Source organism: Pistacia vera, unplaced genomic scaffold (genome assembly GCF_008641045.1).
Source record: "Pistacia vera cultivar Batoury unplaced genomic scaffold, PisVer_v2 Contig555, whole genome shotgun sequence".
In the NCBI taxonomy this organism is placed as follows: domain Eukaryota; kingdom Viridiplantae; phylum Streptophyta; class Magnoliopsida; order Sapindales; family Anacardiaceae; genus Pistacia; species Pistacia vera.
In genome coordinates, this window is record NW_022196396.1 from 91198 (window position 1) to 234964 (window position 143767).

At 35.3% G+C, this 143767-nt stretch overlaps 11 protein-coding genes, 2 long non-coding RNA genes and 3 pseudogenes across 20 annotated transcripts in view; 10 read left to right on the top strand and 6 right to left on the bottom strand.

The window, feature by feature from the left end:
• The window catches only part of LOC116108166 (clathrin interactor EPSIN 1), a 5367-nt gene extending 2479 nt beyond the window's left edge, over positions 1-2888 (top strand). The window contains exons 9-12 of the mRNA XM_031394437.1: positions 1-9; positions 629-825; positions 1396-1786; positions 2412-2888. The exon at positions 1-9 is cut by the window's left edge and continues 125 nt beyond it. Of these exons, the coding sequence (XP_031250297.1) occupies positions 1-9; positions 629-825; positions 1396-1786; positions 2412-2638 (824 nt within the window). The 3' untranslated portion in view covers positions 2639-2888. The remainder of the gene's footprint in view (positions 10-628; positions 826-1395; positions 1787-2411) is intronic.
• A 615-nt stretch (positions 2889-3503) lies between these two features.
• LOC116108167 lies at positions 3504-8812 on the bottom strand. The gene is made up of 10 exons (XM_031394438.1): positions 8670-8812; positions 8115-8275; positions 7835-7966; positions 7689-7739; positions 6820-6916; positions 6461-6507; positions 5509-5725; positions 4556-4685; positions 4387-4429; positions 3504-3699 (listed from the first exon to the last, which is right to left on the bottom strand). Exons 1-10 carry the CDS (start codon positions 8719-8721, stop codon positions 3619-3621), a joined length of 1011 nt encoding a protein of 336 aa, XP_031250298.1. The 5' UTR covers positions 8722-8812; the 3' UTR covers positions 3504-3618.
• Positions 8813-13137: 4325 nt separating this feature from the next.
• On the top strand, positions 13138-19588 carry LOC116108145 (protein HEADING DATE 3B). 4 transcript variants are annotated; one of them, XR_004124599.1, is made up of 6 exons: positions 13138-13610; positions 13986-14839; positions 16933-16984; positions 17102-18204; positions 19289-19388; positions 19508-19588. XR_004124599.1 is itself a non-coding variant. In XM_031394421.1 (5 exons), the coding sequence occupies exons 1-5, from the start codon at positions 13398-13400 to the stop codon at positions 18134-18136; spliced, it is 1995 nt and encodes a 664-aa protein (XP_031250281.1). In that variant the 5' UTR covers positions 13138-13397; the 3' UTR covers positions 18137-18507. The 4 variants fall into 4 exon arrangements, 2 of the variants coding, with proteins under 2 accessions (XP_031250281.1, XP_031250280.1); XR_004124598.1 differs by having other exon boundaries at positions 19289-19520; XM_031394421.1 differs by lacking the exons at positions 19289-19388; positions 19508-19588 and having other exon boundaries at positions 13986-14129; positions 14289-14839; positions 17102-18507.
• Positions 19421-21645, bottom strand: LOC116108134. The gene is made up of 6 exons (XM_031394411.1): positions 21627-21645; positions 20580-20668; positions 20315-20476; positions 20188-20241; positions 19961-20107; positions 19421-19881 (listed from the first exon to the last, which is right to left on the bottom strand). The coding sequence occupies exons 1-6, from the start codon at positions 21643-21645 to the stop codon at positions 19498-19500; spliced, it is 855 nt and encodes a 284-aa protein (XP_031250271.1). The 3' UTR covers positions 19421-19497.
• Positions 21646-22390: 745 nt separating this feature from the next.
• On the top strand, positions 22391-27705 carry LOC116108135 (annotated as a pseudogene).
• Positions 27706-31988: 4283 nt separating this feature from the next.
• On the top strand, positions 31989-38683 carry LOC116108146 (protein HEADING DATE 3B-like). 5 transcript variants are annotated; one of them, XR_004124602.1, is made up of 6 exons: positions 31989-32314; positions 32690-33543; positions 35637-35688; positions 35806-36908; positions 37993-38092; positions 38668-38683. XR_004124602.1 is itself a non-coding variant. In XM_031394423.1 (5 exons), exons 1-5 carry the CDS (start codon positions 32102-32104, stop codon positions 36838-36840), a joined length of 1995 nt encoding a protein of 664 aa, XP_031250283.1. In that variant the 5' UTR covers positions 31989-32101; the 3' UTR covers positions 36841-37211. The 5 variants fall into 5 exon arrangements, 2 of the variants coding, with proteins under 2 accessions (XP_031250283.1, XP_031250282.1); XR_004124601.1 differs by lacking the exon at positions 38668-38683 and adding an exon at positions 38212-38295; XR_004124600.1 differs by lacking the exon at positions 38668-38683 and having other exon boundaries at positions 37993-38226.
• LOC116108147 lies at positions 38125-40020 on the bottom strand. Its single transcript, XM_031394424.1, has 7 exons — positions 39864-40020; positions 39700-39786; positions 39284-39574; positions 39019-39180; positions 38892-38945; positions 38665-38811; positions 38125-38585 (listed from the first exon to the last, which is right to left on the bottom strand). The coding sequence occupies exons 1-7, from the start codon at positions 40008-40010 to the stop codon at positions 38202-38204; spliced, it is 1272 nt and encodes a 423-aa protein (XP_031250284.1). The 5' UTR covers positions 40011-40020; the 3' UTR covers positions 38125-38201.
• An 8929-nt stretch (positions 40021-48949) lies between these two features.
• LOC116108136 lies at positions 48950-50926 on the bottom strand. Its single transcript, XM_031394412.1, has 7 exons — positions 50777-50926; positions 50575-50661; positions 50158-50442; positions 49848-50009; positions 49695-49748; positions 49424-49570; positions 48950-49330 (listed from the first exon to the last, which is right to left on the bottom strand). The coding sequence occupies exons 1-7, from the start codon at positions 50924-50926 to the stop codon at positions 48950-48952; spliced, it is 1266 nt and encodes a 421-aa protein (XP_031250272.1).
• A 464-nt stretch (positions 50927-51390) lies between these two features.
• On the top strand, positions 51391-54599 carry LOC116108151 (CXXC motif containing zinc binding protein-like). Its single transcript, XM_031394427.1, has 4 exons — positions 51391-51547; positions 52590-52697; positions 53304-53471; positions 54258-54599. The coding sequence occupies exons 1-4, from the start codon at positions 51446-51448 to the stop codon at positions 54378-54380; spliced, it is 501 nt and encodes a 166-aa protein (XP_031250287.1). The 5' UTR covers positions 51391-51445; the 3' UTR covers positions 54381-54599.
• Positions 51394-67704, top strand: LOC116108152 (annotated as a pseudogene).
• Positions 67705-71904: 4200 nt separating this feature from the next.
• LOC116108159 (glycosyltransferase BC10-like) lies at positions 71905-75470 on the top strand. Its single transcript, XM_031394434.1, has 3 exons — positions 71905-71922; positions 72203-72851; positions 74618-75470. The coding sequence occupies exons 2-3, from the start codon at positions 72327-72329 to the stop codon at positions 75257-75259; spliced, it is 1167 nt and encodes a 388-aa protein (XP_031250294.1). The 5' UTR covers positions 71905-71922; positions 72203-72326; the 3' UTR covers positions 75260-75470.
• Positions 75471-78222: 2752 nt separating this feature from the next.
• LOC116108137 lies at positions 78223-78799 on the bottom strand. The gene is made up of 2 exons (XM_031394414.1): positions 78440-78799; positions 78223-78279 (listed from the first exon to the last, which is right to left on the bottom strand). Exons 1-2 carry the CDS (start codon positions 78797-78799, stop codon positions 78223-78225), a joined length of 417 nt encoding a protein of 138 aa, XP_031250274.1.
• A 6856-nt stretch (positions 78800-85655) lies between these two features.
• Positions 85656-89091, bottom strand: LOC116108131 (protein PSP2-like). Its single transcript, XM_031394409.1, has 5 exons — positions 88808-89091; positions 88656-88697; positions 87290-87659; positions 85983-86060; positions 85656-85906 (listed from the first exon to the last, which is right to left on the bottom strand). Exons 1-5 carry the CDS (start codon positions 88894-88896, stop codon positions 85856-85858), a joined length of 630 nt encoding a protein of 209 aa, XP_031250269.1. The 5' UTR covers positions 88897-89091; the 3' UTR covers positions 85656-85855.
• A 40486-nt stretch (positions 89092-129577) lies between these two features.
• LOC116108163 lies at positions 129578-129916 on the top strand. Its single transcript, XR_004124605.1, has 2 exons — positions 129578-129677; positions 129803-129916. It is a non-coding gene; the product is annotated as an uncharacterized LOC116108163 (long non-coding RNA).
• Positions 129917-136648: 6732 nt separating this feature from the next.
• On the top strand, positions 136649-138731 carry LOC116108161. The gene is made up of 3 exons (XR_004124603.1): positions 136649-136870; positions 136958-137016; positions 137863-138731. It is a non-coding gene; the product is annotated as an uncharacterized LOC116108161 (long non-coding RNA).
• Positions 138732-138848: 117 nt separating this feature from the next.
• LOC116108138 lies at positions 138849-139955 on the top strand (annotated as a pseudogene).
• The last annotated feature ends 3812 nt before the right edge of the window (positions 139956-143767 follow it).

Genomic DNA, 143767 nt, shown 5'->3' on the forward strand with positions numbered 1-143767 from the left:
CTAGTAACAGTAAGTATTCTGTGTGACTGGTTATGCTGTTAGTTGTTTCTTCAATTAATCAAAAAGAAGCCTCGTAGGGTCACATACATGTTTAGGTTGTTAAGTATATATTGTTTGGTTTGTCACTGCAATTGCATGTCTGTTGCCCGTTCTTCATATAGTTTAGAGCTTTGTCGAATAGGGCTATCATACTTTCACAGATATGTATATTCAAATAAATATACAGCAAATCAAGAGATTGTAAATGGATAGACTGTAAATGAAATTTACATGGTTACTTAACTTTCCATTCCTTGCTAATGAGGATATGATTGGAATGCATAATCGTTAGTGGGTTGAGGAGAGGGGAGTTATATAGAAGGTGTGGTTGTGCTGGAACATGTGAGGCCTAGAGAGTTTCATTCCCAGCAGCTAGGGCTGTTTTTTATTGATAGTTTATATGGTAGTTGCATATATGAGCCATAAATCTTCCTGTGCCATATGAACCTTGTGAATTGCCTGATTCCGTTTGGACAATGTTGTAGGTTTAGAAACTTGTTGAATAAGATGCATTTCATACTGTTGCACTAATTATATTTGGATTGGATACTTGTTACAAACCATATATTTGCATTGTCTTATTTGACAGAACCAGATGCTGGAAGCTCTAAACAAGTGGATCTGTTTGGAGACAGTTTGATTGGTGACCTTATGGATGCACCAACTTCAGTTCCTGCAGAAACATCTGCATCGAATGGCAATTCCTCAGAGGTTGATCTTTTTGCTGATGCAGCTTTTGTATCAGCAAAACCTCAGCCAGAAACAGGAACAAGTTCTCAGACTAAGGTCTGATTCTTTTCTAGAACTGTAAAGCATGTTCATCAATGTCTTGTTTACTCCTTATGAAAGGAAAACTAAGAAAGATATCATGATCTTCTTAACTTTGAGAATGTTGTGTATCTTATATTTTCAGTGACAAGTTGACTAGCCACAGTCTTACACTATGAAACATTATGTGTTGATGGTAAATGCTCATCAAATGTGTTAATTTACCAATGAATGTTCTACTTGTGTAAGTTATAATTTATTTTATGCAAACCTAGGGATTCATATATTTTGCGTGCATGTTCAATGTTATGTTGTAAAGGCATTGCTACCATATATCTGATGATTTAGGATTTACCCACAAAGGTATGGAATAAATGTTATGTGTGTTTCTTGGATGAGATACTGACTTGACAATACTAAGAGTTGACACAGAGTAGAAGAATATTTGCTTGACTGAGTAGATAAATGTTTTGGTTGTTGAAAGATGTATTTTTATGCTGGAGTAGGACTTGGGATGTATTCATTCTCCATTAGGTGCTAAAGTAATTTTGTTTCTGCACTTAATTTTCATAATGACCATTTATGCAGACCGAGGTCGATCTATTTGCTTCGCAACCTGCTGTGTCATCTGCAGTTCCTTCACCAGTTGACTTTTTTGCCACCTCGGAGCCAGTTGTGCAGCCACCAGCCAAGCCTTCAAATTCTGGACCAACAAATATCGACATTGTTGATCCATTTGCTACGGTTCCACTCAATAGTTTTGATGGATCTGATCTTTTTGGTGCTTTCACTTCTAACTCCGAGTCAGTATCTACTGAAGCTACACAAAATCCTACCAGTGATTCCAGCCTTAACAACTTGGGCGGAAAGTCTTCATCAGTCTCAACTACTCAAACCAAAAAGGACGCTTTCCAGGTGAAATCTGGAATTTGGGCAGATTCACTAAGTCGTGGGATAATTGATCTTAATATATCTGCTCGTAAGTATATTTTGCAACCACCTAAATATTTTTTTATGCTTGCAATGTTGTATATTGTATTGCTTCACATATATTAAATAATATTTTCATGTATGTATTATGTTGCTCGATATTGTAATCTTGTCTCCATAGATCTATAGTTAGACAAATTTCTTGCTGTATACATTTAATAGTTTGACTATGGTAGTGGATCCAAGTTTGTGCATAAAATATATATGATGCTTGAAGTCTCAGATTTAGAGTTGGACCATGGAATCTGCACTAATCATTTTCATGTTCAGATATGGAGGGGGACCTTGGGACATGATACATTTTGTCCTCTCCCTATCGGTCCGATCTTGTTTAAACTTCTGGGAATAGTTAATAACTGACATGTTTGGCTGCTTCCATGATGACATGAATGAAACTGTTTCATGAGCACAAATTTAGATGATGGCAGAAGCAACTAAAACGTTTGGAAATGGTCCTTGTCATTGCCTGTGAGGATAGATGTAGTCCTTTAGTCATAGTAATCTGCATGCAATTTGTTTTTATATACAGACATTTCTCCCTCTCTGTGTTAACATATGAGTATTCAATTGCCCAAGTTTTACCTCATAAGCACTTCGTATTGTGCACCTTGCAGCCAAGAAGGTATCATTGGCCGATATTGGTGTTGTGGGTGGACTGAGTGATGGATCAGAAGAAATTACAAAGGGCCCTCCCACTTCATTTTACATGGGAAGAGCAATGGGCACGGGGTCTGGTCTTGGTAGATCTGGGTTTACATCTTCACAAGCAACAGTTGAAGATGACTTATTCTCAAACCTTGGTGGCCAACAATATCAATATGGTGGCAGCTTCAAAAAGTAAAATTTTTTATTTTTTTATTTTTGGTTCATTTATCCAGTGTATTCTCAATATTCTTTTGCCCACTTGGCTAAGGTATTTGAAGTGTTGAGCATATTTGTGTGCTTAGTTGTTCTTGTTCGTAAGTAAATACATGAAAAAACAATATGGTGACTTGATTATTGCGCCTGATTATAAGGAGAGACTTTGGATTGCTGTATGTTAAATTTTATTGATAGAGTTACTTCTATGTAAGAGTACCGTCAAGTTCTGATGGCTCAGTTTTTCAATTTACTGTAAGAAATTTGTATGGGCTTCTTATTAGTTAAAACGAATTAGCAGTTAGATGTTCTGGTGCTGTTACGTACTTCGGATAAAGAATATTAAAGATGACTTCAACCTGCATAGCTATATAGCATAAGCAAGAGTTAAACGTTTAGGTTAGGTTTTTATTCCGGTAGTGCATAAGAATCTTATCAAAGACTCGGATAATACAACATTATGACTCCATATTAGTATTACCCAATATGTTTTCAAAATAAATAAATAAATAAAATAAAACCATTGAAAAGCAGTTTAATGAGCAGAGCCAGGGGGATTGTTTTTGGCAGTAATTGCATGGATTCGCTAGCAGATAAGAGTAGAACTCTTCTTTGCATATGTTTATAAAGAACCCACTTGAAAATAATGTCATGTGATCCAGACTCGTTTCTTTAGAGCTGGTCCTCCGGCAGGGTGTTCTTCTGTTGTTGAATTTAGCGTTAATATTTGTATTATATATTGGGAATAATTAGTTAATTTAGTTGGACTTAATGATTTTGAGTGAACCTTGGCATTTGACCATATGATAACACAGCAACTTAATTTGGAAGACAAACAGACCTACCCAAGAATGATCATAACAGCAAACATCTAAAGTTGGGCAACAATATTACAGCAGTAAAAGTGATTATTATTGTTATAAAGATTTGAGTTTGAAAAGAAGCACTAAAGACAAATGCTCCTTAGTAATAGACTTCCAACATTCTCCCCCTTAACATGGCTTCTGCTTTCCTAACTTGCTTCACTGGTCCTATGATGAATACCTACAAGAAAACCATAACTCATTCAGTAATTGGGCAAAAGAGATGCACAGTACTTCATTTGTGAATGCTCTTTTGTTCTACACATACATGAACTAGGGGCTTCCTTGACTCCAAAATCTTGTATTTGAAATATTTTCTTACTGTTTCTTTTACTTAACTCGTATAAAACATTGATACAAGAACAAACACAAATTTGTGCACGAATGAAGTTAGGACAGGAATTATCAAAGATAACTGGAGAGTGGAAATGACAACATGGAAATCTCAAGCAATATTTATGAGCTAAGATAAAGGTAATAGAGCAATGCAAATTTTAGATGAGCCAAAGGGAGAAGCTTTGTCATTCTAGAACCATCTAAGAAAATCAATACATGGATGTCAGGGATTATCCACAATGCTTCTAACATTCCAAACTATACATCAGCTGCTATCTACAATTTTGCTATGAAAGAGAAGTGAGGATACTTTTAGTTCAGTAACTAGTGAAGTATCCTCTCAAAAAGTGTAGCATGTTTATGTTTTCCTTCATATAGCAATGCATGTTAAAAAAGTCACCCATATGCCATATCATAATTTTAGATGCTTCAATCCTAAATCAAGAGGAACCACACAACGAGATTGGTACACAGCGTAGGTAAAAATACATAGGAGCAACTGTAAAATTATTCAGAAGATTTGCCGACTAACCTTGTCAGGTGGACCCTTAGCACCTCCAATGAGAATTTCCGCCCTGCAAAGAATAGAGTTTGAAATAAAGAATGAGAAGACCATATTGGTGCTTGCATACAAAAGAGAAAAAAATTGCATTTGTATCCAATGCACAGATACAAACACAAAGAAAGAGTGATATATATACTCGCAAGATTCCTTAATTGCCAAAATGGAAGATCCTCTTCTTCCAATAATAAGTCCCATCTTTCCAGGAGGAACACCGAGAATTGACAGTATTTCTTCCTCAGGAGCATCTCCCTCCCCTATCAAGCTATCTACATAGATAAACCACAAATCTATATCAGCATCTTGAAATCTCAACAACACTAAAGTTGCATGACGTACCAAACAGCAAACTTAAGTCATTTGTCCCTTACATCTTGTGTTATTAATAAACTATACATCAAACAAATTTAGTGCAACTACAAATCTGACTAGGTGCTTCTATACCATTCACAATCACAGTTAGGGAGCAGATACTGAAACACATATATTGGCTTGATGCAAATTTATCTAACTAAAGGTTTGTTACAAACATACATATGCACTGAATTTTCCCTTCCATTTCTTAGTGTATACACTATATCTCAACAATACATGAATCCTACTTTCAAATAATTTGACTTATTTCGAATTACAATAACATATGTAATACCTTCTGATATGAAACAGAAAGCATAAAACCAATTGACCCAAGAATAATGAGGTAGCAAAGTAAGCATAGATATAAGAAATATGTGAAGACAGGTAATAAGGAATGAACACACAAAACAATATAGACATATAATCAATTACCCAGAAGTTAAACACCAAAACTCGTTAGTTAGATAATGACAAAGTTTTTCTGCAGTGAATTTAAACATGAAAATTATGGTTCATGAAAGAGAGACATTATATCTAATTACTACAGTACCTTCCTTATTAATAATTAAAATGAAAATTAAATATATAAGTTACATTAAGAAAAAAGCTCATTGGATTGACCAATTTCTCATACTCAAGGAACAATATACAAAGAAGAAAAAAATAATTTCGAAAGATATACAAACAAGAAATAATAAATTTGTAACAAGATTGAAATTCAAAGAAAATAAAAACCTGGAATTGGTGGAAGGGATGGCCAATCACCATAGTCATTATCATTGATGCAGAAACATCGACAATAAAGTGCACCACGAACAGCAAGATACCATAAGGATTGTTCATTCAGTTTCTTCATCATATTGTGATAGATGTAGGGGAGAAAGCGGACATCATCTGCAGCTGCTCGGACCATCAGGTCAGTTAGTGGCCGGTAAGTCCAAAACTTGGGGTCCTGTACATTACAGATTTGATGCATCTCATAAGATGCTAGTTTGAAGACATGACATTGCTATACATTATTGCAGCAAAATCAGACTGTCACTTCAGTCATAATATGCAAGAGGCAATTGTGCAGATGAAACAAAAATGCATTGGAAATAAAGGTCTGCACTGATTTTAATGATAATTCTTGGTATGCTTTTGTTTCAAGTTTGTAGGTTATAATTTCCAGCCTTCTTGTTTGTTATAGTACAACACAATATCAACCTCGACTAAACATATGGAAGGAAATCAGTTACTCTACCCATTATAAATCATAATATGGTGATCCAATCCTGTTTCTTTATCAATAGATCTCTAAGATCCTAAGAAGGCTACTTAATGCCAACGGCCGAAGCATATACAATCTTTTACATAACATACAGAGATCTCGTATCTCTAGCCTATTCACAATATGATTTTTAAGTTGAATGAAACTTCAAAGAAAAAGTGTTTCCTGAAAGAGATAATTTTAAAAATTGCTCATAAGGCTGCATACTATTTATTTTTTCCCACATAAAAACCATTTCTGCATTTGAAATCTCCCTTGAAATGCTTCCTACAATGCTACGAAAAAGGCAAACTTAAAAAGAGTTTAATAGAATGAAATGAAGACAGTGAAATGGCCACTTTTACTTCCATGAAGAATTCCAGTAGTTTCAACTACCGTAAAAGAGAAATTCAAAGTGAACAAGACCTCCAAACTAACCTGCCTCAGGAGGACACGGACCTCTTCCTTCTCCTGATAAGATATGCCTGATTCAAGTCCTCAAAATTATTAGCAAAAGTAATAAATTAAGCAATTTGGTGCAGACAATTTAATACTGAACCAGAGACACATATTTTAAAAAATGATTAACTGCCTTAATCAATGAAGGCATCAAGGTAGCTACTTAGTCATCAGAAGCAATTTACAGGAGCATATAAATAAAAATCTTAAGCAAGCATCAAATGCATTCATGAAAACACTAAAACAAACAAACATTGAGGAAAAAAGTTAACAAACAAAAAGGTTCTTTTACATGAAACAAATAAATATTTAAAAGGATACCACGACATATAAAATACCGCAATAACGTGGATCTGCGAGGAGGCCAACAAATGATATGTAGTCATCTGGTGATCTTTTCCGTCCTTCTTGCTCTTCTATCAGAGAATATGCAATCTACAAGCCCCAAAAAGAACAGGAAAAATCAACTTCTTAAAATTCTCTTGATTGTGTACATCAATAAGAAAATGAAGGCTTGAAACTCCATAAACGTATTTTATCTGCGTAAGAAACTTCAAGTGCAAACTTGCATTTCTCATAAAAAGGAGTTAAAATGGATGCTTCTTCAACAAGTGAACTCAAAAAGTACAAGCCAATTTAAGAAATCATATGGCCGACTCAGACAAAGCAGGTTAACATGAGGCCAAGCTGGCTAGTATTAAAACAGAGAAAATGCAAAGATTTTCCAAGTCATCAACCCCATATGATTTTTCTTTTTTTCTTAACTTTTTTCTCTAAAAAACACAAAGGACCATAGTCTAATCATATCTTGAACGTTTCCAAAAAACTGCAAGTCCAGTAGCATTCTGCAGACTTTAAGAATGCTAATCATCAATCTAAAACAGAGGGAGGAAAGGGAGTATTACCAGGGAAAAAGAGACTTAAAAGTCAAACCAGGGAAATTATACATTTATTCTCCAATTGTAAAGAAAAAAAACTATGGCAAAAACAAAGACTGGGCAGTTGAATAAGAGCAAGAGGATAAGTATAGACATTGCCATTGGTAAACCAAAAGACCAAATTTTAACGTTCTTCAAATCCATACACTCTTTACGTTCCTCATGTCACAAACAAAAAAATTAAACTATGACATCTTTTGGTTCTCCAAATCACAAAAAACATATAAAATTGCACCCATAAGTTTCAGCGAGTCATTAAATAATCTTACCTGGGTATCCACAACATTGTGCAACTTAATGCCGAATTGAAAATACAATGCCTACAAAAAATAAAAAATTTTAACAATAGCAATAATATGAAGTAACTCATATCAAACATACCATGATGCAGAAAAAAACAAAATCAACTAGTGACCTCACTATCTCGTTTGCAATCGTGAATAACTTTTGTGATGTAACTAGACTCAAGTGCAGGCTTACAGGCATTGATAAGCGTCTCTCCACCCTGAATAGCGTCAACCAGATATATAGCATCTGAAAATGCAAGCTGCCAGAAAGCACAAAACCTAAGGTAACAATGTTTACTATTATATCTAATCCACAAACACAATAATTCAAAACATCAAATGAACATATATTATTTAACAAGAATGGTACAACAATTTGGATAATTGGGAGTGAAAAACACATTATACCTGCATAATACAAAGCGTTCCAATTCGACATAGGTCAACTCCCTCACAGTCAAAACCAATGATCAATTGCCTCTCAGCTGATGGTTCTAAGAATTCAGATGGAAGTTGAGAAGCATTTGTCACAATATGGATTGGAACCAATGAATCTATGGGCTTTCCACCTGCAACATAAAAGAATTAAAATAATAATAAAAAGCGGAATAAAATGTTGTGAACTGGACAAAAACTTCCAATAAAAGTTATTCATAAAACAAATTCGGAAAGAATAATTGACTTATCTCCACTTCATACAACATCAAAATGTAACCCTCGTTAAAGACCTACGAACTCAGATTAGTGGAAAATCTTTTATTCGAACAATATTTTCTTTTCTTTTCCTATATTTTCTCGTCAACCAAACGAAACCAAAGATACACAAAAGAAAAAGAATCTAACAACAGCAGCAGGTAATCCGCAAACAAGGACACAAAGCTTGATTTTAGGATAAATTTAGAAAAGAAAAATAATCTTGGAATTGAATTAAAAGTAAATGTAATTCATTGAATAATAAATTACCAGGGTCTGAAGAGAGAGGAATGTGTGTGTGATGAGAAGAAGACGAGGCCATGTCATTGGGACCATCCAACCAGATCAAATAAATTTTTTTTCTCTGTAATCTGACCTAGTGGGGTTTATATTGAGATTTTGATATTTCTGGAATTATTAGTTGGTTCTGATGGGTAAGGTAATAAGAAGGGCAAAGCAGTTCACCACTAGATCTTTGCCACGTCAAGCAGTCATGTTAGATCGTCATATATAGCGTACACGTGGTTTAAATGCACTGATTTCAACGAAAAAGTTACGAGACAATAACCATTTAATTCGTGAGAAAATAATTTACAATTTAGCTGAAAATATCTTATTTTAAAGTCTACCGACCATATCCAAAAATATATTCTTCACTTTAACGCTTGTAAAAATAATAATAAGTTTCTCTTTAATTTTTTTTTGAGTATCATAAATATTATTAATATGTCCATTTTTTTAAATAATATTTTACAAGTAATTAAATAGAATGATAACATGATACTATAGCTAATAATAAATCAGAGATATTTGAAGTGCTTCCATCATCTTTTATAGTTTTTTTTAATTAATAGAAAATACTAAATAATAATAATAATAATAATAATAATAAAGTTTAATCCAATGTTCTGAAAACCGGACCGGACAATGACCCGTTTAAGGGTCCAGTTTTCGATTTGATCGGTTGAATCGGTCGGTTGGACCGTAATTTGTAAAACTATTTTTAGTCCCTAAAGGTTTGAAATTCATCAAAAACACCCCTATAATACTCCCTTAAGGTTTGAAATCTGTCTAAAACACCCCTGTCACCGGAAGATTCTGGTGAGTGGTGGCAGCAGCGACGATCGACAGCCAATCGAAGCTGGAATCTTGGGGCTTTTGATGTGTAGGTGCCGGTGACTCTGATGGTGGTGCTAGGGAGTTCCATCAGCGTCAGAACTCGCCGGAATCAACAAAAGAAATCCGACGTTGCTTAAACTTTAGGTGGATGGTGAGCGACGAAGGCTGGACAACGGCCACCGAAAATGGATTGGTTTGGTCGTGGAGATGCGTCACGTCGAATGGGGGTGTTTTCTCCGTTGAAAGATGCCAGAATCCGACGGGATGGAGCTGCGATTGAACCGCGACTCGGTAGTATTCCGGCGGTCCAACCTCGGCTCAATCCGATTTAATGGTAAATGCTGGTTTTTACAATATGCCGGACCGGAAATACCGCCGGTTGCCTGTCGAACCGGGCGGTCCGGTCCGGTTTTCAGAACACTAGTTTAATCTATCCGTTAAGCAAGTAACGGAAATAAAGAAAAAAGTTGACAGCAAATCCAGGTCATATTTTGGTGCAGAGAAGGCGGTCTTGGCTTCTAGGTCTATCCAAAAAGGTCGGGGCATTTTATTAAAAGACCATGTCAAGATTAAATTTAATTAAAAGGCTATGAAGTTTTAAAGTATTAACTAAATAGCCTTATTATTGATTAAGGGTAATTAAACATGATTAGTGCTTAATTAGGATTACTTAAGTATTGTGTAATATTTTAAAAATTATACTATATTCTCAAAAACCCGAAATTCTTGCAAACAAACCCAAACGCCTTCTTCTTCCTCCCGCCATTAACGCATCTCTACCATGGTTGTTGTTTCTTCTTAGCCTCGTCTACATCTTTTTCTTCCTTTGCATCTTCTTCTTCATCTACATCTTCTTCCTCCTTCCTCTCCATCTTCTTCTTCCTCCTTCCTCTCCATCTTCTTCTTCCTCCACCATTAACACTTTCTTCTTCCTCCACCATTAACATCTTCTCCACCAAAGATCTGCCTTCTCCTCCTCCTGACATTTTGTCTAAGCATGTGTATCTCCTCTTTACATTTTATATTTATATTTACAAAGATTTAATAATGGATGGGGTTTGAGTTATAATTTTGATTTAGTTGTTTAGGTTGTTGGGTTGTGTTTGATGTAATGCAAGTTGAAATTAGTGAAATTTGTTGAATATTTTTTTGCATTGTGGGTAGCTAGGGGTGATAGCACCGATTGTAGGTGGAGATGGCTGAAAATGTGTTTTGGATATGATGGATCGCTTAAGCGATCTGATATAAATCTGGTATATGGTAGTAGATCGCTTAAGCGATCTGGTATATGACAGAAGATCGCTTAAGCGATCTGGTATAAATCTGGTATATGGTAGTAGATCTCTTAAGCGATCTGGTATATGACAGAAGATCGCTTAAGCGATCTTTTAAGCGATCTGGTATAAATCTGATATATGACAGTAGATCGCTTAAGCGATCAGGTATATAGCAGCAGATCGCTTAAGCGATCAGACTTATTTGTACTAGATCGCTTAAGCGATATACTGGATCGCTTAAGTGATGCAGTAAGCGATATACTTTGGTGAGAAATTATATTCCGTAATGTTTATTTAATATTTAGTCATTTATTATTATTTATTAATTATTATTTTCATTTCAATAGAATGTGAAAATAACACTTCGGTCTTTGTTGATCAACACCGTACATAAAATTGAAAGATCTATTGTTATTCTATAATTTTTGTTAGTTTTTGCAAGAAAGTAATATAAAAAAATATAATATTTATATAAAATTGAACTCTGCAACCATCTGCTCTGCACTTTGTAGACCAAGGCTAAATAGACGGGATTGCTTAAGCAATTAAGGGTAATTTACTTCAATATTTCTTTTCCATGTTTATGGACATATGTTTAATATAGACGTAAAAGAACTAATTTAATTAAAATATAATAACGGTCATGGTCCACTGAACGAATCGTACACCTGATATGTTTAATATAGACGTAAACATTCTACACCATATATGTTTAATATAGCCGTAAAAGAACTAATTTAATTAAAATATAATAACGGTCATGGTCCACTGAACGAATCGTACACCTTATATGTCTAAGATAGCGTTAATTGCTTAACCGATCTAGTAAAATACAATAAAAATAATCCGAATACACTGGATCGCTTAAGAGATTTCATTTATAGCTTAAGCGATCCTGTGTATTTAGACTTAGTTGCTTAAGAGATATGGTTGTATTTATGTTATCGCTTAACCGATTATACGCTTTTACACTTAATCGCTTAAGCGATCATGAACAAGACATAATCAATAAGTGCCCAGACGCATGATCGCTTAAGCGATCCTTTGCTTTTAACCTTAGTCGCTTAAGCGATACGCTTAAGTGATCATGTTCGAGGTAGAATAAACTTCTACTTAGATGCACAATTGCTTAAGCGATTAAGTGTATCGTTTGAGCGATTCTTCGCTTTTACTATTGGTCGCTTAAGCGATTGTAGATCACTTAAGTGATCACGAACAAGACAATAAATAAGTGTCCAGACACACGATCACTTAAGCGATTCATTATATTGCTTAAGCGATCCTCTGCTTTTAACGTTGGTCGCTTTAAACGATTCTTTGCTTTTACTGTTGGTCGCTTAAGCGATCATGAACAAGACAATAAATAAGTGCTCAGACACACGATCGCTTAAGCGATTTATTAGATTGCTTAAGCGATCATTTGCTTTTAATATTGGTCGCTTTAAGCGATCTTGTCCGAAGCAGAATCAACTTCTGCCCAGATGCACGATCGCTTAAGCGATCTAGGTATCGCTTTTATTGTTGGTCACTTAAGCAATCTTCGATCGCTTTAGCAATCACGAACAAGACAATCAATAAGTGCCCAGATGCACGGTCGCTTAAGCGATTTATTATATCGCTTAAGCGATCATTTACTTTTAACCTTGGTCGCTTAAACAATCATGTTCGAGGCAGAATCAACTTCTGGCCAGATGCATGATTGCTTAAGTGATTTAGGTATCGCTTAAGCGATTATTTGCTTTTACTCTTGGTCGCTTAAGCGATCATGTCCGACGCTTGGAATCTGCGTCGGCGTCCTCCTTTTTAGTTTCAATAACTCTTGCCCTCCCTTTTTTCGCTAGTAGAATGTCTTCTGTCGGCGTCGTCTCCTCTCCTGGTGGAGCAACTTCAGTTATTGGAAGTTACTCCACCGTAACTTCTTCTTCTCCATTTTTGGTAGACCTAGTGGTGCCTACAATTTGGGGAGCGGATGGGTTTTTTCTATTTTTTTGAGGATCTCAGCCATTATAACTTAATCGGGAATGACAAGGAATGAAAAAAATGCAAAGAGCAAGGAAATTGAGAAATTGTAGAAAATTGGAAGAAAAAACGAGAGAGAGGAAGGTGTTTGAATCCTTTTTGAGCAAAAGAAGCTGATAGAAATATATTTTGCCTTTCAAATTTTAAATCAACTTCTTTTTATTATACTCTAACCCACAAATGTTTAAATTTTTTCACCCTAATCCTTTTTGCTGCTTTAATTATACTTAACTGTGTCATGTCATATTTTTTAACCCAAAAAAAAACAAAAAGATTTTCATCACCATTTTGTTAAATGAAACTTGGAATGTCGGGGTGTTAAATTTTCTCAAAAAGGTCCCACTAGCCCCGCACTTTTCACTTTCCCTTTCCTAAAAAGACGATGATCCTCGTAGGAATCCCTAACCCACCTTAAATTCCAATCCGTTCTTTTTCCTATTCGAATCTGTTCGATTCACCCATCAATTTCTCCTCATTTGATCAATTTTTTTTTTAGTTCATCTGGTTAATGGGATTTGTTGGTGAATTTATTTTGAAATCAAGTTGTTGTTCTAGTTGGGGTTAGTCAATTTGAGAGAAGGAAATGAAGAGAGGGAAAGATGATGATAAGATCATGGGTCCAATGTTCCCTAGACTTCATGTTAATGATGCTGAGAAAGGAGGACCTAGAGCACCGCCCAGGAACAAGATGGCCCTTTATGAGCAGCTCAGTATTCCTACTCAGAGGTTCAATCATGCTGCTTTCCCTCCGTCTTCTGACAATAGCAACTTGGTTCCTCCAGTTTCCTCAAGCCAGGTAACTTTTTCAATCTTTATGTTTCATTTATTCTTTTTGGTTTGAAGTGTTCTGATGCTTTATTTTTTAGAGTAAGGCTGTGGGTTCACCAAGGATTTGCTATTATTCTGGCACAAACATCATCATATGCTTCTTGCTATTGTTGATTAAGTAGGCAACTATATACTGTTGTGTTGACTTGATTGAGTTTTGGTTCGAGAGAGATTTTGTTTTCTAATATTAATTTAAGTGTTTATTGGAGGATGGTCTTCTGACCTTGTATTTTATGTTAAGGGCTGTGAGCTTCTGGCTGGCCTTCTATGTGTGAGGGACCAGTTTCTGTGTAGTTCTTTAAAGGATAATGGGCTGATTTTGATGATCAACTCAACTTTGCAGGGGAGTGGTCGCGAAAGAAATTTTCTTTTCCCTCGTCCTGTGCAACCTCCAACAGCCTCCCATCAGGTTGAGAAGTTTCATGGACGTCAACCTGCTGGAGCAACTTTGAACAGTCATTTACCACAGCTTGAGGAAAGAAAGAAGGTAGGCAATGATGATGATTTTACAGTTCCTGTATATGTTCACTGCGAGATAGATCAATGCCATAGTAAAACCCAAAATGGCATTCATAGGGGAAAAATCTCTCCCTTAACCCAAACTTATCCAGATCATTCAACGAATTTGCAAAATATTTGTGATAAGGATCCCAATTCAAGACATGAGACTAGACACCAAGGTGAAGAAAACCCCAAAATTTGCATCTCAAATAGAGACCAGTCAGTAAAATCTTCTGCAAATTTATCAGCCAGAGATAGAGTTGATGGACTTGCAAAGGAAGCTAGTGCATTACCAATTCAAGAGTTTGTAGATCTCCCTGGATCTTATTTTAGCGGGTTAAATGACAGTTATGTTTCGTTACAACATGAATCTGGAGCTGGGTTGCAACAAAATGACCGTGGACATTGTGATGGTGATGAGTCTGGGAGGGATATTGAGAAGGAAATTGTTCCCAAGACAAGAAGTGGTGCCTGTACAAGGGAAGAGCATAGCAGTCCCAGCGAGCCTGTTATTGATAATGATTATCATGGAACCAATACTTGTGGGTCACTAAAGTTCAGAAATGGAGACAAAAGCGATGATGTCTCGGAGACCTCCATGGTGGATTGTATATCAGGCTTGGATATCACTCCCGATGATGTTGTAGGAATAATAGGTCAAAAACATTTCTGGAAAGCTAGAAAAGCAATCACCAAGTAAGTCTTTGTGCTCACTATTAGCTTCTCAAACATGTTTCATCTTGATGCCCTTAGATTTGGGGTTGCAACACATATTATGGACATACTATATTAAAAATGTTGTATAAATAATGGCATTCTAAAGGGTTTTGTTCTCGCAGTTCAGTATTTTATTTCACAATGTGATATTTATTATAGAGTTCTTTTAATGGAAGGATACAGGCATTCCATATAAACCTAATTGGGTACAGTAGTAAATTTCGATGAGGACATAAATGGAATCGTCCTTTTGTCTACAGATTACAAATTTGACAACCCAACTATGTCATTCTCATAGTATTGCTGCTATTGTAGAAGTTTTAGCTTTCTTGTTAAACTCTTGGTTATTTTGTTGTGAAGAAAAATGAAGTTCTCCTGTTTGATATTGTAAATGATTTGCTGTGCTTATTGGTGATTTTGACTCATCATTTTAAGAAATATTAAAGAAGAAACTTTGATTGTCTGCTTTGTTTGTCTAATTTGATGAACTTTGATATATGTGAATTTTTTTTCTCTAGAAGGGAGAAGCAATTATTGTACTATAATCTAAGAAATTATTTCAGCAGGTGACTACATCATTAGACTTGTATATACAAAATGTATATACAAAATATATTCTAGTAGGTTGCTACAGTTATCTATTTCCTATTATTAATGTTTCTTCTCAAAGTAAAGCTACTAATTATTTTGAATGCAAAATAGAATACCAACACAAGGAGTTTAGAAAGAATGTTTATTGTTACTGAGTTGAATTGAGCGACAGAGAATTTGTAGTATGGAGTCCTGGAGTTCCTCTTAAAAGGCCCTAGATAACATTTTAGTGGTGGATCGTCTTACAGCAGGGAAATGGACAATTCTAATCGAGGTATGCAAGGTGACCCCCGAGACAGCGGATCAATTCAATTTACTGTTTTGTCTTGCATCTGTCTATGGGGCATTTTCCTGTCTCGGTGTGGTGTTGATTTTCCCTGCAATCCTGAGAGTTTATCTATTCACAGCACTTGAGGGCCTGAAGCAGGAGGAGGATGATCCCTTGTAATGTTGGGTGGTTCTCTGAAGTGAAAAATGGGAGGATATTTGACAGTGAGAACATTTTTGGTGGATATGGTGGCAAAAAGAATGTTGTTCTCATGTAGTGTCTTGATTTTTTATGTTAGACAATTCTGGTGAGAGAGTGATTCATAATCTTTGCTGCTGTTTAGCTTCTGATATTTACCAGTCATGTACATTTTGTATATATCATACAATGCTGTTATTTCTGATAGGAAATTGTGTTTCATCTATGCAATTAAGGAAATGTGATGTACATAGTGTAAACTATAAATCTTTATCTTGTATGTAACTTTATGTTCCATTCTATCTCAAGGTAGTCTAGTTTTATTTACAGTTGATTGTCCAATTTTTCAGTTTCTAATAAAATTCCATGCATTTATCATGAGGGGAATATTTACAAGTTTTGAAACAGAAGTTATTGTTTGTGATAGAAGCTGCTCGTTGTTATCTTTCCATTTGATATTTTTGAACTGTTGATATTGTTTGAAAGTTTTTGCAAGCATTCATATTGGAAACTTGCGGAAGTTGTGGGGGTGGTAGTGTTTAGTTGTTTGTGTTTCTTCAATGTGTACTTGGTGTGCTATGCCCTGGAAATTTTCTCGTTACGGTTGGTAGAATCATATTGTGTAAGTGTAAAAGGATTGACAGAGATTGTGGTGACTACATAGAACTATGGAGAGGATTAAGGCTTACTCAAGGAGATGGTGAGGGCAGTTGTATTACTGATTGTATATATCCACAGTATGGTTGTGGGTGAGGGTGAGGGTGTAAAGAGCTTTATACAGTAGGGAAATTCAAACCTTCAGGCCAATTAAGTTACCCACTTTGCCCTGGCATCTGTGCTGGCAGTTTGGTGTGCATACTAAACTTTTCAAAATGATGCTTTCTGGTGTCATGTCTGCACATTAATTTCTGCTTTGTCTTATTATTTCTCCTCTTCCTGGGTAACGTTTATTAAGATTCTTTCTTTGATTTCTGTGCAATTTTGTTTTTGATTAAATTCCTGTTACTCTGTACAGTCAACAAAGAGTGTTTGCGGTTCAAGTATTTGAGTTGCATAGACTGATTAAGGTGACGTTATCCTACTCTGTTCAGTAGCTTTTGCTGGTCCCTGTGAGGGATACAGAATACTTTGTCCACCAATTTTGTTTTTGGATCGGAATTAACTTAAGTTCTGAATTTAAACAGGTCCAACAACTGATTGCTGGATCACCACACCTATTGCTTGAGGACAGTCCCTATCTTGGCAAATCTTCTTTAATTGCTTCTCCAGCAAAGAAACTTCTGCCGGAGTATGTTGTAAAACCACTACCACATATCATTAAGTGTAAAGATGATTCTGAGAAGCCTCTCCATAAGATGGAATGTTCTGCGGAAAATGCAGTTGGGAAGACATTTCTTTCTTCTCTGAAAAAGGGTAGTCAGCCTTCAAATTACGGGCCTTACCTTGCAAACCCACCATCAGCAGCCATGGCTGGTGATTCCAGAATAGGCCCGTGGTGTTTTCATCAATCACCCGGGCATCAGTGGTTAGTTCCAATCATGTCCCCTTCCGAAGGGCTTATATACAAACCATATCCTGGTCATGGATTTATGGGAGCAGGTTGTGGGACAAGATGCGGGCCTTTTGGGCCAACTCCCGAAACTGGTAACTTTATGAATCCAGCCATTGGAATGCCATCTCCTCATCATCATCAAGAAATTGGGGTGATACCGGGTGCTCATCCAGTTGGTCATAATTACTTCCCTCCTTATGGCATGCCAATAATGAACCCATCTATCTCAGGTTTAGCTACTGAACAAGACAACCAGTTTGCTGGACACGGTCCACATGGTCAAAATGGTCAGTTATCTGGAGGGGGAGCTAACTTTAACATGCAGCGTGAAAGCTCATGCAATGTTCCGGCCCAGAAGAGTGGAGCTATTCCACAAGTAATGAAGTTTCGGGCGTCTAAAGACACAGAGCTACAAGGAAGTACAGCTAGTAGTCCAGGTGAGAGAACGCAAGGTGAAGGGAGAGGTCCAGCTGTCGAAGGAAGAGATTCACTTCCACTGTTCAAGAAGGCTCCAGTCGACCAAGAGCGAGTCCCTCAGCCTCATGATACAGACCAGCCAACCAAGGTGATCAAAGTTGTGCCTCACAATCCTAGATCAGCTACTGAGTCTGCAGCTCGAATTTTTCAGTCCATACAACAAGAGAGGAAACAGTATGACTCAATTTAGTTTGCTTGTGTTGAACAAACTCTTTACTGGTTAATTATCTGAGACCATCTGCTTTGGAATGTTTCCTGGTAATTTCCCTCTACTTTTTTGGGCATGATATTTTGTAATTTTCTTTTTAAAATTGTGATATAGTTTATTCACATGTAGATAAATCACTAGGATTACAAGTCTGTAATATGAATATTTGTTTAAAATTGATACCAAGTAGAGGGAGATCTGTAGAGGGGGGAGGAGGATGGTATTTTACACTTAGAAACGTGATAACTAGTTAATTTGCAACTGTCTTCCCCTCTCATGTTGTAGACTATGTATTATTGCAGCTGTGGTAAAGAACACTAGATATCATCTAGTGAGGTTTTTTGTTGTATTTAGTTCTTTTGTGTTTTTTCTTTATATAATGCCAAATGGTGGCGTTGGGTTGGGATGGTTGTGCTGCTACTTTCATCATTCTGAAATTGGGTTTTGTTGGTCTTCTATACATACCATATGAAATTGGCTATGAAAATAGAACAACTTTTTGAAAATGGTGGCTTTGGGTTGGGACAGCAGTATGTAAAAAAATATTTAAACAGAATCTCTTGTATGATGATCGGTAATTTCTGTGAATATGTGAAGTGTCTGTTTTTACAAATGGTCATTTCTGTGAATATGAGTATTTTTTCATTCTTAAATGGTTTTTAAACTAGGGTGTAATTTTAAATTTTGAATTATATTTTTCATCTATTCATATTTGAAAACTCATTTTGTATAAATTTGAAAATATTTTCTAATTTTTAAAAGTATGAAACAGACTTTTATTTATTTATTTCTTCTTGGTGATATGCTATGCGGCTAACTCTTGAAACACTTCATTAGTGGGAAAACTAATTCTAAATATAAGTTGCCCAGCAATTGTGAATCAGACCTCGAAACCCTGAATGTACAATTTTCCAGCACCTTCACCTTCATGTTTGGTATCTTATATGTGTAACTCATTTATGGCTCTTGTTACCTTCTTGATATACTTGAAGCCAGCCAATAACAGTTTACATGCTTTGAGCATGGACATTTTGTTTTAAACCAGTAGTCAATTAACAGTTTCGGCTGTCCCAGTTCTTGTTAAGGGGGGTCTTTAGCGAGTAATTATAGGTTAAATTATATTTTGATTCCCAGTTTCAGGCTTGAGAGCATGTACAGAGGACCTTTCAGAAGAAAAAGAAAAGTTTCAAATTTTACCAACACCTTGCAGTTAAAGTGTTCTACAAGTAGAGAGGTAAAGCGGAGAATTATTTGAATGAGGCATCAATTTGATTTATTTATTGTAGAGCTGAAGAGCTGTGACAATCACTATTATTCTAACCGATTATATTCTGATTCACTGTTTATGGACAGTAAACACTTTTTCCAGGCCGCCCGCCAAAGAAAAACACAGGTCCATCTTTATAGTCTTTTTCGTCATTTACTACACTATAGCAGTCCTTTTCATCACCCCAAGTGGATACCCATTCAGGGTACTTCAATTGAAGAGAATTATCTATAATTCTTATGTTCTTGATATAGCATGCACTACCCATTAGAGTATCTGCCATTTCTCCACTTCCCATAGCTGTTCTTGTGTGCGGAGTTTTCTTCACCTTCGGGCTAAACACTTGTCCTCCCCATTCCACTAATATCGCACTAAGCTTTAGGACACTGAACAGAATTGCTGGCCAATACCCAACAACTTGATTGTTATACTGTAACCACCAGTTACCTGAATTCGGATCCTGTAATGAACAAACACCAAGTTTATATATACTGATACAAAAAAATAAAAAACAAACAAAAAAAATATATATATATTACCAGGTTTATGCTAATAGTCATTTGATACTGCTGACCGTCAATACTGGATATGGCATCAAGGCTTCCACCAAGGGCTATTTGGGGGTCTGTTTGCACAAACCCAGTGCAAGTGAGGTCGAAACAACCGGTTGTCTTGTAACTGTCTGCCTAAAGATAGATGAAAACAAGTAAATAAGCAAGATAAGTTACATTTCTTAAATTTCATTCAAAGCAGCAACGAAACTTACAGTCCAGTATGCAAAAAATCGTGTGCGTTTATCACCATATAGCTTGGGATTTACCTGAAACAGTGTGATGAATTAGGAAAAACGTAAAGTTCAGATTTCTCAAGTACGATTCTGATAATGTACTAACCATCCATCCCGACTCCACGCTTTCAAAACTGTCGCCAGGGCCACCTTTAAGCCATATTTGAGCAGCAGTATAATCATCTTCCAAATCAACATTTGGATTCCAAACGTTTATATCTCCTTGAGCTCCTAAATAGTTGTATCCAACTGTAACTAGAACTGCAGCCTAGTTCAGGAAATGCAATCAAATAAATTAGGAGAAGTGATACTTTCTGGCAAAGTTATGTTAAGGACATGGAAAAGCTACAGCTGCTCAAAAGGATGCTTACTGAACGGTCAACCGTAGATAGACCACCAATGTCGATTTTGGTATTGTTTATGTTTATAAATTTGCTATTATTAGCTTCTGTTCCTTTTGCTGCATAAGAAATTTCCGGACTTTTTCTTTAATATAAACGTAAACATTCTACACCATATATGTTTAATAGCCGTAAAAGAACTAATTTAATTAAAATATATATGGTCATGGTCCACTGAACGAATCGTACACCTTTGTTTAATTAGACGTAAACTTTTACACCATATGTGTTTAATATAGCCTAAAATAACTAATTTTTAAATATAATAACGGTCATGGTCCACTGACCGAATCGTACACCTGATATGTTTAATATAGAAAACACTACACTTATATGTGTTTAATATAGCCGTAAAGAACTAATTTAATTAAAAAATATAATACGGTCATGGTTCATTGAACGACATCATACACCTGATATGTTTAATATAGACGTACATTCTACACCATATATTTTAATATAACCGTAAAAGAACTAATTTAATTAAAATTATACGGTCATGGTCCACTGAATGAATTGTACACCTGATATATTTATATACGTAAACTTCTACACCTATATGTTTAATATAGCTGTAAAAGAACTAATTTAATTAAAATATAAATACGGTCATGGTCCACTAACGAATCACACCTGATATATTTAATATAGACGTAAACATTCTATACCATATATGTTAATATAGCCTAAAAGAATCTATTTAATTAAATATAATAATGTCATGGTCCACTGAACGAATCGTATACCTTATATGTCTAAGATAGCGTTAATCGCTTAAACGATCTAGTGAATACAATAAAAATAATCCGAAACACTAGATCACTTAAGAGATTCATTTATCGCTTAAGCGATCATGTGTATTTGACTTAGTCGCTTAAGAGATCTGTTGTATTTATGTTACCGCTTAAGCGATTCTAAGCTTTTACACTTGGTCGCTAAGTGATCTACGACGATCGCTTAGAACAGAATCGATAAGTGCACAGACGCACTATCGCTTAAGCGATCATTTGCTTTAACCTTGGTCGCTTAGCGTCATGTCAGGCGAAAACTTCTGCCTAGAGCACAATCTCTAAGCGATTAAGTGTATCGCTTAAGGCGATTCTTCGCTTTTACTGTTGATTGCTTAGCGATTGTATGATCACGAAGACAATAAATAGTGCCCAGACGCACGATCGCTTAAGTGATTTATTATCGCTTAACGATCCCCTGCTCTTTAACGTGTCCGTTTAGCGATTATAATCGCTTAAGCATCATGTCCAGGCAAATCAACTTCTGTCAGAGGCCCGATCACTTAAGTGATCTAGGTATCGCTTAGCGATTCTTCGCTTTTACTGTTGGTCGCTTAAGCGATCATGAACATAATAAATAACTGCCCACGCAAGATCGCTTGCGTTGTGCATCTAGCAGAAATTGCTTCTGCCTAGATGCACAATCGCTTAAGATCTAGGTATCACTTTTACTGTTGGTCGCTTATTGCTTAAGCGATCACACAACAGACAATCATAAGTGCCAGACGCACGATTGCTTAAACGATTTATTATATCGTTAAGCGATCATTTGCTTTTAACCTTGGTCGCTTAAGCGATCTATCCAGACATAATCAATTTCTGCTCAGATGCCGATCGCTGCGATTTAGGTAATGTTTAAGCGATTATTCGCTTTTATCTTGGTAGTTTAAGCGATTTTAGATCACCTAAACAATCATGTCCGACGCTTGGAATTGCGTCGGCGTCCTCTCTTTAGTTTCAATTCAACTCTGCCTCCCCTTGCTCCGCCAGTAAATGTCTTTTGTCGGCGTCGTTCCTCTCCTGGTGGAGCAACTTCAGTCATCGGAAGTTACTCCACTAACTTCTTCTGTCATTTTTGGTAGACCCAGTGGTGCCTACAATTTGGAAGTATGGGTTTTTTTTTTATTTCTTTGAGGATCTCAGCCATTAACTTAATCGGGAATGGCAAGAATAAAAAATGTAAAGAGCAAAAAATTGAGAAATTGTAGAAAATTGGAAGAAAAAATGGAGAGAGGAAGGTGTTTGAATCCTGTTTTGAGAAAGAAGGTGAGAAAATGTGTTTTGCGTTTCAAATTTTAAATCAACTTTTGCTTTATTCTTCCTAACCGCAAATATTTAAATTTTTTTACCCAATTTTTTTTTTGCTGCTTTATTACACTTATGTGTCATATCATATTTTTAATTCAAAAAATCAAAGAGATTTTCACGCATTTTGTTAAATGGAACTTGACATTCGGGGAGTTAAATTTTCTTAAAAAGGCCCACTACCCGCACTTTTCACTTTCCCTTTTCTAAAAAGGCGATGATCCTCGTAGGAATCCCTAACCCACCTTAAATTCCAACCCCTTCTTTTTCCTATCGAATCTGTTCGATTCACCCATCAATTTCACCTCATTTGATCAATTTTTTTTAGTTCATCTGGTTAATGGGTATTGTTGGTGATATTTTTGAAATCATTTGTTGTTCTAGTTGGGTGTCAATTTGAGAGAAGAAATGAAGAGGGGAAAGATGATGAAATGATCATGGGTCCAATGTTCCCTAGACTTCATGTTAATGATGCTGAGAAAGGAGGCTAGAGCGCCGCCCGGACACAATGGCCCTTTATGAGCAGCTCAGTATTCCTACTCAGAGGTTCAATCATGCTGCTTTTCCTCCGTCTTCTGACAATAGCAACCGGTTCCTCCAGTTCCCAAGCCAGGTAACTTTTTCTATCTTTATGTCTCATTTATTCTTTTTGGTTTGAAGTGTTCTGATGCTTTATTTTTTAGAGTAAGGCGGTGGGTTCACCAAGGATTTGCTATTATTCTGGCACAAACATCATCATATATTCTTGCTATTGTTGATTAATAGGCAACTATATACTGTTGTGTTGACTTGATTGAGTTTTGGTTCGAGAGAGATTTTTGTTTCTAATATTAATTTAATGTTTTATTGGAGGATGGTCTTCTGACCTTGTATTTTATGTTAAGGGCTGTGAGCTTCTGGCTGGCCTTCATGTGTGAGGACCAGTTTCTGTGTAGTTCTTTAAAGGTAATGGGCTGATTTGATGATCAACTCACTTTGCGGGGAGTGGTCGCGAAGAAATTTTCTTTTCCCTCGTCCTGTGCAACCTCCAACAGCCTCCCATCAGGTTGAGAAGTTTCATGGACGTCAACCTGCTGGAGCAACTTTGAACAGTCATTTACCACAGCTGAGGAAAGAAAGAAGGTAGGCAATGATGATGATTTTACAGTTCCTGTATATGTTCACTGCGAGTAGATCAATGCCATGTAAAACCCAAAATGGCATTCATAGGGGAAAAATCTCTCCCTTAACCCGAACTTATCCTGATCATTCAACGAATTTGCAAAATGTTTGTGATAAGGATCCCAATTCAAGACAGAACTAGACACCAAGGTGAAGAAACCCCAAAATTTGCATCTCAAATAAGACCATTCAGTAAATCTTCTGCAAATTTATCAGCCAGAGATAGAGTTGATGGACTTGCAAAGGAAGCTAGTGCATTACCAATTCAAGAGTATGTAGATCTCCCTGGATCTTATTTAAGCGGTTAATGACAGCAGTTATGTTTCGTTAACATGAATCTGGAGCTGGGTTGCAACAAAATGACCGTGGACATTGTGTTGTGATGAGTCTGGAGGGATATTGAGAAGGAAATTGTTCCCCAGAAAAGAAGTGGTGCCTGTACAAGGCAGAGCATAGCAGTCCCAACGAGCCTGTTATGATAATGATAATCATGGACCCATACTTGTGGGTCACTAAGGTCAGAAATGGAGCAAAAAGCGATGATGTCTCGGAGACCTCCATGTGATTGTATATCAGGCTTGGATATCACTCCCGATGATGTTGTAGGAATAATGTCAAAAACATTTCTGGAAAGCTAGAAAAGCATCACCAAGTAAGTCTTTGTGCTACTATTAGCTTCTCAAACTTTTTCATCTTGATGCCCTTAGATTTGGGGTTGCAACACATATTATGGACATACTATATTAAAATGTTGATAAATAATGGCATTCTAAAGGGTTTTGTTCTCGCAGTTCAGTATTTTATTCACAATGTGATATTTATTATAGAGTTCTTTTAATGGAAGGATAGGCATTCCATATAAACCTAATGGTTACAGTAGTAAATTTCGATGAGGACATAAATGGAATCGTACAGATTACAAATTTGACAACCCAACTATGTCATTTCATAGTATTGCTGCTATTGTAGAAGTTTTAGCTTTCTTGTTAAACTCTTGGTTATTTGTTGTGAAGAAAAATGAAGTTCTCCTGTTTGATATTGTAAATGATTTGCTGTGCTTATGTGATTTTCACTCATCATTTTAAGAAATATTAAAGAGAAACTTTGATTGTCTGCTTTGTTTGTCTAATTTGATGAACTTTGATATATGTGAATTTTTTTTCTCTAGAAGGGAGAAGCAATTATTGTACTAATCTAGAAATTCAGCAGGTGACTACATCATTAGACTTGTATATACAAAATATAATCTAGTAGGTTGCTACAGTTATCTATTCCTATTATTAATGTTTCTTCTCAAGTAAAGCTACTAATTATTTTGAATGCAAAATAGAATACCAAACAAGGAGTTTAGAAAGAAGTTTATTGTTACTAGTTGATTGAGCGACAGAGAATTTGTATGGGATTCCTGGAGTTCCTCTTAAAAGGCCCTAGATACATTTTAAGGTGGTGATCGTCTTACGCAGGGAAGGACAATTCTAATCGAGGTATGCAAGGTGACCCCGAGACAGCGGATCAATTCAATTTACTGTTTTGTCTTGCATCTGTCTATGGGGCATTTTCCTGTCTCGGTGTGGTGTTGATTTTCCCTGCAATCCTGAGAGTTTACTATTCACAGCACTTGAGGGCCTGAGCGAGGAGGATGATCCCTTGTAATGTTGGGTGGTTCTCTGAAGTGAAAAATGGGAGATATTTGACAGTGAGAACATTTTTGGTGGATATGGTGGCAAAAAGAATGTTGTTTCCATGTAGTGTCTTGATTTTTTATGTTAGACAATCTGGTGAGAGAGTGATTCATAATCTTTGCTGCGTGTTTAGCTTCTGATATTTACCAGTCATGTACATGTTGTAGTATTATTCAATGCTGTTATTTCTGATAGGAAATTGTGTTTCATCTATGCAATTAGAAATGTGATGTACAGTGTAAACTATAAATCTTTATCTGTATGTAACTTTTGTTCCATTCATCTCAAGGTAGTCTAGTTTTATTTACAGTTGATTGTCCAATTTTTCAGTTTCTAATAAAATTCCATGCATTTATCATGAGGGGAATATTTCAAGTTTTGAAACAGAAGTTATTGTTTGTGAAGAAGCTGCTCGTTGTTATCTTTCCATTTGATATTTTTGAACTGTTGTATTGTTTGAAAGTTTTTGCAAGCATTCATTGGAAACTTGCGGAAGTTGTGGGGTTGGTAGTGTTTAGTTGTTTGTGTTTCTTCAAGTGTACTTGGTGTGCTATGCCCTGGAAATTTCTAGTTACGGTTGGTAGAATCATATTGTGTAGTGTAAAAGGATTGACAGAGATTGTGGTGACTACATAAGCTATGGAGAGGATTAAGGCTTACTCAAGGAGATGGTGAGGGCAGTGTATTACTGATTGTATATATCCACAGTATGTTGTGGGTGGGTGAGGGTGTAAAGAGCTTTATACAGTAGGGAAATTCAAACCTTCAGGCCAATTAAGTTACCCACTTTGCCCTGGCATCTGTGCTGGCAGTTTGGTGGTGCATACAAACCTTTCAAAATGATGCTTTCTGGTGTCATGTCTGCACATTAATTTCTGCTTTGTCTTATTATTTCTCCTCTTCCTGGGTAACGTTTATTAAGATTCTTTCTTTGATTTATGTGCATTTTTGTTTTTGATTAAATTCCTGTTACTCTGTACAGTCAACAAGAGTGTTTGCGGTTCAAGTATTTGAGTTGCATAGACTAGATTAGGTGACGTTATCCTACTCTGTTTAGTAGCTTATGCTGTGTCTGTGAGGGATACAGAATACTTTGTCCACCAATTTTGGTTTTGGATCGGAATTAACTTAAGTTCTGAATTAAACAGGTCCAACAACTGATTGCTGGATCCACCACACCTATTGCTTGAGGACAGTCCCTATCTTGGCAAATCTTCTTTAATTGCTTCTCCAGCAAAGAAACTTCTGCCGGAGTATGTTGTAAAACCACTACCACATATCATTAGTGTAAAGATGATTCTGAAGCCTCTCCTAAGATGGAATGTTCTGCGAAAATGCAGTTGGAAGAATTTCTTTCTTCTCTTGAAAAAGGTGTCAGCCTTCAAATACGGGCCTTACCTTGCAAACCCACCATCAGCAGCCATGGGGTGATTCCGAATAGGCCCGTGGTGTTTTCATCAATCACCGGGCATCAGTGGTTAGTTCCAATCTGTCCCCTTCCGAAGCTTATATACAAACCATATCCTGGTCATGGATTTATGGAGCAGGTTGTGGGACAGGATGCGGCCTTTTGGGCCAACTCCCGTGACTGGTAACTTTATGAACCAGCCTTTGAATGCCATCTCCTCATCCTCTCCAAGAAATTGGGGTGATACGGGTGCTCATCCATTGGTCTATACTTCCCTCCTTATGGCATGCCATAATGAACCCATCTATCTCAGGTTTAGCTACTGAACAAGACAACCAGTTTGCTGGACACGGTCCACATGGTCAAATGTCAGTTATCTGGAGGGGGAGCTAACTTTACATGCAGCGTGAAAGCTCATGCAATGTTCCGGCCCAGAAGAGTGGAGCTATTCCACAAGTAATGAAGTTTCGGGCGTCTAAGACACAGAGCTACAAGGAAGTACAGCTAGTATTCCAGTGAAGAATGCAAGTTGAAGGGGAGGTCCAGCTGTTGAAGGAAGAGATTCACTTCCACTGTTCAAGAAGGCTCCAGTCGACCAAGAGCGAGTCCCTCTGCCTCATGTACAGACCAGCCAACCAAGGTGATCAAAGTTGTGCCTCACAATCCTAGATCAGCTACTGAGTCTGCAGCTCGAATTTTTCAGTCATACAACAAGAAGGAAACAGTATGACTCAATTTTTTGCTTGTGTTGAACAAACTCTTTACTGGTTAATTATCTGAGACCATCTGCTTTGGAATGTTTTCCTGGTATTTCCCTATATTGGACCCGTATAACTTGACCCGTATTAGGCTCGGACCCGTGAGACCCGTACCCGTATTGACCTGACCCCAACCCGGTCCACCCGCCCGTTTTGCCAGGTCTACCCACGCACCACCGTGACCCCATCTACCCCAAACCAACCTACCCCGAGCACCCACGCACCACCGTGACCCGAGGTACCCCAAACCAACCCACCCCGAGCACACAGGCACCACTGTGACCCGATCTACCCCAAACCAACCCACCCCAAGCACCCACGCACCACCGTGACCCCATCTACCCCAAACCAACCCACCCCGAGCACCCACGCACCCACCTTCGCCGTGACCCCATCTACCCTAAACTAACCCACCCCGAGCACCCACGCACCCACCTTCACCGTGACCCGATCTGCCGCAAACCCACACCCTGATCTGGATCAAACCGACACCCCGATCTCCATCAAACCCACCTCATATCTGTGTAGAAGGGGAAGCAGTTGCGTTTGTCTTTGTTTAGCATGAGTGGATTGTGAATGCGCATTTCTGTTTTATTTCTCGTGGGGCACACGCATGGATGGGTTTTTGTTTTATTTGGAATTGTTTTAATTGGGTTTTAATAAAATACAATAAAATATTATATTAATAAATCATTTATAAACAAATATTCAACACAAATATCAAGGTCAAAATACTCTACCAAACACATATTCTAAAAATCTTATTCTCGTAATTATAACTCTATCCAATTATCCAATACTATCTTCAAAATGCTATCCAAAATACTAAACCAAACGCACCCAATAATAATAATAAAGTTTAATCTTTCCGTTAATCAAATAACGGAAATAAAGAAAAAAGTTGACAGCAAATCCAGGTCATATTTTGGTGCAGAGAAGGTGGCCTTGGCTTCTAGGTCTATCCAAAAAGGTAGGGTATTTTATTAAAAGACCATATCAAGTTTAAATTTAATTAAAAGGTTATGAAGTTTTAAAGTGTTAACTAAATAGTTTTATTATTGATTAAGGGTAATTAAACATGATTAGTGCTTAATTAAGATTAATGAAGTATTGTGTAATTTTTTAAAAATTATACTATGTTCTCAAAAACCCGAAATTCTTGCAAACAAACCCAAACACCTTCTTCTTCCTCCCGCCATTAATGCATCTCTACCATGGTTGCTGTTTCTTCTTAGCCTCGTCTACATCTTTTTCTTCCTCTGCATCTTCTTCTTCCTCTACATTTTCTTCTTCCTCCTTCCTCCTTCCTATACATCTTCTTCTTCCTCATTCCTCTATATCTTCTTATTCCTCTGCCATTAACACTTTCTTCTTCCTCCACCATTAGCATCTTCTCCACCAAAGATCCGCCTCCTCCTCCTCCTCCCGACATTTCGTCTAAGTATGTGTATCTCCTCTTTACATTTTATATTTAGATTTACAAAGATTTAATAATGGACGGGGTTTGGGTTATGATTTTGATTTAGTTGTTTAGGTTGTTGGGTTGTGTTTGATGTAATGCAAGTTGAAAGGAGTGAAATTTGTTGAATATTTTCTTGCATTGTGGGTAGCTAGGGGTGATAGCACCGATTGTAGGTGGAGATGGTTGAAAATGTGTTTTGGATCTGATGGATCGCTTAAGCGATCTAGTATAAGTCTGGTATATGGCAGCAGATCGCTTAAGCGATCAGGCTTATTTATACTAGATCGCTTAAGCGATGCAGTAAGCGATATATTTCGGTGAGAAATTATATTCCGTAATGTTTATTTAATATTTAGTCATTTTTTATTAATTATTAATTATTTTTTTCATTTCAATTTAATGTGAAAAGAACACTTTGGTCTTTATCGATCAGCACCGTACATAAAACTGAAAGATCTATTGTTATTCTATTATTTTTGTTAGTTCCTGGCAAAAAAGTAATATAAAAAAAATATGATATTGATATAAATTTGAACTCTACAATCATCTGCTCTGCACTCTGTAGACCAAGGCTAAATAGACGAGATCGCTTAAGCGATTAAGGGTAATTTACTTCAATATTTATTTTTTATGTTTATGGACATATGTTTAATATAGACGTAAAAGAACTAATTTAATTAAAATATAATAACGGTCATGGTCATGGTCCACTGAACGAATCATACACCTGATATGTTTAATATAGACGTAAACATTCTACACCATATATATTTAATATAGCTGTAAAAGAACTAATTTAATTAAAATATAATAACGGTCATGGTCCACTGAACGAATCGTACACCTGATATGTTTAATATAGACGTAAACATTCTATACCATATATGTTTAATATAGCCATAAAAGAACCAATTTAATTAAAATATAATAACGGTCATGGTCCACTGAACGAATCGCACACCTGATATATTTAATATAGACGTAAACATTCTATACCATATATGTTTAATATAGCCATAAAAGAACTAATTTAATTAAAATATAATAATGGTCATGGTCCACTGAACGAATCGTATACCTTATATGTCTAAGATAGCGTTAATCGCTTAAACGATCTAGTGAAATACAATAAAAATAATCCGAATACACTAGATCACTTAAGAGATTTCATTTATCGCTTAAGCGATCATGTGTATTTAGACTTAGTCGCTTAAGAGATCTGGTTGTATTTATGTTACCGCTTAAGCGATTCTAAGCTTTTACACTTGGTCGCTTAAGTGATCTACGACGATCGCTTAAGACAGAATCGATAAGTGCACAGACGCACTATCGCTTAAGCGATCATTTGCTTTTAACCTTGGTCGCTTAAGCGATCATGTTCGAGGCAGAATAAACTTCTGCCTAGATGCACAATCTCTTAAGCGATTAAGTGTATCGCTTAAGCGATTCTTCGCTTTTACTGTTGATTGCTTAAGCGATTGTAGTGATCACGAACAAGACAATAAATAAGTGCCCAGACGCACGATCGCTTAAGTGATTTATTATATCGCTTAAGCGATCCCCTGCTTTTAACGTTGGTCGCTTTAAGCGATTTATAATCGCTTAAGCGATCATGTCCGAGGCAGAATCAACTTCTGTCCAGATGCACGATCACTTAAGTGATCTAGGTATCGCTTAAGCGATTCTTCGCTTTTACTGTTGGTCGCTTAAGCGATCATGAACAAGATAATAAATAACTGCCCAGACGCAAGATCGCTTAAGCGATTGTGCATCTAGGCAGAAATTGCTTCTGCCTAGATGCACAATCGCTTAAGAGATCTAGGTATCACTTTTACTGTTGGTCGCTTATTGCTTAAGCGATCACAAACAAGACAATCAATAAGTGCCCAGACGCACGATTGCTTAAACGATTTATTATATCGCTTAAGCGATCATTTGCTTTTAACCTTGGTCGCTTAAGCGATCATATCCAAGACATAATCAATTTCTGCTCAGATGCACGATCGCTTAAGCGATTTAGGTAATGTTTAAGCGATTATTCGCTTTTACTCTTGGTAGTTTAAGCGATTTTAGATCACCTAAACAATCATGTCCGACGCTTGGAATTTGCGTCGGCGTCCTCCTCTTTAGTTTCAATTTCAACTCCTGTCCTCCCTTGCTCCGCCAGTAGAATGTCTGTTGTCGGCGTCGTCTCCTCTCCTGGTGGAGCAACTTCAGTCATCGGAAGTTACTCCACCGTAACTTCTTCTTGTTCATTTTTGGTAGACCCAGTGGTGCCTACAATTTGGAGAGTGGATGGGTTTTTTTTTATTTCTTTGAGGATCTCAGCCATTATAACTTAATCGGGAATGGCAAGGAATGACAAAAATGTAAAGAGCAAAAAAATTGAGAAATTGTAGAAAATTGGAAGAAAAAATGAGAGAGAGGAAGGTGTTTGAATCCTGTTTTGAGAAAGAAGGTGAGAAAAATGTGTTTTGCGTTTCAAATTTTAAATCAACTTTGCTTTATTATTCTCTAACCCGCAAATATTTAAATTTTTTTACCCAAATTTTTTTTTGCTGCTTTAATTACACTTAAGTGTGTCATATCATATTTTTTAATTCAAAAAAATCAAAGAGATTTTCACGGCGATTTTGTTAAATGGGAACTTGACATGTCGGGGAGTTAAATTTTCTTAAAAAGGTCCCACTAGCTCCGCACTTTTCACTTTCCCTTTTCTAAAAAGGCGATGATCCTCGTAGGAATCCCTAACCCACCTTAAATTCCAACCCCTTCTTTTTCCTATTCGAATCTGTTCGATTCACCCATCAATTTCACCTCATTTGATCAATTTTTTTTTAGTTCATCTGGTTAATGGGATTTGTTGGTGAATTTATTTTGAAATCAAGTTGTTGTTCTAGTTGGGGTTAGTCAATTTGAGAGAAGGAAATGAAGAGAGGGAAAGATGATGATAAGATCATGGGTCCAATGTTCCCTAGACTTCATGTTAATGATGCTGAGAAAGGAGGACCTAGAGCACCGCCCAGGAACAAGATGGCCCTTTATGAGCAGCTCAGTATTCCTACTCAGAGGTTCAATCATGCTGCTTTTCCTCCGTCTTCTGACAATAGCAACTTGGTTCCTCCAGTTTCCTCAAGCCAGGTAACTTTTTCAATCTTTATGTTTCATTTATTCTTTTTGGTTTGAAGTGTTCTGATGCTTTATTTTTTAGAGTAAGGCTGTGGGTTCACCAAGGATTTGCTATTATTCTGGCACAAACATCATCATATGCTTCTTGCTATTGTTGATTAAGTAGGCAACTATATACTGTTGTGTTGACTTGATTGAGTTTTGGTTCGAGAGAGATTTTGTTTTCTAATATTAATTTAAGTGTTTATTGGAGGATGGTCTTCTGACCTTGTATTTTATGTTAAGGGCTGTGAGCTTCTGGCTGGCCTTCTATGTGTGAGGGACCAGTTTCTGTGTAGTTCTTTAAAGGATAATGGGCTGATTTTGATGATCAACTCAACTTTGCAGGGGAGTGGTCGCGAAAGAAATTTTCTTTTCCCTCGTCCTGTGCAACCTCCAACAGCCTCCCATCAGGTTGAGAAGTTTCATGGACGTCAACCTGCTGGAGCAACTTTGAACAGTCATTTACCACAGCTTGAGGAAAGAAAGAAGGTAGGCAATGATGATGATTTTACAGTTCCTGTATATGTTCACTGCGAGATAGATCAATGCCATAGTAAAACCCAAAATGGCATTCATAGGGGAAAAATCTCTCCCTTAACCCAAACTTATCCAGATCATTCAACGAATTTGCAAAATATTTGTGATAAGGATCCCAATTCAAGACATGAGACTAGACACCAAGGTGAAGAAAACCCCAAAATTTGCATCTCAAATAGAGACCAGTCAGTAAAATCTTCTGCAAATTTATCAGCCAGAGATAGAGTTGATGGACTTGCAAAGGAAGCTAGTGCATTACCAATTCAAGAGTTTGTAGATCTCCCTGGATCTTATTTTAGCGGGTTAAATGACAGTTATGTTTCGTTACAACATGAATCTGGAGCTGGGTTGCAACAAAATGACCGTGGACATTGTGATGGTGATGAGTCTGGGAGGGATATTGAGAAGGAAATTGTTCCCAAGACAAGAAGTGGTGCCTGTACAAGGGAAGAGCATAGCAGTCCCAGCGAGCCTGTTATTGATAATGATTATCATGGAACCAATACTTGTGGGTCACTAAAGTTCAGAAATGGAGACAAAAGCGATGATGTCTCGGAGACCTCCATGGTGGATTGTATATCAGGCTTGGATATCACTCCCGATGATGTTGTAGGAATAATAGGTCAAAAACATTTCTGGAAAGCTAGAAAAGCAATCACCAAGTAAGTCTTTGTGCTCACTATTAGCTTCTCAAACATGTTTCATCTTGATGCCCTTAGATTTGGGGTTGCAACACATATTATGGACATACTATATTAAAAATGTTGTATAAATAATGGCATTCTAAAGGGTTTTGTTCTCGCAGTTCAGTATTTTATTTCACAATGTGATATTTATTATAGAGTTCTTTTAATGGAAGGATACAGGCATTCCATATAAACCTAATTGGGTACAGTAGTAAATTTCGATGAGGACATAAATGGAATCGTCCTTTTGTCTACAGATTACAAATTTGACAACCCAACTATGTCATTCTCATAGTATTGCTGCTATTGTAGAAGTTTTAGCTTTCTTGTTAAACTCTTGGTTATTTTGTTGTGAAGAAAAATGAAGTTCTCCTGTTTGATATTGTAAATGATTTGCTGTGCTTATTGGTGATTTTGACTCATCATTTTAAGAAATATTAAAGAAGAAACTTTGATTGTCTGCTTTGTTTGTCTAATTTGATGAACTTTGATATATGTGAATTTTTTTTCTCTAGAAGGGAGAAGCAATTATTGTACTATAATCTAAGAAATTATTTCAGCAGGTGACTACATCATTAGACTTGTATATACAAAATGTATATACAAAATATATTCTAGTAGGTTGCTACAGTTATCTATTTCCTATTATTAATGTTTCTTCTCAAAGTAAAGCTACTAATTATTTTGAATGCAAAATAGAATACCAACACAAGGAGTTTAGAAAGAATGTTTATTGTTACTGAGTTGAATTGAGCGACAGAGAATTTGTAGTATGGAGTCCTGGAGTTCCTCTTAAAAGGCCCTAGATAACATTTTAGTGGTGGATCGTCTTACAGCAGGGAAATGGACAATTCTAATCGAGGTATGCAAGGTGACCCCCGAGACAGCGGATCAATTCAATTTACTGTTTTGTCTTGCATCTGTCTATGGGGCATTTTCCTGTCTCGGTGTGGTGTTGATTTTCCCTGCAATCCTGAGAGTTTATCTATTCACAGCACTTGAGGGCCTGAAGCAGGAGGAGGATGATCCCTTGTAATGTTGGGTGGTTCTCTGAAGTGAAAAATGGGAGGATATTTGACAGTGAGAACATTTTTGGTGGATATGGTGGCAAAAAGAATGTTGTTCTCATGTAGTGTCTTGATTTTTTATGTTAGACAATTCTGGTGAGAGAGTGATTCATAATCTTTGCTGCTGTTTAGCTTCTGATATTTACCAGTCATGTACATTTTGTATATATCATACAATGCTGTTATTTCTGATAGGAAATTGTGTTTCATCTATGCAATTAAGGAAATGTGATGTACATAGTGTAAACTATAAATCTTTATCTTGTATGTAACTTTATGTTCCATTCTATCTCAAGGTAGTCTAGTTTTATTTACAGTTGATTGTCCAATTTTTCAGTTTCTAATAAAATTCCATGCATTTATCATGAGGGGAATATTTACAAGTTTTGAAACAGAAGTTATTGTTTGTGATAGAAGCTGCTCGTTGTTATCTTTCCATTTGATATTTTTGAACTGTTGATATTGTTTGAAAGTTTTTGCAAGCATTCATATTGGAAACTTGCGGAAGTTGTGGGGGTGGTAGTGTTTAGTTGTTTGTGTTTCTTCAATGTGTACTTGGTGTGCTATGCCCTGGAAATTTTCTCGTTACGGTTGGTAGAATCATATTGTGTAAGTGTAAAAGGATTGACAGAGATTGTGGTGACTACATAGAACTATGGAGAGGATTAAGGCTTACTCAAGGAGATGGTGAGGGCAGTTGTATTACTGATTGTATATATCCACAGTATGGTTGTGGGTGAGGGTGAGGGTGTAAAGAGCTTTATACAGTAGGGAAATTCAAACCTTCAGGCCAATTAAGTTACCCACTTTGCCCTGGCATCTGTGCTGGCAGTTTGGTGTGCATACTAAACTTTTCAAAATGATGCTTTCTGGTGTCATGTCTGCACATTAATTTCTGCTTTGTCTTATTATTTCTCCTCTTCCTGGGTAACGTTTATTAAGATTCTTTCTTTGATTTCTGTGCAATTTTGTTTTTGATTAAATTCCTGTTACTCTGTACAGTCAACAAAGAGTGTTTGCGGTTCAAGTATTTGAGTTGCATAGACTGATTAAGGTGACGTTATCCTACTCTGTTCAGTAGCTTTTGCTGGTCCCTGTGAGGGATACAGAATACTTTGTCCACCAATTTTGTTTTTGGATCGGAATTAACTTAAGTTCTGAATTTAAACAGGTCCAACAACTGATTGCTGGATCACCACACCTATTGCTTGAGGACAGTCCCTATCTTGGCAAATCTTCTTTAATTGCTTCTCCAGCAAAGAAACTTCTGCCGGAGTATGTTGTAAAACCACTACCACATATCATTAAGTGTAAAGATGATTCTGAGAAGCCTCTCCATAAGATGGAATGTTCTGCGGAAAATGCAGTTGGGAAGACATTTCTTTCTTCTCTGAAAAAGGGTAGTCAGCCTTCAAATTACGGGCCTTACCTTGCAAACCCACCATCAGCAGCCATGGCTGGTGATTCCAGAATAGGCCCGTGGTGTTTTCATCAATCACCCGGGCATCAGTGGTTAGTTCCAATCATGTCCCCTTCCGAAGGGCTTATATACAAACCATATCCTGGTCATGGATTTATGGGAGCAGGTTGTGGGACAAGATGCGGGCCTTTTGGGCCAACTCCCGAAACTGGTAACTTTATGAATCCAGCCATTGGAATGCCATCTCCTCATCATCATCAAGAAATTGGGGTGATACCGGGTGCTCATCCAGTTGGTCATAATTACTTCCCTCCTTATGGCATGCCAATAATGAACCCATCTATCTCAGGTTTAGCTACTGAACAAGACAACCAGTTTGCTGGACACGGTCCACATGGTCAAAATGGTCAGTTATCTGGAGGGGGAGCTAACTTTAACATGCAGCGTGAAAGCTCATGCAATGTTCCGGCCCAGAAGAGTGGAGCTATTCCACAAGTAATGAAGTTTCGGGCGTCTAAAGACACAGAGCTACAAGGAAGTACAGCTAGTAGTCCAGGTGAGAGAACGCAAGGTGAAGGGAGAGGTCCAGCTGTCGAAGGAAGAGATTCACTTCCACTGTTCAAGAAGGCTCCAGTCGACCAAGAGCGAGTCCCTCAGCCTCATGATACAGACCAGCCAACCAAGGTGATCAAAGTTGTGCCTCACAATCCTAGATCAGCTACTGAGTCTGCAGCTCGAATTTTTCAGTCCATACAACAAGAGAGGAAACAGTATGACTCAATTTAGTTTGCTTGTGTTGAACAAACTCTTTACTGGTTAATTATCTGAGACCATCTGCTTTGGAATGTTTCCTGGTAATTTCCCTCTACTTTTTTGGGCATGATATTTTGTAATTTTCTTTTTAAAATTGTGATATAGTTTATTCACATGTAGATAAATCACTAGGATTACAAGTCTGTAATATGAATATTTGTTTAAAATTGATACCAAGTAGAGGGAGATCTGTAGAGGGGGGAGGAGGATGGTATTTTACACTTAGAAACGTGATAACTAGTTAATTTGCAACTGTCTTCCCCTCTCATGTTGTAGACTATGTATTATTGCAGCTGTGGTAAAGAACACTAGATATCATCTAGTGAGGTTTTTTGTTGTATTTAGTTCTTTTGTGTTTTTTCTTTATATAATGCCAAATGGTGGCGTTGGGTTGGGATGGTTGTGCTGCTACTTTCATCATTCTGAAATTGGGTTTTGTTGGTCTTCTATACATACCATATGAAATTGGCTATGAAAATAGAACAACTTTTTGAAAATGGTGGCTTTGGGTTGGGACAGCAGTATGTAAAAAAATATTTAAACAGAATCTCTTGTATGATGATCGGTAATTTCTGTGAATATGTGAAGTGTCTGTTTTTACAAATGGTCATTTCTGTGAATATGAGTATTTTTTCATTCTTAAATGGTTTTTAAACTAGGGTGTAATTTTAAATTTTGAATTATATTTTTCATCTATTCATATTTGAAAACTCATTTTGTATAAATTTGAAAATATTTTCTAATTTTTAAAAGTATGAAACAGACTTTTATTTATTTATTTCTTCTTGGTGATATGCTATGCGGCTAACTCTTGAAACACTTCATTAGTGGGAAAACTAATTCTAAATATAAGTTGCCCAGCAATTGTGAATCAGACCTCGAAACCCTGAATGTACAATTTTCCAGCACCTTCACCTTCATGTTTGGTATCTTATATGTGTAACTCATTTATGGCTCTTGTTACCTTCTTGATATACTTGAAGCCAGCCAATAACAGTTTACATGCTTTGAGCATGGACATTTTGTTTTAAACCAGTAGTCAATTAACAGTTTCGGCTGTCCCAGTTCTTGTTAAGGGGGGTCTTTAGCGAGTAATTATAGGTTAAATTATATTTTGATTCCCAGTTTCAGGCTTGAGAGCATGTACAGAGGACCTTTCAGAAGAAAAAGAAAAGTTTCAAATTTTACCAACACCTTGCAGTTAAAGTGTTCTACAAGTAGAGAGGTAAAGCGGAGAATTATTTGAATGAGGCATCAATTTGATTTATTTATTGTAGAGCTGAAGAGCTGTGACAATCACTATTATTCTAACCGATTATATTCTGATTCACTGTTTATGGACAGTAAACACTTTTTCCAGGCCGCCCGCCAAAGAAAAACACAGGTCCATCTTTATAGTCTTTTTCGTCATTTACTACACTATAGCAGTCCTTTTCATCACCCCAAGTGGATACCCATTCAGGGTACTTCAATTGAAGAGAATTATCTATAATTCTTATGTTCTTGATATAGCATGCACTACCCATTAGAGTATCTGCCATTTCTCCACTTCCCATAGCTGTTCTTGTGTGCGGAGTTTTCTTCACCTTCGGGCTAAACACTTGTCCTCCCCATTCCACTAATATCGCACTATGCTTTAGGACACTGAACAGAATTGCTGGCCAATACCCAACAACTTGATTGTTATACTGTAACCACCAGTTACCTGAATTCGGATCCTGTAATGAACAAACACCAAGTTTATATATACTGATACAAAAAAATAAAAAACAAACAAAAAAAATATATATATATTACCAGGTTTATGCTAATAGTCATTTGATACTGCTGACCGTCAATACTGGATATGGCATCAAGGCTTCCACCAAGGGCTATTTGGGGGTCTGTTTGCACAAACCCAGTGCAAGTGAGGTCGAAACAACCGGTTGTCTTGTAACTGTCTGCCTAAAGATAGATGAAAACAAGTAAATAAGCAAGATAAGTTACATTTCTTAAATTTCATTCAAAGCAGCAACGAAACTTACAGTCCAGTATGCAAAAAATCGTGTGCGTTTATCACCATATAGCTTGGGATTTACCTGAAACAGTGTGATGAATTAGGAAAAACGTAAAGTTCAGATTTCTCAAGTACGATTCTGATAATGTACTAACCATCCATCCCGACTCCACGCTTTCAAAACTGTCGCCAGGGCCACCTTTAAGCCATATTTGAGCAGCAGTATAATCATCTTCCAAATCAACATTTGGATTCCAAACGTTTATATCTCCTTGAGCTCCTAAATAGTTGTATCCAACTGTAACTAGAACTGCAGCCTAGTTCAGGAAATGCAATCAAATAAATTAGGAGAAGTGATACTTTCTGGCAAAGTTATGTTAAGGACATGGAAAAGCTACAGCTGCTCAAAAGGATGCTTACTGAACGGTCAACCGTAGATAGACCACCAATGTCGATTTTGGTATTGTTTATGTTTATAAATTTGCTATTATTAGCTTCTGTTCCTTTTGCTGCATAAGAAATTTCCGGACTTTTTCTTCCAAAATTCTCAAGAGAAGCTGCTCTTAATAAATCTTGCTTTCGGATTCTACGAATGGGAACAGTTCCCTTTGGACAAGTTCCATTCTTTTGCCAAGTTTGAATTACCACTGGCCGACCAGATTCGTTCCTTTTATCCACCTTCTGGGTTGGTAGATTAATGCTCGGTCTCAACTGCATATTACATGAACTAAGATGAGAAAATAAAAAATTGCCAAAGTGAAGCCTTACTGAGATCGTATGATATATTAGTGCTTCACAATTAAGTCCCAAAAAAAAGAGAGTAAACAGAAAAGAACCTGAAGTGTGTGGTTCCTCAATGCTGGATGATCGAAAGCAGGTTGTTTATAGATGTTAACACAGTCGATTATATCTCCATCTTCACTCTACATAAACATTTCATTGCGTTAAAGAAATCAAGTTTTTTATGAAAATTTTATCTAGATTGTAGAATATGGCATACCCTTATGCTCTTCACTGCGGGCTTATTGAGAAGCTTCAACCTCCCATCAATTTCAGAAAGACTTTCGCTATAATTGGCGTTACCATGTACTCCATTCAAAACAAACACAACCATTCCCAACAAAATCATAGAAATAATTTTCTTCATTTGTCCCAACACAAACAGGAACAAGAGCCAGCAGGCAGAAAGGAAGCCCTGTTTGGTCTGGAGAAAGTATGGAAATAAATTTTATCTTCAAGGTACAACTGTATAACCCTGGGGTGTACAGTGCAGGGAACCCGCTACCAAGTCAATTTGGGAGGTCAAGCTATATTAAACTCACTTTCCATTTAAATTCTCTGCCAAAAAGCAGTCAAGTAATTATTTATATACTCTATTTCAAGAAGGCCAAATACTTTTTACTAAATATGGATAGCTAACATATATATTCCTGAGAAACAGGTCTGTCCACTGCAAGAGATGGGCTGAAAAGGAAAATGTTCAATACAACTTCTAAAAATTGCGATCCCAATTTGCAGTCTGATGAAAGACCTGCTGTGGTTTATGTTAGGAAACGTGGGAGGGGACAGCAGGGGATTATTTGTAAGGTAGCAAAAAGGGTGCAAAGCAATTAAGTGTGGACAGATGGCAGAATGAGTGTGGTTAGTATATGAATTCTGTTATAGAGTATGAGACTGAATAGCATAAAAGGGGATTAAGAGAATAAAGGAGGATATTCTGAAAAAGTGGAAAAGTGTAATTTGGGAGTGCTGTGCGTGGAATCCAGACAGTATAATTCCTTATTAGGAAAGAAAATATTTAGATTGACTCAATTTGGAAGAATGATATTAAGATTGACTTAGATTCCAACTAAGGTAGTCGAAGATTATGCAACTTTCTAATCCTACGTATTTGAATCTTACTTCAACTCTATCATGTAAATGAGTTTTATATAAACCCATCACAACTTGTTTTCGGGCGCTAGGAAATTGTTCTAAGAAAATCTTCCTAGGAATTATACTATTCTTTGTAAGCTCTCAAAAGCAATAAGATGACAGTGGATGTAGGCTCAAGTTCTAACTTGCCGAACCACTTTAAAAATTGTCTTGTGTTCTTATTTGTGACTCTTTCTTTTTTATTCATTGCTGATTTTCATTAAATCACGCGCACATCCATTTCGATTCCGATAGAGTCAATCGAAATTCTTTAGTTGGTGCATATTTCTGTATCAACATTTTGGTGCTAGAAGGAGAGTTTGATTCACACCAGCTCTTCATGTTTTTCCAACAATTCTTAACTTCTTCAGCAAATCCCAGATTTTTTTTCTAGAATCACGTTATCAAATGTGAAAATATGAGTAGGATAAAGTCTAAATCTGGCATAGTACACAAAAATTGTAGTCCTTTGAGTTAGCTTTCTGATGGTCCAAGAATCATCCAAATCTGAGATCTACAGCTCAAGTTAATGTCAAAATACTAAAGCCTGTTCTAAATTAGAGCTCTCAGATCGCGTGGCCAGATCGCTTAGATTACACGCTCAAATCTCTCAAATTAGAAAGAGCTCGCTAGCTCTCAAGCTCTCTAGCTCCAAAGCTATTGAGCTCTCAACCTAGCTCTTTAGCTCCCAAGCTATCGAGCTCTCAAGCTAGCTTTCAAGCTCCCACGCCATCGAACTCTCAAGCTAGCTCTCTAGCTCCCAAGCTATCGAGCTCTCAAGCTCTCGAGCTCCCAAGCTATCAAGCTCTCAAGCTAGCTCTCTAGCTCTTAAGCTCTTAAGCTCTCCATGCTTTCTAATCGAGAAATGCTCTCAAATCAAGCTCTCCAAGCTTTCTAATCAAGCAATGCTCTCAGATCAAGCTATGCTCTTAGATCAAGCACTCCATGCTTTCTGATCAAGCTATGCTCTTAGATCAAACACTCCATGTTTTCTGATAGAGCAATGCTCCCAGATCAAGCTCTCTATGCTTTCTGATTGAGCAATGCTCTCAGATCAAGCTCCCCATGCTTTCTAATCGAGTAATGCTCTCAGATCAAGCTCTCCATGCTTTTTGATAGAGTAATGCTCTCAGATCAATCTCGACATGCTTTCTGATCGAGTAATACTCTCAGATCAAGCTCTCCATGCTTTCTGATCGAGAAATGCTCTTAGATCAAGCTCTCCAAGCTTTCTGATCGAGAATGCTCTAAGATCAAGCTCTTTATGCTTTCTGATCCAGCTATACTCTCAGATAAAGCTCTCCATGCTTTCTAATCGAGCTATGCTCTCAAATCAAACTTTCAATGCTTTCTGATCAAGCAATGCTCTCAGATCAAACTCTCAATGCTTTGAGTTCAAGCAATGCTCTCAGATCAAGCTCTCGATGCTTTCTGATGGAGCTATGCTCTCAGATCAAGCTCTCGATACTTTCTGATCGAGCAATGCTCTCAGATCAAGCTCTCCACACTTTTTGATCGAGCTATGCTTTCAGATCAAACTCTCCACACTTTCTGATTGAGCTATGCTCTAAGATTAAGCTCTCCATGTTTTCTGATCGAGCAATGCTCTCCGATCAAGCTCTCCAAGCTTTTTGATCGAGCAATGCTCTCAGATCAAACTCTTCAAGCTTTATAATCAAGCAATGCTCTCAGGTCAAGCTCTCCATGTTTTTTTACCGAGCTATGCTGTCAGATCAAGCTCTCCATGCTTTCTGATTGGGCTATGCTCCCAGATCAAGCTCTCCATGCTTTCTGATTGAGTAGTGCTCTCAGATCAAACTCTCCAAGCTTTCTAATTGAGAAATGCTCTTAGATCAAGCTCCCCATGCTTTTTGATCGAGCTATGCTCTCAAATCAAGCTCTCCAAGCTTTCTGATCGAGTTATGCTCTCAGATCAAGCTCTCCATGCTTTCTGATCGAGCTATGCTCACAGATCAAGCTTTTCATGCTTTCTGATCGAGCTATAAAAAAGATCGGATACTCTCAGAGTTCACAATTAAGTCCCCAAAAAAACAGAGTAAACAGAAAAGAACCTGAAGTGTGTGGTTCCTCAATGCTGGATGATCGAAAGCAGGTTGTTTATAGATGTCAACACAGTCGATTATATCTCCATCTTCACTCTACATAAACATTTCATTGCGTTAAAGAAATCAAGTTTTTTTTATGAAAATTTTATCTAGATTGTAGAATATGGCATACCCTTGTGCTTTTCACTGCGGGCTTATTGAGAAGCTTCAACCTCCCATCAATTTCAGAAAGACTTTCGCTATAATTGGCGTTACCATGTACTCCATTCAAAACAAATACAACCATTCCGAACAAAATCATAGAAATAATTTTCTTCATTTGTCCCAACACAAACAGGAACAAGAGCCAGCAGGCAGAAAGGAAGCCTTGTTTGGTCTGGAGAAAGTATGGAAATAAATTTTATCTTGAAGGTACAACTATATAACCCTGGGGTGTACAGTGCAGGGAACCCGCTACCAAGTCAATTTGGAAGGTCAAGCTATATTAAACTCACTTTCCATTTAAATTCTCTGCCAAAAAGCAGTCAAGTAATTATTTAAATACTCTATTTCAAGAAGGCCAAATACTTTTTACTAAATATGGATAGCTGACATATATATTCCTGAGAAACAGGTCTGTCCACTGCAAGAGATGGGCTGAAAAGGAAAATGTTCAATACAACTTCTAAAAATTGCGATCCCAATTTGCAGTCTGATGAAAGACCTGTTGTGATTTATGTTAGGAAACGTGGGAGGGGACAGCAGGGGATTATTTGTAAGGTAGCAAAAAGGGTGCAAACCAATTAAGTGTGGACAGATGGCAGAATGAGTGTGGTTAGTATATGAATTCTGTTATAGAGTATGAGACTGAATAGCATAAAAGGGGATTCAGAGAATAAAGGAGGATATTCTGAAAAAGTGGGAAAGTGTAATTTGGGAGTGTTGTGCGTGGAATCCGGAGAGCATAATTCCTTATTAGGAGAGAAAATATTTAGATTGACTCAATTTGGAAGAATGATATTAAGATTGATTTAGATTCCAATTAAAGTAGTCGAAGATTATGCAACTTTCTAATCCTACGTATTTGAATCTTACTTCAACTCTATCATGTAAATGAGTTTTATATAAACTCATCACAACTTGTTTTCGGGTGCTAGGAAATTGTTCTAAGAAAATTTTCCTAGGAATTATACTATTCTTTGTAAGCTCTCAAAAACAATAAGATGACAGTGGATGTAGGCTCAAGTTTTAACTTGCTGAACCACTTTAAAAATTGTCTTGTGTTCTTATTTGTGACTCTTTCTTTTTTGTTCATTGCTGATTTTCATTAAATCACGCGCACATCTATTCCGATTCCGATAGAGTCAATCGAAATTCTTTAGTTGGTGCAGATTTCTGTATCAACATTTTGGTGCTAGAAGGAAAGTCTGATTCACACCAGCTCTCCATGTTTTTCCAGCAATTCTCAACTTCTTCAGCAAACCCCAGCTTCTTTTTCTAGAATCACGTTATCAAATGTGAAAATTTGAGTAGGATAAAGTCTGAATTTGGCTAACTGGACAATAATTGTAGCCCTTTGAGTTAACTTTCTGACGATCCAAGAATCATCCAAATCCGAGGTCTACAGCTCAAGTTATCATCGAAATACTAAAGCATATTCTAAATTAGAGCTCTCAGATCGCGTGGCCAGATCGCTTAGATTGCATGCTCAAATCTCTCAAATTAAAAAGAGCTCACTAGCTCTCTAGCTCTCTAGCTCCAAAGCTATTGAGCTCTTAACCTAGCTCTCTAGCTCTCAAGCTAGCTCTCTCACTCCCAAGCTCCCAAGCTCCCAAGCTATTGAACTCTCAAGCTAGCCTAGCTCCCAAGCTATCGAGCTCTCAAGCTCCCAAGCTATCAAGCTAGCTCTCTAGCTCTTAAGCTCTCAAGCTCTCCATGCTTTCTAATTGAGAAATGCTCTCAAATCAAGCTCTCCAAGCTTTCTGATCAAGCAATGCTCTCAGATCAAGCACTCCATGCTTTCTGATCAAGCTATGCTCTTAGATCAAGCACTCCATGTTTTCTGATTGAGCAATACTCTCAGATCAAGCTCTCTATGTTTTCTAATTGAGCAATGCTCTCACATCAAGCTCTCCATGCTTTCTAATCGAGTAATGCTCTCAGATCAAGCTCTCCATGCTTTTTGATAGAGTAACGCTCTTAGATCAAGCTCTCCATGCTTTCTGATCGAGCAATGCTCTCAGATCAAGCTCTCCATGCTTTTTGATCAAGCTATGCTCTCAGATCAAACTCTCCATGCTTTCTGATCGAGCAATAGTCTCAGATCAAACTCTCCAAGCTTTCTGATCGAGAATGCTCTAAGATCAAGCTCTTCATGCTTTCTGATCCAGCTATGCTCTTAGATCAAACTCTCTAAGCTTTCTGATCGAGCAATGCTCTCAAATCAAGCTCTCCATGCTTTCTGATCGAGCAATACTCTCAGATCAAGCTCTCCAAGCTTTTTGATCGAAAATGCTCTAAGATCAAACTCTTCATGCTTTCTGATCGAGCTATGCTCTCAAATCAAGCTCTCCACGCTTTCTAATCGAGCTATGCTCTCAAATCAAGCTTTCAATGCTTTCTGATCAAGCAATGCTCTCAGATCAAACTTTTTATGCTTTCTATTCAAGCAATGCTCTCAGATCAAGCTCTCGATGCTTTCTGATCGAGCTATGCTCTCAAATCAAGCTCTCGATGCTTTTTGATTGAGCAATGCTCTCAGATCAAGCTCTCCACACTTTTTGATCGAGCTATGATTTCAGATCAAGCTCTCCACACTTTCTGATCGAGCTATGCTCTAAGATCAAACTCTCCATGTTTTCTGATCGAGCAATGCTCTCCGATCAAGCTCTCCAAGCTTTTTGATTGAGCAATGCTCTCAGATCAAACTCTTCAAGCTTTATAATCGAGCAATGCTCTCAGGTCAAGCTCTCCATGTTTTTTGATTGAGCTATGTTGTCAGATCAAGCTCTCCATACTTTCTGATTGGGCTATGCTCTCAGTTCGAGCTCTCCATGCTTTCTGATTGAGCAATGCTCTCAGATCAAACTCTCCAAGCTTTCTGATTGAGAAATGCTCTTAGATCAAACTCCCCATGCTTTTTGATCGAGCTATGCTCTCAGATCAAGCTCTCCAAGCTTTCTGATCGAGCTATGCTATCAGATCAAGCTCTCCATGCTTTCTGATCGAGCTATGCTCACAGATCAAACTTTTCATGCTTTCTGATTGAGCTATGCTCTTAAATCAAGCTCTCCATGCTTTCTGATCGAGCAATGCTCTCCGATCAAGCTTTCCATGCTTTCTGATCGAGTTATGCTCTCAGATCAAGCTCTCCATATTTTCTGATGGAGTTATGCTCTCAGATCAAGCTTTCTGTGCTTTCTAATTGAACTCTTTGCACTCTTAGATCGAGCTCTTTATGCTCTCTGATTGAGCTCATAAGCTCGGTCATTTGCTTGAGATCACATGTTCAAGATCTCTTAGATCGCGCCAAACATAATTCAAGCTCTTCAGTTTGAGACTATAGCCTATAGTGTAATAGCCATCCATATCAAAGACATGAGTTTTTTAAGCGCGATTACGCACTCCAAAAATTGGGGAGCTATTGTTGTGCATGAAATCCGGAGAGGATAATTCTTTATTAGGAGAGAAGATATTTAGATTGGCGCAATTTGGAAGAATGATATTAAGATTGACTTAGATTTCAACTAAGGTAGTCGAAGATCATGCAACTTCCTAATTCTACGTATTTGAATCTTACCTCAACTCTACCATGTAAATGAGTTCTATATAAACCCATCACAACTTGCTTTTGGGGGCTGGGAAATTGTTCTAAGAAAATCTTCCTAGGAATTATACTATTCTTTGTAAGCTCTCAAAAGCAATAAGATAACAATGGACGTAGGCTCAAGTTCTAACTTGTCGAACCACTTTAAAAATTGTCTTGTGTTTTTTATTTGTGACTCTTTCTTTTTTGTTCATTGCTGATTTTTATTAAATCACATGCACATCCATTTCGGTTCCGTCAAGGTCAATCGAAATTTTCTGGTCGGTGTAGATTTCTGTATCAACAGGGAGGTAGCTTACTCTCGAAGCAAGCTATGTTTTCTTTCATGTTTTCATTTCACCTTCATTGTTTTGCTTTCTAATTTTCTGTTGAATCAAAGTTATGTTGATTGGATTAGCTACTTGAAATCAATACTAATATCATCTATTTTCGGAATGTGAGAGATTATTTGGTGTGTTTGTTGAATTTGTTGCATAGATAGATATTGGAAATTGATTAACTGTTTGGTTTGAGCTTGGTGTCTATCAATTGGTATCAGAGTATGATCCTATGCCCACAAGATGTCGCCTACATGGTAGCTGACCCGTGGCAGGCTGACCTTGGGCCCGGGTTGCTACCCCGAGAAAGGGCATGGAGGCCTGAGGGAAAGTGGATACGTGTAGTCACCTAAGGGGTAAAGAGGCCGACGTGGATGTCAGCTATAGAAGTGTGGTGGTGTGTTAGGATCCTACATTAAAAGGGGCATGCGGGTTATAAAGGGCTTAGGCACCCTCCCTTGGCAAGTCAGTTTTCCAAGGAGAGTTCTACCCAAGCCCATAAAAGACCCATAGCCCAATCTAATTGTTAAGTTATTGGAGTGAGTTCCTATCACAATCCCATTAGTTATAGTTGTTACAATGCTAACATTTAAGTGAACAATAATACTAAACTAACAAACCCCTCTCACTAACCCCATGTGGGAGTTTGTGATTGGCTTGGTCAGGCGGGACCTATTATTGGACAGGCAAGACCCATGTAAATTGACAAATTGTGAGCTGACACATGGCGTTTGTGAGAAACAGTTAGTGAGAAGTGTTTGTGAGTGTAGTGTTACTCTTAGGGGGCGTTTGGTTCCGGGAATGTTAGATTACTGGGAATATTGGATTACTGGAAAGATAGATTACCTTGAAGGTTACTGGAAATCTTTAGGAAAATGTGTTTGGTTAGTTGGTGTGTATGTTATATTAATATGTTTGGTTATGGGGAATAAATTAGTAGGTATGTTATTTAAATTACTAAATTATCCCCTTTTTAAATATTATTTTTATTATTAATTTTTTTTTAACCCCTAATATTTCAGATTTAGCTAAAACACCCCTGCTTATATAAAACTTTAATTTATGATGAAATCACCCCCACCTCCTGCCGCCACCGTCAACCACCACCGGGAGTCTTCGAAAGTCCCCGTGAGTAGCTCACCGTGACCAAGAGGCTCTGATATGACCGTTTCTGGCCATATTGATTATCGAAAAAGGCTATATCAGGCCAGATCGATGGATCTGGCCGTTAACGGCCATGGACCTGGCTGTTAACAGCCAGATCTATTCCGGCTAGAATAGATCTGGCCATTAACGGCCATGTCTGTGGCCGTTAAAGGCCAGATCTGGCCTGATATGGCCGGAAACAGCCATATCGAAGCCTCCCATAGAATCTCGTTCTTTTTTAGGGACTCCGACGACTTTCCGGCGGCAGACCATGGTGGTTGGCCCGCTGTCGGCGGTGGTGGTGGTGGTTGGGTGGCAATGGTGGTCTGTAAATTGTTTTAAATATAAGGGCATTATTGTCCAAAATTTTAATTAAACAAGGGTAAAATTGAAATAGGATATTAATGTAAATTTGTTTTAAAGTAGGGGTATTATTGTCCAAAATTTTTATTAATAAGGGATAAAATTGTAACAAAAAAAGATAACCCTGGTAATCTTAAAATACCTAAGAAAATAGAGGTAATCTACCAATAGTAACCACTATTGGTATTTGAAGATTACCGATATGTTATATTACTTGACAACCAAACATAGTAATCAAGTAATATAAGATGACATAACCCCAATAATCTCATATAACCCCCAACCAAATGCCCCCTTAAGTGAATGCTTATTCTCACATTCCATTCTTCAGTTTCAAAAGAAGCATTACTTCATAACATAATGTTGTGACTGGTAGATTGCTAACTTGTTGCCTTACATAATAGAATCGTTAATTAATTAAAGAAAATAGGTGGTATGGCAATGAATAACCATTTTTAGCAACCGTTACAAAAGTTTAAGGGCATTTGTAACTTCTTCCAGGTCCTCCATAATAGAATTCAGGATCCTCAACATAATCTGAAATATAGTAAACATCATAGCAGTTGTACTCGTCTGCATAAGTAGATACCCATTCCGGGAACTTCAAGATACGAGAATTATCAAGAACTCTCATTCTCTTCATGTAACCTGAATCACCAAAAATTGGGTCTGGATATTCTCCATTTCCCATTTTCGTTGCAGTGTGGGGAGATTGCCCCAACTTTAAGCTGTAAACTTCACCTCCCCATTCTACACTTTCTGCACCACTAATTATCAAACTAAATAAGTTATGAGGCCAGTATCCCACGTTGATTTTTTCTCCATACTGCATCCACCAATTGCTTGTATTTGGATCCTGAAATCAAAAGATTATAAAAATTCTGAAGAAATGAGAACAAAATATTATTCAAAGCGTTTTCAATGAAAGAAAAGTTCCATTTCGTTTTACCTTAAATATGTAAATATTTATCTGGTATGGAAGGCCGTTAGCTACTGAGATGGGATAAATTGCAGCACCAAGTGCAATTTCCTTGCTAGTTTGAACAAAACCAGGGCAAGTAAGATCAAAGCACCCTGTTGCCTTTGATCCATCAACCTATTTAATAAAGAAAAGAAATAAAATTTTGGATCTTACGTTGTGTATTTAGTAGCATAGACATCTCCACAAGAAGTTAAACTCCATAAAAATTATAATAACTTATTTGTTGACAAGTACTTACGGTCCAATATACATACAATCGAGTCTTCTTATCCCCATACACTCTTGGATTTACCTGAAAAATTATGAACCAAAAAAGAAAAAAGGTATATGTTTAGCTAGTGTTGTAATGGATGAATGACTGAACTGAAAAAGAATTCTTAGTTATACTAACCGCCCATCCAGATTCAATGCTTTCAAAATCGTAGTAAGGACCACTTTGGAGACTAACTCGGGAAGTACTGTACTCATCGTCAGATTCGACAGAAGGGTCCCAAACTTTGATGTCTGCTTTAGCTCCAGAGTAAATATAACCTAGTGTAAGCAGTATTGCCTTCTGATTTAATTACAGAAATTCAACCAAATCAGAAAAAATAGGAAAAAGATAATGATTCAAAGTGAATATGATCAGTTATTAACCATAAAAGTTCAGGAGAGTACGAATCAGAAGATGTTCACTAAACAACTGTTTGACAGAATCATACCGAGCGATTTGGCAGTTGAGAGTTAGGATTCTCATCGTCATTAAGCTGCTTAACTGGATGAGTTGGCTTATTCCTAACATAAGCTTCAAGAGAATTTGATTCAAGCAGTCCTTTATTCTGAAATCTTCGAACTGGCACCGTTCCATCTGGACAACTTCCATTCTTTTTCCATATTTGTGATGCCACGATCATGGAAGATTGCTCATATCTATTCTTGAATGTTTTTGTTTTCGCCGGACTTGTTGCTGCCATTGTCTCTACTGTTGGTTCATAACTGGGAGCCATCTGAAAAAGCATTAAGCATATGCAATCAAAAAACATCAGGAAAAAACGTGAACTATATTGAAGCAACAATGATTAATTATACCGACAAAAAGTTCTATAAATTAGAAAAAAAAAAAAAAAAAAGTGTTAAACCTGGATTTTATGATCCCGTAGTGCAGGATGAGCAAATGCTGGTTGCTTGTAAATGTCAATGCAATCAATAATATCCCCGTCTTCACTCTGCATAAATTTATATAAAAATGTTGAATCATCACCTCAACAATCCAAAGCCATGGCCAGGACTATATAATTTCAGTGATATTACGTTACATTAAAGAAGTTATATGTATTATACCTGAATGCTTTTCACAACATGCCTTGGGAGGTGATTTACTTTTGTTCCACCTTCCGAAATCTTGTTTCCTGAAACTACAGAAATGAGTACAAATAGAATTATAACCATCCCATTAAAACCCAGAACATGAGAACAAAACCCATTTCCCATTTTTTATATATTAATATATTTCAAGAACAAACAACATAATTTTATTCTTAATTATATCATAATTCAAGTGGTTATATATATAACAAATAATGCTAAATTCATATTCATTAATATCATGCATAAGGTAATTCGAAAATGCGCTAAATTTACATGACTTACCTTCTGGTCATCCACTTTTCATTTACATCTTCAATATTTAATCTAGATCCTGTGAAATTATATCATAATTCATGTAATTATACAAATATCTAACATTTAACTAGAACGTAATTTTCTTTTTACGAACTTGGAATTGGAAGGTCTAGAATCGTGTCATATGCTTATTTTTTATGTCGTATCGCCCGTATTTTGTTGGACGACATGTGGCTTGCTCTTACATACGACATGTCGTCCCTTCAACCTGTGTGCTTCTGCTTTTCTCATCTGTTGCTTCACAATAATATACCCTCGCGAGGGTGCTTTTTCTTTAACCATCCAGTACGCAGAGAGAAACATAGAACCTTGTAAGTGAAAAAAAAAATGGTGAACTACATGCTGTTGATCTGTGCCGACCTGGAGAATCTCACGAACCTCGAGCCAGAAGGTGGCTGCGATAATCCCAATTTCTCCTACTTCTTCAAGGTCTATCTCTTTCTCTTCCCCATTTTTTATATTATTTACAATTAGCGAATTTCATTCTATTTAGTTCGTGTTAATTATCTTTGTTGCTTTGCTTTCAATACTGATGATTTCTTTTTAATGATTATATTGTTCACTCTAGTTCACTATCTTTTTTTCTTTTTCTTTTTTTTCTCTTTTTAATGTTATGGCTTCATAAATTCCTTTCCTACTGAAATTGAAATTGTAGAATTAGCCGTTCTGGTTACTTGATTCTAATCTTGTTTTTCATCTTGTGTGCATATTTAGATTTTAAATAGTATTATTATTGCCAATGTTTTTTTTTTTCTCTTGAAATAATTCGAATCTCCTCTTGCTCATCATTTTATTTGGAATGTATTTCCACTTCCATTTTTTCTATCTTGGCATTCATGATTTTTAATTTCTTCTTCAAGTCTTTAAACTGATATCCTGATTTTATCTAATATCTACGTATTTATGGTTCTAAATCATCTTGACCTTCATATTGCCTTCAAATGGATGATTAGATTTTCTTTGGTGTGGATGTCTGCACCAGAACCATCATAGAAAGTGCTGACCCTTACGTGATTAGAGTGAGGCAATATTAACTAGTTCACTTCGCTTATCCGTCCGTATATTAGGTTTGGACATTGGTAAATATATAATTTTATGTGAAGTTATTGAAGATATGATTACAGAGTATTTTTATTACGGATTATTAGTTGTTATTTTTCTATTTTTACAAGTATATTATTTTAAGCGTTTCATTCTCAAGTAATGTTATACTTATAAAGTAGGTATTCCAGTTTGTATTTTAAAATGATATGATGATTGAGTTATCGACGCCACATAAATCATCAGATGATATAGTTATGTCAAGTTAATTTTCACATCGTTTGGGATACTTGCTTTCTAAGTATTGTATTATTGTAAATTCCCATAGGTTTCTTGATTATGAGCGGTGTATGTGATGATTGAAATTATGAATCTAATCTTGGAATGTCCTTGGATTATGTGTTTAATTGTTAATTTATGGGAGGTGTAGGTGAAGTGCGGGAGGTGCGGTGAGGTGAGCCAGAAAGAAACCTGTGTGACCTTGAATGAAGTTGTTCCTCTTTCTCAGGGCAAGGGAACCACTAATCTAGTTCAGAAAGTAATCTCTCTCACTATGTGAGTGTTTGTATATATGTGTTATGTTGAGAATGAAAGTTTAATTTGATATATACTCTGGTTTGCTGAAACCACATATAATGAAAAAGAAAGCTGCTTCACCTTTTTTTTTATCTTTTTGGGAAAATTACTCTGTTTTCAGCCTGACCAAGTAAAACTATAAGTAGTAGTGTGCTTAGTTTAGTGTCGTTTTTAATTTGATATTTTTTGGGGAGATCACAAATGTTAAATTAGAATATTCTTAATCTTGATATGTATACCAAGTGCTGTTACTGTATATTTTAAAATGATTTACACTTTTCTTCAATGAGAAAATACTTTGCAATATTATCACATTTCCTTTATTTCTCTCGTAATTTGATGTTCACTGTTGACTTTGGCATGTGCTCTCAGATGTAAAAGCTTTGTTTGTATTTGATCAGAGATTTACTGCATTATGATAACTTAACCAATCAATATATTAGTAGTTTCAAGTTTTGTGGGTAGATTAATTATTTCCAAACTATAGATGAAAATTTCTCTATTTGTTTTGTATAATGATTGTGTTCTGTTTTTGGGTGATACTTTGGTGCCTTTCCTCTTTTTCCAGTGCAAGTTTTGTGGGAGGGAGGGCACTGTGACAATGATCTCAGGGCGAGGTAAACCACTGACCCAGGAAGATAGTGAATCAGGGAAGTACTGCCCCATGATGTTATTCGACTGCAGGGGTTACGAGCCTGTGGATTACATCTTTGGTGGTGGATGGAAGGTTGAATCTGTAAGTTTTCACTTTTTATCTTTCCACTTTGTTATTCAACATGAAGCATTATACATTTTTCTTTCAAGAATTGAGTGTGGATGTAAGGGATATGGTGCAATTCAGGTTCCAGTCTAGGACTATGCAATTATATATAACATTTCATTTGATGTATTCCAGGATTGTGAATGTTCTTAGTATGGTTGTAATTGTTGGGGCAGCCTCTGTTATCTTTGCTGAGGGTCTTTTTTATGGTTATTGGTTCTTGTATCTGGTCACTCACAAAAGATTTTTGGCCCTGATGACTGCCTATTAACCTTTTCAATTTCTCTGATCTTGGAATACAGTTTCAGTTTCCTATAAAAAAGTTAATAAAGAGCTCCTAATTGGAACTCTTTCCTACAATCTTTCTTCAGCATGCATGCACATTTAGTTTGATTATTTTTTCTTGTTAGTTTTTTAATGGGCCTTTTAGCCGCTATTTTGGTATTAGTCCACAATACATCACTCTTGACTTGAACAACAATAATTTGGAGAGCTTGGGAAATGGAAACAAACTTTGCTTGTTTGAAAATTGTTGCCTCATTTTCAGAATTATAGATTTGCTCGGTAAATTGTAATACATTCTTTTGATAACTGTTAATGTTTTTTTTTTCGTTTAAAATGCATCTAGTTTGACGCTAATTTATTTCTTTGATCTACCATGAATTGTCATATATATACATTTGAAAATTTGGAATGGCTAAAGCTATTTCTTTGTTTTGATTGTGTTTTATGCCAACTTACTCTTAAAAGTTATTTGCGTAGATTGCTGGGACCAAATATGAAGCCGTTGACTTGTCAGGTGGCGACTTTGCTGAGTATGATGAGAAGGGAGAGTGTCCAGTTATGATATCGAACCTCCGGTCAAAGTTTGATGTGGTGAAGTAGAAGAGTACTTTCCTGGGTGCACATGTGCATATGTCTTGATATATGCTGTTGTTTGTGAATGAGATAGAAACATTTTACCCTATGCTACATCTGGGAGTGACTTGACGTCATATGTTTGATTCTATGTTCCTAAATTATTGCAGTAACATCTGTCAACTAACTACTGATCAGTATACATGGTTTTTATTTATTTTGAGGAATGGTTGACTTTTGATCTGATGTGGTGATGTGTTTTTACAATTATGCTTATAGAATGCATTCCCCGGGTGCAGATTTGTGTTGATAATGATAAGAATGAAAAAAAATAAAATTAAATGCACTGTTTAATGGAGCATGGTAGCTGCTCTGAAGTGTTTTTGAGACTGACTTTCTTGAATCCTGCTCCTCTGAGAAGGTCTGGGAGCTTTGGAGTGTTAATGCATTCACGAATGTGTTTTATGAATATAATCCTTGCTCTGAATGGCACTTGTGAATCTGCACACACACAAACCTCTCATGCAGCTTGGCATATTACAGAAATTATGTAAAAGGGAACTATGTGAGTGGCATGAATTATGTTGTTGGTATTTTCTAAACCTATTCTCCAGCGGCTGACTGGGTAGCAATCCTGTGTATATATTCATTCAGTTTTCTGGTTGAGAGTCAATCTTGTATCATAAGTTATTTACTCAAAGACTTACATGATTATCAGAAACATGGGATATGAAATTTCGACTATATTCATCTTTCGATGATTTTACTCTCGTTGGTGAAAGCTCTGTTTCCTGTTAGAGTTTCAAGGGCCATTATGCAGTGTTGTCATGGTTTTCTATTTACACTTGGAAGCTTCTTTTATCATTATAGATAAATTACTACAGTATGAGGTTGGGATTAGTCACTGTTAACGCATTGTTTTAAAACCCGGTTTGTTGTCCGGGTCACGGGTCAACCGGTCCAATCGGTTGGACTGATGATGTCAGCGACAATTTTATTTTTAAAAAATTACTATTAATCTCTTAAATTTTAATATTTTACAAAAATTTCCCTTAAAAAGCTTAAGTAGTCCCTAAATTTTTTATTTATTTTAAAAATACCCCAAAAAAATTAACAACTAATCCATGAACTTTTGACATATCTCCAACACTCCTATAAAATTTAATTAGCCCTTCTAATTTTGAAATATTGCAAAAACCCCCTTAAGACCTGAACCGGACCAGAGAAGCTGTCGGGTCCCGGTCCAACCGACCGGCCACCTCTTTTACCTTTGTGCGGTTTCTTCGAAATTAATTGTGGTGTTAACGTAAATTTAGGCAAATTTTCTCACCTTCATTTAGAATGTGAATTGAATATTTTATTTATTATGCAGACACGCTGCAGCTGATTAGATACAGTGCATTCATTTGAAACCATTGAAAATTGAGAGGTGAAGGGTAGCCTATCATCCATTGGAACTTGAATTTAGTTGAAAAGGTTTACACTTCTAATGCAAGAAGAAGGTGAGAATATAGGTAGCCAATCTCTGCCAAGCAATAAAATTACGACTAGACTTCTCAACACTTCTAAGCTGTTGGGTATCACCATCAATGGAGGTTATTTCTCTTGCAGCTGGACTTTTGACAATAATAAACAAACAAATGGATTGGTGTAATAGTCATCTTTTTTTATTTAAATTTCTTCCAAGTTTTAAAGGAGATTATTATGTGAATGTATTATCAAATTCCTGTATACTATTGAATTTATTGTCAAGCTAATAATTACCAAAATGAATTTGTAATTTCAATTATTAATTTTAGGAAAAGACGTATCGTTAAAATTGCTATAATTACAGTGAAAATTCAACATAATATTATTATTATGATTATCCAATTTCAATGGCAATTGGATGTTCGTCTTCTTTGTAACCCATTGTCAAATTATCATGTTTTTCTCACTTTTGTGTTCCTATATTCACACAAATATAATAATAATAAAAATTTAGATTAAGATATAAAGGATGAGACTATTACAACATAAAATTTTCCCAAATTCTTATCCATTAAACAAGAGATCTGAATCTCCCTTCTCTTCATGTAACCTGAATCCCAAAATTGGGTCTGGATATTTCCATTTCCCATTTTCGTTGCAGTGTGGGGAATTGCCCCAACTTTAAGCTGTAAACTTCACCTCCCCATTCTACACTTTCTGCACCACTAATTATCAAACTAAAAATTATGAGGCCAGTATCCCACGTTGATTTTTTCTCCATACTGCATCCACCAATTGCTTGTATTTGGATCCTGAAATCAAAAGATTATAAATTCTGAAGAAATGAGAACAAAATATTATTCAAAGCGTTTTCAATGAAAGAAAAGTTCCATTCGTTTACCTTAAATATGTAAATATTATCTGGTTGGAAGGCCGTTAGCTACTGAGATGGGATAAATTGCAGCACCAAGTGCAATTTCGTTGCTAGTTTGAACAAAACCGGGCAAGTAAGATCAAAGCACCCTGTTCCTTTGATCCATCAACCATTTAATAAAGAAAAGAAATAAAATTTTGGATCTTTCGTTGTGTATTTAGTAGCATAGACATCTCCACAAGTTAATAAACTCCATAAAATTATAATAACTTATTTGTTGACAATACTTACGGTCCAATATACATACAATCGAGTCTTCTTATCCCCATACACTCTTGGATTTACCTGAAAAATTATGAACCAAAAAGAAAAAAGTATATGTTTAGCTAGTGTTGTAATGGATGAATGACTGAACTGAAAAAGAATTCTTAGTTATACTAACCGCCCATCCAGATTCAATGCTTTCAAATCATAGTAAGGACCACTTTGGAGACTAACTCGGGAAGTACTGTACTCATCGTCAGATTCGACAGAAGGGTCCCAAACTTTGATGTCTGCTTTAGCTCCAGAGTAAATAAAACCTAGTGTAAGCAGTATTGCCTTCTGATTTATTACAGAAATTGAACCAATCAGAAAAAATAGGAAAAAAATGATTCAAAGTGAATATGATCAGTATTACCTAAAAGTTCAGGAAGTACAGTCAAAGATGTTCACTACACACTGTTTGACAGAATCATACCGAGCGATTTGGCAGTTGAGAGTTAGGATTCCCATCGTCATTAAGCTGCTCACTGGATGAGTTGGCTTATTCCTACATAAGCTTCAAGAGAATTTGATTCAAGCTGTCCTTTATTCTGAAATCTTCGAACTGGCACCGTTCCATCTGGACAACTTCCATTCTTTTTCCATATTTGTGATGCCACGATCATGGAAGATTGCTCATATCTATTCTTGAATGTTTTTGTTTCGCCGGACTTGTTGCTGCCCATTGTCTCTACTGTTGGTTCATAACTGGGAGCCATCTGAAAAAGCATTAGCATATGCAATCAAAAAACATCAGAAAAACGTGAACTATATGAGACCAACAATGACTAATTATACCGACAAAAGTTTATAATTAGAAAGAAAAAAAAATGTGTAAACCTGGATTTTATGATCCCGTATGCAGGATGAGCAAATGCTGGTTGCTTGTAAATGTCATGCAATCAATAATATCCCCGTCTCACTCTGCATAAATTTATATAAAAATGTTGAATCATCACCTCAACATCCAAAGCCATGGCCAGGACTATATAATTTCAGTGTATTTACGTTACATTAAAGAGTTATATGTATTATACCTGAATGCTTTTCACAGCATACCTTGGGAGTGATTTTCTTTTGTTCCACCTTCCGAAATCTTGTTTCCTGAAACTACAGAAATGAGTACAAATAGAATTATAACCATCCCTTAAACCGGACATGAGAACAACCCATTTCCCATTTTTATATATAATATATTTCAAGAACAAACAACATAATTTTATTCTTATTATATCATAATTCAAGTGCTATATATATATACAAATAATGCTAAATTCATATCATTAATATCATGCATAAGGTAATTCGAAAATGCCTAAATTTACATGACTTACCTTCTGGTCATCCCTTTTCTTTACATCTCAATATTTAATCTAGATCCTGTGAAATTATATCATAATTCATGTAATTATACAATATCTAACATTAACTAGAACTGTAATTTTCTTTTTTACGAACTTGGAATTGGAGGTCTAGAATCGTGTCATATGCTTATTTTTTATGTCGTATCGCCCGTATTTTGTTGGACGACATGTGGCTTGCCTTACATACGACATGTCGTCCCTTCAACCTGTGTATGCTTTTCTCATCTGTTGCTTCACATATATACCTCGCGAGGGTGCTTTTTCTTTAACCATCCAGTACCGAGAGAAACATAGAACCTTGTAAGTGAAAAAAAAATGGTGAACTACATGCTGTTGATCTGTGCCGACCTGGAGAATCTCACGAACCTCGAGCCAGAAGGTGGCTGCGATAATCCCAATTTCTCCTACTTCTTCAAGGTCTATCTCTTCTCTTCCCCTTTTTTATATTATTTACAATTAGCGAATTTCATTCTATTTAGTTCTTGTTAATTATCTTTGTTGCTTTGCTTTCAATACTGATGATTTCTTTTAATGATTATATTGTTCACTCTATTTCACTGTCTTTTTTTTTTTTTTAAATGTTATGGCTTCAAAATTCCTTTCCTACTGAAATTGAAATTGTAGAATTCCGTTCTGGTTACTTGATCTAATCTTGTTTTTCATCTTGTGTGCATATGTAGATTTTAAATATATTATTATTGCCAATGTTTTTTTTTCTCTTGAAATATTCGAATCTCCTCTTGCTCTCATTTTATTTGGAATGTATTTCCACTTCCATTTTTTCTATCTTGGCATTCATGATTTTTAATTTCTTCTTCAAGTCTTTAAACTGATATCCTGATTTTATCTAATATCTACGTATTTATGGTTCTAAATCTCTTGACCTTCATATTGCCTTCAATGGATGATTGATTTTCTTTGGTGGGGATGTCTGCACCAGAACCATCATAGAGTGCTGACCCTTACGTGATTAGAGTGAGGCATATTAACTATTCACTTCGCTTATCCGTCCGTATATTAGGTTTGGACATTGGTTAATATAATTTTATGTGAAGTTTTGAAGATATGATTACAGAGTATTTTATTACGGATTATTGTTGGTTTTTTTCTATTTTTACAGTATATTATTTTAAGTGTTTCATTCTCAATTAATGTTATACTTATAAAGTAGGTTTCCAGTTTGTATTTTAAAATGATTGATGATTGAGTTATCGCCGCCACATAAATCATCAGATGATATAGTTATGTCAGTTAATTTTCACATGTTTGGGATACTTGCTTTCTAAGTATTGTATTATGTATTCCCATAGGTTTCTTGATTATGAGCGGTGTATGTGATGATTGAAATTATGAATCTATCTTGGAATTTCCTTGGATTATGTGTTTAATTGTTAATTTAGGGAGTGGTAGGTGAAGTGCGGGAGGTGCGGTGAGGTGAGCCAGAAAGAAACCTGTGTGACCTTGAATGAAGTTTGTTCCTCTTTCTCAGGGCAGGAACCACTAATCTATTCAGAAAGTAATCTCTCTCACTATGTGAGTGTTTGTATATATGTGTTATGTTGAGAATGAAGTTTAATTTATATATCTCTGGTTTGCGAAACCACATATAATGAAAAGAAAGCTGCTTCACCTTTTTTATCTTTTTGGGAAATCTCTGTTTTCAGCCTGACCAATAAAACTATAGTTAGTGTGCTTAGTTTAGTGTCGTTTTAATTTGATATTTTTTGGGGAGATCACAAATGTTAAATTAGAAATTCTTAATCTTGATATGTATACCAGTCTGTTACTGTATATTTAAATGATTTACACTTTTCTTAATGAGAAAATACTTTGCAATATTATCACATTTCCTTTATTTCTCCGTAATTTGATGTTCACTGTTGACTTTGGCATGTGCTCTCGGATGTAAAAGCTTGTTTGTATTTGATCAGAGATTTACTGCTTTATGATACTTAACCAATCAATATTTAGTAGTTTCAAGTTTTTGGGGATATTAATTATTTCCAAACTAAGATGAAAATTTCTCTATTTGTTTTGTATAATGATTGTGTTCTGTTTTTGGGTGATACTTTGGTGCCTTTCCTCTTTTTCCAGTGCAGTTTTGTGGGAGGGAGGGCACTGTGACAATGATCTCAGGGCGAGGTAACCACTGACCCAGGAAGATAGTGAATCAGGGAAGTACTGCCCCATGATGTTATTCGCCTGCAGGGGTTACGAGCCTGTGGTTACATCTTTGGTGGTGGATGGAAGTTGAATCTGTAATTTTTCACTTTTTATCTTTCCACTTTGTTATTCAACATGAAGCATTATATTTTTCTTTCAAGAATTGAGTGTGATGTAAGGGATATGGTGCAATTCAGGTTCCAGTCTAGGACTATGCAATTATATATAACATTTCATTTGATGTATTCCAGGATTGTGATGTTCTTAGTATGGTTGTATTGTTGGGGCAGCCTCTGTTCTTTGCTGAGGGTCTTTTTAAGGTATTGGTTCTTGTATCTGGTCACTCACAAAATATTTTTGGCCCTGATGACTACCTATTAACCTTTTCAATTTCTCTGATCTTGGAATACAGTTCATTTCCTATAAAAAAGTTAATAAGAGCTCCTAATTGGACCTCTTTCCTACAATCTTCTTCACATGCATGCACATTAGTTGTTTATTTTTTCTTGTTAGTTTTTTTATGGGCCTCTTAGCCGCTATTTTCACAATCCCATTAGTTATAGTTGTTACAATGCTAACATTTAAGTGAACAATAATACTAAACTAACAAACCCCTCTCACTAACCCCATGTGGGAGTTTGTGATTGGCTTGGTCAGGTGGGACCTATTATTGGACAGGCAAGACCCATGTAAATTGACAAATTGTGAGCTGACACATGGCGTTTGTGAGAAACAGTTAGTGAGAAGTGTTTGTGAGTGTAGTGTTACTCTTAGGGGGCGTTTGGTTCCGGGAATGTTAGATTACTGGGAATATTGGATTACTGGAAAGATAGATTACCTTGAAGGTTACTGGAAATCTTTAGGAAAATGTGTTTGGTTAGTTGGTGTGTATGTTATATTAATATGTTTGGTTATGGGGAATAAATTAGTAGGTATGTTATTTAAATTACTAAATTATCCCCTTTTTAAATATTATTTTTATTATTAATTTTTTTTTAACCCCTAATATTTCAGATTTAGCTAAAACACCCCTGCTTATATAAAACTTTAATTTATGATGAAATCACCCCCACCTCCTGCCGCCACCGTCAACCACCACCGGGAGTCTTCGAAAGTCCCCGTGAGTAGCTCACCGTGACCAAGAGGCTCTGATATGACCGTTTCTGGCCATATTGATTATCGAAAAAGGCTATATCAGGCCAGATCGATGGATCTGGCCGTTAACGGCCATGGACCTGGCTGTTAACAGCCAGATCTATTCCGGCTAGAATAGATCTGGCCATTAACGGCCATGTCTGTGGCCGTTAAAGGCCAGATCTGGCCTGATATGGCCGGAAACAGCCATATCGAAGCCTCCCATAGAATCTCGTTCTTTTTTAGGGACTCCGACGACTTTCCGGCGGCAGACCATGGTGGTTGGCCCGCTGTCGGCGGTGGTGGTGGTGGTTGGGTGGCAATGGTGGTCTGTAAATTGTTTTAAATATAAGGGCATTATTGTCCAAAATTTTAATTAAACAAGGGTAAAATTGAAATAGGATATCAATGTAAATTTGTTCTAAAATAGGGGCATTATTGTCTAACACTTTTATTAATAAGGGATAAAATTGTAACAAAAAAAGATAACCCTGGTAATCTTAAAATACCTAAGAAAATAGAGGTAATCTACCAATAGTAACCACTATTGGTATTTGAAGATTACCGATATGTTATATTACTTGACAACCAAACATAGTAATCAAGTAATATAAGATGACATAACCCCAATAATCTCATATAACCCCCAACCAAATGCCCCCTTAAGTGAATGCTTATTCTCACATTCCATTCTTCAGTTTCAAAAGAAGCATTACTTCATAACATAATGTTGTGACTGGCAGATTGCTAACTTGTTGCCTTACATAATAGAATCGTTAATTAATTAAAGAAAATAGGTGGTATGGCAATGAATAACCATTTTTAGCAACCGTTACAAAAGTTTAAGGGCATTTGTAACTTCTTCCAGGTCCTCCATAATAGAATTCAGGATCCTCAACATAATCTGAAATATAGTAAACATCATAGCAGTTGTACTCGTCTGCATAAGTAGATACCCATTCCGGGAACTTCAAGATACGAGAATTATCAAGAACGGCATTCTTTCATGTAACTGAATCACCAAAAATGGGTCGGATATTCTCCATTTCCCATTTCGTTGCAGGGTGGGAGATTGCCCCAACTTTAAGCTGTAAACTTCACCTCCCCATTCTACACACTTTCTGCACCACTAATTATCAAACTAAAAGTTATGAGGCCAGTATCCCACGTGATTTTTTCTCCATACTGCACCACCAATTGCTTGTATTTGGTCCTGAAATCAAAAGATTATAAAAATTCTGAAGAAATGAGACAAAATATTATCAAGCGTTTTCAATGAAAGAAAAGTCCATTTCGTTTTACCTTAAATATGTAAATATTTATCTGGTATGGAAGGCCGTTAGCTACGAGATGGGATAAATTGCAGCACCAAGTGCAATTTCGTTGCTAGTTTGAACAAAACCAGGGCAAGTAAGATCAAAGCACCTGTGCCTTTGATCCATCAACCATTTAATAAAGAAAAGAAATAAAATTTTGATCTTCGTTGTGTATTTAGTAGCATAGACATCTCCACAAGTTAAACTCCATAAAAATATATAATAACTTATTTGTTGAAAGTACTTACGGTCCAATATACATACAATCGAGTCTTCTTATCCCCATACACTCTTGGATTTACCTGAAAAATTATGAACCAAAAAAGAAAAAAGGTATATGTTTAGCTAGTGTGTAATGGATGAATGACTGAACTGAAAAAATTCTTAGTTATACTAACCGCCATCCAGATTCAGTTTCAAAATCATAGTAAGGACCACTTTGGAGACTAAATCGGGAAGTACTGTACTATCGTCAGATTCGACAGAAGGGTCCCAACTTTGATGTCTGCTTTAGCTCAGAGTAAAAAAACCAGTGTAAGCAGTATTGCCTTCGATTTAATTACAGAAATTGAACCAAATCCGAAAATAGGAAAAAGATAATGATTCAAAGTGGATATGATCAGGTATTAACCATAAAAGTTCAGGAGAGTACGAATCAGAAGATGTTCACTAAACAACTGTTTGAAAGAATCATACCGGCGATTTGGCAGTTGAGGTTAGGATTCTCATCGTCATTAAGCTGCTCAACTGGATGAGTTGGCTTATCCTAACATAAGCTTCAAGAGAATTTGATTCAAGCTGTCCTTATTCTGAAATCTTCGAACGAACTGGCACGTTCCATTGGACACTCCATTTTTTCCATATTTGTGATGCCACGATCATGGAAGATTGCTCATATCTTTGAATGTTTTTGTTTTCGCCGGACTTGTTGCTGCCATTGTCTCTACTGTTGGTTCATACTGGGAGCCATCGAAAAAGCATTAAGCATATGCAATCAAAAAACATCAGGAAAAAACGTGAACTATATTGAACCAACAATGACTAATTATACCGACAAAAGTTTATAAATTAGAAAAAAAAAAAAGTGTTAAACCTGGATTTTATGATCCCGTAGTGCAGGATGAGCAAATGCTGGTTGCTTGTAAATGTCAATGCAATCAATAATATCCCCGTCTTCACTCTGCATAAATTTATATAAAAATTTGAATCATCACCTCAACAATCCAAAGCCATGGCCGGACTATATAATTCAGTGATATTACGTTACATTAAAGAAGTTATATGTATTATACCTGAAGCTTTTCACAGCAACCTTGGGAGATGATTTTCTTGTTCCACCTTCCGAAATTGTTTCCTGAAACTACAGAAATGAGTACAAATAGAATTATAACCATCCCTTAAACCCGGACATGAGAACAAAACCCATTTCCTTTTTTTATTATTAATATATTTCAAGAACAAACAACATAATTTTATTCTTAATTATATCATAATTCAAGTGCTTATATATATAAAATAATGCTAATTCATATTCATTAATATCATGCATAAGGTAATTCGAAAATGCCTAAATTACATGACTTACCTTCTGGTCATCACTTTTCATTTACATCTTCATATTTAATCTAGATCCTGTGAAATTATATCATAATTCATGTAATTATACAAATATCTAACATTTAACTAGAACGTAATTTCTTTTACGAACTTGGAATTGGAAGGTCTAGAATGTGTATGCTTATTTTTTATGTCGTATCGCCGTATTTTGTTGGACGATGTGGCTTGCTACATCGACATGTCGTCCTCAACCTGTGTACTGCTTTTCTCATCTGTTGCTTCACAATAATATACCCTGCGAGGGTGCTTTTCTTTAACCATCAGTACGCAGAGAGAAACATAGAACCTTGTAAGTGAAAAAAAAAAAATGGTGAACTACATGCTGTTGATCTGTGCCGACCTGGAGAATCTCACGAACCTCGAGCCAGAAGGTGGCTGCGATAATCCCAATTTCTCCTATTCTTCAAGGTCTATCTCTTTCTCTTCCCATTTTTATTATTTAAAATTAGCGAATTTCATTATTTAGTTGTGGTAATTATCTTTGTTGCTTGCTTTCAATACTATGATTTCTTTTAATGATATATGTTCACTCTAGTTCACTTCTTTTTTTTTTTTTTAATGTTATGGCTTCACAAATTCCTTTCCTACTGAAAATGAATGTAGAATTAGCCGTTCTGGTTACTTGAACTAATCTTGTTTTTCATCTGTGCATATGTAGATTTTAAATAGTATTATATTGCCAATGTTTTTTTTTCTCTTGAAATAATCGATCTCCTCTTGTCTTCATATTTGGAATGTATTTCCACTTCCATTTTTTCTATCTTGGCATCATGATTTTTAATTCTTCTTCAAGTCTTTAAACTGATATCCTGTTTTATCTAATATCTACGTATTTATGGTTCTAAATCATCTTGACCTTCATATTGCCTTCAAATGGATGATAGATTTTCTTTGGTGTGGATGTCTGCACCAGAACCATCATAGAAGTGTGACCCTTACGTGATTAGAGTGAGGCAATATTAACTATTCACTTCGCTATCCGTCCGTATATTAGGTTGGACATGGTTAATATATAATTTTATGTGAAGTTATTGAAGATTGATTACAGAGTATTTTTATTAGGATTATTAGTTGTTATTTTTCTATTTTACAAGTATATTATTTTAAGTGTTTCATTCTCAAGTAATGTATACTTATAAGTAGGTATTCCAGTTTGTATTTTAAAATGATTGATGATTGAGTTATCGACGCCACATAAATCATCAGATGATATAGTTATGTCAAGTTATTTTCACATCGTTTGGGATACTTGCTTCTAAGTATTGTATTATTGTAATTCCCATAGGTTTTGATTATGAGCGGTGTAGTGATGATTGAAATTATGAATCTAATCTTGGAATTTCCTTGGATTATGTTTAATTGTTAATTTAGGGAGGTGTAGGTGAAGTGGCGGGAGGTGCGGTGAGGTGAGCCAAAGAAACCTGTGTGACCTGAATGAAGTTGTTCCTCTTTCTCAGGGCAAGGGAACCACTAATCTAGTTCAGAAAGTAATCCTCTCACTATGTGAGTGTTTGTATATATGTGTTATGTTGAGAATGAAAGTTTAATTTGATATATACTCTGGTTTGCTGAAACCACATATAATGAAAAGAAAGCTGCTTCACCTTTTTTTTTATCTTTTTGGGAAATTACTGTTTTCAGCCTGACCAGTAAAACTATAAGTAGTAGTGTGCTTAGTTTAGTGTCGTTTTTAATTTGATATTTTTGGGGAGATCACAAATGTTAAATTAGAATATTCTTAATCTTGATATGATACCAAGTGGTTACTGTATATTTTAAAATGATTTACACTTTTCTTCAATGAGAAAATACTTTGCAATATTATCACATTTCCTTTATTCTCTCGTAATTTGATGTTCACTGTTGACTTTGGCATGGCTCTCGATGTAAAAGCTTTGTTTGTATTGATCAGAGATTTACTGCATTATGATAACTTAACCAATCAATATTAGTATTTCAAGTTTGGGGAGATTAATTATTTCCAAACTACAGATGAAAATTTCTCTATTTGTGTATAATGATTGTGTTCTGTTTTTGGGTGATACTTTGGTGCCTTTCCTCTTTTTCCAGTGCAAGTTTTGTGGGAGGGGGGGCACTGTGACAATGATCTCAGGGCGAGGTAAACCACTGAACCAGGAAGATAGTGAATCAGGGAAGTACTGCCCCATGATGTTATTCGACTGCAGGGGTTACGAGCCTGTGGATACATCTTTGGTGGTGGATGGAAGGTTGAATCTGTAAGTTTTCATTTATCTTTCACTTTGTTATTCAACATGAAGATTATACATTTTTCTTTCAAGAATTGAGTGTGGATGTAAGGGATATGGGGCAATTCAGGTTCCAGTCTAGGACTATGCAATTATATATAACATTTCATTTGATGTATTCCAGGATTGTGAATGTTCTGTATGGTTGTAATTGTTGGGGCAGCCTCTGTTACCTTGTGAGGGTCTTTTTTAAGGCTATTGGTTCTTGTATCTGGTCACTCACAAAGATTTTTGGCCCTGATGACTCCTATTAACCTTCAATTTCTCTGATGGAATACAGTTTCAGTTTCCTAAAAAAAGTAATAAAGAGCTCCTAATTGGAACTCTTTCCTACAATCTTTCTTCAGCATGCATGCACATTTAGTGATTATTTTTTCTTGTAGTTTTTTTAGGGCCTCAGCCGCTATTTTGGTATTAGTCCACAATACATCACTTTGACTTGAACAACAATAATTTGGAGAGCTTGGGAAATGGAAACAAACTTTGCTTGTTTGAAATTCTTGCCTCATTTTCAGAATTATAGATTTGCTCGGTAAATGTAATACATTCTTTTGATAAAGTTAATGGTTTTTTGTTTAAAATGCATCTAGTTTGACGCTAATTTATTTCTTTGTCTACCATGAATTGTCATATATATACATTTGAAAATTTGGAATGGCTAAAGCTATTTCTTTGTTTGATTGTGTTTTATGCCAACTTACTCTTAAAGTTATTTGCGTAGATTGCTGGGACCAAATATGAAGCCGTTGACTTGTCAGGTGGCGACTTGCTGAGTATGATGAGAAGGGAGAGTGTCCAGTTATGATATCCAACCTCCGGTCAAAGTTTGATGTGGTGAAGTAGAAGAGTACTTTCCTGGGTGCACATGTGCATATGTCTTGATATATGCTGTGTTTGTGAATGAGATAGAAACATTTTACCTATGCTACATCTGGGAGTGACTGACGTCATATGTTATTCTATGTTCCTAAATTATTGCAGTAACATCTGTCAACTAACTATGATCAGTATACATGGTTTTATTTTATTTTGAGGAATGGTTGACTTTTGATCTGTGTGGTGATGTGTTTTTACAATTATGCTTATAGAGTGCATTCCCGGGTGCAGATTGTGTTGATAATGATAAGAATGAAAAAAAATAAAATTAAATGCTGTTTAATGGAGCATGGTAGCTGCTCTGAAGTGTTTTGAGACTGACTTTCTTGAATCCTGCTCCTCTGAGAAGGTCTGGGAGCTGGAGTGTTAATGCATTACGAATGTGTTTGAATTAACTTGCTCTGAATGGCATTGTGAATCGCACACACACAAACCTCTCATGCAGCTTGGCATATTACAGAAATATGTAAAAGGGAACTATGTGAGTGGCATGAATTATGTTGTTGGTATTTTCTAAACCTATTCTCCAGCGGCTGACGGGTAGCAATCCTGTGTATATATTCATTCAGTTTTCTGGTTGAGAGTCATCTTGTATCATAAGTATTTACTCAAGACTACAGTATCAGAAACATGGATATGAAATTTCGACTATATTCATCTTTCGATGATTTTTCTCTCGTGGTGAAAGCTCTGTTTCCTGTTAGAGTTTCAAGGGCCATTATGCAGTGTTGTCATGGTTTTCATTTACACTTGGAAGCTTCTTTTATCATTTAGATAAATACTACAGTATGAGGTGGGATTAGTCACTGTTAACGCATTGTTTTAAAACCCGGTGTTGTCGGGTCAGGGTCAACCGGTCCAATCGGTTGGACTGATGATGTCAGCGACAATTTTATTTTTAAAAAATTACTATTAATCCTTAAATTTAATATTTTACAAAAATTTCCCTTAAAAAGCTTAAGTAGTCCCTAAATTTTTATTTATTTTAAAAATACCCCAAAAAAATTAACAACTAATCCATGACTTTTGACATATCTCCAACACTCCTATAAAATTTAATTAGCCCTTCTAATTTGAAATATTGCAAAAACCCCCTTAAGACCTGAACGCGACCAGAGAAGCGTGGTCCCGGTCCAACCGACCGGCACCTCTTTTACCTTGTGCGGTTTCTTCGAAATTAATTGTGGTGTTAACGTAAATTTAGGCAAATTTTCTCACCTTCATTAGAATGTGAATTGAATATTTTATTTATTAGCAGACAACGCTGCAGCTGATTAGATACAGTGCATTCATTTGAAACCATTGAAAATTGAGAGGTGAAGGGTAGCCTATCATCCATTGGAACTTGAATTTAGTTGAAAAGGTTTACACTTCTAATGCAAGAAGAAGGTGAGATATAGGTAGCCAATCTCTGCCAAGCAATAAAATTACGACTAGACTTCTCAACACTTCTAAGCTGTTGGGTATCACCATCAATGGAGGTCATTTCTGCAGTGGACTTTGACAATAATAAACAAACAAATGGATTGGTGTAATAGTCATCTTTTTTATTTAAATTTCTTCCAAGTTTTAAGGAGATATTATGTGAATGTATTATCAAATTCTGTATACTATTGAATTATTGTCAAGCTATAATTACCAAAATGAATTTGTAATTTCAATTATTAATTTTAGGAAAAGACGTATCGTTAAAATGCTATAATTACAGTGAAAATTCAACATAATATTATTATTTGATTATCCAATTTCAATGGCAATGGTGGTTCGTCTTCTTTGTAACCCATTGTCAAATTATCATGTTTTTCTCACTTTGTGTTCCTATATTCACACAAATATAATAATAATAAAATTTAGATTAAGATATAAAGGATGAGACTATTACAACATAAAATTTTCCCAAATTCTTATCCATTAAACAAGAGACTGAAGTAGTATTTTAAATATTAGTTCCCCAACTTTTCAACCTTTGAATACAGTAATCAAAAGCTAATAAATTAGTTGAAAGTTGTGTCAAATTTTGGTGTGATAAAGACACTTAGTGGTATAGTGGTTTGATAGAGACTTGAATATATTACTCAAAAGATTTTAAGTTAAGTCTCTTTTCGATTGCTAATAAAGTAACTACAAGAGCTCTTATCCAATCGATAATTTTAGGGTTCTGGAAAGTTGAGATGTGTGTAAGTTTATTTAGAGTATTTTTTTATAAATAAGAACATCTTCATTAATTTTTAATATAAAGAAATAATTTTTATTTAAATCCAATAGACTCTTTAAATTTATAAAAATGTTCTTATTTTCAAGAAATAGATTTAATGGGAGAGAGAATAATAAATAAAATGCATAGGAATTGTAGTTTATTAATTAAAATTAGGATAGAGAGTGAAATTTGACTCTCTGAATGTGGAGGGTTTAACTCACTCTTTAATTTATATTTTAAAAATAAGAGTATGTTGAACTCTTATTTTTATAGATAAACTTTTATAATAATAATTTAGGTCATATAGAATCATTTGAAGATTTTTAGACATCTTAAAAATAAAAAAATACATAAGAAAAATAACCTTATAATTTAATATTTTAATGATCATACTTCTTTTTAGGCCTTGTAATCTAATTCTTAATCTAGAAGAATAGTTCCGAGCCATGCATCAGTCATAAATTATTACCTACTAAGATTGTGACTACATTGTAGTTTGTGTTTTTATTTCCAAAAATGATTTGGAATCTTGTTCTTAAAATTTAGAAAATGGGTTTTTCCTATTTTATATATTTCTAATTATTATTTTAAAGACCGAACGACTTATAAACTACCCAAGGTTTGACGAAACAATAGATTGATACCCAAAAGGTTTTAAAAAGATAAACAAGTACCTTCCGTTAGTGAAAAGACTAGAATGCTCTTTAAAAAATATTAGTCTATTTTTTTAATTACTTTTAAACATCTTAAGTTTATTAATTCCACAAATACCCCTAGAAAAAAAGTTTAAAAATTAATAAAAACACCCCCACTTACCCATATTTACCAGATTCCGGCAGCCACCGCCGGTGGTAGCCGGAATCTATCATAACGGTCTACGCTACCAATGATCGGTAATTCACCAATCTGGTCTTTTCCGGCCAGATCCACCACGGATATGATCGGAAAAGGCCAGATCTGACGTGAAAATGTCAGATCTGGCCGGAAAGTGACGGCTAAAGAAATGGCCATCGTTGACAGACAACGACGGCCACATCTTGGCTATCATTGACAGACAACGACGACTACATCTTTGGCCGTCGAGTGTTGCGGCCGTCGAGTGTTGCGGCCGTCGACAACCAGATCTGGCCTTTTCCGGCCATATCCGTGGTGGATCCAGCCGGAAAAGGCCAGATCGGTGAATTACCGACCATTTCTGGTGGTGGTGTAGACCGTTATGACAGATCTCGGCTACCATCGGTGGTGGCCGTCAGAATCTGACAAGTATGGGTGGGTGGGGGTATTTTTGTTAATTTTTAAACTTTTTGGGAGGGGTATTTGATGGAATTAATAAACTTAAGGAGTTTAAAACTAATTAAAAAATAGACTAATATTTTTTAAAGGGTATTCTAGTCTTTTCACTAACGGAAGGTACTTATTTGTCTTTTTAAAACCTTTTGGGTATTAATCTATCATTTCGCCAAACCTTGGATAGGTGTAAATCGTTTCCCCTTATTTTAAATCCTAAAATAACATAAATTAAACTTGGAAAATAAAGTGGTAGGACAGTTGTTAAAAACGAAAAACTAGGATGAGCAGATAACAAAAGCAAAATAGTTGTAAGATTGTTTTTTAACACCAAAAACGTGGTTATGTGAAGTGCCCCATCACCTATACACATTGTAAATGTAAAATCCACGAAACAAAGACCCCGACAAAAGGCCAAAGCCAAAACCAAAGCCAAGTAGCCACCTACACCCCCACTCTGTTTGCGTGAGATCAAACATTCTTAAATTCTCCAGATTTCACTATTACATCATCTCCCGTGATTGCTTCACCTTCACTTTCGAGATTCCCGACTTTCTTGGACCAATCATCTTTTCTTCCTTGCCTAACTTCTTTTATTGCTTTTTGACTCTTCTGCTTCTTCGATGCCGCAGTTCGAGCATTGAATGGAGTGAAAAGATCTATGATTATGTTTTGTGGTATGGTCAAAAGAAGGTTGCGTGGTATGTTCACAATCTTATCATTTTCGTACTTACTCGTGCTCGTCACATTTTGATTTAAAAGTAGACTCTATCTTTGATTTAGATTCTTGTTAAAAACAGTGTCTCCAGCTTCTTATTGCCCTATAATTGTTTTGAGTTTTTTTTTGGGGGGGAGGGGGGGTACTTTAGTATCAATTCTAGATCTGTATTGTTAAATTTGCTTTGGAGATGTAGATTTAGTTTTAGAAATCTCGAATGCTATAATTAGCTTTTGATGTTTCAGTTTTTATCTTACTTGCAGTTTGAAGCTCAGGTTTGGGAATCATTTGATAATTTGAGGCTTGGAAGTCTTTTTTGTATGGTAAAATAGAAGTTGCTTTGGATCTGAACCAGACGGTGAAATTTGATTTAATAAAGTTGGAAAGATGCAAACAAGGGTGGTTCCGTTGGAGGAAGGCAAAGACCCTTCACTTATAAACAAGACGAATCAATCGAGGGCGTTGCCGCTGAGGCTATTTCAGTTATTTGGTTTGTTTCTGGCTTTGTGTATCGCCTTTACATTCATTAGTATTTACACAATTCGTTTTTTTGGAGTCCAGAGTGTAGTGACAACGGTTAAGTCCAATTTTGAGCCATGCTTTGAAAAAGAAAAACCGAATGGTTTGGATAATTGGATAAAACCTCCATCAAATTTAATGCACACTATGAGCGATAAAGAGCTTTTGTGGAGAGCATCATTTGTTCCTCGAATAAAGAAGTACCCCTTTAGGAGAGTTCCAAAAATTGCGTTTATGTTTTTGACAAAGGGGCCACTCCCACTTGGACCTCTTTGGGAGAAGTTCTTGAAGGGGCATGAAGGGCTATATTCGATCTATGTTCATTCATTGCCCACGTACGAGGCTAAATATCCATCATCATCAATTTTTTATGGGAGACAAATTCCAAGTCAGGTATGGCCTGCATCTTTGTTATCCAGGTTTAATTTGCTATTTTGAATTTTGATAGAAATTCATCTGACTCGTTTGTTGTACTACTGATTATACATATGAGGATGTAAATTCCAGTCCTTTTCCTTGACTGAGGATGACTATAACTTCTTCTTACCTGTAATTTGTTTATTCTCTTGTGGTTTCATCTTTACTAATCATTATGTCACCATTCTTGGATGCCTTGTCATATTTGGTCAAGAGCTTAAGTTGACGAGGACTCCAGAACTACATTTGGGGTTTCCAGTCTTTGAAAATAAAAAAGTTATGTCATCATTCAACATGGCCTTTCAATTATGTTTTTGACAAAGGGTCAAACTCTGGAGATTTTTTTTAATGAGGAAGACATTGATTAATCAATTTTACTTTTAATCTAATTATATCCTGTTTTTCAGTTGGCGGTTGGTTTTGGACATGTGAGTCAGCCAAGTAGGTGATGATGTCAGTTATAAAATATTACTTCTTTAGCCAAGTGCCTCAACCCTTGCATGAGTTGCTGTTACGAACTGGAAACAGAAATGGAAATGAGCTAGCCACAGAGAGTGCATGAACCAAATAAGCATATGATCTAGACCCTTGCATGAGCTGCTGTTAGGAACTGGGAATAGAAATGGTTATGCTAGCCACAGAGAGTGCACGAATCAAATAAGAGCATAATTTAGACATAACAGGACAAAAGAATGTTAGCTATACATGTGAAACATCACTGTATTTAATGGGACCATATTCTTGAATATTCTTACTTTTTTAGTTTATTAAAAAAAAGCTAACATTCATTTTAACTTGCAGCCGCCATACTGGGTTGGACAGAGAATGACTGACTCTCATTAGTTGATCATTTTGGGTAAATGTGAAGAAAAGGTGGGAACTGCTGGGCTCTCTGTTTGTTAGAGCCATAAAAAGCTGGCCAAATTAGTTAAGAGGTGAATAAGATGGGACCAAAACACAATTATAGATAGGGAAGGAGTGAGGTCGGAATTAACACTATATGTGTTGGATCAAGTGGGGCTGTGTATTTGTATAAAGAAGATGCCTTTTGAGAAATGGTGTTGGAACTGGATTAGATAATTAGGACTTGATTTGTGTTTCAGTGTTTGATTGAGTATAAAAGTAGAGCTGTAGCCTGTAAGCATAAAGGCTTGACATCAAATTGCAGTAGTTATTTTTTTTTTTATTTTTTTTTTTATATAAGGATTCACAATATTAATTAGTTGTTTACGTTCTGATCTTTGAGATAGCAAAAAGATATAAACAGATGGAAGTTTTAGGGTTTCACATGGAGATGGAAAATATTGATGGTCTATGTTTTGGTTCAAAATGAAGTACTCATCTTCATAGGACTAATAGAAATGTAAATATCAAGATAATAAGGAAGAGCCCTTAAAACATAAGCTTTGGTTTTGCTTTACATGGTTTTGAAGAGCTATTTTTCCTAATCATACATGCTGTTTGTTTTATTTTATTTTAAAATTGAGTAGTAGGAAGACAATATGTGCTTGAAGATGCCCCTTGTTAAAATTTGATACTTGAACTGTCTTCCTGTCTTATCAGATGTAAGGGGTGCTTATCGTAAAGACTCGTCATAGGAACTTATCAATAAGAATTCTTTCTAAGTTTTTCATAAATTGTTTGATAATTATTGTTTTTTACTGCTTCAAGTGTATGGCTTTGAATCCAATATTCTCAATATTAGGAGGAGTTGATGGTTTTTGTGCTATCTTCCTTTGCAGATCTCTGAATGGGGAAGAATGAGCATGTGTGATGCAGAGAGAAGACTTCTTGCTAACGCATTGCTTGATATCTCCAATGAGTGGTTCATACTCGTCTCCGAATCCTGCATTCCACTATATAACTTCTCCGTCATCTACCACTACATAATGAGATCCAAATATAGTTTCATGGGTGCATTTGATGACCCTGGACCATATGGGAGAGGGCGTTATAATGAGAACATGGCTCCCGTGGTGAACATTACCCAGTGGCGTAAAGGATCCCAGTGGTTTGAAGTTAACCGAAAGCTGGCAGTCAACATTGTGGAAGATACTACATTTTATCCAAAATTTGAACAGTTCTGTCGACCAGCATGTTATGTGGATGAACACTATTTTCCCACGATGCTAGCCATTCTAGTGCCAAAACTCTTAGCAAACAGAAGCCTCACTTGGGTGGACTGGTCAAGGGGAGGAGCTCATCCGGCTACATTCGGAAGAAATGATATCACAGAAGAATTTTTCCTCCATAAAGTTTTCGAAGGTCAACAGTGCACATACAATAGCCAGCCCTCTTCAACTTGTTTTCTTTTCGCAAGAAAATTTGCACCAAGTGCTTTAGACCCTCTGATGAATATATCATCAAAAGTTTTTGGCTTCTGAGCACTGAATTAACCTTTCAATTCCGAATTCTGAAAGAATGCTAGAAACAGATGAATAAGGTCAGTAGGAGCTCGTCTTCTTCATCCCTTGCATCATACATGTGGATTATGTTCTAGTTTTAGTCACTTTGATGATTATACTTCAATTCTTAGCCGCCAGTGATGAAGCATCTTATTATTATGTGTACAGAGGCTGACTACAGAGATTTGGTATGGCTTCATTGGGATTAGATAATAAGTTTTGATATGTTGAATTTTATTGTTAGTTTACTGATATTGTATTGTAGCAATGTTCAATAGTGTATAACACAAGTATAATTCATGTAGTGTTTGTTACTCCATGCATTCCGTGTTTTCTCTAGTCTATTTGACCATTATGTGATGAGTAAACTATTTTTTTCCCATCCAAATTATGGTTTAGTGACACTTTTCCACTCACGGATATTTATCATTTTACCATCTAAATTTATATTTCATTTTCAATTTCGGTATTGTTGCGATCCTATACCACCATCATTTTCTTTCTGAATCATCACTCATCAAAACCACTCAAATCATACTCTTTCAAAGCCTGTCAATTGTCAGCGATCGAAAGATTAGAGTTTGTGCAGCTACTTCTTAGCTATTTCTTGCAAGTCAAATTTTGATCAATTTACATATATTAATCATGGTTAGATTAACTTCTAAACACCAAATTAAATTGTATAATTAGTAGATCTAGACTGTAAGTTACCAAATTTAGAAGTACAGTATTTAAATCTTTTAATTAATTTAAGTAAAAAAATGATTTTTATAATAAAATATGCTATAAGAAGAGAGATGATAATTGAGGGCAAATAGAACCAATTCTTTTCTTATTCCAAAGTTAAGTGTACATCATCTTTTATAATATATCTATTTATAGTCTCAAGATTATGAAATATTATAAATGAAATTAAAAGCTAATAAAATGCTTTGATGTTGTAGAACTTGAAAGGTTTAAGAGTTAGAGAAGATGAAAGATTAGGAAGTTATAGAATTGCAAGGGACATCCACATTTATTCATAACACTCCCCCTTGGCTGTCCATTACACAAAGAATATGTCTGGTTGAAACCTTACTAGGAAAAAACTCAATAAACATAGTGAAGGAAAAAGAGTACATTATTCTTGTGTATTATACGCATTTAGAAATTGTCTCATTAAAAATCTTATCAGGAAAAACTCAATAGGATAAAACCTTATTCAAGAGAAAAATAGTACAGTGCGTATTTACTCCCCCGCATGATGATATCACTTAAGATTTTTGTACCGACGCATTCCAATATTGTATACCAACTTATTCCAATATTGTATACCAACTTTTCAAATGTTGCAGTCGGTAAAGTTTTAGTAAATAAGTCTGCCAGATTATCGCATGAGCGAATCTGTTTAACTTCAATATCGTCATTCTTTTGAAGATCATGAGTAGTGAAGAATTTTGGTGATATATGTTTCGTCCTATCACCTTTCATATAACCTCCCTTTAACTGAGCTATGCATGCAGTATTATCTTCATATAATGTTCTAAGAACTTCTTTGTTGTAATCAATGCCATATGATTCTTGAATATGTTGGGTTAGTGATATGAGCCAAACACATTCTCGGCTTGCTTCATTAATAGCTATTATCTTAACATGGTTGAAGAAGTAGCAGCTATATTTTGTTTTGTAGAACGTCATGAAATAGTCGTACCTCCATATGTGAACAAATAGCCTATTTGAGATCTAGCTTTATGTGGGCCAGATAAATATCCTGCATCTGCATAACCAATTAATTGAGGTGTAGATTCATTTGAATAAAATAAACCCATATATATTGTTCCTTGAAGATATTGGAATATATGCTTAATTTCATTCCAATGCCTTCGTCTCGGAGCACAACTATATCTTGCTAACAAATTTACTAAAAATGCTATATCCGATTGTGTATTGTTAACAAGATACATTAATGCACCTATTGCACTTAGGTATGGTACTTCAGGACCAAGTACCTCTTCTTTATCTTCTGCTGGCCGAAAATGATCTTTGTTCACATCAAGTGATCTTACAACCATTGGGGTACTCAGTGGATGTGCTTTATCCATATAAAATCCTTTTAAGATTTTCTCGATATAATTTGATTGGTGCACAAAAATTCCACTCGTTAAGTGCTCAATTTGGAAACCGAGACAAAATTTTGTTTTTCCAAGGTCTTTCATCTCAAATTCCATTTTTAGATAATTTGTTGCCCTTTGAATCTCTTCAAGAGTTCCAATAATATTGAAGTCATCAACATATACAGCAATTATAACAAATTCAAATCCAGATCTTTTTATGAAAACACATGAGCAAATAGGGTCATTTTTATATCCGTCTTTCAACAAATATTTACTGAGATGGTTGTACCATATACGACCTGATTGCTTTAATCCATATAATGATTTATGTAATTTAATTGAATAAAATTCTCAAGAATTTGAGTTGCACACTTCAGGCCTTTTAAATCCTTTAGGGATTTTCATATATATGTCGTTATCAAGTGATCCATATAAATAGGATGTAACTACATCCATTAGATACATATCAAGGGTTTTATATGTTGTCAGACTAATAAGAAACGAAATGTTATTGCATCCATCACTAGAGAATATGTTTCTTCATTATCAATGTCAGGTATTTGCGAAAACCCTTTTGCTACAAGTCGTGCTTTATATCTTACGACTTCATTTTTCTCATTTCCTTTTCGTACAAATACCCATTTGTACCCCACCGACATTACATCTCTAGGTGTTCGGACTACAGGTCCAAAAACTTCACGTTTTTCTAATGAATTCAGTTCTGCCTTGATTGCGACTTTCCATTTTTCTCATTTCGTTTTCACACAAATACCCATTTGTACCCCACCGGCATTACATCTTTAGGTGTTCAGACTACAGGTCCAAAAACTCCACGTTTTTCTAATGAATTTAGTTCTGCCTTGATTGCGTCTTTCCATTTTGGTCAATCTTCTCTCTGTCTACATTCTTCAATAGATTTAGGTTCAAGATCCTCATTATTATTTACAATATCAAGCGCTATATTTTATGCAAAAATGTTGTCGACAATTGTTTCTTTTCAGTTCCATATTTTTTTTATAGAGACATAATTTATTGAGATCTCTTCATTCTTGCTAGTTTCAAGTACCTGAACTTCTTCTGGAGTTTTATGATTAAATATGTCTCTATTCTCTTCATGAGAACTTGCCTCCTTGATGTAAACATCTTGGTAATTTGCTACTATTTTCTTTCGAGGATTTTTATCTTTGGAACCAACTGGTCTACCACACTTTAAATGTGTCTTAGATTCATTTGCTATAGGTAATTGTCCTTCAGGGACATCAATCCAAATTAGAGCATTTGCAACTGGTATGTGAGATATAGTCACTCTTTTTGAATCAGTGAATGCATATAGCAATTGATTTGCTACATTTTGCAAATGCATTATTTGTTGAACTTCTTGTTCACATTGTTTAGAACGAGGATCAAGATAAGATAATGACGACATTTTTCAGGTAATTTCTTTTTCCAATTGCCTATTCTCTCCCCCTAATGTTGGGAATTTTGTTTCATCAAAATGACAATCGGCAAATCGTGCCGTAAATAAATCTCCTGTTAATAGTTCTAAATAGTTAATTATAGAAGGAGATTTATATCCAACATATATTCCTAATCTTCTTTGGTGACCCATTTTAGTGTGTTGTGGTGGAGCAATTGGAACATATACCGCACATCCAAATATTCTTAAATGGGAAATATTTGGCTCTTGACCAAAAGCCAATTGTAAAGGGAAGAATTTGTGATAACTTGTTGGCCTAATGCATACAAGTGCTGTTGTATGTAAAATAGCATGTCCCCGAGCAGAACTTGGGAGCTCTGATCTCATAAGTAATGGTATAGCAATCAATTGGAGACGTTTAATAAATGACTCTGCTAGACCATTCTGTGTATGAACATGGGCAACAGGCTTTTCAATCGTTATTCCGATTGACATAAAATAATCATCAAAAGCTTGAGACATAAATTCACCAACATTATCAAGACATATTGTCTTAATTGTATAATCTAGAAATTGTGCTCGCAATCGAATTATTTGAGCAAGTAATCTCTCAAACACCAGGTTGCGAGTAGATAATAAACACACATGGGACCATCTTGTAGATGCATCTACTAAGACTATAAAATATCTAAATGGTCCACATGGTGGATGAATAGGCTTACATATATCACCTTGAATTCTTTCTAAAAATGTAGGTGATTCAATCCCAATTTTAGTTGGTGATGGTCTAATAATTAATTTACCTTGAGAAAAAACAACACAAGAGAATTCATTAGATTGAAAAATCTTCTGGTTTTTCAATGGATGTCCATGTGGATTCTCAATTATTCTTCGCATCATTATTGAACCAGGATAGCCTAACCGATCATGCCAAATATTGAAAGTATTAGGATTAGTAAACTTATGGTTTACTATAACATGTGTTTCAAATACACTGATATTTGTGTAGTATAATTCAGAAGAAAAAACAGGTAATTTTTCCAACACACATTTCTTGCCTGCAATTATTCTTGTAATATAAAGATATTCAATATTTCCTTCATTAGTTGTCTCAATATGATATCCATCACAACGAATATCTTTAAAACTTAATAAGTTTCTTTTAGACTTGGAAGAAAATAATGCATCTTTTATAATAAACTATGTTGCTCCGGGCAATAACATATTAGCTCTTCTAAAGCCTTCAATTAATCTTGTACAATCAGATATTGTATTTATGTTAGCTTTACACATTATCAAAGAAGAAAAATGTTTTCTTTCTTTAAGTATGGTATGCGTTATAGTAGTGTCTGCGAGACAAAGATCTTCATCATCAATCTTGGATCCAATCATAGACATGGGAATGTCTATTTTTCTTTAGTAAAAAACAAAGTACACCGTCGAGCATTTTACAATGTCAACAAAACAAAGTAATTTATCTAAAATTGAAAATCACACTTAACCATATTTAAAGTAAAACACTCATTAAAAGCAAAACACTCAACTTAAACATATTATAAGTAAAACACTCAACATAAATAAATTAAAAGTAAAACACTCACAAAAACATAACTTTAATAATTTCAGACATTCCCATCCCCAATTAAATGATCAATTCTCCCTTCAGGATTTTCGAAGAAATCTGCAACATCTAGATGTGTTGTATCATTAGGTCCATAATCCTTGATAAGCAAAATTTGCTTCTCTATTTTCATTTTGGTGCAAAATTTGCTTTTGTGTTTTTCTCTTTTTCTTTCAACGATGCTTGATAAAGTTCACAAGATGTTTAGGCGTACGACAAGTACGTGACCAATGTCCTTTCATGCCACATCGATAGCAAAGATTTTCTGTATTCTTCGAATTTTTATGTTGTCCACTTTTGCCTTTTCCTTTTTCTCTTCATCATTATTTCACTTATAGTGTCTTTTATAATTAGAAGAGTTATAGTTATAACACCACGGTTGTGATTATTACGACTTTGACCATGTCCATGTCCACGTCCACGGCCACGACCATGGCCATGGCCATGACCTCGCCCACACCCATGATTATTATATATTATCACATTCACTTCAGGGAATGGAGTAGAACATGTGGACGAGCTTCATGATTTTTCATTAATAGCTCGTTATTTTGTTCAGCCACAAGAAGGCATGAAATTAGTTCAAAATATTTTTGAAAACCCTTTTCTCTATATTGTTGTTGCAGGAGCACATTTGATGCATGAAAAGTAGAGAATGTTTTCTCTAACATATCTTCATCAATAACATTTTCTCCGCACAATTTCAATTGAGAACTAATTTTAAATACTGCAAAGTTATATTTAATTACTTATTTAAAATCTTGTAAACGTAAATGCATCTAATCATAACGAGCTCTAGGAAGAATCATAATTATTTGGTGGTCATACCTTTCCTTCAAATTTTCCTAAAGAGTAAGTGGATCTTTTTCAGTAAGCTATTCAGTTTTCAATCCTTCGTAGAGATGATGTAAAAGGAAAATCATGGCTTTAGCCTTATCTTGATTGGATGATTTATTTCCTTCTTTGATGGTATCACCAAGACCCGTAGCATCTAAGTGAATTTCAGCATCAAGAATCCACGAAAAATAATTCTTGCCCGTAATATCAAGAGCCACAAATTCAAGTTTTGTAAGATTTGTCATGACGAAAATTGGCAAATGGAAAACTTAAACTCCAAATTTGATAAGAGACAAAAACTTAATGAGAATTTTTTTTTCCTTTGACAAGTTGATATGATTAGAGACTCTTTCTGATACCCTATAATAAAATAAACTATAAGAAAAGAGAAGATAATTGAAAAGAAATAGAACTAATGCTTTTTTTATTCCAAAGTTAAATGTACATTATCTTTCATAATACATTTATTAATAGTTTCAAGATTATGAAATATTATAAATAAAATTAAAAATCAATAAAATATTTTGATGTTATAGAACTTGAAAAGTTTTAAGAGTTAGAGAAGATAAAAATCAAAAAGTTACAGAATTGCAAGTGACATTCACGTTTATTCATTACAATTTTTGTCTTTCCATATATTTTACTTGTAGCTGTTAATGAACAGAGACATATCAACAGAAACTTCCGGAAACCCCGTGATTCAAATTCAAAAATGAAAAATCTTTTTGTTCCGTCCACCACGCGTCTTCCTTCCGTTGGTCCCACGACCTTGTCCCACGTGGGTGCTCTACCACGATTTTTGCCGTTACGAAATTGCGTGATTACTTGCACAAATTACTGATTACTAATTATAATTCCAACATTAAACATTCTTTAAATCCCCACTCTCACATTAATTCCACGCGCCTCAACAAATTCTTTCCAAGTTAAAGCAATTCCTTCCGAATACGTCAATGAATAAAACACCTTTCAGTTTCCTTAAATTAAACCCCTTTTTTTAATTAGATACCACTAATCTATTACTATGCGACGTCGCATTTATAGAAACCTGATTTGTCGCGTGAAAGTGAAATTAGAAAAGAGTGGACCTAGTAGTAAAGCAGCTGTCAACAAACCTATAGAGTATAGACAACCTGGAAACTTCGGGCAGCTGCCCAATCAACTGACACGCTGCCCGAATTTGTCTATTTCTCTCACAAGAGTCACAACAGCCTATAAATGAATAAACCCTTCAATTTCTTTCTGCCACAAAAATTTACCACTTCACATCACAAGCTTCACTACCTGTTCACCGAAATCTTCTGAAACGACTCTCATAACTCAAAAACAAAAAATGGCTTTTTCAAAGGCTTCAGTGATCACTTTCATGATGGCGGTGGTGGTGGCTGCCATGGCTCTTGGTGGTGCTGCTCAAGAAGCAGTGTCTCCTGCTCCAGCACCTATCTCCGGAACCGGCTCGATCTCGCCTTCTATGGCCTCTGCTGGTTTGGCTCTCTTCGTGGCTCTTCTTTTTGGGTCTACTCTCAGGATCTAAATGGCAGTTACAGTATGTTTGATGTGGCATTAGCTTAGAGGATTTGATCTAGGGAGTGGTTTCCTTTTTTTTTTTTTTTTTTTAAATAATTTAATTAGGATTTGTGGAGTTTTGTGACTGGTAGATCTAGTGTTTTTGGAGTGATTATATATACTATATGGAGTATAAGACGACGATATTGTGTGGTTGCGTTGGCCCTTAGTATTAGTATATAATAAGAGATTTATTGTATTTGGTGCTTCATTTCTATATATTTGAATCGTATTTTAATATTTTTATGAATTATTTGAATTTTTTTTTTAATTTAGTTTGATTAATTATGACTCCTTGTCCTTGTGTTTGGTTGTGGAGGAGAAATGAAAGACGAAGGAAAAAGGAATTTGATTAATAATATAAATATATAATTCTGAAACATTGACTCAGCATGTTTTTCAATATCAATGACAATAATTGACCAACTGAATATACGCCATTCACATGACCTGCCAACTTGCAGTATTGGTACGTGTCATTTTTCCAATTCCTGCATTATTATTAATTTTATGAGAAGATTTTTATATGCCATTCACAGAGTGGATTAGGTGAGATTACAATTTTTATATTCACACCATTTAGTAGTTATCACCCTTTCATCACCGTGGAAGACATTTAGATCATGAATTTGCAGCCAGCTCTTTTCCTGTCGTTGAATTACATGTCTTTTCGTCTCTGCGTCTTTGACTCCTTTCGCCTTCCTATTCTTACCAATTCAGTTTTAAAGTAAATGGGAAATCGGCAATTAGTTTCAATCAATTCAGGATTTTTCTTTAAAATGAAATTACATAGAAGTTTAGAAGAGGTCAACAATGTTTGACCCTCTTTTCTCTTTTCTGATAAATTGTTCGGTCAGTTTGCACTTTGCATTACTTCAATTAATTTCTTTAGAATTGGTCTCCAAAGTGGTTTGAACTTATGCACTATTTCAATTAATCTCTTTAGAATTTGTCTCCAAACCACTTTGAACTTATGCATTACTTCAATTAATCTCTTTAGAATTCGTCTCCAAAGTGGTTTGAATTTAAAAAGTTAAGGCAATGAACAAACATTTTTAACCAAAAAAAAATACAAATAAAAATTGACCCCCTTTAAAATGCAATTAATTTAACGTTCCAGCGCATGATTAGGGGCGCATTTTGATACATTATTCTCCTTTTTCGAAGCAGCATTTTCGTTTTGACACATTATTCCTCCTTTTTTGTTTTTGGTTTTCCTTGGCATCGAAAGTCTCCTCAATTCCCGTTTCTCTTTTGCTGTTTTTTTACGTATGATAATGTGAATGTACTTTGAGTTTGTGGGTCCTGCTCCCATTAAACATTTCTTCAAAGGCCACTATTAATGTGACTGCTCATTACCATACATAGTTTCTGGTCATCCCGTGCTTCTTGTATCGTCCTATAACAATATCATGAAACCAAAAAAAAAAAAAAAAATTTGAGGTCGAATTTTTTATTAAATATGCATTAAAGAAATATTAATTTTGTTAATACAAAAAAATTGCATTAATAAAGAAATAATAGAAACAAAATTATTATTAATTTAAAAATAAAGGAAAAGAGTATATTGAATTTTATAAAAAATAGTATAGGAAAATAGAGAATTTAAACTACTTATTATAATTAACAAATATTTTTTTATAAAATTAAAATAATAATAATAATATATAACAATTTTAATTTTTTTTTTTAAATACAGTATTTCCAAAATCCTCCACTTCTATTTCACTCAAGAAATGGAGTTGTTTTAACATATACCGTCAGATCACATAAAGTCTGATAGATCATAGACTGATAAAGAAAATGTTACTAAAGTTCTGTTTAAAACTATTCAAAATCAATGGGCAGGAAGGCTTTCTGAAGACATCTCTTCTTAACAGCGGTCCAAAATGTTGCTTTCCTTACATCAAATCAATACTGTACCGCCGTTTGGAGCAACAAACCAGGGTTACCCCACAGTGATTCAAATTCTTTGGCCTATTTGCCTAATGCCGCCACCACACCAGCCATATCAATCAACACAAGATATTAGATATTTACGAACGTAAGAACTAAGAAGCAAGTATCTTGTTAAGAAGCAAATATCTTATTGCTTGTATTACTAAAAAAATTTGAATTCAGATTATTAATAAAAGATAACCATTAAAAACTTATTTAATCCATTAATTTTAAAATCTCAAAAGATTAATTGAAATACCTGTAAATTAATCTGAAAAAAAAAAAAACAATGATAATGAAAGTATAATAGATATATATGGAATTTTAGAGTAAATGACATATTCTCACCCAAAGTTTTACGAAATCCAAGATTGGTACCCTAGGTTTTATAAATTTCAAATTCTCACCCTTAAAATAGGAGTGTTCAAAATAACCGGTTAGAACTGGAACCGACAGGTATCCTAGGTTTGATATCAGTTTCTACCCAGAACCAATCGTCAATGGGTAGGTTCCGATTCCAAATTTTTGAAACTGTTACTGTGCGATTGCAATTCTGGTTGCTATAATTAGGAACCGGAATTGGAACCAGGAACCAAGAACAGAGATTAACATAAAATTAAATTAAATATTAAGAGGTTAATAAAAACTTTTGTAGAAAAAGTAACGTGAATACATTTATATTTATATTTCATAACATTTAAAGTGAGTTGATTTGACTTTTGAGAATTTATCTTAAAGATACCCAGATCTGGGACCGAAACCATTGTTACAGGTTCTGTTCTGGGCATCTAGGAACCGGAATCATGGGTTCTAGTTTCGGTTCCTTCAAAAAGTGCAGGATACCCGGAATTGAACACCCCTACCTTAAATAGATTCCATTTTATTTTTTTAACCCTTAAAGGCTTAATAGATATGGATGGAATTTTATCATTTCATTCTTCCAAGGGTTAAAAGTGTGACGATTTACACAATTCAACATTTCTCAGATCCTAAACCAGAAAAAAAAAAAAAAAAAAAAGAAAAGAAAAGAAAAACCGTAACGCCTTTGATCATCCTCTTCATTATCTTTCTCCTAACAAATACAGCCTACACCGGGATTCCGCTTATTCTGAATCTGAGTCCATGTTACCCATTGCCTTTAAACCTCTAGGTCTCTGCATCAGACAAAATCAATAAGCTTCAACTAAAACTATAATTGAATTTGTGGGTTGTCTTTATAAGCTTAACTACCTTTTTAGAAATCTTCTTCTCCCTCACTTCATACCGTTCAAGGGTTAGATCACATAACCATGCACCTGGGCTTACCAACTGCAAAAATAAAACATACAAAAATGTCAAGCAAAAGAGAATCATTTAAAGTACCATTGTGCTTTATTTTATGAAGTTGAGGATCTCATGCCTTTAATTTATTTTTTTTAAAATGCTTTCTTCAAAATAACTTAGAAAAGGAATCTTCAACAGTAATGGCATTTAAAAACAATCATATGCAAATTGTGCTTTCTCCTCCCAGTTAGTGTGGTCCAGGCTGGACCAGACAGGAACCCACTACCTTAAATTATTATTATTATAAAATAAAAAATAGAATTAAAGAAGAAAAGCACATTCACCCCACCCAACAATCCACATATATTACAGGAATGCCCGCAATAATGAGCAAAGGGCCGTCCTGTCCTTTGCCCATTCTGTCTCTTTGTATCTTTATTTAGACCTTACTTTGTTGATAAGTCTTGTGTTGTCTACTTAATCACTATCGTCCACGTGTTCACCGATCCACAGTCCACCTAATCAGATACCAACATAAAACAACTGTACCACAAAGTTCCACTTTCCCATACCCTAACAAGCTAGCAGCCAGCTTTTGTCTGGGAACGTATTCCCTGACCCCACTTATTCACCCTCTTATTTTAAAATAAATAAAAATTATGTAAAAAAACCCAGTAAATAAAAATAAATCTGATTTGAAAGGCAAATTATTGTTAACATCAATCTGAAAATTCAATTCATGTTAAACAAACCTAATCAGAGTCTAGATTTCAATTGATCTGAGTGATGGTCCCAGTCCCACCGCAAAAAAAAATTATCTCTAATTTTTCGCACCCAAAATAGGACTTGGTCACTAAGACGCTAACGAACTTTAGGTCATTATTAGGTACATAGTCCAAGCTTTGATTGACACGTGGATATGTATATCTCACTTGTCACTTTACACAGTTTTATCTATTTTTTAAATAACAAAAAATAATAATAATAAAAAGCAGACCATAGTTTCACATATATCACACTCCGACCCAACAACCAATTTATAGTATAACTGCTAACATCCTTAAAAACCGTGTTCTGTTCCACCCCAAAAAATATCACCCTGCTGTTACTCACTTGTACCTTGTGCTCTAAATGTTATACCTCAACTTTTCCAATAATATTCTAATTCTAACCCATTTTATTTTCTTTTCAGAATAATTTAATCAAAACTTGAATCCTGATTACTAAAACAAGCTCAAAGATCTAAAATACGATGAAAACATTAGAAGGCTTACATTGAGAGTGCGTTGAATAAATTTTGCTCTCTTTTTGGGTCTTTGTGGGAGCTTAGAGCCTTTAATGGCCATGAAATCCTCTTCTTTTTCTTTGTTGGTCAAAGCAATCACGAATTTCGGTGGCCAAACAGATGGTGCCGCCTCGCCGCTGGCAGAAGAAGACCCTCCTTTTTTGCTGTCGTGGGCTGTTTCCGATGATGCCCCTGACTTGTTGTAATCATGATTATGATTATTGTTGTTGTTGTTGCTGGTGTGATGGTTATTGTTTCGGGTACCTCTCTTATCGTGCGCTCCCCTATCTGGAGACGCAAAACCTCTCACACCACCACCGTTGCTTTGCCCTCTCATGGCACTTGAATTCTCAGTGTTCCTAAGAATAACACAATTCACATACGCATCAAATAATTTGGCAAAGCATGTGAAAATATTGGAAAACAATTAAATTAAGTAAAGTACTTTGGAAAAGTAAAAAAAAAAAAAAAGTTGTGTCCCAGTGAATTTTGTAGTGGGAAAGTACGAAAATAACCTCGGAGTGATCTAAATTACAATCTGGACGAGTATTGCGTGAAAATGGGGGTGAGGTTTTGGCTTTCTTTGAGGAGACTTTGGCTTCCGCTTTTAAATGGGAAGCGTTGCTAAATTCAGTTTCTAGGAGAAAAAAAGCTAATGTTATTTGGATCTAACGTCCACACCTGGGATTTTAGGCCGTTGGATCAATTTCGCCTTTTGGAGGTTAAGGCTACGTGTTAAATTTTGGGTAGGCATGTAGGATAAAGCGGACCAGATTCCTTAACAAGTTACAATCGACGGCTGGAAATTTGTGGGAATTATAAAATGGGCTTAACTGGACACGTGGCACAGAACTCATTCATATCATATTTCCAATGAAACTATCTTACATATACGCGTATGGGATATAATCAAACATGATCAGTTGTAGATAAACTAGCTACAGCCTACAGCCGACGCCAATGCTAAAAGCCAAAATAGATAGCTAATAATTATTCAAACCATCTATTCAAAACAAATCTAAATACTCACAATTAGCAGCCAAAAATAAACAAATAAATAAATAAATATATTTTCCACAGCTAACACTTCCATATAGAGAAAATGCTGACCTTAGTTTATATAGAATTGCAGAATTTATACCCCGAAATACAAGAAAGAAGATTCAAGTAAAAGCTAACAACTTGAATCATAAGTATCAATTCTAGTATTCAAGTGCGCTGGATCTAGACACTTCTAATGCATGTAATTACACAGAACTGAGAGGATTTTTTTTCAGCGAATTGTCTCCTACAGTTTAGTTGGACTCAAATTCCTAGAGAGTAAGCATACAAAGATGGCGCTCTCAAGCACTTACCATGAGCTCTCCTTCTGAAAACCATTATACACTTGGACCAACCTGACCAATTTGAGAGTGGACAAATAAGAGCCTCATAAATATTCAGCCCAAAAACATATATATGCTTAAAACGTTCATGGTAGGTACAATTATCAGATCATCTAACTAACCTCTCTCTAATGGAATAAAAGTTATTTGAGGCTGAAATATTAAAATATGAGACCCATATGGTGCCATCACAAACTGGTACAAGGACCATGTGTGCAAAGTGCAAACCTTTGAGAGTCAGTGGCGCCAGCTCTGTATTCTTATCCTGTTATCCATTCCAGTTTCTACGACTTGGAGTAGATAAGATAAAAATGTCAATCAAAGTATCAAACACTGCAACTGACACACTTTCCCAACTATGTCGACAATCCTATAATCACGTAACTGAAACACGATCATTAAAGCTCTTCATCATCATATATAAGGTTACAACGCCGTCCCTAAGTAGCCGACTGAGGACTAGCAGACAAAACAAACCTCTAGTCAGTTTCACATCAGATTCTGCTATGTGATACCAAGTGTTGTTATTTAAGCCTTATCTTGTTAATGTCCTGAAAGAAGGCAAGGCAATCAAGCTGAGGAACCGGATGCGAAAGCTTTATACTAACAATGGTTCAATGTGGTGTTTGAGACTTTGAGAACCCGGCAACATTCCAGACACTCGCCATGGAACCCGAGAAGAAGAACCAAATTATTGAAGACTTATTAGAATAGTTGGTAACATGCATTACTGGGAGTAATGACAAATAGTCGTAGAGGTTTTGTTTAACGGAGGATATTTGGATATTAAGAATAGTTGACTCAGTTAGCTGTTAAAATAGTTAAGCTTTAAAAGTTACTATTTTACCCTTCCTTCGTATCTCCTTTGTGTTATAAATGTGTAACAGTCACGGTTTTTAGTAATAAGAAAAATCAGTCTTCTCAAACTCACCTCTGTTTCTTCAGCTCATTCTTTGCGATTCCTTACCAACTAACTAGACTTCTATGCAAGAATTGGGGAGAGTCTGGAAAAGAGGGTACCTGTTATATGGCCCTCCAGGGTCTGGTAAGTCTACTATGATTGTTGCCATGGCCAGTCTTTTAGGCTACGATTTGTATGATCTTCAGCTTACTGCTGTCAAAGACAATACTGAACTGAGAAAGCTATTGATTGAAACATCTAGAAAATCGATTGTTGTCATTGAAGACATCGATTGTTCGCTTGATCTTACAGGTCAAAAGAGGAAGAAAAAGGAGAAAGGAGGAAATAATAACGAGATGGATCCGAGACAGAAACTTGGAAAAGAAGAAAGAGAGACAAGAAGTAGCCAATTTGTGAATTGTTGCCCAGCGGATGTTGTAGAGCATTTGATGCCAAAAACAGTTCCACCTGATGTGGAGCTTAGCCTGAGAAGCTTAATCCAGGCCCTGGAAGAGAGAAAAGAAGAAGCAAAGTTGAAAGCTGAGAAAGAAGCAGAAGAATAAGAGAAAGAGCTAACAGGTGAATCAGGCTTTGTCACTCTAGAGTGATAATATACAGTGTGCAATCTCCACTGATTTTGATTGAACAATTTAATTATTGATTAGATTGTGTACATGAATGCTGAATTAATGTGATTTTTCGTAGCAGGCTAGTTGCCATTAGGATAACGGATTTGTTTGATAAATAGATGATGACTTAGATTGGATCTCTTAATAGTAGTTCAATAAATTAGATATTGTTCGTTTTGGCCTTACCCTACATAGATTTATCTTTTGAATTCACATAAATATCTCCCAAAACCTTCTCCTTATTTAGAGGATTGAAAGCTTACAGATTGACTGAACATGTCTATTTCATATGGAATGTTTAACCTGTAACAAATTACCAAGTGACCAAAGCAAATTCGAGACTGGATGCCCAAAAACATTTTATGTAACAACTATTCAAAAGGCCAAGAAGATATGGGCCTGGCTGAGAACATAAGCGGTTGTTTTTTATGGTTGTGTTATGTTGGCAAATATTGGGCTAACCAAATCTGATCCACCAGGCCCAACTTGAGGTCCAATAAATGAAAGAAAACCGAATATTATATGCTTTGAAAAGTACTAATTAATCACCTTGGAGAAAATAATTGTTCTATAAATTCATTGAACATTCCTTGTGTGGATAGGTTGTGAATAATTAAAGTCGTTCATTGACTAAAGTGTACAGTGAATGTGAAAAATTGATGTAGATGTCTTGTCCTAAAAGGGGAATAATTAATAATTTTTGACACCAAAAGTTATAACAGAAGCCCGCCAGCATTTGTGAAATTGAAACATAAAATGTCTATTCAATTTTGCACGTAATACTTCGGTGCTAGCTAGCTTTTCTTCCTGCTTATGGAAAATTTCTCTGGTAGGCTTACAATTGAAAATGCTTTAATATATATGTATATATACTTGGTTTGAATGTTCTTTCTTCGTATCATCCTTGAAATTTCATGTAGGTTTCTCTAGTTGTTGGGTTTGATAACACTGGTGTCCAAACCCACTAGGACTAATCATTAGTTTTGATGTAATTGACTTGGTTTGAAGGTTCTTTCATTATATTATCCTCAAAATTTATGAGGTTTCTCTGGTCATTTGTAATTTTATGCAGGGGTTGGTCCATACCCACCAAGACCCATCATCGTCTCAAAATTTCATGCAGGTTTCTCTAGTCATTAGTAATTTCATACAAGGGTCCAAACCCACTAGGACCCACCATCACGTCAAAATTTCATGTAAATTTCTCTAGTCATTAGTAATTTCATGTAAAGGTCTAACAAAGGTGGCTCTGATACCATAATAAATTGGTTTGGGTAGAACTCAAACTCAAAAACTAGCTTAAAGAAGAAAGGAACCAAACCACATATATATACTATAATAGCCCACTAAATTAGTGATGTAAGACAAATATGACTTCTAACAAGTTTAATTATATAGAAGTTGGGTTTAATATTCACTAAAACACACGTTACAATAAAACTTGCAAGTTCTTAGATGGTGAAAATTTTATGGCCCCAATTAGGTCTACATGCAATTAATAATCATATATATTCTCTCTACAAAACATATATGTATATATATAACAGTTTGGTAACTTGCTGCAGTTTTCTCATCATAAAAAAAGACCTTTTGAATTATGAAACACATCGAAATATATGCATGAAATACTTCTCAAATACATTCATCCATACAAAAATACATATAACGAGCTTCTCATTTTGCCTATAAATACATCCAAAGTTTGAACACTCATTTTTCAAAGAAAACAATGAAATATATATAAATACCTTCTGATGATCGGTTACAATTTCCAAATTATTATTTACACCCTTTCATTGATTGGAACCCCCATCTTTCAAAGAAAACAATGAAATAAAATACACAAATACGCATACATATTCTCTCTACAAAGCATATATGTGTATATATAACAGTTTGATAATTTAACTCCATCGATCAATTAATTATTTCATTTGCATTGAACAAAAAACAATATATTTTATAAGTGGTGTTATATATAAACCAAGTAAACAAATTCTTTATACAATTTCTCCATTGAATTTAATATAATAATCACATTAAACATACTTCTTCAACATTCCTTAAACAATAATTAAGAAGATAATCAAAGTAGTGGTTAATCGCCGTCTAGAAAAGTATTATTTAATACAATTTCACAGCAAATTTCTTCAGATGGTTAGCTGGCAAACATAGGTTTATATATATTAAGTTTCACGGAACATTCCTTAATCTGTCAGTTTGTGCAGAGTCCAAGTCATTCATGACTATAATGGAGACTATATTAACGAATAAGAGCGCAATTTTATAGTCAATTCCACGCATTTTTAATTATATTTTTGTAGCTTTATTCTGTATTTACAACTTATTCTTGGCCGATTCGACTTTCAGTGTCGGTCATTGTAAAGTGCACTCCTGGAAACAATAATGGACCCAGAAATTTTTGTTACGATGCATATCAATATTTTTATCCATTAATATTTTTATTAGGGTAGACTCAAATTCAAAAATTATATATATTAGTATTTTTTAAAATAAAATTGAGGGTGGGCTAACTGGGCTGGATCTGCCCCGGCCTGGAAATTTTATGCAGATTTTCTGGAAGAAAAACTATCGTTTAAGTAGAACTATTAACACAAACTAAAGTTGGTTTGAGTTAAAATCACGAGAATTTCCAAGTACTTGTTTAATTTTGTTTTATCTTATAAGTCAATAAAATAGTTACCTTACTATGAAATAAAATCGCATTCACCAAGTCTTCTTCTCCAAAAAGTAAGATGAAAAATTCCAAATTCACCACTAATCTATTATCTCACAATCTCCCTCTTATTTTCCTTGTATTTTCCTTTCTTGATTTTTCCATAATCAATATGCAAAATATCCTACCTAATGACAGATTAAGAATTATTGGATATTGTGATTTGTTTTTCTATTTGTTCTTATGTAAAATTGTATATTTTCAGGAAAACTATTTAATAAATTATACAGTTGTAAATAGAAATAGAATTATAGAAATCCTATTAAGAATTAATATATGAATTATATTAGAAATAAAATATCATATATACAACCTATAAATATAGCTGTAAGAATCAATTCAAGGTTATAAGAGAAGGGCAATACTACACTTACAATCCAATCTCACAAACTTTCTCTCACAACTCCAATGTGATAGGTCGCAATTAGTCAGTTTGTAATAGGTCTCGTCTACCCACTTACGAGCTACCACGTCGAGGTTGCAAGAGAAAATTTGTAATATTGGATGGTGAACCAATCTTTATTGATGAGAGAATGTGAGATTTCAAGGTTTTTTTATGTAAGTTTTATTAAACACCATGGATAAAAGTGTATTAGAAATTGAGATTTTTTCCGCTTTAGGTATTAGGTTGAGTATGTATTATAGTGTTGTGTACTCTTATATATCATGTTCATGAAACTATAGTGAATTTCTATTATCCGTGAATATAAACATATTATATCAAAATACGTAAATATCATATTTCTTTATTGTTGTGATTTTATTCATATGTAATCTTGATATATATTTTCTATTTTGCGATCTCCTGACAAAAATTAAATATTATAATTGATTTCTGCACTTCCGAGTTGATCTTGTTGATAGATAGGTGTAAAAGAGGTGAGAGAAAGAGCAAATACAATTAGAGAATTTATTGAGAATAATTTATAATAAGCAGAAATTCGTGGCAACTTATGTATTGTACCACAAACTAAGGTCATTAATCAACTGTTAACTACGTGGCTCAAATTGATGGGTCTTAGCCGAAAACAATGCCAAAATGCAAATAAAAGGGTCTTATATTTGGTCATAGATCAACATCATATGGTCCTAAAACTGCTGAATATACAGACCAAAAACAATTCAGAATAAAATTTGAGAGTTCTTTGATGGCGAAATTAATCAATATATGGCCCCATGACATGGAATTGATAATTGATCAAATACTTTGCCCCTTTGTTGTAGCTAAAATTAATGTTTGGATTGAATGCATGTGACATTGACCAAGTCTTTGATGAACCTCTCACATTATAAAATTGAGTAAACGACCTTTTCCCACCCAAGGTTTGCCTTAACAATACTTTTCTACCTAAAAAGTTTCAAAATACCACTTTCACACCCAACGTTTATATTCCATTACTATTCAAATTTGATTTTGGTTGATTCCGACCGCGAAAATTCTCTCTGCCACTATCATTTGAATCTCTGGTCTCCTCTATACAAAACTCCTCTCACTTCGGCACCTGATTTCTCGCCGATTGCCGGTCACTGCAAAATTAGGGTTTCTTGTTCTTAATTGATTTTTGGCTTATTCCGATGGCAAATATTCAATCAGTTACCGTCATTTGATCTATCGGCCTCCATTCTACAAAAAAAAACCTTTTATTCTGGCTCCTAGTCACTCGTCGAACACCATCTGAGAAAGTGAAATATATTTTAAATATTAACGAAATGTAAACGTTGGGTGGGAAAATTGTATTTTAAAAATTTTTGAATGGAAAAGTGTTATTAGGAAAAACCTTGGGTAGGAAAAAGTCGTTTACTCTATAAAATTAGGGTAAACTCTCTCACCTACCAAACAAAGTATTTTATGAAGGAGTGTTAACCCATTGATTGAATAAGAAAGGATTGAAGACAATTCAAAGCCGATATGCGGGACAACTTGAATATTTTCAGTAGCTTTCCGCAAGTCTTAGGACTACTGACTATTGAGCCCACCACCCAGTATCTGAGTCAAACCGCTAGCCTTCCATAAGGATTCGATCAAACCTTGAATTCTACAGTTAATAAATTAAGATGTTCGTTGAATCTCTGGAATCAAACAAGTTAGGTGAGAGCTGAACTGAGTTTGCTTCATTAATTAATCATGAAATATGAGCTTTAATCTGCTTCAGTTCACACAATGTTCACACCTGTTACTATATATTACTCATAATTACATATATATTTCCTGTCAAATTGTTCATTATAATTTACAATAGTAGAGCATTAATATTATTAATTTCAAGCTTAATATATTGAGCAGCCCCTAACCCTAATGGCTGTCACCCTCAAACTTAATTCAGTCCCACCTAGTATGCAAATTTGGATCATTGAATTGTCTCCAAACCAAAATCAAGACCGGCAGCTGTACCCAGCTTGTTATGGCATTAACTATTCAGATGGCAGGCTAGTCATCTAGAGACAAACATTCATTTGGAACCCCCAAAGTATAACAAAATTAATTACCAACACCTTTCAATTTAATTTCTCAGGCCGGCCAACTATTCCAACCTCAAGTATTTTCCCTTTTATTTATTGACTTACTAATCTTAAAACAGTGAAAATATTTCCATTTTTTTCTCAAGAAAACATATATATAAAAGTTCCAGGTAACTTACTGCAATGTTTCGTGTGTTTGAATCTTGAAAAAGACCTAATTTATGGAACACATGGGAACAAACATGGCTAGCTCTACAAAGATTAACTAATTTCTCAGTCATTTCCTGGTTGCTAACCCTCTATAAATACGCATCAAATTTATGAGCAATACACAAGTTCATACAGAAGTTTTTGGGGTTACTGTCACAGGAGAGACGGCACTAGCAAGCTAGCTTAGTGTAGTTTATTCATGGGTTATGGCTATTGATTTAGCTAGTAATTGTGACGTCTCCCTGTGATAGTAACCTCAGCAACTTTTGTTCATGGCCCAAAAATTTATCTGAAGGGCGAGCAATGGAGAAGAGAGAGCCGAGGGTTAATAAAGAAGTTGGGGGCCTCTACTCGCAGGGGAGATGGGACCAACTATGGTTGAGTTACGAACCCAGTTGGTTCCATCCTTCTGCGAGCTGAGACCCTCCAACTTTTGCTGAACCAACAAAAAAGAAGAAAAATTATTTCTATCGCATTAACCAAAGGTATTTGTGCACAATTTCTCTGTCAATTTCAGATTCAATTCAGCTTTCCTAATTTTCATCAAGGTTATTAGACTTTTGATTGTTTTGCAGTTTACTTCTTCATTTTTTGGGAACATGGAAACCTTCAATGAACCAAAGAATTAAGACTCTACAAGAGAATGCAAACTCAGAACACACAAAACCCTTAACCCTTTTTCAGGACTTTATTCCTATTATTAATTGAACTATATATAAGCCCTATTTATAAATTAATCTTTTATTTTTCTCTCTTTTCAGCAATATATAATATGATTACTTGTGGTGCAGGTTTATATATATGCGACCAAAGTTTTTAAGCTCCATTTCTTTCGTCTAAATGACATCAAAGGATGATGAAGTTTGACCACTGACATTTATGGCATAGTTATATAGATAAAAATATTCATTCCAGCTGTGTTTTCATTGGCAATTAACTTATATATTTATAAGGATATTGAAGATATATCTCTTGTTTATAAGGTTTTTGCACGCAAGTAAACCAATTAATTAACATGAATATGCAGCTTGTCTCTCCTATAAGTCATTTCTACTTTTCTGGTTTAATTACAGGAGTTCTATAACCAGACCTCTATCCATTCTTTTATTATTGTGTAAGGGTTAAGATAAGATCCATATACAGATCAATGCTTTCATTCTACCTATATGAATTAATTACTAAATACAGAAAATATAATAGATTAAGAGCAACGAAAGGGAAATCACTGAAAAAGACTGCTGTCACATACATATAGGAGAGCTGATTCTATATATGATCAAATATATAGTCCTGCTATCCCTTAAAGTAAATTTCATTCCATGGTCGAAAACAAAGTATTACTAGTTGGAGCATAAGCATGGCCGACAAGCTAATATTCATATGCTCAATTTGTTAATTAGGTTATGTTTTTATGTTCTTATCTCTTGATTATCCAGAAGTTTGTTTATTTGGTTAATTTATATCAGAAAGGTTAGAGCAGCGAAATCTCACATCTCTTGTCTCCGTAATATTAATGGCCATCTTGTGGAAGATTCTTGAGTCGTTTCTGATCATATTGTGAGTTTCTGTAAGGACCTCTTCAATGATGCCAATTCAACCAAGGATTCTAATGTTTTGTTCTCAGTTATTCCACATTTGGTTTCAGATATAGAAAATACTTGCCTCACGGCCATTCTCACAGCTGGTGAGATTAAATCTACGGTGTTTAACATGGATCCTGATAGTGCTCCTGGTCTAGATGGCTTTCCAAGATTGTTTTTTAAATCCTTCTGGGATGTTGTTGGTCAAGATGTAGTCGGTTTTGTTCGACAATTTTTTGTGGATTCTTGGTTACATCCTGGGGCCAATTCGAATTTGATCACTCTAATTCCAAAAAGTCATGATGCAGATACCGTTTCTCAGTATAGGCCTATTGCTCTTGCTAATTGTATCTTTAAAGTTGATTCTAACTAGAGCTCTCTTTTATGCGATGAAGCATGTATACCACAACAGCACAATATCATTTCAATTAATATATAACTTAAAGTTATCGTTTTCGAAAGTGCTTTGATTATTAACCAGATATATAATAATGGCCAAATATAATTTATTAAACAATGCATCTGACCCCTGAAGGAATTAACAACAGCAGCATATATGTTTAATATTGTTTTAATTAACTAATTCCTGAGATGTTTTCTGTTGTAGTTTCATAATCAATTCATAACTCAAAAGGAGCCGATTGTCTAGCATTCAATCATATCAGGTTTTGGTTTGCTTTACAAAACAAGCTATACTAATGAATTGTCAATTTTAGCAGAAATTTCTACTGAAACAGCAATGAGAAATTAAAGCATCTCATCATGACTAAAACCTGAGGTGAAAAAGAAGGGAAGACAGAGAAAAAGAAACCTTTTTGTGGAAAACGCATTAGAAATCTGGTTCCAATGAATTTCGTCGAAATTTGATGATCCACTTGTTCTCTTTTCTTAATCAATACAACTTTGATGAGTGCATGAAAGAGAAGAAATTTGAAAGAAATTCCGAAGAAGATTGATGGAAGATGACTTTCATGGTAGCCATGGCCTGCAGGAGACAAACAAGAATTAACTGATAAGATATCACATCTTCAATGTTTGTTTTGGCTAATTCAAGAATAATAATTTATCCTATCAATCACCTCAACTATTGTAATTCAATTTGCACATGCTTTTCATTAGGAATTGTTTAATTCTACTTTAGCAAAAGTTGAACAAAGCAAGTGACCTATTTGGGTTAAATAACCCTTGTGCGTCAATAACAATTACTTATGTCATTCATTCATGCAATCTAAATTTCTCCAGTTCAATGAACTGTCCGGCATCCAACTTATTTTTCAGTTGAAAGCGAAATTGTACTGTAATATGCAATGAACATAACATATATATGACACAATTTTGATTTTGGTAATTGTATCACAGAAAACTCAAATTTCTATTTTCATTGTTATTAATTTTTTCTTTTTTCTGAGTAATAATCATGCATGATCCTGCTGCCTCCAATTTTCTAGTAAGCCATCATTTCTCTCTCTCTCTTTTAACACACTTGGGGACAGACAAGCACAAATCTCTATATGTTTGTGGGCAAAAGCAAAGGGCGTCAGAATCGGAGAATGATGACAAGAAGACAGACAATTCGTGTGGTTTTAATGGGTTGCTTCCTGTCATAGCCGGAGAGTTGGGGCACTGGTTCCCAGGGCGGATCCAGCCACATGACCAACTTTCAAATTTTTGTTTAAATATTAAAATGTATAATTTATATATTTTGACCATCTTAATAAAAATATTAATATATAATTAATTTTTATTTTGTTTCATCCTAAAAGAAATTTCTTATCCTACTAATTTCCATCTCCATCTTTTTATCAAAAACCCCCTATTGAAATCTACCTGTGCAGTCTCCAAGTTGAGCTGGTATTAATTCTTCAAATTAATTAACAAGGTTATCCTTTAAGGGGACCAGCTAGCCTATGCATTAATTAATACTAACACCCCATTAATTAGTACAATGAAAAGAAGCCGAGATGCCCTTAAAGTAACTAGGAACACTAACAGATGAGATGAGAGTATAATAAAATAGATAAAGAATTATAGGAGAAAGTTTATAAAAGAGGATTATTAAGATAGTATTACTCAATAAATAAACATATACCGAAAACGACTTTAAAAAACTTAAGAACTGACAATCATGCTGAGTAACAACACAATTAATTAATTAATACCTCATTATTAATGTTAATAGAGATGGCCTCGTGAGTAAGCACCCATTATTTGCTTTAATTTTTGGCACCCACTCTCCACTTGGTCCTCGAGTTTCGCATTTACATGCCCAATTGCTTCCTGATCAAACATCGAAGGGCCATAAATTAAAGGCAGGCAGCCGAGAGAGAGAGAGAGAGAGAGAGAGAGGCAAATAAATAGAAATACGATGAAATAATAAGAGCTAAAACATCATGCATGAAGGTTTGCGAAAGCAAGAAAGAAATTAAAAGGAGTTGAGGGAATCTTGTCACAGGAACGGTGGCACCTGCCTTTGTTTGTGTTAAAACAACTGCCGCAAGTGCCGCCTTCCTCCGATAAGATACTCTTCAACTTCTTGATATTATCTCACAGTCTTAGTATGTCTTCTTCATCCTTTCTTTATTTCTGAAACTTTCCCAACCTTTTACAGATCTTAAAGCAATGTATATTAGGTGGTTAAGATTTGAACAAGAGGTACGCAAATATAACTCGATCTTCCTTCATTATATATCTTCAATGTCTTCTTGTTCATCTTCCCATATCATAAGCTTGAGGTTCATGAATAAATCCATGGTGATTGATACGTTTGTTTTACCTGTTCTTCTATTCGTTTCTCTGTGTTCCAACAAGAACCATTATTGTTTTCTTGTCAAAGGACATGTTTTTTTGTTGTTATACGGCTTGTAGTCCTATCATTATCAATTAAAATTAATGCTATATATATACCAGGTCAAACATGGATCATGTAGATGGAGTTTGAGGCTAGAGTTGGATGAAGAAGATATTGTATAGATTTTTTTAAATAAATAATAATAATTGAGGTTTCATAGTTTCATCAACCACATGACATCATGGTATGAGATAAGAGGATTTCAAAACTTAGTATTGAAAAGGTTGTGCACTTGTGCTAGTGGCCACCAGCTGTTCTACGTTGACAACTCAAATAGACTATCATCAATAATAAATTTCAATTATATATATATATATAATTTTCACATAGCAAACTTCATCTGAGTTTTATAGAAATCAGGACATCTACATATATATAAGAGAATTTATGGGTCAATTAATTGTATACTGTAAATCTGTAATCTGTAAAAGCTTATAGTTCCTTCCCCTAATGCGATCTGATCCCTCGCTATTATCGTTTTGATTATCTTATGCATCTGTGTGGTCTTTAATTTGCACATGTGCATATATCTTTGTGTAGGTAAAATTTACTTAAAAGCATACAATTGAAACAAGAACTATGTAACATGTACCTGTTGAGCTATGGAGGAAGAAGCGAAAGATTCATATATCAGCTCTCAGATTGGCCTTTTGATGTACTATAAACATATTCAAATTCTCAGTCTTATGTTAATGAAGAAGATGAGATACAGAATCTCAGTAGTGGCTAGGATGATAACATTGAGATATACTAGGAATCTCTCTCTCTCTCTCTCTCTCTCTCTCTAAGAAAAAGTTAATGTCCAGATGCAAGGGTGCAATTCTTGGGGCCATTTTTATTGTTCACATGATTCAGAGCAAGAACGCCAATCATGGATTTAAAAAAAAAAAAAAGCATTAAAAATTAAGAGCAACGATGATTCTCTTATCTTATAAAAAGAAAAAGCAGCAAGCTAGCTTTTTTTTATGTCATATATGATGTAGGATTAGAACATTAACTTAATTAATGTCCCCACTGGGAATTAAACATTAATGAATTGAAATAGTATCCGTACAAGTTTGTGTATATCTCAACTAATCCTCTGATACTTAAAGTTAAAATCGGATAAATCCTGGGAATGACCACCCTTATTAGTGTATGAACCTTTTCACTATTTTACCATTAGGCCATCGGTGATTTTTTGTGTCAGTATTATTAGATATCTTTATTGTTCCTTAAATTCTCCAAATATTATTTCATTCTTCTCCCTATTATGCGATTATTTATTCTGCCCTGCTAAAATCTTATTTTCTAATCAATTTGTCTCTCTTCAAATATACAATTTGGCAATTTGCAGTAGCAAATGGATCCTGTCACTTAACTTTATATGTATTAATATATAATCTATTACTATTCCTCGAGGTTTTATGAAGGGAAAATGAACTACAAGTTGGAGAATTTTTGGTGAGCTGTTCATCAACAGCTCATATCTGGCAACTTAATTATAAATATGATCACCTTGAGGATGATTAGCTCGTGGAACTCGTATATATATATACACACACTCGGAAACTCAAAACTATATATCCACTCAGAATAAAACACATGCTCTCTTGTGTGGTGTAAATTGATTAATCAACTCCCTTCACTCATTAAGCTATTACTATTGCCAACCTTTATCCACAAAAGTCTAAAGCTACAACTGAAAAGGAACGTTTAAAAGCTTTTTGTCTATAGTGTTTGTAAGTGGATAAATAATGAAACTTTGATTCCTCCATTAGTTCCTTTTACGAGGCTCTGGGAAATGGATATTCAAGTAAATTTTTGTGTCTTGTGGCCCTTCGTCATTTTTCTATGAGTTTAACAACTTTTTTCCACTCAAATAATAGTTTAATGACACTTTTTTATTCATAAACTTTTAAAATATCATTTTATTACTCAAATTTATATTCTAGCGATGAACAAAGAATAGATTCGGTCTAAGCAGTTGAGGCTTTTAAAGAGAGGAGACTGATAAACCTTTTGATGGTGGAATGTTGGATTTCATTGGCAACGATTTATTGGAATTTGACTTGGAAGAGGTGGTTGCGCAAACTCTAATTGTTTGATTACTGATGATTGATAGGGTTGGCGAGGGTAGGGTTTGAGAAGTTTTGATGAGTGATAATCGAGGAAGAGAATAGTAGTAGTGTAGGGTCGCAACGATGCCGAAATCAGAAACGAAATATTAATTTGGATAGTAAAATAAGATTTTAAAATCTGTAGGTGAAAAAATATCATTAAACTATTATTTGAGAGGGGAAAAGCCGTTTACTCTTTTTCTATGGACATAAGAGTTGGATATGCCAGAATCCCTCGATAGTCTTCATCAATTTTGTGGCACACTTAACAATAAGTAATCCATCCGTATATATATGCCAAAATTTATTTAATATTTTAAGTTTTTGGGTCAAGTTGTTTCTTAACGTACATGGAATCTCATGTGTGCGGCGTCTTGTTCTCTATTGGGGCAAAAAAATGTCTTCGGCCCAAAGACGAAGACACTTTCAACAAAGCTCGAAGTCGAGGCCCAATTCCGATTGGGCCCACAACAGAGTTTGCATATCAGGTCCGTTACCTATCCAATTGCTCACCACTTGGATCCAATCAGCAGAGATCCGATTCGTTTAGGCCTCACCACCAGTTTATCTGGCCTAGGCCCTCTAATCCTAGATACCTTTTGGACTTAGGATCTACTTGGAGCCCAGGGTCGCCTGCTTACCTGGCTACTATTCGAACTCTATCGAAGAGATCCATCACTATCCTAATTCGTTTAAGATCCGTGTCTTAGACCCGCTGGGACTCCTTTTCCCCAATAAGGTAAGGGAACGAAAGGTTCTCATTTTTCACAAAACCTCAACTCCAAGGACTCACAGTCCTACTAGGATTTGAGGATCCTATAATTACTATTTAAACTGAGGCCAACCCACTCACAAGGGACATAGATTACCCCTTCAAACCCCATAATTCTCACTCTCGAGAATTTTACATCATAGCCGTAGTTATAGTCTCCGACTAGACTTTCGGTAGCCTTCTCTCTTCTTAGCCCTCACTAAATTAGGCTTATTCGGCTTTGCTGACTTGAGCATCAGAGTGCCTATGGCAAACACCATCCTAGTGTTTCTCGTTCGCTTCACGCTTATTTTCTTGCATGTGTAAGTACAACGGATTTCTAGTGGTCTCAACCTCACGGGATCAGTCCATATTTTCGTAAAGGTTGATTTTTTGTATTTACAGTTTGACGCCCATCGTGAGGCCTCTGGCTATCATTCATCTTTCAAACCCTGCTTTGTAAGGAAACTCTTTATGGCTGAAAATTCAGATAACACTAATCTTGTCCTCGAGGCTACACTAGAAGCTCTGACTGCCCTTATGCAATAGCACTCAGACAAGGTGGCAACATGGGAATCTGAGAACACTTCCATCCGGACAGAAAATGCCTCCATTAGGGCCGAAAACGAATCTCTGAAAGAGAAGATAAGCCAATTTTATGACCTTGAGCTTCAACCTTGTCAAGTACAACCCAATCGTTTACGTGCATCAATTTTGTCCACGTAGCCTCTCCAAATTCCAGAGCACATAGCAACGATCTCGGATACAAGGTCGCGACAACTCTGTTCATCAGTAGTGGATGATTCAGCCCTGAATCCGATTGAGCAGGGACTGCCAATAGAGCCACTCTTGATCGACCCGCTTTAGGCATGAGATCAAGACATCCAAGTAACAAAAAGCCCACAACAACAAGAGTCACCCATCCTTGCCATCCCGTCTCATCTTCAATCAACCGTTCCTACCCAAACCCCACTCGGCTTGACTCATCCTCGCGGGTCGAGCGGGCTCCCTCACCTTCAAACCACCCTACTTGAGTCCATCCACCCACATGGACCGAGCGACTCCCAAATAACCCCTCTCACTATCCATGCTGGACGAAACACTCAATCAGTCACAATGGGAACCCAACCGGAGGGAATGAATGGAGATCCGAGTTACCAAGCGGCACACGATAGAATGGTTCGCCAAACTACCCCATGTGACTTGACCCAACAAAGCATACCGAGTGCGAATCACATGACTAACCTGTAACGGACCGTACCCTGGACTTTGATACCAGCTCGGCCGCTTCACGGCAGTATTGTCTCCCCCCCCCCCCCCCCCAGATTTCTGCCTCCCCATGGCTTGAACCCATGCCCAGGGCTAGGCATTTGCCTATAGCCCCTTGGGCATGGGTTCGAGCAAAGGGGGAGGCGAAGAATTCCTAAAGGAAGGGGGGGGGGGGGGGGGGGGGGTAGGACAGGACATACCTGCCGTGAGGACGCATGGTGTGAGCCTTTTTATGTAATAGACTGTACCCTGACTCTGACGCAAGCGTCCTTCACGGCATGATTATTCCGCGTAGCCCCCCCCCCCCCCCCCCCCCCCCCCAATTTGCCTATAGCCACTGGGCATGGGTTCGAGCCATGGGGGAGGCGAAGAAAACCCTTAAGAGGGAGAGGACAATACCTACCGTGAAGGACGCGTGGCATGAAGCGGCCGAGCCGGTATCAGAGCCAAGGTACGGTTCGTTACATAAAAACCATGAGTACCATTGGGCTAGCTTCCCATTTGCCTATAGCCCCTTGGGCATGGGTTCGAGCCATAGGGGAGGCGAAGAAATCCCTTAAAGGGGGATAATAACTGTCGTGAAGGACGCTTGCGTGAAGCGGTCGGATAGTAAACGGGGCCCACTACGCTATCTGTTACATAAAAAGGCCTTTTTATGTAACAGATAGCGTAGTGGGCCCCGTTTACTATCCGACCGCTTCACGCAAGCGTCCTTCACGGCAGGTATTGTCCCCCCTTAAGGGATTTCTTTGCCTCCCCCATGGCTCAAACCCATGCCTAGGTGGCTATAGGCAAATGGGAAGCATCATGAGCACCATTAGGCTAGCCTTAAGGGGGGACAATACCTGTCGTGAAGGATGCTTGCGTGAAGCGGCCGAATAGTAAGCAAGGCCCACTATGCTATCCGTTACACAACCGAGCCAACCAGGCCAATCTAGTGGCCTCCGCCTCACCCATGAAACAAATATTGGCCAAAAGATTGGCTGCCATAGAGGCAATGATGAGGTGTATACCTAGAGTACCAATCCTAACTAAAAAGACTCAACCTCACTGCTATATCGATTCACCCTTTGTGGATGCAATCGCGCTAGCCGACATGTCTCACAAATTCATCATCCCCAGCATGAAGCCTTACGATGACACAACCGACCCGGACGATCATATTGCCTTATATAGAGAGGTCATTAAAAAAACTGACTATCTTACCTCAGGACGACCCTAAGAAGGAAATAAAAACGCAAACCTAATAAATTGAGAACCTAATATCCTCTTGTTTGTTTACCTCTCGTATTTCCTTTTCTTAATTTTTCCTTTATTACTATGCAAAATATCCTACCTAATTACAGGTCAGTAATCATTTAACATAATTGATTTCATTACTTTCGAGTTGGCCTTGTTATAAAAAAGAGAGCAAATATAATTGGAGAATCTATTGAGAAAGATTTAGAATATAAGAAGAAACTCGCGGCAACTTTTGTATCGACCACACACTAATTATAAAAGGTCATTAAATCAACCATTAACTACGTGGCTCAAATTGATGGGACCTAGCCTAAAACAATGCCATAATGCAAAATAAAAGGGTCTTAAATATGGTCATAGATCAACAACCCATGACATGGAATTGATAATAAATCAAATTGATGGGACTTAGCCTAAAACTAATGTTGAATGGAATGCATGTGCCATTGACCAATTCCATGATGGACCTTCTATATGGAATACTTTTCTTTTTAATTTATTAATGAAAATGACAAAATTTATGAGCAAAGAATTAAAGTTTAAGATACTACCTCCCCTCGTGGTCGAATGACAAACCTTTTAACTATTGAGATTAGTTATAATTAAGGGGTCTTGTGTTCGAATCACATGAGATGTATCTATCACATTTATGCAATTATCTTGGTCTATTAGGTTTGTAGCTAAGGTGTTTCATAATTTTGAGGATTAAAAAGACTCCAATGTGAGAATGGATATCTCATATACGAAAAGAAAAAAAAAAACTTAAGATGCTGCCAAAGAAAATATTTTAGAAAGGAATGTGAACCCATTGATAGAATAAGAAAAGATTGAAGACAATTCAATACATATATGCAGGACAACTTGAATGCTTTCAGTAGCTTTCTGAAAGTCTTAGGACTACTGACTATTGACCCCACCAACTAGTATCTGAGTCAAACCGCTAGCCTTCCATAAGGATTCGATCAAACCTTGAATTCTACAGTTAAGTAATTAAGATGGTCGTTCACCTCAGGAATCAAACAAGTTTAGGTGAGGGCTGTACTGAGTTTGCTTCATTAATTAATCATGAAATATGAGTCATAATCTGCTTCAGTTTCACACAATGTTCACACCTGTTACGATATATTTCCTATCAAATTGTTCATTATAATTTACAGTAGTGGAGAATTAATATTATTAATTTCAAGCTTAATATATTGAGCAGCCCCTAACCCTAATGGCTGTCACCCTCAAACTTAATTTAGTCCCACCTAGGCTGCAAATTTGGCTTATTGAATTGTTTCCAAAACAAAATCAAAAGCTGTACCCAGTTCGTTATGGCATTAATTGGGCAGGTTTGTCATCCAGAGACAAACATTCATTTGGAACCCCCAACGTATAACAAAATTACCAATACGTTTCAATTTAATTTCTCAGGCCGGCCAACTATTCTAACCTCCAAGTATTTTCCCTATTATTTATTGACTTACTAATCTTAAAACAGTGAAAATATTTCCATTTTTTTCTCAAGAAAACATATATATAAAATTTCCAGGTAACTTACTGCAAGGTTCTTATGTTTGAATCTTGAAAGAGACCTAATTTGTAGAACACATGGGAACAAACATGGCTACCTCTACAAAGACCTACTAATTTCTCAGTCATTTCGTGGTTCTTAAATTTCATAAAAAAATCTGAGGCGACCCTCTATAAATACGCATCAAATCTATGCAAAGCCATACACAAGTTCATACAAAAGTTTTTGGGGCCACTGTCACAGGAGAGATGGCACTAGCAAGCTAGCTTAGGGTAGTTTATTCATGAGTTATGGCTATTGATTAAGCTAGTAATTGTGACGTCTCCCTGTGACAGTGACCTCAGCAACTTTTGTTCATGGCCCAAAAATTTATCTTAATATCATATAAAGAAGGGCGAAGAAATAGAGAAGAGAGAGCTGAGGGTCAATGAAGAAGCTGGGGGTCAATGAAGAAGCTGGGGGTCTAGTCGCAGAGAGATGGCACCAACTGGGTTCGTAACTGTGGTTGAGTTACAAACCCAATATTTCTTTTAGATACATATATATTTCTATCAAATTGTTCACTATAATTTACTGTTGTGATAGACCCAACCCCATGGATAATTAACGGCAAGGAAAAATAGGGAAAATAATAACACACAATACATACGATAATTATGGTGTTTGGCTTTTAGCCTACGTCCACTGGCGAAGATAAAGAAGAATTTCACTAACAAAATAGAGTATACAACATTTGGTAAACTCTCAATCCCAAATCCCAGTACACCCAATATCTCTCACCCTCTCACATACTCTAATCTCTCTAACTCAAGTAAGGGATTCAAAAAAATGCAAAAACCGAACCGAAAAACCGGTTCGGTTACGGTTCAAATAATTCAAAAAACTAGATTTTAGGTTTGGTTCTCAGTATGGTGAAAACGCAAATTGGTTACTGAAACTGGTTTTACTAATGGATTTACTAATATTATATATATTAAATTAAAATAAAAAACTTAATAGATATTATATATTAAAATAAAAATTAAATTTATTTATATCAATTTTAATGTTTGTTATTTGGTCAATGAATATGTATGAATGTTATTTTTATTTGGATTGTATTGTTCATGTTTACAATTAATTCAGGAAATTTAAAAAAAAAAATTAAGTTTAATCCAATTAAAAGGAAAACCAGTTCAAAACCAGTTTTACTCTAAACGGTTTGGTTTCAGTTCAGAATTTTCTTGAACCGAAAAACCAGTTTGATTCAGAAAACAGTTAATCGTTTGGTTAACTGCTTTTGAACACCCCTAAACTCAAGCTCTCTGTCTCTAATGTTTGTATTGCTTGAGAATGTATGTGATAATCTTCCCCCAAAATGCACCCATATTATAGTAGGAAATCCTTTTTATGTCAAAATATAAGGCAAAATAAGGATTTGCAAAGACTTATAGCCGCAATCTAGCTTGAGAATGTTGATTTTATTGAGAGACATGGAGAAATAATTTTAAGTCTTAAAACATGTGTGAATGTGAGACAAAAATGTTCAATTTATCGGCCATAGACCAAAAACATGTGAACACAACCTTTCACTATTTAAGCCACTTTTTTCTACATTTAGTAGTGGAGCTTAATATATTGAGCAGCCCCTAACCCTAATGGTTGTCACCCCAAACTTAATTCAGTACCACCTAGGTTGCAAATTTGGTTCATTGAATTGTCTCCAAAACAAATCAAAGAATGGTACCCAGCTCGTTATGGCTTAATTGGCAGGTTGTCATCTGGAGACAAACATTCATTGGAACCCCCAACGATAACAAAATTACAATTACTTTTCAATTTAATTCTCAGGCCGGCAACACTCCAACCTCCAAGTACTTTCCTATTATTTATTGACTTACTAATCTTAAACAGTGAAAATATTTCCATTTTTTACAAGAAAACATATAATAAAAGTTCCAGGTAAGTTACTGTAAGGTTCGTATGTTTGAATCTTGAAAGAGACCTAATTTGTGAACACATGGAAACAAACATGGCTACCTCTACAAAGACTTACTAATTTCTCATCATTTCGTGTTCTTAAATTTCATAAAAAAATCTGAGGCGACCCCTATAAATACGCTTCAAATGTATGCAAAGCCATACACAAGTTCATACAAAAGCTTTTGGGGTCACTGTCACAGAGAGATGGCACAGCAAGCTGGCTTAGTGTAGTTTATTCATGAGTTATGGCTATTGATTAAGCTAGTAATTGTGACGTCTCTCTGTGACAGTGACCTCAGCAACTTTTGTTCGTGGCCCAGAAATTTATCTTGATTCATATAAAGAAGGCGAAGAAATAGAGAAGAAGAGCTGAGGGTTAATGAAGAAGTTGGGGGCCTCTAGTTGCAGAAGAGATCGCACCAACTGGGTTCGTAACTGTGGTTGAGTTACGAACCCAGTTCGTTCCATCCTTCTGCAAGCTGAGACCTCCAACTTTTGGTGAACCAACAAAAGAAGAAAAATCATTTCTATCAAATTAATCAAGGTATTTGTGCACAATTTCTTTTTCAATTTCAGCTATAGCTTTCCAATTTTCATCAAAGTTATTACACTTTTGATTGTTTTGCAGTTTATTTCTTCATTTTTTGGGAACGTGGAACCCTTCAATGAACCAAAGAATTAAGACTCTACAAGAGAGTGCAAACTCAGAATACACAAAACCCTTGACCCTTTTTTAGGACTGTATGCCTATTATTAATTGAACTATATATAAACCCTATCAATAAAAACCTAATATTGCAAGAAGATATGTAGATTATAAACTAATCTTTTATTTTTCTCTTTTCAGCATATATAAATGATTACTGGGATGTAGTTTTAAGTTTGATTTCTTTCGTCCGAATGACATGAAAGGATGATGAAATTGACAACTGACGTTTATGGCATAGTTATATAGATAAATATTCATCCTAGGGTTAGGATAAGATCCATATACAGATCAATTTTTTAGTTCTACCTATATGAATTAATTATTAAATGGGAAAATAACAAGATTAAGAGCAAAGAAAGAGAAATCACTGAAAAAGTCTACTGCTCTACACTATAGGAGAGGTGATTCTACATTTGATTAATATATAGTCCTGCTATCTCTCAAATTAAATATCTTTCAGCATAGCATGGTCGCAAGCTAATATTCATATGTTCAATTTGTTATAGCTTCTGTTTTAATGTTTTTATCCCCTGATATCCAGAACTTTGTTTATTTGGTTAATTTATATCAGAAAAGTTGATACACTGAAAGAGTTTGCTTATATGAGAAAGCATGTATCCCACAACTGCCAATATCAGTTCAATTACTATAAAAATTAACCACATATATAATTGTGCCAACCAAATATGATTTATAGACAATGTATTGACCCCTGAAGGAATTAATACAGTAGTATATACGTTTAATATTGTTTTAATTACTATTCCTGGATGTTTTCTGTTGTAGTGTCTTAATCTCAATCATATAAATAGTCAAGTTTAGCAGAAATTTCTGCTGAAACTTCATGGAAATTAAAGCATCTCCTTGACTAAAACCTGAGGTGAAAAAAGATGGGAAGATAGAGAAAAAAAAAAAAAAAAAAACCTTTTGTGTGGAAAACGCATTAGAAATTTGCCAATTTGAGCTGGTATTACCGACTGAAAAACTTATGAACTGCACATCGTATGATTTTTTTTTAAAACTTAAGGTTGATGAAGAAGATATTGTATAGATTTTTTAAACAAACAAATAAATAATAATTGAGGTTTCATAATTTCATCAACCATATGACATCATGGTATGAGATAAGAGGATTTCAAACTTAGTATGACTACTGCCATGGCCATAGAAGACTTGCGAAAATTTGGGGACCACCTATGACTATTTTCAGAACCAATATGTGACGAACATGAGTTTTCTAACCTAGCAAGGAATGATGTTGTGTATAGTTGTTTTTAGTATTGTTTAGGGGTGGTTTTTTTTTTTTTTTTTTAATCCTATCCTAGGACATGTCCTATGGTAGGATGTCTTTGTCTTTGTGTTCGTTTACTTGCTCCTCTCCTCTTGTCTCCTATATTTCGCTAAGATAGACAAGAAAAAAAAGATTAGTCTCAATCTATTAGCTTGTGTTTTATTCATGTCCTAGGTTGTCCTGATGTAGGATAGTCGGTTTTTATGGTCTATATTCTTATCTCTTTATGATACTACTTACTTATCCGAAAAAAAAAAATTAAAATTACATCATATAAAAAGATATATTTATATGATTTTGTATAACCCGCTTACATCCACAGATAACAAATATCCACTATAGTTTCATAAATATGATATACATTCTCTCACACTCTTATAACCTTAAATTGGTTTTCACCCTTATATTTATAGGTTGGATATGAGATATTCTAATTCTAATAGAATTCTATTTCATTCCTAATAAACTCCTAAAATTTATTCTTATTTACAATGTATTATTTACCAAAAGTTTTCCTAAAAATATACAATTCACAAGGAATAGATAAGACAGCGAGCCACAATATCAACAATTGTAAGTAGATACAATATATTTGCTTACAACTAAATCACACAACAAGATCAAATTGTACAATTTATATAAAATGATTACTCTGTCCTTTATTTTTTGTCTGTTTATATGCTAAGTTGTAAGTATAATATTACTCAAGTGGATAAATAATTCGATTCCTCCCTTAGTTCCTTGTACGAGCTTTGTGCAATGGTATTCAAGTAAATTTTATAATTTCTACACGTCTATTTAACCATTTGTTGTAATACCCCCTTTTTATGGGATTTTATTAAGTTTATTTTGGGGTAATTTGTAAGAAATTGAAAACTTTCAGGGGTGCTTTGGAAAGGAAATAAGGACTGGAGGACCAAATTTACCAAAAGGACTTGGAGGCAAATGAACAAGTAGTATTTTAAGGGCTGTTAAAAGTTTCAAAGTTGAAGGACTTGTGTCCTTTACCAAATAGGGTGCATACAGTTTTCCAGGGGTTGATTTGTGACATCTCAAGGCCACCGTATAAACCCATTTTAGTTCTTTTTTGCAACAAAATGAAAGAAGCAGCAAATTCAAGAGAACTTGAGAGAATGCCGGAAGGAGAAATAAGAGAGGAGTGGAAGTTTAGTGAATTTTTTGGTGATTTCGGTGGGATAAAGGTAATCCAAATCATGGTTCCATTTTCAGTTTCTTTTCCTTTCCTTGGGAATTTCTTAATCATTGGCTAAAATTGGAAACATTAGTGAGAGGAAGGAACCGGAGCCTTAATTTGATCAAGGGAAGGAGAAGGTTTTGTGGGTGAGTAGAATATTATTAACTGCATTTTAAATCATGTGTTGGTTGGAATGATCATATGCGTGTCATACCCGATTGATTGAGGTTTTATTTAGTCCTTTAGTTTATGGGAGGTACTTATGCGTTGCATGCTACTATAATTAGGTATGGCTTTTACATGAATTGAATGATGTTGGAATGGTTTATTGTAAGAATTGTGGCTGGGATTTTTAGTTAGCTGATGCATAACTAATTTGTACTTATTTTGCTTCGGCTGAGTGGCTTGAAGAGTGTTGGGTTGTGATTTATTGCTGGGAATTTTTTGGAGTATAATGCTTTGCTAAATGACGACTTTGTGAATGCTTTTGGCTGGGTTAAATGGAGGAACGTTGGTGACGATTTTGTTTGCTGGAAATGGCATTTTATTGAGTGGAGGACTTGTGTTGAACTTGGCATTTACGGTTAAATTGGTCTTGCATAAGTGTGAAATAGGTTATATGTATTGTTGATTTATAAGCCAAATGCATTGTGAAGAAAGAAAGTTAATATTTGTTAAAAATGCTGAATTGGATGTGCCTTCATGCTTTCTAAAGAAAAAGGGGGAAAAAAGAAAAAAAAGTCTTTTATATCGCCTTGCTGAACCCTTAGAAAGGTGGGATAAATGTATTTTATATGATTATGGATTACATGTTTTCAAGCGTTGCACACATATTTTTGCATGCCAGTTTCAAGGAGAACAAGTAGTTTATTGATATTATTTTTTTATATGTATCTGCGAACGGCATGCATAATTCTATGTATGGATACTCGGATGCAATGTCTGATGATGTGTTTTATCCATCAGATTGGAGACCACCTTTTGGTATTCGTCTCCCTCCAGACATTAGCTAGCATTTTATATTTATCCTTATGCACGTATGAGATGATTCATTCTATCGAACGATTCGATATCTTACCGAGATAGGATGAGCACCACAAGCTCCAGGCGATTACACCAAGCGAGTATTGGCCGCTATGATTTTTAGATGCCCTCGAGGGTGAACTGTGGGCGGGTTTGTTTTATACTGTATCATGACACCCGATGATAGACTGTGGGTTGAGTATGATTATCCAATGGTAATTATACCACCCGAGGTAACTGTGGTGTACCACCTTGAGGATAGACTGTGAGTGGTGTAGCTACTTGTCTGATGGGACTGACACGTGAGAGGTATGACTTAGGTCCTTGCGTACCGATAGTGATGTCTTTGGTTTATACAATCTTGGTATGTGGTTCCTGCAACCGAAATATCATATGTGATTATTAATTATCATATAGTGGTTATGATGTTATATGGCATGCAAACGGATTTTCACATCATGTTTTCAAAGTTAAAACTTTGGGTCATGTGGCCTTTCGACATTTTTTGGACAGAAGAGTTGGATCTGCCAGAATCCGTCGATGTTCTTCATCATTTTGTGGCACACTTAACAATAAGTAACCATCATTATTGTATAGTTAAAATTTATTTAATAGTTTAAGTTTTTGGGTCAAGTTGTTTCTTAACACAAGTCAAATCTCATGTATGCGGCATCTTGTTATCTATCTTGGTGTATATAATTGTTTAGTTCTGTGAGCTAACCATATTTTATTTCTAATTTAACTAAAAGGACCCTAACATCAGTGCTACAATTGAAAATTTTCAAAAATACTTTGCTTAGGACACACACGGTTGGAACACCGTCCCTGAGAGCCAACTGAGGACTAGCAGACAAAACAAACCTTTAGTCAGTTTCACATCAGATTCTGCTATGTGATACCAATTGTGTTATTTAGCCTTATCTTGTTAAGTCCTGAAGAAGGCAAGGCAATCAGCTGAGGAACTGGATGCGAAAGCTTTATACTAACAATGGTTCAATGTGGTGTTCGAGACTTTGAGAACCGCAACATTCCAGACACTCGCCATGGAACCGCGAAGAAGAACCAAATTATTGAAGACTTGATAACATTCAGCAAGGCTGAAGACTTGTTAGAATAGTTGGTAACATGCATTACTGGGAGTAATGACAAGTGTCGTAGAGGTTTTGTTTAAGGGGAGATATTAGGATATTAAAATAGTTGACTCAGTTGACTCTTAGCTGTTAAAATAGTTAGCTTTAGAAGTTACTATTTTACCCTTCCTTTGTATCTCCTTTGTATTATAGTGTAACAGTCACGGTTTTTAGTAATAAGAAAAATCAGTCTTCTTCTCAAACTCACCTCTGTTTCTTCAGCTCATTCTTTGCGATTCCTTACCAACTAACTAGACTTCATGCAAGAATTGGGGAGAGTCTGGAAAAGAGGGTACCTGTTATATGGCCCCAGGGACTGGTAAGTCTACTATGATTGTTGCCATGGCCAGTCTTTTAGGCTACGATTTGTATGATCTTCAGCTCACTGCTGTCAAAGACAATACTGAACTGAGAAAGCTATTGATTGAAACACTAGAAAATTGATTGTTGTCATTGAAGACATCGATTGTTCGCTTGATCTTACAGGTCAAAGGGGAAAAAAGAGAAAGGAGGAAATAATAACGAAGGAGATCCGAGACAGAAACTTGGAAAAGAAGAAAGAGAGACAAGAAGCAGCCAATTTGTGAATTGTTGCCCAGCGGATGTTGTAGAGCATTTGATGCCAAAAACAGTTCCACCTGATGTGGATTTTACCCTAGAAAGCTTAATCCAGGCCCTGGAAGAGACAAAAGAAAAGCAAAGTTGCAAGCTGAGAAAGAAGCAGAAGAATAAGAGAAAGAGCTAACAGTGTGAATCAGGCTTTGCCATTAGGATAACGGATTTGTTTGATAAATAGATGATGACTTAGATTGGATCTCTTAATAGTAGTCCAATAAATTAGATTTTTCGTTTTGGCCTTACCCTACCATAGATTTATCTTTTGAATTCACATAAATATCTCCCAAAACCTTCTCCTTATTTGAGGATTGAAAGCTATACAGATTGACTGAACATGTCTATTTCATATGGAATGTTAACCTGCAACAAATTACCAAGTACCAAATCAAATTCGGACTGGATGCCCAAACATTTTATGTAACAACTATTCAAAAGGCCATAAGATATGGGCCTGCTGAGAACATAAACGGTTGTTTTTATGGTTGTGTTATGTTGGCAAATATTGGGCTAACCAATCTGATCCACCAGCCCAACTTTAGGTCCAAAATGAAAGAAAACCGAATATTATATGCTTTGAAAAGTACTAATTAGGGTGTTTGTCTAGCTTATAAGCTGGTCAAACTACTTATAGTTCTAAAATTAAGCTGACATGTTTGTTTTAATTTTTTTGAGCTTATAAGCAAAAATAATAATAATAATAATAATAAGTTGGGGAGAGATACTTTTTTTTTTTTTTGGTTTATAAGCACTCTGCTTATAGCTATGTGACAAAGTATATATCACATTATCCTTGTTTAATTTTAAATTTCATAGTATACTCTTGTTTAATGTAATCCTTTTTTAGTTATTTTATAAAAATATACCTATAAGCCACATTTTACCAACACGCCAACTACCTATCAGTCACTTATAAGTACTTTAACCAAACAGTAATTACTTAAAATTTTAAATACTTATAATCTAAAAGTATTTGTTGTTTATAAATTAATTTTTATAAACTCAGATAAACACCTCCTTAATCAGAAAATAATTGTTCAGTAATTCATTGAACATTCCTTGTGTGGTTAGCTTGTGAATAATTAAGTCGTTCATTGACTTAGAGTACAGTGAATTGAAAAATTGATGTATGTCTTGTCCTAAAGGGGAATAATTAATAATTTTTTACACCAAAAGTTATAACACAAACACGTCAGCATTTGTGAAATTGAAACTGAATGTTCTCTTCAATTTTGCACCTAATACTTGGGTGCTAGCTAGCTAGCAACAAAGTATGAAAAAGTGGCTGCTTTGCTTCCTGCTTGTGGATAATTCTGCGTGTGGGTTACAATTGAAAATGCTTTAATATATATGTATATATACTTGGTTTGAATGTTCTTTCTTCGTATCATCCTTGAAATTTCATGCAGGTTTCTCTAATTATTAGGTTTGATGACACTGGTGTCCAAACCCACTAGACTAATTATTAGTTTTGATGTATTGACTTGGTTTGAAGTTTCTTTCATTATATATCCTCAAAATTTATGAGGTTTTCCTGTCATTTGTAACTTCATGCAGGGGTTGGTCCATACCCACCAAGACCCATCATCGTCTCAAAATTTCATGCAGGTTTCTCTAGTCATTATTAATTTCATACAAGGGTCCAAACCCATAGGACCCACCATCGCGTCAAAATTTCATGTAATTTCTTTAGTTTCTCTAGTCATTAGTAATTTCATGTAAAGGTAACAAAGTGGCTCTGATACCATATAAACTGGTTTGGGTAGAACTCAAACTCAAAACAGCTTAAGGAAGAAAGGACCCAACTACATATATATATACTATAATAGCCCACTAAATTAGTGATGTAAGACAAATATGACTTCTAACAAGTTTAATTATAGAAGTGGGTTTAAATTCACTAAACACACATTATAATAACTTGCAAGTTCTTAGATGGTGAAAATTTTATGGCCCCAATTAGGTCTACATGCAATTTAATCATATTATCTCTCTACAAAACATATATGTATATTATAACAGTTTGGTAACTTCGCTGCGTTTCTCATCATAAAAAAAGACCTTTTGAATTATGAACACATCGAATACATGCATGAAATACTTCTCAAATACATTCATCCATACAAAAATACATATAACAGCTTCTCATTTTGCCTATAAATCACTCCAAAGTTTGAACACTCATTTTTCAAAGAAAACAATGAAATATATATAATACCTTCGATGATCGGTTACAATTTCCAAATTATTATTTACACCCTTTCATTGATTGGAACCCCCATCTTTCAAAGAAACAATGAAATAAAATACACAAATACGCATACATATTCTCTCTCACAAGCATATATGGTATATATAACAGTTTGATAATTTGCTGCAATTTTCTCATCATGACAAGAGACTTTCTGAATTGTAAAACACATGAAATACATGCAATACTTTTCAAATACATGGATCCTATAAAACAATCGTACAAGCTCCTCATTTTGCCTATAAATACATCCAATTTTGCACAAAAATGTCTAATAACAAGACACACATGATCAAAATCACATGCAAACAAATAGTTATCCGAATATATATTTAACTCCATCGATCAATTAATTATTTCATTTGCATTGAACAAAAAACAATATATTTTATAAGTGGTGTTATATATAAACCAAGTAACAAATTCTTTTACAATTTCTCCATTGAATTTAATATAATAATCACATTAAACATACTTCTTCATTCCTTAAACAATAATTAAGAAAATAATCAAAGTAGTGGTTAATCACCGTCTAGAAAAGTATTTTTAATACAATTTCACAGCAAATTTCTTCAGAAGGTTAGCTGGCAAACATAGGTTATACATATTAAGTTTCATGGAACATTCCTTAATCTGTCAGTTTGTGCAGAGTCCATGTCATCATGCCATAATGGATTACGAATAAGAGCACAATTTTATAGTCATCCACGCATTTTTAATTATATTTTGTAGCTTTATTCTATATTTAACTATTCTAGGTCGATTCGACTTTCAATGTTGTCGTTGTAAAGTACACTTCTGGAAATTTCATGCTGGTTTCTGGAAGAAAAACTGTCAGTTTAACTAACTATTACACAAATTAAGGTGGTTTGAGTTAATCACGAGAATTTCCAAGTACTTGTTTAATTTTGTTTTATCTTATAATTCACAAAATAGTTACCGTACTATGAAAAAAATCGCATTCACCAAGTCTTCGTCTCCAAAAGTAAGATGAAAAATTCCAAATTCACCACTATTTATTATCTTATAATCTCCCTCTTATTTTCCTTTCTTGATTTTTCCATAATCAATATGCAAAATATCCTACCTAATTACAGATTAAGATTATTGAATATTGTGATTTTTTTTTTTTTTTTTGCGGAAAACTATTTAATAAATTATACATTGTAAATAGAAATAAAATAATATATCCTATTAGAATTAATATATAAAATATTAGAAATAAATATCCTATATATAACCCGCAAATATAGGGGTGAGAATCAATTCAATGTTATGAGAGAAGGGCAACATACACTTACAATCCAATTCACAAACTTTCTCTCACAACTCACAGGTCGTAATTGGTTAGTTTACAATGTTCTCGCCTATCCAATTACGAGCTACCACATCGAGGTTGTGAGTGAAAATTTGCAATATGAGTTGTGCTCTAATCTTTATTGATGAGAGAATGTGAGATTTCAAAGTTTTTGATGTAAGTTTTATTAAACACCATGGATAGAGTGTATTAGAAATTTAAATTTTTTCCACTTTAGGTATTGGGTTGAGTGTATATTATAGCGTTGTGTACTTTTATATATCATGTTCATGAAACTATAGTGAATTTTTCTCACCCTGAATGTAGACATATTATATACAAGTACGTAATATCGTGCTCTTTATGATGTGACTTTATTATATGTTATTATCTTGTATAACATTTTCTATTTTGTGATCTCTGAAATTAAATATCATAATTGATTTCCTTACTTCGAGTTGATCTTGCTCATAGTAGGTGTAAAAGAGGTGAGAGAAGAGCAATATAATTAGAGAATCTATTGAGAATAATTTATAATAAGAGAAATTCGTGGCAACTTTTTATAGTACCACAAACTAAGGTCATTAATCAACTATTAACTACGTGGCTCAATTTGATGGTCTTAGCCGAAAACAATGCCAAAATGCAAATAAAAGGGTCTTATATTTGGTCATAGATCAACATCACATGGTCCTAAAACTACTGAATATACAGACCAAAAACAATTCAGAATAAAATTTAGAGTTCTTTGATGGCGAAATTAATCAATATATGGCCCCATGACATGGAATTGATAATTGATCAAGTACTTGCCCCTTTGTTGTAGCTAAAATTAATGTTTGAATTGAATGCATGTGACATTGACCAAGTCTTTGATGAACCTCTCACTTATAAAATGTGAGTAAACGACTTTTTCCCACCCAGGTTTGCCTTATAACACTTTTCCACCCAAAAGTTTCAAAATATCACTTTCACACCCACGTTTATATTCCATTACTATCCAAATCTGATTTTGGTTGATTCCGACCGCGAAAATTCTCTCTACTCCGCCACCACCTTTGAACCTCTGTCTTCTTTACAAAACTCCTCTCACTTCGGTACTTGATTTCTTGCTGATTGCCAGTCATCGAAAAGTTAGAGTTTCCTACTTCTAGCTAATTTTCAGCTAATTCCGATGGCGAATATTCAATCATTACCACTATTTGATCTATTGGTCTCCACTCTACAAAAAACCTCTTATTCTTTCTAGTCATCGTCGAACACCATTTGAGAAAATGAAATATATTTTAATATTTACGAAATGTAAACTTTGGGTGGGAAATAGTGTTTTGAAACTTTTTAAATGGAAAAGTGTCTTAAGGCAAACCTTGGGTAGGAAAAAGTTGTTTACTCTATAATTAGGGTAAACTCTCTCACCTACCAAACAAAATATTTTATGGAGTGTTAACCCATTGATTGAATAAGAAAGGATTGAAGACAATTCAAAGCCGATATGCGGACAACTTGATATTTCAGTAGCTTTCTGCAAGTCTTAGGACTACGACTATTGAGCCCACCAACCAGTATCTGAGTCAACCGCTAGCCTTCCATAAGGATTCGATCAAACCTTGAATTCTACAGTTAATAAATTAGATGTTGTTGAATCTGAATCAAACAAGTTAGGTGAGAGCTGAACTGAGTTTGCTTCATTAATTAATCATGAAAATGAGTTAAATCTGCTTCAGTTCACACAATGTTCACACCTGTTACTATAAATTCCTCATAATTACATATATATTCCTGTCAAATGTTTATATAATTTACAGTAGTAGAGCATTAATATTATTAATTTCAAGCTTAATATAGAGCAGCCCCTAACCCTAATGGCTGTCACTCTCAAACTAAGTCAGTCCCCCTAGGTTGCAAATTTGGATCATTGAATGTCTCCAAAATAAAATCAAGACCGGCAGCTGTACCCAGCTTGTTATGGCATTAACTATCCTTGGAACCCCCAAAGTACAACAAAATTAATTACCAATACCTTTCAATTTATTTCTCAGGCCGGCCAACTATGCCAACCTCAATATTTTCCCTTTATTTATGACTTACAATCTTAAACAGGAAAATTTCCATTTTTTTTTCTCAAGAAACATATATAAAAGTTCCAGGTAACTTACTGTAATGTTTCGTATGTTTGAATCTTGAAAAAGACCAAATTTATGGAACACATGGGAACAAACATGGCTAGCTCTACAAAGACTACCAATTTCTCAGTCATTTCCTGTTGCTAACCCTCTATAAATACGCATCAAATTTATGAGCAAACACAAGTTCATACAGAAGTTTTGGGTTACTGTCGCAGGAGAGACGGCATAGCAAGCTAGCTTAGTGTAGTTTATTCATGGGTTATGGCTATTGATTTAGCTAGTAATTGTGACGTCTCCCGTGATAGTAACCTCGGCAACTTTTGTTCATGGCCCAAAAATTTATCTTAATATCATATAAAGAAGGGCCAATGGAGAAGAGAGATGAGGGTTATGAAGAAGTTGGGGGCCTCTACTCGCAGGGGAGATGGCACCAACTATGGTTGAGTTACGAACCCAGTTGGTCCATCCCTCTGCGACCTGAGACCCCCAACTTTTGCTGAACCAACAAAAAAGAAGAAAAATTATTTCTATCTCTTAACCAAAGGTATTTGTGCACAATTTCTCGTCAATTTCAGCTTCAATTCAGCTTTCTAATTTTCATCAAGGTTGTTAAACTTTGTTGTTTGCAGTTTACTTCTTCATTTTTGGGAACATGGAAACCTTCAATGAACAAGAATTAAGACTCTACAAGAGAATGCAAACTCAGAATACACAAAACCCTTAACCCTTTTTCAGGACTTTATACCTATTATTAATTGAACAATATATAAGCCCTATTTATAAATAATCTTTTATTTTCTCTCTTTTCGCAATATATAATATATTACTTGTGGTGCAGGTGTATATATATGCAACCAAAGATTTAAGCTTCATTTCTTTCGTCTGATGACATCAAAGGATGATGAAGTTGGACCACTGACGTTTATGGCATAGTTATATAGATAAAAATATTAATTCCAGCTGTGATTTCATTGCAATAACTTACTATAAGTCTGTTTTAAGATTTTGCACGCAAGTGAACCAATTAAAACATGAATATGCAGCTTGTCTCCCTATATCATCTCTATTTTTCTGGTTTAATTATAGGAGTTCTACAACGAGACCTCTATCCATCTTTATTATTGTAAGGTTAAGATAAGATCCATATACAAATCAATGCTTTCAATCTACCTATATGAATTAATTATTAAATACAGAAATATAATGATTAAGAGCAACGAAAGGGAAATCATGAAAGACCACTGTCACATACATATGGAGAGGGTTCTTCTACATTGCATATATAGTCCTGCTATCCCTTAAATTAAATTTCATTCCATGGTTGAAAACAAAGTATTACTAGTTGCAGCATAAGCATGGCCGACAAGCTATATTATATGCTCAATTTGTTATAGGTTATGTTTTTATGTTCTTATCTCCTGATTATCCAGAAGTTTGTTTATTTGGTTAATTTATATCAGAAAGGTTAGAGCAGCGAAATCTCACATCTCTTGTCTCCGTAATATTAATGGCCATCTTGTGGAAGATTCTTGAGTCGTTTAGGATCATATTGTGAGTTTCTGTAAGGACCTCTTCAATGATGCCAATTCAACCAGGATTCTAATGTTTTGTTCTCATTATTCCACATTTGGTTTCAGATAATAAAATACTTGCCTCACGGCCATTCTCACAGCTGGTAGATTAATCTACGGTTTTTAACATGGATCCTGATAGTGCTCTGGTCTAGATGGCTTTCCAAGATTGTTTTTAACTCCTTCTGGGTTGTTGGTCAAGATTAGTCGGTTTTGTTCGACAATTTTTTGTGGATTCTTGGTTACATCCTGGGGCCAATTCGAATTTGATCACTCTAATTCCAAAAAGTCATGATGCAGATACCGTTTCTCAGTAAGGCCTATTGCTCTTGCTAATTGTATCTTAAAGTTGATTCTAACTAGAGCTCTCTTTTTGCGATGAAGCATGTATACCACAACAGCACAATATCATTTCAATTAATATATAACTTAAGTTATCGTTTTCGAAAGTGCTTTGATTATTAACCAGATATATAATAATTGGCCAAATATATTTATTAAACATGCATCTGACCCCTGAAGGAATTAACAACACGCATATATGTTTAATATGTTTTAATTAACTAATTCCTGAGATGTTTTTTGTTGTAGTTTCTTAATCCATTCATAACTCAAAAGGAGCCGATTGTCTAGCATTCAATCATATCAGGTTTTGGTTTGCTTTACAAAACAAGCTATACTAATGAGTTGTCAATTTTGCAGAAATTTCTGCTGAAACAGCAATGAGAAATAAAGTATCTCATCATACTAAAACCTGAGGTGAAAAAAGAAGGAAGACAGAGAAAAAGAAACCTTTTTGTGTGAAAACGCATTAGAAAATCTGGTTCCAATGAATTACGTCGAAATTGGATGATCCACTTGTTCTCTTTTCTTAATCAATACAACTTTGATGATTGCATGAAAGAGAAGAAATTTGGAAGAAATTCCGAAGAAGATTGATGGAAATGACTTTCATGGTAGCCATGGCCTGCAGGAGACAAGCGAATTAACTGATAAGATATCACACTTCAATGTTGTTTTGGTTAATTCAAGAATAATATTTTATCCTATCAATCCCCTCAACTATTGTAACAATTTGCACATGCTTTTCATTAGGAATTGTGTAATTCTACTTTAGCAAAAGTTGAACAAAGCAAGTGACCTATTTGGGTTAAATAACCCTTGTGCGTCATAACAATTACTTATGTCATTCATTCATGCATCTAAATTTCTCCAGTTCAATGAATGTCCGGCATCCAACTTATTTTTCAGTTGAAAGCGAAATTGTACTGTAATATGCAATGAACATATATGAGACAATTTTGATTTTGGTAATTGTATCACAGAAAACTCAAATTTCTATTTTCATTGTTATTAATTTTTTCTTTTTTCTGAGTAATAATCATGCATTTCCTGCTGCCTCCAATTTTCTAGTAAGCCATCATTTCTCTCTCTCTCTTTTAACACACTTGGGACAGACAACAAAATGTCTATATATTGTGGGCAAAGCAAAGCGTCAGAATCGGAGAATGATGACAAGAAGGCAGACAATTCGTGTGGTTTTATGGGTTGCTTCCTGTCATAGCCGGAGAGTTGGGGCACTAGTCCCAGGGGCGGATCCAGCCACATGACCAACTTTCAAATTTTTGTTTAAATATTAAAATGTATAATTTATATATTAATATAATTAATTTTATTTTGTTTCATCCTAAAAGAAATTTCTATACTCCTACTACATTTCCATCTCCATCTTTTTATCAAAAACCCCCTATTGGAATCTACCTGTGCAGTCTCCAGTTGAGCTGTTATTATTCTTCAAATTAATTAACAAGTTATCCTTTAAGGGAACCACTAGCCTATGCATTAATTAATCTAACACCCCATTAATTAGTACAATGAAAAGAAGCGAGATGCCCTTAAATTAACTAGAACACTAACAGATAAGATGAGAGTATAATAAATAGATAAAATTATAAGAGAAAGTTATAAAAGAGGATTATTATTCAATAAATAAACATATACTGAAACGACTTTAAAACTTAAGAACTGACAATCATGCTGAGTAACAACATAATTAATTAATTATACCTCATTATTAATGTTAATAGAGTGGCCTCGTGAGTAAGCACCCATTATTTGCTTTAATTTTTGGCACCCACTCTGCACTTGGTCCTCGAGTTTCGCATTTACATGCCCAATTGCTTCCTGACCAAACATCGAAGGGCCATAAATTAATTCAGGCAGCCGAGAGAGAGAGAGAGAGAGAGAGAGAGGCAAATAAATAGAAATACGATGAAATAATAAGAGCTAAACATCATGCATGAAGGTTTGCGAAAGCAAGAAAGAAATTAAAAGGAGTTGAGGGAATCTTGTCACAGGAACGGTGGCACCTGCCTTGTTTGTGTTAAAACAACTGCCGCAAGTGCCGCCTTCCTCCGATAAGATACTCTTCAACTTCTTGATATTATCTCACAGTCTTAGTATGTCTTCTTCATCCTCTCTTATTTCTGAAACTTTCCAACCTTTTACAGATCTTAAAGCAATGTATATACGTGGTTAAGAACTTAAGATTTGAACAAGAGTACGCAAATATAACTCGATCTTCCTTCATTATATATCTCAATGTCTTCTTGTCATCTTCCCATATCATAAGCTGAGTTCATGAATAAATCCATGGTGATTGATACGTTTGTTTACCTGTTCTTCTATTCGTTTCTCTGTGTTCCAACAAGAACCATTATTGTTTTCTTGTCAAAGGACATGTTTTTTTGTTGTTTACGCTTGTATCCTATCATTATCAATTAAAATTAATGCTACATATTACCAGTCAAACATGGATCATGTAGTGGAGTTTGAGGCTAGAGTTGGATGAAGAAGATATTGTATAGATTTTTTAAATAATAATAATAATTAGGTTTCATAGTTTCATCAACCACATGACATCATGGTATGAGATAAGAGGATTTCAAAACTTAGTTGAAGGTTTTGCACTTCTGCTAGTAGCCACCAGCTAGCTAGCTGTCTACGTTGACAACTCAAATAGACTATCATCATAAATAAATTTCAATTTTATATTATATTATATATATATAATTTTCACATAGCAAACTTATCTGAGTTTTATAGAAATCAGGACATCTACATATATATAAGAGAATTTATGGTCAATTTAATTGTATACTGTAATCTGTAAAAGCTTATAGTTCCTTCCCTAATGCGATCTGATCCCTCGCTATTATCGTTTTGATTATCTTATGCATGTGTGTGGTCTTTATTTGCACTGTGCATATAGTTTGTGTAGGTAAATTACTTAAAAGCATACAATTGAACAAAAACTATGTAACATGTACCTGTGGAGCTATGGAGGAAGAACGCAAGATTCTATATCAGCTCTCAGATTGGCCTTTGATGTACTTTAACATATTCAAATTCTCATCTTATGTTAATGAAGAATGAGATACAGAACCCAGTAGCGGCTAGGATGATAACATTGAGATATACTAGGAATCTCTCTCTCTCTCTCTCTCTTTAAGAAAAAGTTATGTCCAGATGCAGGGTGCAATTCTTGGGGCCTTTTTATTGTTCCTGATTCAGAGCAAGAACGCCAATCATGGATTTAAAAAAAAAAAAAAAAAGCATTAAAAATTAAGAGCAATGATGATTCTCTATCTTATAAAAAGAAAAAGCAGCAAGCTAGTTTTTGTTTATGTCATATAGATGTATTTTTCAACTGTGGATTAGAACATTAACTTAAATATGTTCCCTACGGGAATTAAATATTAATGAATTAAATAGTATCCGTACGTTTGTGTTTCTGAGACTAAAGTTAAAATCGGGTAAATCTTGGTAACCACCCCTATTAATGTATAGAAGAACTCATGTTAACTTTTTCACTCTTTTACCATCAAACCACTGGTGATTTTTTGTGTTAGTATTATTAGATATCTTTATTGTTCCTTAAATTCCCCAAATATTATTTCATTCTTCTCCCTAATATGCGATTATTTATTCTGTCCTGCTAAATCTTATTTTCTATCATTTGTCTCTCTTCGAATATACAATTGGCAATTTGCAGTAGCAAATGGTTCCTGTCACTTAACTTTTATGTTATTAATATATATCTATTGCTATTCCTCGAGGTTTTATGAAGGGAAAATGAACTACATTGGAGAATCTTTGGTAAGCTGTGCACAACAGCTCATATCTGGCAACTTTATAATATGATCACTTTTGAGGATGATTAGCTCGTGGATATAAATAATATATATATAATATATTATATTATATAATATACACACTCGGAAACTCAAAATAAAACACATGCTCTTTGTGTGGTGTAAATTGATTAATCAACTCCCTTCACTCATTAAGCATTACTATTGCCACCCTTATCCACAAAAGTCTAAAGTACAACTGAAAAGGAACGTTTAAAAGCTTTTTGTCTATAGTGTTTGAAGTGGATAAATATGAAACTTTGATTCCTCCATTAGTTCCTTTACGAGGCCGGGAAATGGATATTCAAGTAAATTTTTGTGTCTTGTGGCCCTTCGTCTTTTTCTATGAGTTTGACAACTTTTTTCCACTCAAATAATAGTTTAAAGACACTTTTTTGCCTATAGACTTTTAAAATATAACTTTATTACTCAAATTTATATTCCAAGATGAACAATAATAAATTCGGTCTAAATTATTGAGGCTTTTAAAGAGAGGAGGCCGATAAACCTTTTGATGGTGGAATGTTGGATTTTAGTGGCTAGGATTTATTGGAATTTGACTTGAGAGGGGTGTTACTAAACCCTAATCGCTTGATTACCGATGATTGATAGGGTTGGTGAAAGTAGGGTTTGAGAAGTTTTGGTGAGTGATGATCGGAAGAGAATGGTATAGTATGGGTCGCAATGATGCCGGAATCAGAAATGAAATATTATTTGGACAGTAATAATATTTTAATCTGTAGTGAAAAAATATCATTAAACTATTATTGTGAGGGAAAAAGCTGTTTACTCTTTTTCATGGACACAGAGTTGGATCTGCCAGAGTCCTTCGATGGTCTTCATCAATTTGTGGCACTTAACAATAAGTAATCCATCCATATATATATGCCAAAATTATTAATATTTAAGTTTTTGGGTCAAGTTGTTTCTTAACGTACATGGAATCTCATGTATGCAGCGCTTGTTCTCTGTAATATTTCGGCCCAAAGACGAAGACACTTTAACAAAACTCGAAGTCGGGCCATTCCTGATTGGGCCCACAACAAAGTTTGCATATCAGGTCCGTTACCTACCCATTGCTCACCATTGGACCCAATCAACAGGATCCGATTCGTTTAGGCCTCACCACCAGTTTATCTGGGCCAGGCCCTCTGATCCTAGACACCTTCTAGACTAGGATCTACTTGGAGCCCGGGTTGCCTGCTTACGCTGGTACTATTCGAACTCTATCGAAGAGGTCCATCACTACCTTATTCGTTAAGAACTGTGTCTTAGACCTGTTGGGCCTCCTTTTCCCCATAAGGTAGGGAACGAAAGGTTCTCCTTTTTCACAAAACCTCAACTACAGGACTCACAGTCCTACTAGGATCGAGGATCCTACAATCACTATTTAAACTGAGGCCAACCCACTCACAAGGGACATAGATTACCCCTTCAACCCCATAATTCCCACTCTCGAGAATTCACATCATAGCTGTAGTTATAGTCTCCGACTAGACTTTTGGTAACCTTTCTCTTCCTAATCCTCACTAAATTAGGCTCACTCAGCCTTGTTGACTTGAGCGTCAAGTGCCTATGGCAAACACCACCCTAGTGTTTTCTCGTTCGCTTCACGCTTGTTTTCTTGTGTGTGTAGTATAGGCGATTGCTAGTAGTCTCAACCTCACGGGATCAATCCATATTTTCGTAGAAGTTGATTTTTTGTATCTACAGTTTGACGCCCACTGTGAGGCCTCTGGCTATCATTCATCTTTCAAACCTTGCTTCTTAAGGAAACTCTTTATGGCTGAAAATTCTGATAACACTAATCTTGTCCTCGAGGCTAGACTGGAAGCTCTGACTGGCCTTATGCAATAGCACTCAGACAAGGTGGCAACACGGGAAGCTGAGAACACTACCATCCGGATCGAAAACCTCCATCAGGGCCGAAAACCAATCTCTGAAAGAGAAGGTAAGCCAATTTTATGACCTTGAGCTTCACCTTGTCAGGTACAACCCATGTTTACGTGCATCAGTTTTGTCCACGTAGCCTCTCTAAATTCCAGAGCACAGACAACGATCTCGAATACAAGGTCGCGACAACTCTGTTCATCAGTAGTGGACGATGCAGCCCTGAATCCAATTACGGGGACTGCCAGTAGAGCCACTTGATCGACCCGCTTTAGACATGAGATCAAGACATCCAAGTAACAAAAACCCACCAAACAGAGCCACCATCTCCTTGCCATCCCGTCTCATCTTCAATCAACCATTCCTACCCAAATCTCACTCGGCTTGACTCATCCTCGCAAGTCAAACAGGCTCCCTCACCTTCAAACCTCACCGCTTGAGTCCATCCACACCCACGGACCGAGCGACTCAAAAACCGCTCTCACTATCCATGCTAGACAAACAACTGATCAGTCACAATGGGAACCACTAACCGGAGGGATGAATGGAGATTTGAGTTACAAACGGCAACGATAGAATGGTTTGCCAAACTACCCCAATGACTTACCCACAAAGCATACCGAGTGCGAATCACAGGACCAACCTATAACGACCATAACCTGTACCTGATACCCCGGCCGCTTCACGCACGCGTCCTTCATGGCAGGTAGTCCCCCTCCCCCCCGCTCTCTTAATTTACCTATAGCCCCTTGGGTATGGGTTTGAGCCATGGGAAGCAAAGAAATCCCTTAAGAGAGGGGGGGGGGGGGGGCAATAACTACCGTGAAGGACGCTTGAGTGAAGCAGCCGGTAGTAGTGGGGCCTACCATGCTACCCGTTACATAAAAATGTGCCTTTTTAGGGTAACGAATAGCATGCTGGGCCTTACTGCTATCCGACCGCTTCACGCAAGTCCTTCACGACAGTTATGTCTCCCCCCCCCCCCCCCCCCCCTCTAAGGATTTCTTCGCCTCTCCCATGGCTCGAACTCATGCCTAGGGGGCTACAGGCAAATGGGAAGCACATAAGTACCATTGGCTAGCCTTATAGAGGAGGAGGAGGAGGAGGAGGGAGGAGGAGGAGGAGGGGGGGGGGGGGGAGTGATACTTGTCGTGAAGGACGCTTGTGTGAAGCAGCCGGATAGTAAACAGGCCCACTGTGCATCCATTACACAACCGACCAACTAGGCTAATCTAGTAGCTTTCGCCTCACCCATGAAGCAGATATTGACAAAAGATTGGCTGACATAGAGGCAATGATGAGGTGTATATCTAGAGTACCAATCTAACCGGGGGGAATACCTGTCTGAAGCAGCCGGATAGTAAACAGGGCCCACTACGCTATCGGTTACATAACGATTTAGCCTGAGAAGCTTAATCCAGGCCCTGGAAGAGGCAAAAGAGGAAGCAAAGTTGAAAGCTGAGAAAGAAGCAAGAGAAAAAGAGAGAGAGCTAACAGGTGAACCAAGTTTTGTTACTCTAGAGTGATAATAGTGTGCAATCTCCACTGATTTTGATTGAACAATCTAATTATTGATTAGATTGTGTACATGAATTCTGGATTAATGTGATTTTTCTTGACAGGCTAGATGCTATTAGGATAAAGGATTCGAAAATGGATAATAACGTAGATTCGATCTCTAAGTTCGTTCTGGTATTTGTTATAATAGTTCAGTTCAATAAATTAGATATTGATCATTTTGGCCTTAACCTACACAAATTTATCTTCGGAATTCACAAAAATGTCTCCCAAAACCTTCTCCTTATTTAAAGGATTGAAAGCTTATAGATTGAATGAACATATCTATTTTCATATGGAATGTTTAACCAGCAACAAATTATCAAGTGACTAAATCAAATTTGAAACTGGATGCCCAAAACCATTATTATGTAACAATTATTCAAAAGGCCAAGAAGATATGGGCCTGGCTGAGAACATAAAAGGTTGATTTTTATGGTTGTGTGGGCTAATATTGGGCTAACCAATCTGATCCAGCAGGCCCAATTTTGGAGAAAATATTTTATCCATAAGTTCATTGAACCTTCCCCTACTCTGTTAGCTTGTGAATAATCAAAGTCATTCGTTGACTGAAGTGTACAATGAATGTGAAATATTGATGTAGATGTCCTGCCTAGAAGGGGAATTAATTAATTAATAAATAATTTTTTGACACCAAAAGTTAGAACACAAACATGTGAGTATTTTTGAAATTGAAACATAAAATGCCTATTCAATTTTGCACCTAATAAGCTAATTTTCATAAGGTTAGACAAACACCCTTTAGGTTCATGAGTTTTCTTATGGCCTGGACCGGTCATGGGCCCTATGGGCGTAGAATTTTTTTTTCTTTTAATGTTTTTGTAAAATTATTTTTAATCCCTAAATTTATTATATATATTACATATTATAGAGGGTTTTAGATATTTGTCAAGAGGTTTATCCGTTTATGTAATTGAGTGGGGGCTTTAAAAATTAACGGCCCGAGCCTAAGACTGTTCCCAAGCCCGAACCCTAGAGGAGGGACCGCCTAGGCTTGATTCGATCCTGGGACCGAGTTTTGAGGCCGGGCTTTTTTCCCACCTTTAGTGCTAGCATTATATATATATACACAAAAATGGATAATAGTAAGACACACCCAACCGAAATCACATACGAATAATTAGTTCACTCCCGGAAATTTCATGCAGGTTTCTGGAAGAAAAACTGTTGGCTTAATTAGAACTACTAACGCAAATTAAGGTTAGTTTGAGTTATAATCAGGATAATTTCCAAGTACTTGTTTAATATTGTTTTATCTTATAATCTCCGTCGTATCTTCCTTTCTTAATTTTTCCGTTATTAATATGCAAATATCCTACCTAATTACAGGTTAGTAATCATCAAGAAGAAAGAGCAATTATAATTGAAGAAACTCGTGGCAACTTCTGTCATTAAATCAACTATTAACTACGTGGCTCCAATTGATGGGACTTAGCCTAAAACAATGCCATAATGCAAATAAAAGGGTCTTAAATTTGGCCATAGATCAACAAAGGCATGACATGGAATTGATAATAAATCAAATTGATGGGACTTAGCCGGAAACTAATGTTGAATGGAATGCATGTGATTGTGCCATTGATCAATTGCGTGGTGGACCTTCCATATTGGAATACTTTTCTTTTTTAATTTATTAATCAAAATGACAAAATCTATGAGCAAAGAATTAAAGTTTTAACATACTGCCTTATAAAATTAGGGTAAACTCTCTCACCTGCCAAACAAAATATTTTATGAAGGATTGTGTTAGGATAGTGTTTATGTTTTATACGAGGAAATAAAACCTCCAAGAAAAATGATAATTCATAGTTAAGGGAAGAAAATTTTATTGATTATAGCTTGCCAAACCCTAATTACTTAAGGTTTTATATAGCCTTATGCATTATTCTAATTGTAAAAGGACTATAATTGTCTAATTCAAATCTAATTGCTTAATTCAAAAGATATTTTAATTAGATAATAACATAATTATAAAATGATTTAACCTAATTATTTTAATTTTATCTTAATTCTAAAATAATCCTAACATTGTCTTCCCCTCCGGCTCAACCTTTCCTCAAGGTTGTAAGGTACGACACCATCAACAACAGTTATCCTGGTTCATCCTTGCGCTCATCATCATTATCCTCCATTAACAAGAGAAAGAACTTGGCCTTGCAACGATGCCCATGTTGAAAGCGTTCATCACAATTATAGCACAAACAAGTTTAGGTGAGAGCTGAACTGAGTTTGCTTCATTAGTTAATCATGAAATATGAGTCATAATTATCTACTTTAGTTTCACACAATGTTGACACCTATTACTATATATTACTTGTAGATACATATATATTTCCTATCAAATTGTTCACTATAATTTACTGTTGTGATAGACCCAACCCCATGGATAAAGTTAACGGCAAGGAAAAATAGGGAAAAATAATAACACACAATACATACGATAATTATGTGGTTTGGCTTTTTAGCCTACGTCCACTGGCGAAGATAAAAGAAGAATTTCACTAACAAAATAGAGTATACAACATTTGGTAAAACTCTCAATCCCAAATCCCAAGTACACCCAATATCTCTCACACTCTCACATACTCTAATCTCTCTAACTCAAGTAAGGGTATTCAAAAAAATGCAAAAACCGAACCGAAAAACCGGTTCGGTTACGGTTCAAATAATTCAAAAAACTAGATTTTAGGTTTGGTTCTCAGTATGGGTGAAAACGCAAATTGGTTAACTGAAACTGGTTTTACTAATGGATTTACTAATATATATATATATTAAATTAAAATAAAAAATCTTAATAGATATTATATATTAAAATAAAAATTAAATTTATTTATATCAATTTTTAATGTATTGTTAGTTGTGGTCAATGAATATGTATGAATGTTTAATTTTTATTTGGATATGTATTGTTCATGTTTACAATTTAATTCAGGAAAATTTAAAAAAAAAAATTAAGTTTAATCCAATTTAAAAGGAAAACCAGTTCAAAACCAGTTTTACTCTAAACTGGTTTGGTTTCAGTTCAGGAATTTTCTTGAACCGAAAAACCAGTTTGATTCAAGAAAACAGTTAATCAGTTTGGTTAACTGCTTTTGAACACCCCTAAACTCAAGCTCTCTGTCTCTAATGTTTGTATTGCTTGAGAATGTATGTGATAATCTTCCCCCCAAAATGCACCCATATTTATAGTGGAGGAAATCCTTTTTATGTCAAAATATATAAGGCAAAATAAGGGATTTGCAAAGACTTATAGCCGCAATCTTAGCTTGAGAATGTTGATTTTATTTGAGAGACATGGAGAAGTATAATTTTAAGTCTTTAAACATGTGTGAATGTGAGACAAAAAATGTTCAATTTATCGGCCATAGACCAAAAACATGTGAACACAACCTTTCACTATTTAAGCCACTTTTTTCTACATTTATAGTAGTGGAGCTTAATATATTGAGCAGCCCCTAACCCTAATGGTTGTCACCCTCAAACTTAATTCAGTACCACCTAGGTTGCAAATTTGGTTCATTGAATTGTCTCCAAAACAAAATCAAAGAATGGTACCCAGCTCGTTATGGCATTAATTTGGCAGGTTTGTCATCTGGAGACAAACATTCATTGGAACCCCCAACGTATAACAAAATTACAATTACTTTTCAATTTAATTTCTCAGGCCGGCCAACTACTCCAACCTCCAAGTACTTTTCCTATTATTTATTGACTTACTAATCTTAAAACAGTGAAAATATTTCCATTTTTTTCACAGAAAACATATATATAAAAGTTCCAGGTAAGTTACTGTAAGGTTCGTATGTTTGAATCTTGAAAGAGACCTAATTTGTGGAACACATGGAAACAAACATGGCTACCTCTACAAAGACTTACTAATTTCTCAGTCATTTCGTGGTTCTTAAATTTCATAAAAAAATCTGAGGCGACCCTCTATAAATACGCTTCAAATGTATGCAAAGCCATACACAAGTTCATACAAAAGCTTTTGGGGTCACTGTCACAGGAGAGATGGCACCAGCAAGCTGGCTTAGTGTAGTTTATTCATGAGTTATGGCTATTGATTAAGCTAGTAATTGTGACGTCTCTCTGTGACAGTGACCTCAGCAACTTTTGTTCGTGGCCCAGAAATTTATCTTGATATCATATAAAGAAAGGCGAAGAAATAGAGAAGAGAGAGCTGAGGGTTAATGAAGAAGTTGGGGGCCTCTAGTTGCAGAAGAGATCGCACCAACTGGGTTCGTAACTGTGGTTGAGTTACGAACCCAGTTCGTTCCATCCTTCTGCAAGCTGAGACCCTCCAACTTTTGGTGAACCAACAAAAAAGAAGAAAAATCATTTCTATCAAATTAATCAAGGTATTTGTGCACAATTTCTTTTTCAATTTCAGCTATAGCTTTCCTAATTTTCATCAAAGTTATTACACTTTTGATTGTTTTGCAGTTTATTTCTTCATTTTTTGGGAACGTGGAACCCTTCAATGAACCAAAGAATTAAGACTCTACAAGAGAGTGCAAACTCAGAATACACAAAACCCTTGACCCTTTTTTAGGACTGTATGCCTATTATTAATTGAACTATATATAAACCCTATCAATAAAAACCTAATATTGCAAGAAGATGATGTAGATTATAAACTAATCTTTTATTTTTCTCTCTTTTCAGCAATATATAATATGATTACTTGGGATGTAGTTTTAAGTTTGATTTCTTTCGTCCGAATGACATGAAAGGATGATGAAATTGGACAACTGACGTTTATGGCATAGTTATATAGATAAAAATATTCATCCTAGGGTTAGGATAAGATCCATATACAGATCAATTTTTTAGTTCTACCTATATGAATTAATTATTAAATGGAGAAAATATAACAGATTAAGAGCAAAGAAAGAGAAATCACTGAAAAAGTCTACTGTCTTCTACATATAGGAGAGGTGATTCTACATTTGATTAAATATATAGTCCTGCTATCTCTCAAATTAAATATCTTTCAGCATAAGCATGGTCGACAAGCTAATATTCATATGTTCAATTTGTTAAATAGCTTCTGTTTTAATGTTTTTATCTCCTGATTATCCAGAACTTTGTTTATTTGGTTAATTTATATCAGAAAAGTTGATATCACTGAAAAAGTTTGCTTATATGAGACGAAGCATGTATAACACAACTGCACAATATCAGTTCAATTACTATAAAAATTAACCACATATATAATTGTGGCCAACCAAATATGATTTAATAGACAATGTATCTGACCCCTGAAGGAATTAATAACAGTAGTATATACGTTTAATATTGTTTTAATTAACTAATTCCTGAGATGTTTTCTGTTGTAGTGTCTTAATCAATTCAATCATATAATGAATAGTCAAGTTTAGCAGAAATTTCTGCTGAAACTTCATGAGAAATTAAAGCATCTCATCTTGACTAAAACCTGAGGTGAAAAAAGATGGGAAGATAGAGAAAAAAAAAAAAAAAAAAAAATATCCTTTTTGTGTGGAAAACGCATTAGAAATTTGCCAATTTGAGCTGGTATTACCGACTTTGAAAAACTTATGAACTGACAATCGTATGGATTTTTTTTTAAAACTTAAGAGTTGGATGAAGAAGATATTGTATAGATTTTTTAAACAAACAAATAAATAATAATTGAGGTTTCATAATTTCATCAACCATATGACATCATGGTATGAGATAAGAGGATTTCAAAACTTAGTATGACTATCTGCCATGGCCAATAGAAGACTTGCGAAAATTTGGGGACCACCTATGACTATTTTCAGAACCAATATGTGACGAACATGAGTTTTCTAACCTAAGGCAAGGAATGATGTTGTGTATAGTTGTTTTTAGTATTGTTTAGGGGTGGTTTTTTTTTTTTTTTTTAATCCTATCCTAGGACATGTCCTATGGTAGGATGTCTTTGTCTTTGTGTTCGTTTACTTGCTCCTCTCCTCTTGTCTCCTATATTTCGCTAAGATAGACAAGAAAAAAAAGATTATGTTCTCAATCTATTAAGCTTGTGTTTTTATTCATGTCCTAGGGCTTGTCCTGAGGTAGGATAGTCGGTTTTTTATGGTCTCTATATTCTTATTCTCTTTTAATGATACTACTTACTTATCCGAAAAAAAAAAATTAAAATTACATCATATAAAAAGATATGATATTTATATGATTTTGTATAACCCGCTTACATCCACAGATAACAAATATCCACTATAGTTTCATAAATATGATATACATTCTCTCACACTCTTATAACCTTAAATTGGTTTTCACCCTTATATTTATAGGTTGGATATGAGATATTCTAATTCTAATAGAATTCATATTTCAATTCCTAATAAAACTCCTAAAATTTATTCTTATTTACAATTGTATTATTTACCAAATAGTTTTCCTAAAAATATACAATTTCACAAGGGAATAGATAAGACAGCGAGCCACAATATCAACAATTGTAAGTAGATACAATAATATTTTGCTTACAACTAAATCACACAACAAGATCAAAATTGTACAAAATTTATATAAAATGATTACTCTGTCCTTTATTTTTTGTCTGTTTATATGACTAAGTTGTAAGTATAATATTACTCAAGTGGATAAATAATTCGATTCCTCCCTTAGTTCCTTGTACGAGGCTTTGTGCAATGGATATTCAAGTAAATTTTATAATTTCTACACGTCTATTTAACCATTTGTTGTAATACCCCCTTTTTTATGGGATTTTATTAAAGTTTATTTTTGGGGTAATTTGTAAGAAATTGAAAACTTTCAGGGGTGCTTTGGAAAGGAAATAAGGACTGGAGGACCAGAAATTTACCAAAAGGACTTGGAGGCAAATGAACAAGTAGTATTTTAAGGGGGCTGTTAAAAGGTTTCAAAGTTGAAGGACTTGTGTCCTTTACCAAATAGGGGTGCATACAGTTTTCCAGGGGTTGATTTGTGACATCTCAAGGCCACCGTATAAACCCATTTTAGTTCATTTTTGCAACAAAATGAAAGAAGCAGCAAATTCAAGAGAGACTTGAGAGAATGCCGAGAAGGAGAAATAAGAGAGGGAGTGGAAGTTTAGTGAATTTTTTGGTGATTTCGGTGGGATAAAGGTAAGCATCCAAATCATGGTTCCATTTTCAGTTTCTTTTCCTTTCCTTGGGAATTTCTTAATCATTGGCTAAAATTGGAAACATTAGGTGAAGGAGGGAAGGAACCGGAGCCTTAATTTGATCAAGGGAAGGAGAAGGTTTTGTGGGTGAGTAGAATATTATTAAACTTGCATTTTAAATCATGTGTTGGTTGGAATGATCATATGCGTGTGCATACCCGATTGATTGAGGTTTTATTTTAGTCCTTTAGTTTATTGGAGGTACTTATGCGTTGCATGCTACTTATAATTAGGTATGGCTTTTACATGAATTGAATGATGTTGGAAGTGTTTATTGTAAGAATTGTGGCTGGGATTTTTAGTTAAGCTGATGCATAACTAATTTGTACTTATTTTGCTTCGGCTGAGTGGCTTGAAGAGTGTTGGGTTGTGATTTATTGCTGGGAAATTTTTTGGAGTATAATGCTTTGCTAAATGACGACTTTGTGAATGCTTTTGGCTGGGTTAAATTGAGGAACGTTGGTGACGATTTTGTTTGCTGGAAATGGCATTTTATTGAGTGGGAGGACTTGTGTTGAACTTGGCATTTACGGTTAAATTGAGTCTTGCATAAGTGCTGGAAATAGGTTATATGTATTGTTGATTTATAAGCCAAAATGCATTGTGAAGAAAGAAAGTTAATATTTGTTAAAAATGCTGAATTGGATGTGCCAATTTTCATGCTTTCTAAAGAAAAAGGGGGAAAAAAGAAAAAAAAAGTCTTTTTTATTCGCCTTGCTGGAACCCTTAGAAAGGTGGGATAAATAGATATTTTATATGATTATTGATTACAATGTTTCAAGCGTTGCACACATATTTTTGCATGCCAGTTTCCAAGGAGAACAAGTAGTTTATTGATATTATTTTTTTATATGTATCTGCAAACGAGCATGCATAATTCATGATGTATTGGATACTCGGATGCAATGTCTGATGATGTGTTTTATCCATCAGATTGGAGACCACCTTTTGTAGTATTCGTCTCCCTCCAGACATTAGCTAGCATTTTATATTTATCCTTATGCACGTATTGAGATGATTCATTCTATCGAACGATTACGATATCTTACCGAGATAGGATGAGCACCAACAAGCTCCAGGCGGGATTACACCAAGCGAGTATTGGCCGCTATGATATTTTAGATGCCTCGAGGGTGAACTGTGGGCGGGATTTGTTTAATACTGTATCATGACACCCCGATGATAGACTGTGGGTTGAGTATGATTATCCAATGGTAATTATACCATCCCGAGGTAGACTGTGGTTGGTACCACCTTGAGGATAGACTGTGAGTGGTGTAGCTACTTGTCTGTATTTGGGACTGACACGTGAGAGGTATGACTTAGGTCCTTGCGTACCGATAGTGATTGTCTTTGGTTTATACAATCTTGGTATGTGGTTCCATTGCAACCGGAAATATCATATGGTGATTATTAATTATCATATTAGGGTTATGATGTTATATGGCATGCAAACGGATTTTCACATGCATGTTTTCAAAGTTAAAACATTTGTGTCATGTGGCCTTTCGACATTTTTCTATGGACAGAAGAGTTGGATCTGCCAGAATCCGTCGATGTTCTTCATCATTTTTGTGGCACACTTAACAATAAGTAACCATCAGTATATGTATATGTTAAAATTTATTTAATAGTTTAAGTTTTTGGGTCAAGTTGTTTCTTAACACAAGTCAAATCTCATGTATGCGGCATCTTGTTATCTATCTTGGTTGTATAATTGTTTAGTTCTGTGAGCTAACCAATATTTTATTTCTAATTTAACTAAAAGGACCCTAACATCAGTGCTACAATTGAAAATTTTCAAAAATACTTTGCTTAGGACACACACGGTTGGAACACCGTCCCTGAGTAGCCAACTGAGGACTAGCAGACAAAACAAACCTTTAGTCAGTTTCACATCAGATTCTGCTATGTGATACCAAGTGTTGTTATTTAAGCCTTATCTTGTTAATGTCCTGAAAGAAGGCAAGGCAATCAAGCTGAGGAACTGGATGCGAAAGCTTTATACTAACAATGGTTCAATGTGGTGTTCGAGACTTTGAGAACCCGGCAACATTCCAGACACTCGCCATGGAACCCGAGAAGAAGAACCAAATTATTGAAGACTTGATAACATTCAGCAAGGCTGAAGACTTGTTAGAATAGTTGGTAACATGCATTACTGGGAGTAATGACAAGTAGTCGTAGAGGTTTTGTTTAAGGGGAGATATTAGGATATTAAGAATAGTTGACTCAGTTGACTCAGTTAGCTGTTAAAATAGTTAAGCTTTAGAAGTTACTATTTTACCCTTCCTTTGTATCTCCTTTGTATTATAAATGTGTAACAGTCACGGTTTTTAGTAATAAGAAAAATCAGTCTTCTTCTCAAACTCACCTCTGTTTCTTCAGCTCATTCTTTGCGATTCCTTACCAACTAACTAGACTTCTATGCAAGAATTGGGGAGAGTCTGGAAAAGAGGGTACCTGTTATATGGCCCTCCAGGGACTGGTAAGTCTACTATGATTGTTGCCATGGCCAGTCTTTTAGGCTACGATTTGTATGATCTTCAGCTCACTGCTGTCAAAGACAATACTGAACTGAGAAAGCTATTGATTGAAACATCTAGAAAATTGATTGTTGTCATTGAAGACATCGATTGTTCGCTTGATCTTACAGGTCAAAGGAGGAAGAAAAAAGAGAAAGGAGGAAATAATAACGAGAAGGATCCGAGACAGAAACTTGGAAAAGAAGAAAGAGAGACAAGAAGCAGCCAATTTGTGAATTGTTGCCCAGCGGATGTTGTAGAGCATTTGATGCCAAAAACAGTTCCACCTGATGTGGATTTTACCCTGAGAAGCTTAATCCAGGCCCTGGAAGAGACAAAAGAAGAAGCAAAGTTGCAAGCTGAGAAAGAAGCAGAAGAATAAGAGAAAGAGCTAACAGTTGAATCAGGCTTTGCCATTAGGATAACGGATTTGTTTGATAAATAGATGATGACTTAGATTGGATCTCTTAATAGTAGTCCAATAAATTAGATATTGTTCGTTTTGGCCTTACCCTACATAGATTTATCTTTTGAATTCACATAAATATCTCCCAAAACCTTCTCCTTATTTAGAGGATTGAAAGCTTACAGATTGACTGAACATGTCTATTTCATATGGAATGTTTAACCTGCAACAAATTACCAAGTGACCAAATCAAATTCGAGACTGGATGCCCAAAAACATTTTATGTAACAACTATTCAAAAGGCCAATAAGATATGGGCCTGGCTGAGAACATAAACGGTTGTTTTTTATGGTTGTGTTATGTTGGCAAATATTGGGCTAACCAAATCTGATCCACCAGGCCCAACTTTAGGTCCAATAAATGAAAGAAAACCGAATATTATATGCTTTGAAAAGTACTAATTAGGGGGTGTTTGTCTAAGCTTATAAGCTGGTCAAACTTACTTATAAGTTCTAAAATTAAGCTGACATGTTTGTTTATAATTTTTTTGAGCTTATAAGCAAAAATAATAATAATAATAATAATAATAAGTTGGGGAGAGATACTTTTTTTTTTTTTGGTTTATAAGCACTCTGCTTATAAGCTAGTTTGACAAAGTATATTATCACATTATCCTTGTTTAATTTTAAAATTTCATAGTATACTCTTGTTTAATGTAATACCTTTTTTAGTTATTTTATAATAAAATATACCTATAAGCCACATTTTACCAAACACGCCAACTACCTATCAGTCACTTATAAGTACTTTAACCAAACACGTAATTACTTAAAATTTTAAATACTTATAATCTAAAAAGTATTTGTTGTTTATAAATTAATTTTTATAAACTCAGATAAACACCTCCTTAATCAGAAAATAATTGTTCAGTAAATTCATTGAACATTCCTTGTGTGGTTAGCTTGTGAATAATTAAAGTCGTTCATTGACTTAAGAGTACAGTGAATGTGAAAAATTGATGTAGATGTCTTGTCCTAAAAGGGGAATAATTAATAATTTTTTACACCAAAAGTTATAACACAAACACGTCAGCATTTGTGAAATTGAAACATGAAATGTCTCTTCAATTTTGCACCTAATACTTTGGTGCTAGCTAGCTAGCAACAAAGTATGAAAAAAGTGGCTGCTTTGCTTCCTGCTTGTGGATAATTTCTGCGGTGGGGTTACAATTGAAAATGCTTTAATATATATGTATATATACTTGGTTTGAATGTTCTTTCTTCGTATCATCCTTGAAATTTCATGCAGGTTTCTCTAATTATTAGGTTTGATGACACTGGTGTCCAAACCCACTAGGACTAATTATTAGTTTTGATGTAATTGACTTGGTTTGAAGGTTCTTTCATTATATTATCCTCAAAATTTATGAGGTTTCTCTGGTCATTTGTAACTTCATGCAGGGGTTGGTCCATACCCACCAAGACCCATCATCGTCTCAAAATTTCATGCAGGTTTCTCTAGTCATTATTAATTTCATACAAGGGTCCAAACCCATTAGGACCCACCATCGCGTCAAAATTTCATGTAAATTTCTTTAGTTTCTCTAGTCATTAGTAATTTCATGTAAAGGTCTAACAAAGGTGGCTCTGATACCATAATAAACTGGTTTGGGTAGAACTCAAACTCAAAAACTAGCTTAAGGAAGAAAGGAACCAAACTACATATATATATACTATAATAGCCCACTAAATTAGTGATGTAAGACAAATATGACTTCTAACAAGTTTAATTATATAGAAGTGGGGTTTAATATTCACTAAAACACACATTATAATAAAACTTGCAAGTTCTTAGATGGTGAAAATTTTATGGCCCCAATTAGGTCTACATGCAATTAATAATCATATATATTCTCTCTACAAAACATATATGTATATATATAACAGTTTGGTAACTTGCTGCAGTTTTCTCATCATAAAAAAAGACCTTTTGAATTATGAAACACATTGAAATACATGCATGAAATACTTCTCAAATACATTCATCCATACAAAAATACATATAACGAGCTTCTCATTTTGCCTATAAATACATCCAAAGTTTGAACACTCATTTTTCAAAGAAAACAATGAAATATATATAAATACCTTCTGATAATCGGTTACAATTTCCAAATTATTAATTACACCCTTTCATTGATTGGAACCCCCATCTTTCAAAGAAAACAATGAAATAAAATACACAAATACGCATACATATTCTCTCTACAAAGCATATATGTGTATATATAACAGTTTGATAATTTAACTCCATCGATCAATTAATTATTTCATTTGCATTGAACAAAAAACAATATATTTTATAAGTGGTGTTATATATAAACCAAGTAAACAAATTCTTTATACAATTTCTCCATTGAATTTAATATAATAATCACATTAAACATACTTCTTCAACATTCCTTAAACAATAATTAAGAAGATAATCAAAGAAGTGGTTAATCACCGTCTAGAAAAGTATTATTTAATACAATTTCACAGCAAATTTCTTCAGAAGGTTAGCTGGCAAACATAGGTTTATACATATTAAGTTTCATGGAACATTCCTTAATCTGTCAGTTTGTGCAGAGTCCATGTCATCATGACTATAATGGATTTACGAATAAGAGCACAATTTTATAGTCAATTCCACGCATTTTTAATTATATTTTTGTAGCTTTATTCTATATTTACAACTTATTCTAGGTCGATTCGACTTTCAATGTTGATCGTTGTAAAGTACACTTCTGGAAATTTCATGCTGGTTTCTGGAAGAAAAACTGTCAGTTTAACTAGAACTATTAACACAAATTAAGGTGGGTTTGAGTTATAATCACGAGAATTTCCAAGTACTTGTTTAATTTTGTTTTATCTTATAATTCAACAAAATAGTTACCGTACTATGAAATAAAATCGCATTCACCAAGTCTTCGTCTCCAAAAAGTAAGATGAAAAATTCCAAATTCACCACTAATTTATTATCTTATAATCTCCCTCTTATTTTCCTTTCTTGATTTTTCCATAATCAATATGCAAAATATCCTACCTAATTACAGATTAAGAATGATTGAATATTGTGATTTTTTTTTTTTTTTTTGAGGAAAACTATTTAATAAATTATACAATTGTAAATAGAAATAAAATTATAGGTATCCTATTAAGAATTAATATATGAATTATATTAGAAATAAAATATCCTATATACAACCCGCAAATATAGGGGTGAGAATCAATTCAATGTTATGAGAGAAGGGCAATAATACACTTACAATCCAATTTCACAAACTTTCTCTCACAACTCCGATATGACAGATCGTAATTGGTTAGTTTATAATGGATCTCGCCTATCCAATTGCGAGCTACCACATCGAGGTTGTGAGTGAAAATTTGCAATATTGAGTTGTGAGCCAATCTTTATTGATGAGAGAATGTGAGATTTCAAAGTTTTTGATGTAAGTTTTATTAAACACCATGGATAGAGTGTATTAGAAATTAAAATTTTTTCCACTTTAGGTATTGGGTTGAGTGTGTATTATAGTGTTGTGTACTTTTATATATCATGTTCATGAAACTATAGTGAATTTTTCTCACCCGTGAACGTAGACATATTATATCAAAGTACGTAAATATCGTGCTCTTTATTGATGTGACTTTATTTATATGTTATTAATCTTGATATACATTTTCTATTTTGTGATCTCTGAAATTAAATATCATAATTGAGTTCCTTACTTTCGAGTTGATCTTGCTCATAGGTAGGTGTAAAAGAGGTGAGAGAAAGAGCAAATATAATTAGAGAATCTATTGAGAATAATCTATAATAAGAAGAAATTCGTGGCAACTTTTTTATAGTACCACAAACTAAGGTC

What these genes read in the sequence shown, in the direction of transcription:
- LOC116108147 (XM_031394424.1), bottom strand. Translation starts at nt 40,010, where the DNA reads ATGAAGAAAATTATTTCTATGATTTTGTTGGGAATGGTTGTGTTTGTT. An exon ending in TATCTACGGTTGACCGTTCA is followed by an intron (nt 39,181 to 39,283) that starts GTAAGCATCCTT and finishes TTCCTGAACTAG; the next exon opens with GCTGCAGTTCTAGTTACAGT. An exon ending in GCGTGGAGTCGGGATGGATG is followed by an intron (nt 38,946 to 39,018) that starts GTTAGTACATTA and finishes ACACTGTTTCAG; the next exon opens with GTAAATCCCAAGCTATATGG.
- LOC116108131 (XM_031394409.1), bottom strand. Translation starts at nt 88,896, where the DNA reads ATGGTCCTTGTACCAGTTTGTGATGGCACCATATGGGTCTCATATTTT. An exon ending in TTTTATTCCATTAGAGAGAG is followed by an intron (nt 88,698 to 88,807) that starts GTTAGTTAGATG and finishes CAAATTGGTCAG; the next exon opens with GTTGGTCCAAGTGTATAATG. An exon ending in AGAAGAAGATTTCTAAAAAG is followed by an intron (nt 85,907 to 85,982) that starts GTAGTTAAGCTT and finishes TGTCTGATGCAG; the next exon opens with AGACCTAGAGGTTTAAAGGC.
- LOC116108146 (XM_031394422.1), top strand. Translation starts at nt 32,102, where the DNA reads ATGAAGAGAGGGAAAGATGATGATAAGATCATGGGTCCAATGTTCCCT. An exon ending in CTCCAGTTTCCTCAAGCCAG is followed by an intron (nt 32,315 to 32,689) that starts GTAACTTTTTCA and finishes TCAACTTTGCAG; the next exon opens with GGGAGTGGTCGCGAAAGAAA. An exon ending in AGTTGCATAGACTGATTAAG is followed by an intron (nt 35,689 to 35,805) that starts GTGACGTTATCC and finishes GAATTTAAACAG; the next exon opens with GTCCAACAACTGATTGCTGG.
- LOC116108167 (XM_031394438.1), bottom strand. Translation starts at nt 8,721, where the DNA reads ATGGCCTCGTCTTCTTCTCATCACACACACATTCCTCTCTCTTCAGAC. An exon ending in CGCAGATCCACGTTATTGCG is followed by an intron (nt 6,508 to 6,819) that starts GTATTTTATATG and finishes GACTTGAATCAG; the next exon opens with GCATATCTTATCAGGAGAAG. An exon ending in TCCGTGTCCTCCTGAGGCAG is followed by an intron (nt 5,726 to 6,460) that starts GTTAGTTTGGAG and finishes TGTAATGTACAG; the next exon opens with GACCCCAAGTTTTGGACTTA.
- LOC116108136 (XM_031394412.1), bottom strand. Translation starts at nt 50,926, where the DNA reads ATGGGAAATGGGTTTTGTTCTCATGTTCTGGGTTTTAATGGGATGGTT. An exon ending in TACGGGATCATAAAATCCAG is followed by an intron (nt 50,443 to 50,574) that starts GTTTAACACTTT and finishes ATGCTTTTTCAG; the next exon opens with ATGGCTCCCAGTTATGAACC. An exon ending in GCATTGAATCTGGATGGGCG is followed by an intron (nt 49,749 to 49,847) that starts GTTAGTATAACT and finishes ATAATTTTTCAG; the next exon opens with GTAAATCCAAGAGTGTATGG.
- LOC116108151 (XM_031394427.1), top strand. Translation starts at nt 51,446, where the DNA reads ATGGTGAACTACATGCTGTTGATCTGTGCCGACCTGGAGAATCTCACG. An exon ending in ATTTCTCCTACTTCTTCAAG is followed by an intron (nt 51,548 to 52,589) that starts GTCTATCTCTTT and finishes TGGGAGGTGTAG; the next exon opens with GTGAAGTGCGGGAGGTGCGG. An exon ending in GTGGATGGAAGGTTGAATCT is followed by an intron (nt 53,472 to 54,257) that starts GTAAGTTTTCAC and finishes TTATTTGCGTAG; the next exon opens with ATTGCTGGGACCAAATATGA.
- LOC116108145 (XM_031394420.1), top strand. Translation starts at nt 13,398, where the DNA reads ATGAAGAGAGGGAAAGATGATGATAAGATCATGGGTCCAATGTTCCCT. An exon ending in CTCCAGTTTCCTCAAGCCAG is followed by an intron (nt 13,611 to 13,985) that starts GTAACTTTTTCA and finishes TCAACTTTGCAG; the next exon opens with GGGAGTGGTCGCGAAAGAAA. An exon ending in GCTAGAAAAGCAATCACCAA is followed by an intron (nt 14,840 to 16,932) that starts GTAAGTCTTTGT and finishes TACTCTGTACAG; the next exon opens with TCAACAAAGAGTGTTTGCGG.
- LOC116108134 (XM_031394411.1), bottom strand. An exon ending in TATCTACGGTTGACCGTTCA is followed by an intron (nt 20,477 to 20,579) that starts GTAAGCATCCTT and finishes TTCCTGAACTAG; the next exon opens with GCTGCAGTTCTAGTTACAGT. An exon ending in GATTTTTTGCATACTGGACT is followed by an intron (nt 20,108 to 20,187) that starts GTAAGTTTCGTT and finishes ATCTATCTTTAG; the next exon opens with GCAGACAGTTACAAGACAAC.
- LOC116108137 (XM_031394414.1), bottom strand. Translation starts at nt 78,799, where the DNA reads ATGTCGTCATTATCTTATCTTGATCCTCGTTCTAAACAATGTGAACAA. An exon ending in AAACTCCAGAAGAAGTTCAG is followed by an intron (nt 78,280 to 78,439) that starts GTACTTGAAACT and finishes AATCTATTGAAG; the next exon opens with AATGTAGACAGAGAGAAGAT.
- LOC116108159 (XM_031394434.1), top strand. Translation starts at nt 72,327, where the DNA reads ATGCAAACAAGGGTGGTTCCGTTGGAGGAAGGCAAAGACCCTTCACTT. An exon ending in GGAGACAAATTCCAAGTCAG is followed by an intron (nt 72,852 to 74,617) that starts GTATGGCCTGCA and finishes CTTCCTTTGCAG; the next exon opens with ATCTCTGAATGGGGAAGAAT.